At 38.8% G+C, this 144179-nt stretch overlaps 5 protein-coding genes and 1 pseudogene across 9 annotated transcripts in view; 3 read left to right on the plus strand and 3 right to left on the minus strand.

The window, feature by feature from the left end:
- The window catches only part of LOC148848143 (endoglucanase 8-like), a 4283-nt gene extending 2109 nt beyond the window's left edge, over window positions 1-2174 (minus strand). Inside the window, exons 1-2 of the mRNA XM_088950804.1 lie at window positions 663-2174; window positions 76-483 (exon numbers count right to left, since the gene is read on the minus strand). Of these exons, the coding sequence (XP_088806930.1) occupies window positions 76-483; window positions 663-875 (621 nt within the window). The 5' untranslated portion in view covers window positions 876-2174. The remainder of the gene's footprint in view (window positions 1-75; window positions 484-662) is intronic.
- A 19405-nt stretch (window positions 2175-21579) lies between these two features.
- On the minus strand, window positions 21580-28052 carry LOC148848144 (hsp70-Hsp90 organizing protein 3-like). The gene is made up of 7 exons (XM_088950496.1): window positions 26126-28052; window positions 23394-23682; window positions 22796-22881; window positions 22480-22703; window positions 22326-22392; window positions 22184-22243; window positions 21580-22078 (listed from the first exon to the last, which is right to left on the minus strand). The coding sequence occupies exons 1-7, from the start codon at window positions 27023-27025 to the stop codon at window positions 21965-21967; spliced, it is 1740 nt and encodes a 579-aa protein (XP_088806622.1). The 5' UTR covers window positions 27026-28052; the 3' UTR covers window positions 21580-21964.
- Window positions 28053-38548: 10496 nt separating this feature from the next.
- Window positions 38549-117226, plus strand: TTN1 (ARM repeat superfamily protein). Of its 5 annotated transcripts, none has more exons than XM_088952616.1 (17): window positions 38549-38901; window positions 47225-47772; window positions 54041-54143; window positions 63559-63735; window positions 76211-76390; window positions 82741-82857; window positions 83061-83165; window positions 88204-88374; window positions 88474-88689; window positions 93762-93960; window positions 94255-94460; window positions 94559-94783; window positions 94903-95466; window positions 95539-95805; window positions 114119-114220; window positions 115843-116028; window positions 116348-117226. In XM_088952616.1, the coding sequence occupies exons 1-17, from the start codon at window positions 38701-38703 to the stop codon at window positions 116630-116632; spliced, it is 3852 nt and encodes a 1283-aa protein (XP_088808742.1). In that variant the 5' UTR covers window positions 38549-38700; the 3' UTR covers window positions 116633-117226. The 5 variants fall into 5 exon arrangements, with proteins under 5 accessions (XP_088808742.1, XP_088808743.1, XP_088808744.1 ...); XM_088952617.1 differs by having other exon boundaries at window positions 114176-114220; XM_088952618.1 differs by having other exon boundaries at window positions 88474-88554.
- LOC148848146 (putative serine/threonine-protein phosphatase 2A regulatory subunit B'' subunit TON2 pseudogene) lies at window positions 78985-80888 on the minus strand (annotated as a pseudogene).
- Window positions 117227-123747: 6521 nt separating the features above from the next.
- Window positions 123748-125751, plus strand: LOC148848147 (pectinesterase 2-like). Its single transcript, XM_088951117.1, has 2 exons — window positions 123748-124703; window positions 124831-125751. Exons 1-2 carry the CDS (start codon window positions 123809-123811, stop codon window positions 125520-125522), a joined length of 1587 nt encoding a protein of 528 aa, XP_088807243.1. The 5' UTR covers window positions 123748-123808; the 3' UTR covers window positions 125523-125751.
- Window positions 125752-136094: 10343 nt separating this feature from the next.
- On the plus strand, window positions 136095-141728 carry LOC148848148 (pectinesterase 2-like). Its single transcript, XM_088948859.1, has 2 exons — window positions 136095-137036; window positions 140862-141728. Exons 1-2 carry the CDS (start codon window positions 136172-136174, stop codon window positions 141542-141544), a joined length of 1548 nt encoding a protein of 515 aa, XP_088804985.1. The 5' UTR covers window positions 136095-136171; the 3' UTR covers window positions 141545-141728.
- The last annotated feature ends 2451 nt before the right edge of the window (window positions 141729-144179 follow it).

Raw genomic sequence — 144179 nt, forward strand, 5'->3', positions numbered from 1 at the left:
AGATATATATATATTCATCATTAGTTGAAGAAGAAGAAGAAATGAAATGTGATTCAAGTTCCTGAGTAGGTTCACCTCTTTGGCCCTCTGAAGAAGAGTTTTTGAATAGGAAGGATCAGAGGATGCAAAGACCATGGAAGAAGCTGCAAGTGCAGCAGCTGTCTCTGCTGCTACCTCCGAACCAGGGTGGTCTTTAGTAACAAAATAAACAGTTCGAGGTGTTTCCATGTCCTCAGGCCTCTCCCAGCAATCATGGTCCCCGTAAGGGTTCCCCACTTGAGCATAGACCACGTCCGGGGTGCTTGTCGATTTGAGGAAGTAGTCCGTTGCCCAGCGAATTGCCTCTTGAGCATGTTGAAGTTGTGAGCCCATGGATTGACCGAACGCCACCACGCTCCATGCCAACATTGTCGTCGAGAATGCCATGGGGAAATTAAATTTCACGTTGTCCCCAGCATCGTAGTAACCTCCCACCAGGTCCACCTGAAATCATCTTTTGTGATCAGTTGACAAGATCTACAAGCTTCAAATTAAGTTTAAACGCTGCCTCAGAAGACAAATATTAGTCTGTCTCTGTTTCTGTGTCAATAAGTCGATAACACAAACACAGAGTCCCGGAGTCTTCCCTCAATTCAATGATCAAAAGGGAGAAAGAAACTCACTTTCATGTAGTGGCCGTCCTGTAAGGCGGAGTCTTTCCTCCATGTCATCCGCTGTGAAGCCGGTAACTTTCCTGACCTCTGGCCCTCAAAGAACAATATACTCTTGGCCAATGCATCTACATAGCTATGCTGTCCTTTTGAAGCCACCGTCAGTGTCATCTCGTTTGATACAGATAAGAACAGTACAAGGGAGAAGGAAATCAACCAACCCATCTAGCTCGCTCGCTCGCTCTCAATGAAAGGCGAAAGTTCAGGGGTTCTTACTTATAAAGAGAAGAGAACCTTACATGGATATTCTGGTAAAATGGTCTTCTTCAAGACTCCAACTAAATTTAGTTATTGACGTTTAATGAAGCAAGCTAACAGTAACAGAATAATTAGATGTACTTAATTATGACATGGGGTGTGGATGATCATGGACCAGGCCAGGCCAAGCATCCAGGCTTGCCCGTATTAATTAATAAAATTCTAGTTTTTGAAAATTTAAATTTAAATTTAAATTTAAATTAATTTTATTACCAAAATTAAAGAAAATATATAAAAATAATTTTATGTATCAATATATTATTCCATATATATATATATATATATCCATGCCAAATATTTATCTACATATATAGTATACGGTATAATATATAGTACAAGATATATATATATATATATATATATACATAAAAACAATAATATTCAGTGAAATATTATACTATATATATATAAGATATTATAAATTACCAAAAACAAGATAATATATCTTATATATATGTTACAAATAATAGATTTATATTTGGTAAATATAGATACATTCCAAGGTATGAATTTCTCTCTTGCTTCTACGAGTTTCTGTCACGCACATGTGAGGTTTAATTTGTTTCTTTTTCTCGTTTTATCGTTGTTATCTTCCAAATCTGATCGGACTATGCTAGAGAAGATTTTGGTTGTGTATAGTCCAATCTGTTTTGGGAAAGACGCTGTCTTCCCCTGATGTTCATCCACCAATGCTTCTGAACCTGTCCTCCATGGCATGCCTAAGATGATGCAGCATATGGGCACCGCTTTTCTCAGTCCCAGCACTGGTACAGTTAACAATGATGAACGTCCTGGTGATGTTATGGCTGGTAACAGGATATCCAACAACCTTAGGGATGTATCTCTTTTTGGCGATGTTCAGGGTGATTCGTTTCTTAAAGAAGTCGATTGGGGCGGGAGTAGTGGTGTTTCTTGTGCTATTAATGAGGATTTGGTGGTGACGAAGAAGAGTATTTCTGTCCAACGATTCTGTGCCGCCGAAGCAGAGGATGGTGGTTCTTTTTCCGGTATTGTTCTCTCCGGCCCTCCAGTTTCCGGCGACTATGGTTCATCATCTACTTCTGGCGTTAACTCACACCTTGGCTTTGATTCTCACCTGGGCTGGGCGCGACGTGGGCGTTTTGAAGTGGGATTTTGTACTTGACGACGATTTACAGGGTGGTATACGTACGTATACGGTATATCTAATTCCGGGGTTTCTTCAATGGCCGGCAGCATTTGTCTAAATGTTTTTTTTATATCCTACGGTGATGGTGATAAATTTAGGCGAGAAGGTGGGCTGAGTTTTCGGCAATACCTTTGCTGGTTCCGCTGGACGTGGAAGACTTAATTAATAGGGAAATTATCTAAAACCCGCCATCAGTTTTTCCGAATTCTCATAAACCCATCACAACTCTTTTAAGCGTAAAAAATTCACCATGTCAGTGAGATTTTATTTTCTAAAACTCACCATCCGTTACACCGCCGTTAAAGCTGAATGATCCAAATTGTCCACGTCAGCCTAAACGAATATTTTATAACTAAACTGACCCTAAATTGATGATTCAGCCTGTTAAACATTTTTTGACCGAAATGCTCTTATGGCATGGGGGCAGTTTTACAGCCGAAGAAACCCGTGCAGCGTCCAGGGTAAGGCAAGCCGGGACAAGCCTTTATGTGCTTAGAGGCTAGGAGTTGCCCGATGAGATGGCTCCACCAAGGTCAATAGCACTGGATCATGACCTCAAGTCGCATGGCCGGGGCACTCAGCTGGCTCTGTCCGGTCCATGGGAGGCGCCACTTACGTGCTAAAGGGGGACGGCCATAATGTGAGGCGACTGTGCACCGAAGAGGTGAATGGGCATCGATGTGATGGGTCTCCTGTGTGCCGATGATGATGGGCACCCGTGTGCCATGTTGAGAGGACACCGCTTGGGCCGGAACACACCCGTGCGCTAGGGGCAACGAGATAGCTCGCTCAACTTGGGCAATGGGCTACGTAGTGAAGGGTCATGCTTGAGCCAGGCCCGCATGCCAAGCCTCCCTTGAATGTCGATAACGCAGTGCCGGTCCATGCACTGTCCCCATGATGAGCATGTGTTCGCCCATGAGGAACCCTGGTAGCTATGCTAGCCATTAACTAGGGCCGCCCCACAAGGGAAGTTGGTCTAGGAGTGTCAAGGTTAGGCACCCAAGGAGGTCGATCACCCCTCCTCAAAGAGTACGTTAAGCTTTTGGTGGTATGCCTGAAGATAACTTCAATTCTCTCAAAAATCTTAAAGGCGAAAATGATAGTAATGTCCCTTAACGTAAGCCTGCCAAGCGTAGGCAAGGCTAAGCCTGTGTCAGACCGTAACACTTAGGCACACAAAATGGCACAACAAGCCAAGTGAGCGAGAGTGTCGAGACTGGAGAGTGTACTCTAAGCAAGAGAGAGAGAGAGAGAGAGAGAGAAATCAAGTTTGGTTCTCTTTCCTTCCTCCAGGGTGCGATCGCTTTTTCACAACAACTCACTCTTGGACCCAAATTCGTAGCAGCGAAGGCAAGTCCATCTCTGGTTCTTTAAGCAAAGGCCATAACCAGTGGGGGAGACTGGCTTGCTCGACATGCCCGTATTAGAAAGAAGGTTTAAGGGACACCAGAGAGGCCAAGGTTGTATGTCTTTCGCTCCAACAAACATATCTATGTCCAGATGATCGATGACACTAAGATGCACACCCTTGCTTCAGCTTCAACAATGCAGAAACCCATATCTGAAGAATTTGATTATTCTTCTGGACCTACAGTTGAAGTGGCAGAGAGAGTTGGTGAAATCATTGCTAAGAACTGTTTGGAGAAAGGAATCACAAACGTAGCATTTGACCGGGGTGGTTACCCTTTCCATTGGCGTTTTGAAGCCCTTGCTAATGCTGCGAGGGAACATGGTCTTCAATTCTGAAACTTGGTAGTTACTTTTTCTGTTTCTCCAAGCACTGAACATTGTTTTATGTTTTACCCTTTTTTGTTCTTCTTAGTCATGCATGATGGACTAATTAGACGTGAATGAAAATTTTCTTGGTCTTCTTAGTCGATGTGATTGATGAAAGAATTAAATGGGAATGAGATCTATCCTCTCCAGTTAAAAAAAAAAAAAGAGTATCTCACTGCTTTAAGAGACTCTTTTTAAGGTTAGGGTTGGAGGTTCATCACTAGTATAGAATAGGAAACGGACGCAAGGTGTTTTGAAATTTCTGATCCATGTTTATTTAATACTATCCAGACATCTACTTGTATGGTCACTGCTTGTTTAATCCTCTTTTACTTTGACTAAATGTTAAGTGTTCAGAAGATGGTTTCAGCCAATACCATGCGGAAATTTTTTAATCGCATCTAGTTTCCTCATCTCAAGCTTTGCCTTCTAGAGCCTTGTAGTCTTGCTATATTTTCTGCTAAAGTCTCAATTTATATGTTCCTGTCCAAAGGATGATTAATGTTGTTGCTTGACCAATTATTGTCCTTTGTAGTCGATGTAGAAAGTAATCTGGTAAGGATTGTTAAATTAGCACATTTGTTGCACAAGATGGGGATAATTTCAGTGTAAAAGAGAAATAGGTTGTGTACATCAGAAATGTGTTTATATAGGTTGTGTACAAGATGGGGATAATTTGTTGCTCAGGATGGATAAATGAACATACAAAATTGAAATTGCATTCTCAACTCATTGCACCGTGGAGCTTCATAAGAAATATATTTGTGGGGAGACTTGCTCCAATGAACTTCCATATGGTCTCCTTTCTTCCTATATTAATCATTGATAAATGCATAGTCATAGCACTAATGGCTAATGGTTCCACACAAAAGTAGTATTCAATTCTCCAATTCACTGAACTCAAGATAAATTCCTCCTTAAGACCTCAACTTTTAGTTTCTTGATTTATGACTGTTTATGTAACTTACTGCTTTTAAATTTATGTTGGCATTGTTTTCCACAGGGGCAGGGATGCAAATTGGAAGTTTCAGATGTCCATAGATAGTGAAGGGAGAGATCCACTTCCTCTTTTTCCCATGGCTCCATCTGTGCAGGTTCAGAATCCAGTACTCCAGAGTCAAAGTAGTGATCAGCAGACAACAGTGATCAGGGTGGTGCCTCACAATCGTAGATCTGCAACTGAGTCAGCAGCGCGGATTTTCCAGTCCACACAAAAAGAGAGGCAAAAATATGATTCAGTTTGATTCAATATCTGATGGCAATGATCAACATTAATCCCACTACGCTGAAGTCAGTAATCCAACCGTTCTTCTTCTCAGACGATGAGAGAAGTAGCGACCGGTGAGAAGTTTCAAACTGTATTCGGACTGCTCTTCTTCTCAGACGAAGGGAGCAGTCTTGATGAGCATCCGACCGTTCTTCTTATCAGACGAAGGTACGAGAGTTCTTCTCAGAAGTTGCAGACTGTTCTTCTCAGAGACGCATCCTGTTCTTCAATCTCAAACAAAGGGGAGGCAGGGGCCGATGGAGGAAGAAATCAGCAGCTGTTTTGGGTTGAATAATGACGGGGGAGTTGCGGACTGTTCTTCTCAGAGACGCGTCCTGTTCTTCAATCTCAAACAAGGAAGAGTGGCCGAAGGAGGAAGAAAGCAGCGGCTAATGCTTGGGTTTTGGGTTGAATAACGACGGGGTAATTTTGGTATTGCAAAATGGACCGAAAATAATAAAGGGTAAAATGGTAAATTAACAATGTCCGTTAGTGAAGTTACTGTTATCTTATTGAGATGTTGAGTTTTTGACGTTTTGAAAAATTATGGTGGGTTTAAGAGAATTCAGAAAAACTGATGGTGGGTTTGGGACAATTTCCCTAATTAATATTGCATGTCGGGGGATGAGAGTGGATAGGAAAAGTGACTGAAATCCAGTTTAATGAATATAATCCATCCCTACCAAATGAGCAACCCAAAAAGAGCCAACCAAACCCTAACCCCAAGAATTTGGATTTCCTCCTCACATAACAATATTCACATCGATTCTGGATCTCCTGCTCACGAGAACTCTGCCCATATAACATCGCAGCCATACATGGAGAATATTTAATCCTGGTGTATAGTATTATATAGGGAGAGATGTTCCTAATTCACAGAGGTAATGTATTGTGAATAGACGTGAGCAGAATTCTCGTGGGCAGGAGATCCCGCATCGTTCAAACCTCCCAAACACTTAACAGCACATGTGGAAACATCTCCTTACTTAATTGCAAAGTATCATTTATTTGTGAGTGCATATATCAATAAGGTGAATATTTTTATCTGTAAAAAGACTCAAAACTCTTCCCATATCATATCATTTCCGCATCATAGATTTTCCCTTTTTTTAAAACTCATGGGGATGTTTTCATCATCCAAAACTTTTAGAAACCCCTAACCCTACGAGATGGGTTGGTTGAGGGTTAGGTATGGGGGACATGCTAGCCACCGTTGCATAGCCCCATAAAGCAAAAGCCAAATAAACAAATACTAGTGAGTAGGGGTGATCATTTCAGCCCGGCCCATAAATTCTAGGTTTGGGCCTGGGTTTTGTTTTCAGGCCCACAAATTTTAGGGTCGGGCTTGGGCTTAATATTTCAAGCCTGGCCCAGGCCTGGCCCAGCCCGCATATATTTAAACGTACACATTTTGTGTATATATATATATATGTGTTATTTTACATTATATTATATATTTTATCTGTCAATGCATATATCATTTAATATATAGATATGTAATGTTTTATATATGAGTAACATTAGCCCGGAATCAAGCTCGACCTAGCTCGAGCCCGTATAGACCTAGGCTAGGGCTTATGTTTCAGGCCCGAGCCTAAGCTATAACCCTTATCATAAATGCAAAGCCCGGCACATGATCACCATTACTAGTGAGTGGCAATGTGGCACTTTTGAACATGCATGCAAAATGAGAAGAAAAATATATACAGTGTATAGCAAGGCTAATCAAAAATATGGATTATATATTGCATAGAAACATTGGAACATTTAGCATAAATACTATTATATGGGATTTTCGGCTCTCACAATTCTTGTATTTTTCGAAAAGGCCACATTTGTCATTGAACAAATGAAAGGACCAAATTAAATCTCAAACTTCAAAAAAAGTCAATCATAAACAGAGAATGCATGGTGTTAATGACACCGTTTACAATCCGTTAAATAATCAATAAAATAATAGGAAACACTGATATGCCTATGTTGAACTCAAAAAAACTTAAAATTACAAATGAGTTCTACTGAATAAAACAAAAGGCATTTAATGTATAATTAATAAATGTTGAAAATAATATATAAATAGGTCCTAGTTGAAACTTTATCTTGAGAAAAATAATAGGTCTCACACGTATTATTTTTCTGGGAGAGAGAATGTGGGTCCCCAAATGCCAACGGTGGAGACCCCAAATTCTGGTGGGTGGTTATTGCGGAGGAGAGAAGAAGAAGAAGGGGAGAGAGAATGTGTGTGGAGGGGGGGACCCACGTATTATTTTCCTCTTAAAAGAAAAAAAAAAGTGGGACTCACTTTTTAATTTTCTCTTAAAAGAAGAAACTCAAGTGGAACCCACCTATATATTATTTTCAACATTTATTAAATTTTATAATATCATATTTATTTCAACTAGGCCCATAGGAGATGTCATATGCTGAATGGGCATGCCAATTCACCATTTTTTATTATTTTATTCGATCTCAAATAGTATAGGCGACGACGTTACAAACATCAATTGGTTCTGCCTATGGTTTGCCCTTTTTTAAGTCTGAGGTCTAAATTGGCCCTTTCGATTGTACAAGGGCAAAAGTGGCCTTTTCAAAAAGTAAAGGAGTTGTCAAAGCCGAAAATCGCTATTATATGTGAATGTACATTGTATTGCATGTGACAACTTCAAATAACAATAATAATTTTAGTATTATTATCAAAACACATGAAACAAAGTAGATAAATACTCAAAGCATATATGTGTTTAAATTTTATATTCCATTTTCATTTTTCTAAAAATATTTATTGTTTATCACATTTATTTTTGTTTGACATAATATAAATATAATATTAAAGGCTTGTACAAATTTTTTCATAATTTTTTTTTTATTTTTTTATCTATTTGTTGAGTTTTTATTATATAACTATGACATCATGCATTGCTTAGTTTTGGGTGGTTTTAAATATTCTATTACATTTCCCACAATTAATTATAAAAATAGTTCTTGTTTATCACAATTATCTTAATATGATAAATGTATAATATTTGAGATGTGTCAAATTTTTCTATAAATTATTGTATTTCTATGTATTTTTTAATCTTCATTATTTAATTATGACATCATTAGTTGACCCATTTTATCCAAATGGTTGGATTGTTAACCCACAATTTAGATAAAGATCAGCTTTGTTTTTGTTTTAAATATTTATTTCATGTCTATCATTACAAAAAAAAATATTATTATTTATCTCACTTATTTTTTGTTTAATATGATAAATACATAACATTAAAGATATAACCAAGTGTTTTCTAACATTCTATATTTTTAATAAGGAAAAATTTCTTAAACTACCCTTACTATTTAGTTAATTGACTAACTCTACCCTTACTATTAAACTCATGTCTTAGAATATCCCTAAGTTTTCTAACAAATGACTAGCTCTACCCCTACCATTAGCATCCATTAATATTCTGTCAAAATTCGTACACATGTGACACCACGTGACACTTTTTTAAAACCCAATATTACCCTTCATCCCTCTTTTGTAAACCGGATAAGAATCTCCGCCTGTAAGTGGGACTATTACAACCACTATTATAGTCTCCAATTCTTCGCTAGTGTTTTTGTTTTAAATATTTATTTCATGTCTATCATTACAAAAAAATATATTATTATTTATCTCACTTATTTTTTGTTTAATATGATAAATACATAACATTAAAGATATAACCAAGTGTTTTCTAACATTCTATATTTTTAATAAGGAAAAATTTCTTAAACTACCCTTACTATTTAGTTAATTGACTAACTCTACCCTTACTATTAAACTCATGTCTTAGAATATCCCTAAGTTTTCTAACAAATGACTAGCTCTACCCCTACCATTAGCATCCATTAATATTCTGTCAAAATTCGTACACATGTGACACCACGTGACACTTTTTTAAAACCCAATATTACCCTTCATCCCTCTTTTGTAAACCGGATAAGAATCTCCGCCTGTAAGCGGGACTATTACAACCACTATTATAGTCTCCAATTCTTCGCTAGTAAGACTTTGATCCCTCCAGGATCTCTTTACTATTAAAATCTCCCGTCGCCCCAATATTCAGATCAGGCAAGATCAGTGAGAGGTATCAAATTTACTGCTAAAATATCTCAATTGGATTGATGAGAGGTATCAAAACTTAGTGGAACCTGTTGTTGATGTTGCTACTAAGGGTTTGGCGGATCGAGGATAACCTATTGTTGTTGTTGAGGGTTTTGTGGCAGCTACATACCTAGGCAAGGTGGGTCAGAAACAAGAACACTGGCCTTGCCTGGTGCCGATGAATGTGGATAGGAAACTAAGCTCTCTTGAGCTCCACCTGCTTCTACCACTCTCCCGTCAGAGTTTCAGGAAGAAGGGTGGGAAGTTTGGTAGAACACACTTTGGGAGACCGAAAAGCACGTGCCTCAAGACCCTCTAGTAAAGATTGAGTCTTCCCAATGCCCCATGTATTAGAAGACCAATAAGAATTCTCTTTCCGTCATCCTACAAGTTGGGAATTGGGGTCATTGAAACTTGGAGGAAAAGCTCTGAGTCGTGTCTGAAGACTATCTATAAAACATTATTTTCCCCCACTCAGTTTTACTAAATTTCTTATTGGGTTACAGGCAAATTCATTCACAAAATACAATAGACCCTTGGTCGAGAATCTACAACCAGCAAAGTTGAAGAGTCTCCGAAGAAACCTTCTATGAAATAGTAGCATATCAAACCGAAAGAGACAAAAGTAATTTCTAAATAGTCATTGAGCAAAGGAAGGTGTTGATTCAAAAAAGACTCATTGAACAGTCAAAATTTCAAACATTGTGACTGCTAAAAAGATAGTTAACATTTAATGACTGTTAACTTTAAATAATGCATCTTGATCACACATGATCGAATCGTGACAGTTGATGTTTCAACGGTCAGCTTTGCACCAAAAGTTAAAGCTGTTCTTCGCTAGCCATGTGGGTGCAAGCAAAATGCACCTTTAAAGTGCGTGTTGCGCGATAACAAGCCTCCATACTCTCCTCTTTATTTCTGAGTGTAAATAAGATACTATTTAAAAACTCAAAACAAGTCTTGTAATTTTCCAATATTGGACAAATTAAAACTGGTTTTAGTAAGAGAAAAAACTATTTTTCAAGACATGTGTACATGTGTGTTTTTCATGTAATTGATCAATCAAACCCCATTGAATTTAATCTCTAATGAGATTAAAATCCAACACTACATCCTGAGAACAAGAATTCTGGTTGAGTGGTTTAACTCAAAGATGCTAGATTTTAGTTTCACCTCGGTCAGCAAAGGTTGGCCTGGCAAAAGGGTGTCTGCCGGTGAAGGAAAGCTCTCTCACACGAGTCCTAACCCCTAACCCTTCCATCCACGACCAGTCAAACAAATCCATCGGTAGTTGCAATGAGTTGCATGGAAGAAAGTGAACGCATGACACTCGAGAATTAAAAGCCTTGCAAGCCATCTTTTTTGTTTGTTCTTCCCCTCCTTCAATTTCGCTTCTCTTCCCGCCTCTTCTTCTGTCTCTTGCTACCGCTCTCCTCTGTTGCTAAACTCTTGATCCAAATCGCAACAAGACCTGACATCTTTGGCTCTAGAGGAAAAACAGCAGATCTTCTCTCTTAACCGTTCGAGAGTATTGCTGAGAGATAAAATGATGACTTCCTTCTCTCTGACGACTCTCTACCATGCCCTTGCAAACACGGTAGTACTCCTGCTCTCCCCATTCCTTCCCCCATGAATTCTTGATGATCCAATACGGCCTGTAGACAAGCCTGAGAATGGAGAACCCCTTGGCGCCATAACCCACCAGCAAAATGGACTAAATGGTCTGCAACTTGATTCTCATCAAGCAGGAAGACTTGTGATGGCTTCCTTGCTACAGTTTTATTCTCATATGCCCGTTTTGTCTAGGCTTCGGATGGGCAATTGGGAGTAACGTAAGGAGATATAGAAAGAGAGAGATTAGAAAAAGGGGGTTGAGGAAGAAAAGAAATCGGAGGAGTTGCCAATACACAATGTTCCCATCATGAGGTTGGGGACAATAATAGCTGGACCAGAGGAAGGGGAGATTCCAAATTAGGTTAAATGAAGAAGAGACTAAGGGAAAAAGGGCATTTTCATCATTTCTGTTACTATTTAATGGCAATGACAATTGTCAAAAACAGTAAGGTGGTTTAAGACAATAGTTAAACAGTAAGGAGTTTGTCAATTTGTTAAACAGCAGCGGTAGTTTAAGAAACTTGCTCTTTTAATAGTTATTTTTGTTTCTATCTTTTAAAAAAAATTATTGTTTAATAAGGAAACTATGGGTTGATCTTTTTGAACTAAAAAGTTGAACCAGTGACCCACTACCTAAATCGGAAAATGCTTTCATTACTAGGTCGATTTTAAATTTTGTATTTCATTTTCATCAATAATAAAAACCATTCTTATTTATCATGTTTATTTTTGTTCAATATGATGAATGTATAATATGATAGATGTTCTTATATTTTTTATAAAAATATATATATTCTTTTGTAATTTTATATTATATTTTTTAATTTTTATTATTTAATTATGACTTCATAGGTTGATCCATTAGACCCAATTGGTTGAAATACTTACCCACCACCCAAAAAGAACTATTTCATCTCCATGCCAATTTTAAATAAATAGGTTCTAATTAATAGAATTTATTAATAAGAAACAAAAATATTTTAAATATATGATTTAATGAGAGAGAGAGAGAGAGAGAGAGAGAGAGAGAGTGGGGGTTAACACCTAAATATAGGACTTAATGAGAGAGGAATTAAATAAAAGGAAATTAATATATAACTCAAATTACATTTTCTGCCCTCACAATTAAAGTGAAACCCAATTCAAAAGTATGGGTGTTTTAGGCAACATGTCCACAAAACTCATTTTTTTAATATTACCTTAAATATAAGATTTAATGAGAGGGGATGGGATTCAATACCTTAAATATAAGATTTAATGAGAGGGATAAAATGAACTTAAAAGTACTACCAAAAAATTATGCTTTTGCCCTCAAAATAAAGGATCAAAATAAAAAATAGGGGTATATTAGTCAAGAAAAGTCCAAAATCTTGACCACATTAGTAGTGTAGAAAGATAGTTTTCACTGAGTTTTTTTTTTTTTTCTTCTTTTTGGTAATTACAAATCATCACCCTACACTTTGGAGGCAGTGACACTAAGCCTCCCAAACTTTCATTTCTAACAAAGGCCTCCCACCTTGAGCTTTCAGATTATAGCACTTTGCTCTGGCCTCGCTAAGTGATGGTGGAAATAAAATTATGAATCCATCCAAAGTTTTGGATTATTTTATATTTTTATCTTTCTGTACTTCCCCTTTTTCTTTGCTTGTATTTTTCTTGATGTTTGTTGAACTTTCTCAATTATTTGTTCGATTTTATGCTTTTTTGCATTTTGTAGTGTTTCCTGTATTTCTCTATTTTTCGTAGTTTTCACTTTTTTCTTTATTATATTTTCTACAATTTTTTGTTTATTTTATTTTGTTTCACTTTCCTCTTTTTCTTCACTTCCTATTTTAGTCCCCATGTATATTTTATGCAATTTCCTACTTTTTCTTTATTTTATATTTTTGTTGTGTTTTATCAATTTTCTACAAAATGTGTCATTATTGAGATTAGGATTGGCAAGGTTTCGGGTCTGGTTTAGGACAGGGTAGAACCATTCCGAACCAATTGCTAAAACCAGTAGTGCGAGAACTAAACCAAACCCTATCGGTTCCACAAAATCGATGGGTCGGCTGGGTCTGCCCCAATCAAACCTGGTTAAATCAAAAAATCAAAAAAATATATATATTAACACATAACCTTTTTTTTTTACTTGTAGGAAAAAAACATTTTATTCAATCATTCAATGGCATGTATTTTTAGGTGGAAAAAAAACTATTCAACCTGTAAGCAAATAAGAAAACCTGCAATTACTAAAGGAAATCTGATCTGAGGAGTCATCTATTAAAAATCAAATAACTAAGCTAGATAAAAGGAAATGCATTTGCAGTATCTTTACCAAAAGAAAATTGAAATATTACATAACAAATATAACATTTAAAACAACAAAAAATAATCCAAGTGTTATGGAAGATAAAAATGGTTTAGGGACTTAGGGTGGGCATAGGGTGAACCTCACCAAAAAAGAATCATGGATTCCTGGGACAATGGGAGAGAAAGCACTCAGTGTTGTCGTTGCTGCCGAAGACGAACATGAACTCAATAAGTGGAAAAACCCAGTTACATTGTGTCTAATGTCTTCAAGATCAAACGGGTAGGGTTTTGATGTTTCAAGCTTTAGTGTTCAAATGTTTTAGGGGAGATGTGGACACTAATTACTAGTGCTAAGGGTTTGGGTTCAAACTTACACTATTTCAGGTAGTTGAGAGTTTGAGCCTTTGAGGGTTTCTAGCTTCGTCCAAATGAGGGAAGATTGGAGAATATCACACTTCAAGCTTGAAAGTTTACCCCTTGACATTGTTTCATACAAAAGCAATTTTTCTCATCTCCATTGGGTATTCAGCTTCCCCGACCCAATATGATCAGGGCTGGATATTTCCTTGACAGGGATGGGACGGGGATAGGGATTGATAATAATACCCGATTGAGGATGGGGTGTGAATTACCTGCCCCATCCTGACCCCAGACATATATATTAAATATATATTATATATTGAACATATACATATATAATATCATTTATATTATATAAAGTATATTTAAAATATTATTCGTTTTAAGGTTTTCTCTTATTTTAAGTAAATATATTTTCTAAAAATAATTTTAATTTAAAAATTCTAGTGATTCGGGGACCAGAAACTCGCCCCCATTAGGGATCAGGGATGGAAATTTGTTTCAAAGTCAGGATCGGGGACAGGAATCCCTATCATGTTGCCATTCTTAGAAAGTAAAATGATTTCAGGTTTTGAAATCCATCATAAATTTGAACATTACTTAACACTATTATTACATATAAAACTCAAGGATAAAATATGATATATTGCATATATAAGTGGTTCGGGTTTCAGTTGGTTTGAACATCCAAAACCAGTCCCAAACCAATAGTAATCAGGACACGTTTCTTAGACCCAGAGTCAACCGAATAGTTTTACACTTGGAACCAAAACCATTATATTTGGTTCGATTGGTTCAGGTCTATCGTGCAGACCCGATCCATTCACGACCCTAACTGAGATGTTAATTTTTGTTGGACCTGAACATGTGTCACAAGGAGGTGGACAAATGATAGGAAATCCCACCACACATAGACAGCCAAAGTTTTCTTATTTTAACCAAATACATTTTGCATTGGGCAAAACCTATTATGCATTTATATGAAAATGGTTGCAACATAACAAAGCATTGATGAAGCAATATGTCACAATGATAAAGTATTAAAGTCTTTAATGGTAGATACACCTTGTTAAATGTGAAAGTACATCTTTGTGCGCAACATAATAAAAAGTAAATAGACCCCTTGATGTCATTAAAGTGATTGATTCTAATTTTGATTTAATGTGCAACAAATATTTTAATGAGAGGGAATTGAATAAAATGAGAATTAACACCTTAAGTATAGGACTTAATGAGAGAGAATTGAATGAAGTAAAAGTTTCGGTTTCAAATTATATTCTCTTCCCTTACAATTAGAGAGGCCAAATTCAGCAAATGGGGGAATTTTAATTAAGAAAAAGCTCACAAAACTAACTTATTTAATATACCTTATATAAAATTTAACGAAAATGAATAAAAGTTAATACCTTAAATACAAGACTTAATAAGATAAAATACAATGAACTTAGCAGTACCAAGAAAATTATGTTTTTGCCATCACAATGAAGGGACCAAATACACAAATAGGGTATTTTAGTCCAAAATAGTCCAAAATCTTGAATTTATTCCCACTTTTAATACTATCATAGATAGATGGTTTTCACTTAGTTTTTTCTTTTATTTTTTTGGGTTAAATTACAATCACCCTGTTCTTTAGAGGCATTGGCACTTGGTTTCCCAAACTTTTATTTATGACAAAGACCTACCTAAACTTTAGATTCCAGCACTTCACTCCTGCATTGTCAATGAACTTTATGGTAAAGATAAAATAACAAAAATGTCCATCCAAAGTTTTGTGTTTTTTTGACTTTATTGTCTTTCCTCTTTTTCTTTGTTTGCATATTTCTTTTTCGTTATATTTTTTGCTCTTTTTTTTACAATTTTGAGTATTTTATGTATTTTTCTCTTTTTCTTTATAATATTTTATTTAATTTTTAAATATTTTGTTTTATTTTCCTCTTTTTCTTCTTTTTTTATTGTATTTCTTATATTTTATGCAACTTCCTACTTTTTTCTTTATTTTCTTTTTTGTTGTATTGTATTAATTTTCTATAAAATGGTCTCACAAAATGATATAAAAAAGTTAGGGGTTTTAGAAATGTTTAAATATGCACTCGACAATCGTATGAGATTTTTTGTCTGAGTAGCAAATGGAATGATGCTATTTGAAATCTGAAAGTTCAGAACTAGTGTTGCTATCACCAGAGAACAGGGTGAGAGTCTGTAATATACCCTTATTTTTTTGTGATTTAACTTTCACCGAGTATAACGACACCATGTTAGTATGTTAGCATTCATGGGGTGGGATAGGTTCTTTATTCCGTTTTATTAGTTAATCGGGTCAGGTTGGATTTGGGTTTTGACCAAAATCCATACCAAACCTGACCATTGACATCCATAGCCAGGGCGGAGCCAAGTATTTTATCATATTGTAAATAAAATAAAACCTGAAGCAAAATAAATTCCAAATCAAAAGTAAATAATTTGTATAAGTGCAAATGAAATTGCACTGCATGCAAAAGGAGCCCAAGGACCAAAAGCCAAAGGCATGAACACTGATGTTAAGCAATAGGAGATGGAACCGGCTGCCCCCGTAGCACGCCCCAAAGGCGCTCCATTGCACATCCCCTTAGTTCATTGGGAATATCTCCTCATCACATGCACGGGAGATGTTCCCAGTGCACAGAGGGAATGGGCAGTGGGGCACGCTCTGTGGGCAGGCAATCCAATCGCATGCTATAGGCCCAAACACCTAGATATGACTCAATGAGATAACAATATCACACCTTAGGATGATATATAAGCAGAAAGCACCACAAAATGAAAAGGGTTGTGTGGGCCTCCAAACAACATTTGAGTTTGGAGGTTTAAATACTCTCGAGAGGCAAGATGACCTAGATCAGATCATATCATATCATCCAAAGGTAAAGCAAAATTTTTGTTCACATAAAGGATAAAGCAGCTTACAAGTCCTTTCTTCCTCCTTGTGAACAAAAACCTGACTATTCGGTAATGAAGCTAGACACATAAAGGTCCTAGACCCCATTCATCTATACAACAAATGTGCATATACTCTAACCAAGTTCAATGATAGAACCTAGATATCAATGAAGCAACGGGGCCCAGACACTTCAGCTCCAGTCTAGGCCCAAAATCCAATTCTCTCTCTCTCTCTCTCTCTCTCTCTCAAAGTAGCTATAGCTCCCTGTTCTATTCACAAATCTATCATTTGGTATTAGAGCCCTACCTTTGAATGCCTCTCACTAGATCTGTCACCATGGATGAAAGAGTTGATTTTATGGAGGTTGACTTACACAAATTCTCTAGAGCTCTAAAGGACATGAAGGAAATGCTTTTAGCAGTCATCGTTCAACTGGAGAAGACGTCTTCCTCTAGTGATTCTCTTTTTGTGATTTCTTGTCTTAAGATGTAGATCGAGGTCCCTTAGAGGCTAAAGTCCATTATTGAAGATTTTTTTAAGCTGGCTGACTCACTAGATCGAGGCGTTTCTTACCTTTACACCTATAGAGAAGCAAATCAAGCTGCATATTGGCTGGCAAGTCAAGCTCTCTCCCCTTCCCTTTAATCCCTTTTGCCTCGCTTCTGTTCTTTGATTTATTTGTTTGAGTGATTTTGGGGGCCAAGCTACCCCATGTCTTTGTCTAGCTCCTCCTAGCTTTACCAGAAAAAAAGAAACAAGGAGACCGAGCTAGAGAGCTCCAACTATGTTGGTTCAAGGAGAGGTAGCAACATTCCAGTTTGCAATACTCATCTGGACTTTCCAACCTTCACAGGTGAGGATTCAGTCCCTTGGATCTACAGAGCAGAAAAATTCTTTGATTTTCATGAGACTTTGGTTAATCAACATGTTTCAATAGCCTGGGTCCATTTGGATGGAGAGTCAAGTAGATGGTACCAATGGTATCGCAAAACACACCCTCAAACGACCTAGTTAGACTTTACCGAAGCTCAATGAGTAAGATTTGGACCTTCAAGCCAAGAAATTTTTGACTATAAACAGCTGACCTAGGCTAAGATGTGAGCTTGGCACAAAAGAAAACATGGGCCATGGATCCAGCATTAGTTTCAGAAGAGCCGAAAGCCCCTAAGATTGATGAAGCCCAGCTTCAGTCTTTCCTACAAGAATACCAAGATGTTTTCCAAGAGCCTCAAGTCCTACCACCGGCATAGGCCCATAACCATAGAATTCCCATTTGTCCAAGAGCTATACCCACTAATGTCAAGCCATTTTGCTACCCTCCATATCAAAGGGTTAAAATTGAAGGATGGGACTTGGTGCTTTTGCATAGACTGTCGGGCCTTTAACCACATTACAGTTAAATACAGGTTTTCTCTACCATTGATTGATTAATTGTTTGATGTGTTGGGCCAAGCTCTAATCTCTCTAAGTAAGATCTTAAGTCAGGTTATCACCAAATAAGAAGCACCCAGACAATGTTCATAATACGTGTTCAGGGCAGTAGATGGTCACTATGAATTTTTTATCATACCATTTGGCCTCCTAACCAATGCTTTGGACACCTTTCAAAGCCTTATGGACGATGTTTTCAAACCTCTTTTTTGCGCCAACACATAATAGTTTTATTTGACAATATCTCGGTGTATAGTCCAAGTTGGACGCCTATTTAGAACGCCTATGTTGCACCTCAGGCATCCTAAGACATCACCAGTAATTTGCAAAGCTTGCTAATTGTTCTTTTGGTCAGACTAAGATGCAATGCTTGGACCATATTATTTTGGGCGGAAAGGTAGAAACTGACCTAAAGAAAATCGAGTGCATGTTGAACTAGGCTAAGCTCACTTCTTTGAGAGGGCTGAGGGGATATCTAGGTTTAGCTGTTTCTCATCACTAGTTCATCAAAGGTTATCCATATTTGAATCCCTTACTAAGGTGTCATTTGGCAAGTCATTTTTTGAAAGATATTCTAGCAGGCCTGACAGCTAAAAGACGATATGAGCTTTTGCATTAATATCTTAGCAGCTTAAAGACCGTTTGGTTAAGGTGTGTCTTCCTGTGCATCTTTTTGCACAAAAATGATGGGAAAAAAAATCGAAAAACTCCATTTAGAGCTTGTCAAAAATAGCCCAAAATGGGTTTCATGCGCTTTTCGCGGTGGCATCTTTTGGCAGTTAGATCTTTTCTTAACTACATGGAAAAAGACCAAAACGTGGACTACCAGGCTTCTAATTAAACAGCCAATAGCCTACATGGAAAAACACATCAAATAGAGCCTAAATTATAAAAATAAAATTAAAAAAAAAATGAGACTTTTCATTGGACTGAAGAAGTTGAACAAACGTTTAAAATTCTCAATACCATGGCAACTTCTCCGCCCACTCTACTACTACCTGATGTTTCTAAGGAATTTGTTGTTGAAAGTGATGCTTCATGAAGAGGAGAGGGTGCCATGTTGATGCAACAAGGCCAACCAATAGGATATTTCAGCAAATATTCTCTCTCCCCAAACACAATCAAAGTCTACATATGAAAACGAATTAATTGCAGTGACTTTGGCCATCCAAAAATGGAGGCCCTATGCTTTGTGGTAAGAACCCATCATTGCAACATAAAACATCTGATGGGCAATGGGTGCTAAGCCTAGAGCACTAGAAATGTACTACCGAATTATTGGGCTATGATTTGTGGTTGAGTATAAACCAAGTCCTTCTATTGTTGTGGCCAATGCTTTGTCCAAGCCCGAGAGTTGAGCTATATGGGGGTTTCATAGCTACAGTTTTAGGGCCAAATCAAACAAGAAGCCCAATGAGATTCTGAATTGGCCCAGGTTTAAGCCTAATGGGCATAAGATCCCAGTAATGTGCCCAGTTATTCAGTGGTCAAGTATTCTCTATTTTATAAGGGTTAGTTGGTTGTAGCCCGGAATTTTGCCCATCATTAAAACCTTTTGTAGTTGGTTCATGATTCAGCCCTCAGAGGGTATTCAGTCGTACTCGAAACATATTAACAACTGGTGGCACATTTCTTCTATCTGGGGATGAAGAAAATGGTATAGTCTTGTATAGCTTCTTTTGCAACTTTTCAGCAACAAAAATACATCACCCAGTCATCGATTGGGCTACTACAGCCTTTGCCAATTCCAAACCAAATCAGTAGGAAATTGGTTATTTTTATGGTGACAAACCTACCAAGTACACCCATTTTGTTGCATTACCACACCCCTATACTACCAATATTAATAGCAGCAAAGGCATTCATTGATAATGTAGCAAAGTTGCATGGCACCTTGATATAGTCAGAGGCCAAAATCCACTCTTTATGAGTAGATATTGGAAAGCCTATTTCAAGCACCACAAAGTTCTACTAACTGCCATCCTCGTACGAATGGAATGGTTAGACGTAAGTGATGAATCGCTATTTGAGAACTTATCTAAGGTGCTCCATTGGTAAGAATCCAATATAGTGGACATATTAGCTGCCTTGGGCTAAAGCTAAATACTGTTTCAACACCACTTTCCATACTTCTATGGAGATCACTCCCTTCAAGGTTGTTTATGGACAGGATTCTCCTTCGCTCTTGCCCTGTGAGAAGGAGTCCTCTTCTATTATTGTTGAGGTAGACTAACAATTATCATCTTGAGATGAGTTGTTGCAGTCCCTCGAGAAACACCTGCAACAAGCCCAAGAAAGAATGAAGTGAGTTTATGACTAGAAACATCAAAATGTGGAATACAAGCTAGGAGACATTTTCTTAAGCTGCAACTCTACTAGCAATCTTTTTTAGCCCGTTGAGCTTGGTAGAAATTATCACATAGATACTTTGGTCCCTTCAAGATTCTAGAAAGGATTGGCCTAGCTTACAAACTGGATTTATTTGCATTTTCCAAGCTGCACCTAGGCCATGTTTGGGTGTGCTTATATTAAAAATAAGTGCTTAAAAGAAGTATTTATTCAAACAAGCATTTATTTGTATTTGGTACCTAACTTTTTTAAGTGCTTATTTTAAAAAAGGAAGAATGACTGTTCAGCCCATGGTCAAAATTTTTAGGCTCAAAGTATAATTGGGGTAGATGCCAATTCATGGGCATGCATTGATTTATAGGGTGGGGGTTTTTGACATTTTGAATGTTTATAGATCTACTGTGGATTTCAGAAATCTGTATTGGGCTTGTCTGTACCTCTCCATTTAAAAAATAAAGAACTTAGTTCTTATTGGGCATTTAATAATCTTTTTCTCTAATAAGCACTTAAATAAGCATTTGTGGCTATTTTGTCATTCATCTTCTTTCAAATTTTACAAAATCACTTTTACAAAAATACTTTTATGAAAAAAACTTTAATAAAAACATTTTTATGAAAATACTTTTATAAAAGCATTTTTATAAAAATACTTTTTATAAAAATACTTTTTATAAAAGCATTTTTATAAAAATACTTTTTATAAAAATATTTTTATGAAAATACTTCAATAAAAACACTTTTACAAAAATACTTTTATAAAATTCAACTAAGGATAGTTTTATAAGTAATATTTTAAAATTCAACTAAGGATAATTTTGAAAGAAAAAATTGAAGTGTCTATTATATAAATACTTAAAAAATAACTAAAAAATTAGACTTAAAAAGTGAGCCCTTTAACTTATTTTAGGCTTATTTTCCAAACACCAATAAATGCTTAATGATACAATTTCAACCCAAATAAGCATTATTTTTAAACACTCCCAAACATGGCCCTAGTGTTTCATGTGTCTCCCTTGAAGCCATGCATTTCTATTACTATTGTAAGCCCAATAGTTCACTAATGAGGTAGAGCTATAAGCAGAAGCGATTTTCCTAACCTAAATATCAGTGGAGCAACAAGGCCCGGACACTTCAGCTGCAGCCTAGGCCCAAGATCCAACTCGGTGCTGACCCAGAGAGATTCCCTACAAACCATCTCTTAAATATGTATATTCTATGAAGACAAATCAGCATAATTAGTTACCAGCTTGTTAATCTTGATGAAAATGGATGTACAATGCTACAAGTGGCCATTCGAAATTGAAATCAGAGAAATTTTCCTCATATTCTCTCTCTGAGGCGGAGTACCCTCGAAGTAGCTCCAGTTCCCTGTTCTGTTCACAGCTCTATCACTTAACGCTAATAAAAACAGAAGATTCTAGAAAGACCCAGAGACGAAGACTGAAAAAGATAATACAGTATTAAAATGATAAATGTGGGAATGACGATTACCAAACCAAATGATCGACCATGACACAAAGATCCCCCAAAAGCCGAAACTGAATCTCGGCAATTCAAAATTTTCAAATATAAGTTTGACTAAACCGTCCACTCAAATACAAACGGGGAATAATAGGACAATAAAGACGACATTCACTTGATGTTTGCTCATGCTCAGTCACCGTTTCTGTCTTCCCTTTCAACATTATCTAATTTGAACGATCCCTGCGCTAACCAGCTTCTGTATCTTGTGCATCACCTGAGGGTTCTTAAGATGCTCTTGTGCGGCCTTGGGGTTCTCCTGGAAGTCAATCAATACCTGTACACCGACACATAATATCCCATAATAAACCGTATACAACAGAAGAACAGCAGATGACGCATCAAGTTGCCTCAAATCTACAGAAGTTCTGCGTGAAATTACCTGTCTCATTATTGGATCAGATAAGATGTTCTGAATTTCTGGATCCTGCATTGCCTTAGCCTGCACAAAACACAAAAATAAAATGGTCAAAACAATGGCCACAATTGAGGGCCTGGTAAAAACAGGAGATACTTTATCTAACCTGTCTCTCTTTCAATTCATCAGGGCTAATCTCACCACGGTTAGTCTTGTTGATCTGCTCAACACATCTGTCATAGAAATGGAGCAAATATCAATACATGTCAAAATATTAGCACCAGAAAACCTCTTTGACTGATAATGTTCAATGAATGTACCTTCGGACACCATCCATCAATTCTTGGTTGTTAGCATCATGTTTCAGCCCCTCCTGGTAAGTCTCCAAGGCTTTGTCATATTCTTTCATGAAGAATTGGATTGCACCTTTCCTCGTGTACCCTTTTGAGAAGGTTGGATCAAGTTCAATGCATTTCTCTGCATCCTTCAATCCTTCAGGCAAGGCTCCCAACTTGGTATAGCAGGCTGCCCTATTGCTATATACCTGCAAAATGACAAGCAAATCATGTTTCAAACAATTGCTACAGTGATGCCATCCTTTTACAAATGCATGATTATAGAAAAATGTATCATTACCCTTGGGTCTTTAGGATTCCGTTTCAAGGCTTCCGTGTAATGTTTCACAGCCTCAGGATACTTCTGCTGCTTGAAATATTCGTTACCTGTACATTCGGCAGTACAATATAGGATGAGAATGTATGACCACCCACTCCTTAATACGAACTGTTTTAGAAGATAAAATAAAATTCACAAAAATATCCTGGCTAACTCCAATAAATTGAATACATTCATATGCCACTAAGTGCAGAACCATGCCTGTTTCTCCTACCACCCACAAAAATTTTGATGTTAGCTTTGAATAAACTAACCAAAATCTACTCTAATTTTTAATGGGAGGGAATAGAAGTAGTCATTCCTTTGCGTTTTACCTATTTTACCCTCAAAAGTATGGCCCAGATTCATCAACAGTTTCAATAGAACTATCCATGGTTAACTACACATGCATGCATGTGCAAAGTGCAAGCATTCTCTGGATGAAACAACTAAGCAACTTCAAAACACAAATTCCATGCAAATAGTCAGAAACCCGAGAATGTTTGCACAAACGATGACAATTGTCAACACAGTTTCAGTAATATAAGAAGACAAAAAATGCAAAACTCTAAGGATATACCTTTCTCACGTTCCTCATCTGCCAATTTTGGATCAAAATACTCTTGCTGCTCTAGGTCTTTCTTCGCTTTCTCAGCATCATTAAGCCTTTTCAATGTGTCAGGATTGCGATGCTCAGTAAGAGCCTTCTGGAAAGTCTCAATTGCAGGTTCATAGTCCTTTGAACATTTTGCCATTTTCACCAAGGCAGTTCCCTTCCTTGTCAATGCCCTTGCAATCATCTTGAAGTCTGAGCGCAGCTCTCTTCCTCTCTCAACTGCTTTACCACAATCCTTGATACATTCCTCATACTGTGGCACCATATAGATTCAAGTTAGAAAAGTAATAGAGAAAGAAAGCACCAAAATCACTAGAGAAATAAAATCACTATAAGAAAAATCATAAACCATCAGTGGAACATTGCATCCTTATTTCAACAGACAACTCATCACTGAAGCAGTTAGTTTTACAAAGAAAGCTATGGTACTAATAAGGAAGAATAGGCCTTAAGATGTCTTCATGGTACATGCATGCGGGGTGTTCTCAGACTAGTGATTATGGTACATTAACCTAGAAATCACAACATCAACCATGATAATGCGAACCAACTCCTTAACACATTTATCTTTTAAGCAAGAACAGTGAACCACACAATCAACAAATTCACAATCGATCACATAGCCCACAGAGAACTACCACCTGTAAAACAAATTAAACACAAAAAACAGCAATATATGGTAAAAAAAGCACAAAAAATAATACTCTATTCAATCGGTGCAATAAATTTAATGTTACTGGAAAATTTGAAAACAACTTCTTCATGTAAGATTCAATATTAAAGGGCTTGGCTCCTTGTCTCTGTGTTTGTGATTCTTCATCATGTCTGGGTGATTCCATATCTTTTTTTCCTTCGATACATAGGGTGTTTCCATACAACTATAAATGCATGATCTTGTTACCAATCATAGAAAGAAAAAGAGAGTGCAAAAACAGAAAGCATATAGCTAAGTAGGCTAATTTAAGGTCTTGTTGAGTAGAGTTGAAGTGATATAAAACAAAATCATAATATTTAAATAAAAATTAAAGAAACTACAAAACAATAAGTTTTCTCCAGCTAAATAAATCATGGTACCTGAGTACAATATTGAACATCCCAGATAACTTTCAGCAAAAACCATGCCTTCAGTGCACAAGGTTTACAAGATCTTGAAGAACCAGTAACCACCAAAAGAAATATTCTGGTGGCAACCATCTCAACTGAACTAAGCCCTAACGCAAATATTTTGGTCAGCACCATGAATCCTGCCCCATTTTTTGATAGGCCAAGAATCCTACTCCATTACCCTCCAGAAGAAATAAAAAATCATGGAAACAGTTTTCCAGGTAGGAGCTCTTAACAAACCTTTACCTAGCTGAACTATGCCCTATCTCAAATATTTTGGTTAGATCAGAGATGCAATGGCACCATTTCTACCTGCCTTGGTAAATTGGCTCTGATTCAATAAATAAGGACTTTGAAATAGATACTCTAAGAGGGGACAGGTGTTGGAAAAATCTTACTTTCCAAAGGTGGGCTAGTTTAAAACAGCACTTTCCAAATCGAAGATGCAGCAGGTTGTCACATATGACCAACTTCCAAAGAGGAAACCAAACAGACAATTACAGATAGAAGACGTTAAGCTAAGGGCAGGTTTCCGGCTTTCTGCATGTCTTTTCACAAGTTTGTATATTAGTCCCTTTTATGTAACTTTCAAAGCCATTGTCATCTTTTTTTATATATTTTTTTTTATCAGCAACAAGCCATTGCCATCTTTTCCTAAACTCTTATTTTCCTTCTTCCATTTCTCTTTTGCTTACCTCAGCACCCCAAGCAGACACATGAACCGAGAGACATTGGAAGAAATTCTACGAAGTAACCAAGTGACTGCTCCCCCTAGTCTGTCGTCCACCTTCATATGTGACAACATCACGGTATTCTATACCCTTTTTTAGATCCGCACATACTTTGTTACCTCCATACGTTTTCACGCTTTGGCCAGAAAGAGTGGAACAGTGTATCAAAAAAAGACACCAAGCATTTCAACAAAGAGGAAAAAGACACGAAAAAAATGAGGATCATGCCTCACCAAGCTTACAAGCACAATAATAAACGAGTAATTCAAAATGCTGAAGTGGAGTTCTTCAATATGGGGTTGAACAAGGTGGTGGTGGGCATAAAACAAGGGTAAAAAAGAAAATGAAGAAAGTAATCTCCAATTCTCCACTCTCAATATGTCCTTTATCATCAAAGCTTAAATAAATAAACTTCTAGAGAAAAATAGTCTGCAAGTTTTAATGATGTACACAAAGTATCTGTCAAAAACATGATGTCCACAAAGTTTCATTTAAAGGACACCTTTCAAACTTAATGATCACTTATAGTTTCCATTTCTTCGTTCAGAATTTGTTTATCCATACTAAACAGCAATATAACAGTTCCCGTGAGACCAGTTTCTCCTACATAAGATCGGTGAACATGAATGTTTATGTCCTATATTTTCCTTTGACCAGACAATCTATGTTAAGGAAAATAACATAGATGCACTGCAAACAAAATATGCATATAACAATTTTTTTTCTATAAACTATTAGAACGAGTAATTAGTATAGCATAAGTAATGGCAAAAAGAACAAAAATAAGCACCATGAAAGTAGTCCATAGGTATGAAAAAGGAAATCAAGTACACATATATATCGAACAAGAAGAGACCATACCTTTCCCATTTCCAAGTAAACTGCTGCCCTGTTGGTGAGGAAAGAAATATCCTCATCATCCAACTCCATTGCCTTGGTATAATGTTGAATTGCTGTCTCGAAATCCTTTTTCTTGTAGGCTGCATTTCCCGCCTCCTTCTCCTTCTGAGCCTGTGCCTTCCTTTCTTTTGCTCCCTTCTCATCTGTAAGATCCATTGGCTCCGGCTCCGGTTCCGGCTCTGTCTGCTTCACTGGTTCAGGCTCTGGATGTGGGTGCCTCTTGTGCTCTGTCTCCGCTTCGGGGACCTCCATATCCTCCGAAGTAGGAGTCTTCAATTTTACGTTAAGCGCAACCCCCAAAGCTTGCATCATCCTTTGATCCTTCAAATACAAGTTTAGATTGTTAGGGTTTTTCTGCACATCCTGAAGCATCTTCACGAAATCGGGCTGTTGAAGATAGCCCCTCGTCGTGGGATCAGCCGCCAATTTAGCCCACAATTCCGGCCCTCCGAATATGTTTCCGAACGGCGACGACGACGACGATGACGGAGGAGGAGCGCGCGATCGAGAAGCAGCAGACTGAGCATCAGCAAGACCCGATTTCAGAGCTTCGTTGTTGGGGTCAAGCTCGAGACCTTTCTTGTACGCAGCGATGGCATCGTCTAAGTTACCAAGGCCAACGTAGGCTGCGCCCAGACGGCTGTAACCCTTGGACCAGTCGGGCTTAAGCTCGACGGTCTTCTTCGCATCGGCGAGGGCTTCCGAGTAATGGTGGATGGAAGCGTGAGCAGCGGAACGATTGGAGTAGAGGACATGGTTTGTTGGGGCGAGATTGATTGCATCGGAGAAGAATCGAATGGCTTCTTCGAAACGGCCAGCGGAGAAGGCCGCATTTCCTTTCGCTTTAGCTTCCTCGGCCATGCCGAAACCCCAACCTAGCTACGTATAAGAGATGAAGAATGTTACTGGCGCAGAACGGATCGAGACTTCTGTTCTAAGAGATGGATTTTGGTTTGGACCTGTACTGAAGAGCTATTCTGGAGAGTTCTCACTTTTCAAGGCCTACGAAGAGGAGGAAGACGACGATGAGTTGGTATTAAAGGATGCGACGAGAGAGTTCTAGGAGAGAATCAAGTATCTAACGATATTCTGGAAGGTTCCGAACAATGGGTAAGTGCTGAGCCTGAGGTTTAGCGGGTGCACTCGTGATGGAGGGAAATGACACGAGTGAGCAGTGCTGTGATAAAAAAAGGGTGATTGGCTGACACCTCCCTAGAACTTTCTGACTCGGTTGCATCAAACCCCTAATGTAATAATTAATAACCGGTACGAAAATGTCCAAAATATCTATAAAATAATTTTTAATCAAAATATTTATTTTTAAAATTTTTTATATAGAGTAAAGTACAAAAATTTTTATTAAGTTTCTGATAATTATAAAAATCTCTCTTTTAATTTTATTTTAATAAAAACCTCCCCTAAACTTTTGTATAAAATTATAAAACTATCCCTAATTAATCGTTAGGGCATCCTATGTACGGGAAGAATTTAAGAAAAGGGAATGGCATCCTTTTGTTCATGATACACTTCCAAACCCAGAAAGAAGAAAGAAGAAACTGTAATCAATAAGATGGCAATCCAATACTAAACTGATGGAACAATCTTTTGTCTTCAAAAGAGAAATTGTAATCAATAAAACAAAGCTTGAAGTAGATGGCGATCCCCAAAAACAGGAGCAACACCAAGCCAATAAAGATTGGGCCTTTCACATACACAGCCATTGGTTCTTTGTCTACTAGTCCATCTGTTGTCTCTCGTTTGCTCGCTCGCTCGTAAGCTCAGAAAGAATCACATGGGAGTCCACCTTAGGCTTCGCCTAGTCCCAAGTGAAGGGGAAACTACGGATTACGAACTAGTGGTGCAATTAAAGAGACAAAGAGAGAGGAACAGGAGGTTCTATTGAGGAAGTGAATTTGAAAATGGCGTGTAAGCTGTGATGGGTAAGCCCTGAATTGAGAAAGAATTTTGGCGCAGTCGATACTCAATACTATATTTAGAAGAGCACATTTGTTAGTTTGAGAAAGGCGGACAAATAGCAAGGGGCATTTTTTCAATTTATCGTCCAAAATGTAGCGTTAGTCGGACTCTTCCTCTTTGGCTTTCCAAAACCTCCCAACGTAAAGTCTATGAGAATAGAGAACAGATGATATATAGTAGGTGTGGCCCATTTGGGCTCTGGGAATTTTAGATATGCTTTTTATCCTTGTATTGAAATGAAAGAGCTTCAGAGGCGATGACTGCTTCCATTTAATAGAACAAAATTCTACCAGCGGCCGACCGACCGATGGAGGGAGATAAAGAGAGAGGGGAGAGAGAAATAGATGATCGAATAATCACATCTGCCATAACCATAGTCGCAGCGATTCATTGACACGGTCCTGTTTGCTTTATATTGAAACACCTAGCGATCTGTTTTTTCTTAATCATTTGCGTCTGTTTTAAATTTTGGCAATTCTTGGTATTCCGAGCAATGGCGCCGCTGCAAATGTTTAGTGGTGTTAAGTTGTGTCATTTTCTTTTGGTCTGAAAAAAGAATGGTAACCAATTGTGGAAGTGTTGTCGGTCGAATGAGGGCAATTTGTGATTTTAAAAAATTTTAAATGAGGTCGTGCAAGTTAGTTAGGGGTAATTTTATAAGTTTATACGTTTCTGGTCTGGGTCAATGACGGAAGGGGAGTTTTGTTGAGTTTTTTAAAAATTTAGGGGAGGTTTTTATTAAAATGAAACTAAAGGGAAGGCTATTATGATAGTCAGAAAATTCATGGAAAGTTTTGTATTTTACCCTTTTATTTATATCAATCACTATCTCAAGAGTCGAGCCTTTAAATCTCTTTTTTAAAATTGATTTATTTTTTTATTTTGCCCTTTAACATCATTTTTTCTTGATATGTCAATTTTTTTGTCTAACTACCATCTCGTCTGCTCCCATGTGGTCGATGATTCAGAAGCTGAAGTGGAGCTCCCTGGTGGTGAACTACCTTTATGAGCTGCTTGGAGATGAACTACCTTGATGAACTGCTTGGAGGTGAGCTACCTTGATGAACTGCTTGGAGGTGAGCTACCTTGGTGAGCTGCCTGGAGGTGAACTACCTTGATGAGCTGCCTGGAGGTGAGCTACCTTGGTGACGAGCTCCCTAGTGTAGTGCAACCCAACTACTACCAGCAGAAGGTGGTAACGACGAGAACTGAACTGACTACTCCTTGCTAGCGATGAACTGCTCATCTTTGTAAGCAGCGGGAGCTGAGGGACCCATCCCTTTTTGCATCATTTTTTTGCCTCATAGCTTCGCCCCCAGGGGGTGAGGTCTTTATATACTGGAGTCCTCATGGGTTAGGTAGAGCAATTCTTGGATCCCAGCTGTGATAGGACTGGCTTGCGTATTAGGTGGGTGAAATGCCATCAAACAGGGCCAATCCCGTAAAATGCGGGGTACGGTGGTGACCTCCTCGAAGTTGTTAGATCGGCGCCTGTGTTAGGCCGCCAAGTCGTTAGCTCGTGCCAGTGCCAGGTCGCACCAGGGCCAAGCTGCCAGCTCGTGCCAGGATACCAGAAGCGCCTGCACCAGGCTGCCAGCTCGTGCTAGGCCGCGCCTGGTGGGACACCATCAACTTAACAAAGCCAAGTTGTTGTCAAAGTGGTCCCGGGTGTCGCCTAGTTGTTCTGAGGTGCCAGGCTACATGATGGCGAGTTGCCTAGTGGCGAGCTTCCTGTGAAGTGTCGCATGGTGGCGAGCTGCCTATGAGGGTTGCATGGTGGAGAGCTGCCTGTGACAAGCTGCCTGTGGTGAGCTCGAGCTGTCTAGCTGTTAAGGGGCTGCACTTAATTGGCATGAGGTATCAGGAATCACAATGTCATTAGAGAGCCAAATCCACCCTTATCAATTGCCCCCCACTCTCGAGCTAAAAGTAACTCGGTGAATGGAGTAGATTTCTCATTTTGGTTCGTAATTCGACGAGCTCGTAGGCACTGATTCAGTTTTTTAGGCTTTGGGAGCTGCCTGGAAGCGAGTTGCCCGTGAGGCGCCGAGGTTTCTGCCAATTCGATACTTTAGCCCTTAGATTCTGGAGGGACTTGTAATCCACTCTCCTTGACTTTGCCCATGTTGACGAGGCGGCTAGGTCTTGTGCAGTAGCGTTGCCCATGTCGTAGAGGCGATTAGGTCTTTCAGCAGTAGTGGCCCTTAGGCTTTGGGAGGGACTTGTAGTCCGCTCCTGAACTTTTGCCCATGCCGTAGAGGTGACTGGGTCTTCTTGTGGCCCTTAGGCTTTGGGAGGGACCTGTAGTTCGCTCCTGAACTTCGTTGCTCCTTAGAGACCTGCAAGGAACTAAATGTCAGAGGACCCGGGGTGGCTAACCCGGTGAGGTCACTCCGATGGCTAAGTTAGTACTCTCATAGTAGGCTGCAAGCTAGAAATCACAATCTGAGAGGTAGAGCTTGCTTACTTGTTTCTGAGGCTAGTGCCTTTTCAGTTCGTGAGTTCGCGCCTGGGCAAGGCCACTAGGTCGGGGCTCGTGTCAGGTTGCGCCAGGTCAGCGCAGGTCACACCATGCCGCTAGGCCGTGCGCTAGGCCGCCATGCCATCAGGTGGGCGTCTTAGAGCTACTTAGTCTGTTAGCTCCTTGCACAGTCTTTGAGTTCATAAAAAATGGAAACTAGGTTTCTAAAAAGGTGAGGACTTAGCTTTTTGTAAGATAAGAACTTGGCTTTTCATAGCGTGTTCCCACAGACGGCGCCAATTGATGTAACCATTTCCGGTCACGTATCATTTTTTCGTGATGTGTCAAATTTTTTGCTAAGTACCTCGTCATCTTGTATGCTCCCATGTGGTCAGTGACTCAGAGGCTGAAGTGGATCTCCCTGGTGGTGAACTACCTTGATGAGCTGCTTGGAGGTGAGCCACCTTGAAGAGCTGCTTGGAGGTGAGCTACCTTGATGAGCTGCCTGGAGGCGAGCTCCCCAGTGTAGTGCAACCCAACCTCTATCGGCATGAGGTGATCTGGCTACCAGTAATGATGAGAACTGAATTGGCTACTCCCTACTGGCGATGATCTGCTCATCTTTGTAAGCGGTGGGAGCTGAGGGACCCATCCCTTTTTGCATCATTTTTTTGCCTCATACCTTCGCCCCTAGGGGATGAGGTATTTATATATTGGAGTCCTCATGGGTTAGGTGGAGCAGTTCTTGGATCCCAACTGTGATGGGACTAGCTTGCGTGTTAGGTGGGTGAAACGTCATCAAACGGTAAAAATGTCCCTTCTCGTCAAAACCAGGGAGTTGGTGAACTAATATAGTCGTTACAAGTCACAATCCCGTAAAATGCATGGTACGGTGGTGAGCTCCTCGAGGTTGTCAAATCGGCGTCTGTGTTAGGCCACCAGGTTGGTGCCTGGGCCAGGTCATCCACTCGTGCCAGGGCCAGGTTGTGCCGAGGCCAGGCTGCCAGCTCGTGCCAGGGCCAGGCTGCCAACTCGTGCCAGGCCGTGCCTGGTGGGACACCATCAACTTAGCAAAGGCAAGTTGTTGTTAAAGTGGTCCCGAGTGTCGCCTAGTTGTTCTTAGGTTACAAGCTACATGATGGCGAAGTGCCTAGTGGCGAGCTGCCTGTGACGAGATGCCTGTGGCGAGCTCGAGCTTTCTAGCTATCAAGGGGCTGCACTTAATTAGCATGAGGTGCCAGGTGTTACAATGTCATTGGAGGGCTAAATCCGCCCTTATCAGTTGCCCCCCACTCTCAAGCTGAAAGTAACTCGGTGAAGGGAGTAGATTTCTCCTTTGGGCCCATAAATCGACAAGCTCGTAGGCACCGATTCAGTTTTTTAGGCTCTGGGAGCTGCTTGGAAGCAAGCTGCTCGTAAGGCGCCGTGGTTTATGCCAATTCAGTACTTTAGCCCTTAGATTCTGGAGGGACTTGTAGTCCACTCTCCTTGACTTTGCCCATGCCAACGAGGCGGCTGAGTCTTGTGTAGTAGTGTTGCCCATGCCGTAGAGGCGACTGGGAGGGACCCGTAGTCCGCTTTTGAACTTTTGCCCATGCCGTAGAGGCGACTGGGTCTTCTTGTGGCCCTCAGGCTTTGGGAGGGACCCATAGTCCGCTCTTGAATTTCACCCATGTCGAAGCAGCAACTGGGTTTTCTTGTGGCCCTTAGGCTTTAGGAGGGACCCGTAGTCCGCTTCTGAACTTTTGCCCATGCTGTAGAGGCGATTGGGTCTTCTTATTGCTGTTAGGCTTTGGGAGGGACCCGTAGTCTGCTCCTAAACTTCGTTGCTCCTTAGAGACCTACAAGGAACTAAATGTCAGAGGACCCGGGGTGGCTGACCCGATGAGGTCACTTCGATGACTAAGTTAGTACTCTCATAGTAGACTGCGAGCTAGAAATCACAATCTGATAGGTAGAGCTTGCTTACTTGTTTTTGAGGCTGGTGCCTTTTCAGTTCGTGAGTTCACACCTAAGCAAGGCCACCAGGTCGGAGCTCGTGCCAGGTCGGTGCAGGCCGTGCCATGACGCTAGGCCGCCGGGTGGGCGTCTTAGTGCTACTTAGTCTGTTAGCTCCCTGCACAGTCTTTGAGTTCATAAAAAATGGAAACTATAAAGCAAGAGCTTCGGTTTTTAAAAATGTGAGGACTTAGCTTTTTGTAAGATAAGAACTTGGCTTTTCGTAGCGTGTTCCCACAGACGACGCCAATTTATGTAACCGTTTTCGGTCACGTATCATTTTTTCGTGATGTGTCAAATTTTTTGCTAAGTACCTCGACATCTCGTCTGCTCCCATGTGGTCGGTGACTTAGAGGCTGAAGTGGATCTCCCTAGTGGCGAGCTGCCTGGTGGTGAATTACCTTGATGAGTTGCTTGAAGGCGAGCTACCTTGATGAGCTGCTTGGAGGTGAGCTACCTTGATGATCTACTTGGAGGTGAGCTACCTTGATGATCTACTTGGAGGTGAGCTACCTTGGTGAGCTGCCTGGAGGTGAACTACCTTGATGAGCTGCCTGGAGGTGAGCTACCTTGGTGACGAGCTCCCTAGTGTAGTGCAATCCAACTGCTACGGGCAGGAGGTGATTTGGCTACCAGTAACGACGGGAACTGAACTAGCTACTCCCTACTGGCGATGATATGCTCATCTTTGTAAGCGGCGGGAGCTGAGGGACCCATCCCTTTTTGCATCATTTTTTTTTTGCCTCATACCTTCGTCCCTAGGGGGGGTGAGGTCTTTATATACTAGAGTCCTCATGGGTTAGGTGGAGCAATTCTTGGATCCCAGCTATGATGGGACTGGCTTGCGTGTTAGGTGGGTGAAATGCCATCAAACAGTAAAACTGTCCATTCTCATCAGAACCAGGGAGTTGGTGAACTTACAAGTCACAATCCCGTAAAATGCGGGGTACTGTGGTGAGCTCCTCGAGGTTGTCAGATTGGCGCATGTGTCAGGCCGCCAGGTCGGTGCCTGGGCCAGGCCGTCAGCTCGTGCTAGGGACATGTTGCAGTAGGGCCAAGCTGCCAGTTCGTGCCAGGGCCAGGCCGCGCCTGGTGGGATACCATCAACTTAGCAAAGGCAAGTTGTTGTCAATGTGGTCCCGAGTGTCGCCTAGTTATTCTGAGGTGCTATGCTACATGATGGCGAGCTGCCTGTGAAGTGCCGCATGGTGGCGAGCTTCTTGTGGCAAGCTCAAGTTGTCTACCTGTCAAGGGGTTGCACTTAGTTGGCATGGGGTGCCAGGTGTCACAATGTCATTAGAGGGCCAAATCTGCCCTTATCAGTATCCTTTGCTTAAGGTAGAATTGTACTTTTAAACTCTCTTTTCTCTTGTTGTTTATGAAAATTGTATTTTTTTTATGAAGAAATCAGTCACAACACTAATTGTATGGGTATTTTGGACATTTTTTGTACCTTTTGTTAGAGGATTCTCTTAAGAGAAGGAATCTATTTGCAACCAAGTCATAAAGTTCAAGGGAGGTAATTGCAATTACCAAACTCGATGAGGGGTTTCAGCAACAATTAAAAACTTCAGGGGAAGTTTCAGAAACTTACCCTAAAAATGATTTATTACTTGCATATACCTTGTATATTTAGGAAGCTTATCAAATGTACCATAAACTTTTAAAACCTACTTATGCATACCATTTTTCTGGGGGGGTATTCATTATGCATACCTTGTTAACCTTTAAAAGATTAAGTCTTACATATAAGTTCTAAAAGACAAAATGTCTTTAAATGTTCATTAAATTTTCAAAAATTAATCAAAATTGTTATCCTTTAAAAGATTAGGTCTTAGGCATACCTTGTTAACCTTTAAAAGATTACTCTTCATTTGCCTTTTGTTAGAGGGTTCTCCTAGAAGAAGGGGTCTAGTTGCAACTGAGTCAGAAAGTCCAAGGGAGGTGATTACAATTACCAAACTTTATGAGAAGTTTCAGCAACAATTAAAAACTTTAGAGGAGGTTTTAGAAACTTACCCTAAAAAATGATTGATTATTTGCATATACCCTCTTTATTTAGGAAACTTATCAAATGTACCCCAAACTTGTAAAACCTACTTACGCATACCTTTTTCTTTGGATATTCCTTATGCATATCTTGTTAACCTTTAAAAGATTAAGTCTTACATATAAGTTCTAAAAGACAAAATGTCTTTAAATGTTCATTAAATTTTCAAAAATTAATCAAAATTGTTATCCTTTAAAAGATTAGGTCTTAGGCATACCTTGTTATCCTTTAAAAGATTACTCTTCATTTGCCTTTTGTTAGAGGGTTCTCCTAGAAGAAGGGGTCTAGTTGCAACTGAGTCAGAAAGTCCAAGGGAGGTGATTACAATTACCAAACTTTATGAGAAGTTTCAGCAACAATTAAAAACTTTAGAGGAGGTTTCAGAAACTTACCCTAAAAAATGATTGATTATTTGCATATACCCTCTTTATTTAGGAAACTTATCAAATGTACCCCAAACTTGTAAAACCTACTTACGCATACCTTTTTCTTTGGATATTCCTTATGCATATCTTGTTAACCTTTAAAATATTAAGTCTTACATATAAGTTCTAAAAGACAAAAATGTCTTTAAATGTTCATTAAATTTTCAAAAATTAATCAAAATTGTTATACTTCAAGGGATTTCTTTGTAATAGAAACACAACATCGTAGTTTGAAGATGACAAGCAATAGAAGGGTGCATTTGGGATTTTGAAACAAAATAATAGGGATGTGAAACCACTGTTTTCATAACCAGACCGGACCGGACGGTTAAACCGGGAACCGGTCACTTCCATTTTCCTTCAAAACTGTTTTTTTTTTCCAAAACTGTTGATTTTGGTCAGTAAATCGCTGAACCGGCTGGTTAATTGTATAAACGGTTTTGACCATTTTCCAAATTTTTTATTTTTTTATTTTTTTTGTTAGAATGAGCCAACCATTTGGGCCAAACAGTCAGACCGTTCAAATCGATAACCGGACCCCTGACCGGTTCGATCACCGATTCATTTTTAAAAACCATGTGTGAAACAATTATAAATGTTTCCTTAACAGATGGCATATTTGTCTAATGTGAAACCAATTAGTTTTGGCATTTTGGGTGGTCGGATCATGACTCGCATCGACAATTCTGGTCATAGCAGAATTTTTCCTAAAACCCATTGCTCTGTCAAATCTCTGGGACTTTGCTTGGGCCCAATAGCGATCACTGTTCGTCCACGTTCTCACCCTTATTGTCTTGGCTTCTCTGTTCCTGATATTTTAAGCTTGCCAGTAATTGTTTGAAGTGTCCTTTGTTTTTCCTCTTATTAACCAGATTCCAACCATTATTTTCCTTTGGGTCATCTTTGTTTTCTTAACGTGTCGTAAGGTGCTACTCGTAGATTCTATCCCTCACTCTTCATTTATGCCTTCTGGATTATGTGGCGGAACGATTTGGGTTTCTCTTTATGTGTATTGGCGGAGGAAGGGCTGAGGTTGAGGGTTTGAAGGGATGCCTTATATCAGTATATGTTTTTTCAATAAAGGCGTAATCATTTCCAACGAAACTTAGTCTATTTCCTACTTACTTATTTGGACATAAGTTCTTAGTGTATTTGAATTTGTCATTTTGATAGAACTTATTAATATTATTGCAAAAAGACCTAAAACTAAAATACAAATTTAAAATCGACTCAAAAAGATGGAATTGGTTTTCTACTTGGTGGCAACTAGCAAGTCAATAATTCAACATTTGAGTTAAAATATATAAACTTTGATGTCATAGTTAAATAATAATAAAAATTAAAAGAGATAAATCACACAAAAATAATAAAAATACTTTTTTTTTGGTAGAAAACATTTAAACACATCTCTAATATCATATATACTTCATATTAAATAAAAATAAGTTTGACAAATAAGAATAATTTTTTATAAACATATAAATATAAAAATTGTAGAAAAAATTGAAAATACATTATTTACTATTATCATCATCATGCAAAATTTGTCACGTGCAAAGCACATACATAATTATTAGTATACTTAAAGTTTTATATGGTATTTATTGTAAAATTGGTTTGGATTTTGTGTTTTATTATATTCACAAATTCAAATTCCAAAGAGGTTATCTTTAATTAATTTTTGGTCGTGATAATTATTATTAAATAATTAAAATTATTTTTTAATTTTACTTAAATTTTTATTTATAATTCATTATATCGGTAATTTGACCATTTTGAGTTGATTAATAAGAAAAAAAAGTTAACTTGATCATTTTAAATTTAATTTAATAATGTTATGAATATAAACAAACCAATTTGGATCTATCTACATCCCATTCGATTCAATCTGATGTTATATATAAACAAATCTTAACCCATTATTGCTCCTCCCAAAAGGCCTACCTTATTAATTGAGGCTCTGTTTGGTGCGTCTTTTCATGCAAGTTGTCGACTTTTTAAAAGCTCAACTGTCTGCTTTTTCATCTTTTCCCATTTGATTGGGAAAAGATTTGGCCATTGAAAGACAACCTCAAAAAGATGCGAAAAAACCCGTTTCTGGCTATTTATAAGAAGCTCCAAAATGGAGCATTTAATTTTTTACCGCCTCATCTTCATGCGAAAATATGCATCAAAAAATTGAATTGACCAAAAAAAACTGACTTAAATTGAACCGAAAATTCGGTTAACCAAATTTAGTGTTTTTAAAAAGCTGAAGGTACCGGTTCGATTTCAGTTAATCAATATAGAAAACCAATGGTTAACTGAACAAACTGGTATACATATATTTCTATATATTATATCTTTTATGTATAATAAATTAATAAATATGCATTATATATACAAATATATACATGTTTATAATATATGATATATTATTTGTTATTTAAAATATAATATTATATATATTTCTAATTTTTATTATATTTAAATATATATATTTTTATAATATATATTGTTAAAATTAAAAATTTAAAAAACCAATGAACCAAACCGACATGCTTCAATAGTATGCCAATACCTTTATACATAAATTTACATCATACAAAAACTTGCCAAATGGCACCTAATGCAAATATGTGGCTCACACAGGGTGGTTATTGATGCATAGGGCTGTTCATAAGAAGACCCAACCCGACCAAATCGACCCAACTCGAGTTGGTTGGGTTTTCTTCAGCACCGGGCGGTTTCGAGTTATAAAAAACCATAAACTGATGATTCGGTTCAGTTTTCAGTTTTCATTTGTGAAAACCGAAACCGACTCGAACCGATGTAGTAGTTAGTAGTTACAACCTACTTAGTTCCCACTTAACTAAGTTGTCTCTATCATAATTACAACCTACTTAACTAAGTTGCCTCTCAAAGTTTGCTCCCTCCACAACTGGATCCATGGATGGGTCACAAAACATTAAGAAAATGTTGATTTCCTTTGGGAATGTAGAGCCAGAAATGAACACTTGAACAACAAATAAGTCACCACTAAGTAGAGCCGAAACCGACTCAAATCGATTCAAACCAATCGGGTCAGTTTTGCTTAACACAGGATTGGTTTCGATTTCAATTTCAGATAACCCGACCAGGTCGGGTCGATTGGAAAAACATTAATAAACCGACCCAACCCGATCCATAAACAGCCCTATTGATGCAAAAGGGCGAATTCACATTTGCACCCTACAAACGCCCCACAAACACCCCACAACACTTTCCAACCGTGCATTGGGATCATCTCCCAATCACAAATGCAGGAGATGTTCCCAATGTACGCTGCGATATGCTGTACGGCGTTTGTGGGGCGCAGATGTAAACTCTCGCAAAGGAGAAGTGATTAGTGAATGTACGATGAGATTAAAATCCTGAATTGGGTAAATGGATTTTGGACCAAAATCCGAAAATCCGAATTATTTACTGTGACTGACAAAGTGACGACTCCCTTCCTTCCCAAGTCCAAACGGTGTCACACCCTGAAATAAGAAGGGTTGTCTCCAAATTGCGGCATCTCGGAAACCAAAACCAACCAAACAGCCGAGGCGGGAAACAAGAAAGACAGTCGTCGAAGAAAATTATATCTAAGTCTAACGGCTCTCTAATGGCGGCCAAAGAAGAAATCCAAACAAGAGACGATCCGGTTGCAGCAACAGCTGAAGAAGACGATGAGCACGATTCCAAGGAGAGAGTTCTCCAGAGGTACTTTCTCCAAGAGTGGAAGCTACTCAAGTCTCTCCTAGACGACATCGTCGCCAATGGCCGTGTCTCCGATCCCTCTGCTGTAAACAACATCCGCACCATCGTAATCCTCTGGTCACTTTCTTCATTTTTCATGTTGTTTCGTTCCCCTTTAGTATGTCATTTGATATTACAATCCACAGTTATTTTATCTGAGATGGCGAAGTTAGAATTACAGTCCTATTACGTGATTTTGCATTTTTTTGGGCTTTGCTGACTAGAATCTACGGTGGATTAAGACAATATGATCGCCTTATCTGGAAAAAGCTTGGTTGTTCGTGATCCAGTATAGCGGAATGGTTTTGTTCTCTAATGTTTAATGCAGCGCGTCTACAAGTTCTGCACTTTAGTAGTACAGAGCGAAAGAAAGTTTGGGCAGCTATAAGATGCTTTGGAGACGATGCATATCCTAGTGTGTCAGTCTTCCCGGCCTTCTGGGCATTTATTTTGGAAAAATAGGTGCACCTTTAGGATTGGAAAAATGGTTGCTAGTGCAAACTCATGAAAGCTGTGGTTAAATAGATGAATAGTTGAGATGGAATAACTCGTCCATCATTCCTATAACCATCTTGAGTTTTTTTTTTCCTCTCTCTCCCTTCTGTTGGATGACTCACTTGTGGGAAATTGTATTCTTTACTTTAGTGGTAACTTCATGTTACTTGGGTTATGAAAAGGGAGCCATTTTGGAACATTAAATATCATCTTGCCTATCAAAAAGAAGAGTCACCTCACTGATCGTAGGAGGTTTGAATTACTTCAATCCTTTCATTTTTTTTTTTTGTTCATAGTTTCTGACATTGGGAGAAGGGCAGCCTTCTTGCTGGAAATCAGATGGGAGGTGATTAAGTGGGTGGTTAGCACTCCATCTATGGGTTTTCACTGTGGTCAAGAGTAGGGCTATCAATGGTACGTGATTATCTGAGCCTGAGTTTGAATATGATCTGATTAAGCCAGATTTGGATTTCAAAAAAGCAGGTCTATTTATAATTGGATTGGACATGCATACACATACACCTCAATCCAATTAAGACCCAAGTATGGTAATATTAGTGTGTATGTGCATATTTTTATATAACACATATTTCATTAATCATGCTGGTTCAAACATCATATGTTCATTAGAGGCTCATAAGTTCAAGTTTCATGAAAATTATTTTTAATTCACTTTATTAACAATATACAATGTTCAAGTCATTTTTAGTTCATTTTATTAATAGAATATAGTACTTTGGTTTTTTTAATTAATTTTATTAAAGATACAAAATGTTTGAATCCTATCTGAGTTCAATCAAAATCTGATGGGCAGAATTTGATTCAATTCATAATAATAGGGTTGGATTCAAATCTAGGTAGATCTGATCCAAATCTGTTATGCATGAACGTAATGAGTTATGCCAAACTATGGTGTTTATTATGGCTGTTAAGGGGATGTGCTGGATTCTAGTTTTACATATTGGTCTGCTTGGTAAGATGAATTACATTCTATGTTGTGGTGGGTACATGGACATAGATGATGCATCTGAAGTGCCCAGTTAGGTTTTGTCTTTTGGGTCTTATAGTGGATCCTGATTTCTCTTAACGATCTTGAAGCTGATTTGAGGAAATCAATGTATTATTTTATTCATAGCACATCAGCAAGTAGAAAAGTTGAGGCGAGCAACTGTTCTGTGTGGTTACTACACTTTTTCTATATCTGTGATTGATGTTTGCAATAAATCACTTAATCTTGAAGGATAGGCATATTGACGACATTGATTCAGATGTTAGGTGAACCATTGGTTTATTCTATTACCTTATTTATTTATTATGTCAACGATTAGAAGGTAGACTGATGTAGGACTTGGGGGGGGGTTCTAAAACTCTCAGGTTTGGTGGTGGGCTCTAGGGTGAAAGAGCAAATTTTGGTGATTAACAATGGGGAATATAGATGGAGAAGTAAGTAGTGAAGAACGAGTGGGAGATTAGAAAGAAAGAGAAGAACTCTTACTGTTAGAGTAGACAACAAAGAAATAGGTTACTTGGAACTTGGAAGAAAAGAATAACTGAGAGTGAGCCCAAAAAAAAGAAAGAAAAATACCAGGATATAACCATAATTCACTAAACTAAACTAAACTTTTATTTTATTTTATTTTCTTATCAGCAAGAGAATTATGAATTATATTGAAATATGTATCTGGTTATTACAATGAAATTATATCCACCCATAAGGACCCAATCCAGCCCCAACAAAGTTACAATATTACAATAGTGCCCCAAACAACTGTTGCCTACATACCCCTTGTTTTGCTAAAGTATTGTATCGGCCATCCCGTTTGCTGTCCTTCTAACCCAATTGAAAGTTATGTTCAGCTCTCGTGTGTTACTCTCTATTTTCTTAAACTTATGCCTATAGATCCATGGCTTAAGCTTCTTACTCTTGGCCCAAGAAATGACCAACTTTGAGTCTCCATCTATTTCCAAGTTCTGAAAATTTGATTCCTTAGCAATTCTTAATCCTTGTAAAGTTGTAATAGTGCCATCAGTTCAACCTTTAGTGAATCTCCAAACCCCAAAGGTCCTGAAACCATATCCAACACATTTCCTGTACAATTTCTAAATACTCCTTCAACACCTGCTATTCCTTTGCTCCCCATGGAGCTCCAATCAAAATTTAATTTTATTAGCTGCTTGGGGGTAACTATTCCATAAACACCTTTTCCTTTTCTTTAGAAGAAGATGCCACTTTAGTCCATGCCCTTAAGATATCATTCACTGAAAATTCTTTGAATAGATCAAATGTCTTTATCCAATGTGCAGCTTTGATTTTTATAGCTCCAACCATTTCCTCTTTTGATCTACTTTTCATTGATTGTCGTCTCATTCCTTTCCTCCCAAACAATCCACAGTACTGCAGCACAGATTTCTTTCTAGATAATTCTTCCTCTGTTTCTTGGTTGCCTTAGGAAACTTGGGCTGAAAAGGCTCTCTACATCCTGTGGAGAAGTTCACTTGCAGCCAAAAAGAGAACAGTAGAGGTCCCAAACACAAAGCACAAAAGGGCAAGAAAGCAGTAAAAGAGACAAGGATTCACCACTTGCAAGGCAAAGGAAGCACACGTGGGGCAATAGACATTTGTTTGACCTTTTTTTTTGGATCATATCACTAGTGTTTACCTTTCCAAGAAAGACTTCCCAGCACATGTGATAAATAAAATATACTTTTATTCATCAGATCAAATATTCTAATTCAAGTACAATGCTTCTATTTGTAGACTCATCAAGGGCTTGAATCTTTCTTTACAGATTCCAAATCAATTAGAAAACTGACTGAAAACAACTTCAATTTCTTTAGAACTAAGACAAACTCCTAGTATGGACACTGAAATAGGAGTGTAACTCCCAAAACAACTTCAATAACACTTGGAAAGGGTGGAGAGGATACTAGATGGTTGGAAAGCAAAATATTTATCTTTGGGAGGTAGGATAACTTTGATCAAGAGTGTACTATCAAGCTTACCAACCTACTACTTATCCTTACTAAGGATTCCATCTCAAGTGGCTGAAAGAATTGACAGAGGGATTTTTTATGGGAAGGGGTGTGCAGGGAAGGTGGGGTGCAGAAGTTTCACTTGGTAAATTTGGGGGAGAGTTTGTAAACCAAAGGAAAAGGGTGGGCTGGGATTCAGGAGAGTGAAGGACTTCAATAAGGCTTTGGTAGGGAAGTGGCTATGGAGATTTGGCTTAGGGAAAGAGGAAAACTCTTTCTGGAGAAGAGTGGTGGTGGGTAAGTATGGGATGGTGAGATTTGGATGGGAACCCAAGAAGGTGAGATCTTCATATGTGATGAGTGTGTGGAAGGGAATCATGAAATTTAATCAGGAGTTCAGATGCTTAACTAGTTTTTCAGTTGGAGATGGTGCAAGAATCAGGTTCTGGGAAGATGATTGTTGTCTGAGGCTAAAGTTTCTATAAAGGAATGCTATGAGAAGAGGGGGGGGGGGATCAGCTGATCTGGTGTCCAAAGTTTAGAAGGCCTTTGTTAGACAGAGAAGTGGAGGAATGCATACACCTGTTGGAGAAATTAGAGGAAATGAAGGTTTCATCTCAGACAAGGGATGAACTTTGGTGGAAAGAGTGCTCAAATGGGAAGTTCTCTGTTAAGTTGTGTTACATGGATATCATTAGGGACGATTTAGATCCAATTCAGATAGATGGCATTTGGGGAAATCCAATCCCTCCAAGTGTTGAAGCATTTGTATGGATCGTGGCAATGGACAGTATTTTGACAGTGGATCATCTGTTGTACATCTTTTTATCTCATGCAAGGTTGCTGGGTTTTTGTGGAAGATTTTCACTTCTTTATTTGGATTTCCAAACTTTCAGCCAGAATCTGCTGCAGTCCAGGCACAAGGATATCAGAGAACCAAATTCAGTAGTCAAGAAATCAAGTTGGCAGTCCAAAAAAAAGGGTAAGTTTTAAGACTGTCGAGTCTAAAATCTTTCAAATATGAATATGAAGTATGTTTTTTTTTTTGTGATCAGTAAATATGTATTTGATTAAAATTCAGATTGTAAGCAGTTTATGCAACTTGATGATGGGACTGATGATCCCCTTTCATCACTCTATTCACCCCTCATCACAGTGTAGCCCAAAATAATTGCTGTCTCAATGCCCCTTGTTTTGCTAATCCGTCAACTAGCCCATTTGCACTTCTTTTGACCCATTTAAATTCCGCCTCAACCTCCTTAGAATCTTCTCCACTTCCCTAATCACATGTTTAAACGTCCATGGGGTGTGGCTGCTATTTGTTGCTCATGTTGAGTCCCCTTCCACTTCAACATGTCTGCATCCTAGTTGTTTGGCTAGCTTTAACCCTTGTAGTAATGCCGATAGTTCAGCCTTCAGTGAGTTTCCATTACCGATCGGTCCTGAGAACATACCCAATATCCTCCTGTCAGAGTTTCTTAATACTCCTATTCTTGAGATGCCTGGATTTTCATATGAGCATCCATCAAAATTCAGCTTTACTTTATTGCCTTTAGGTGGTTTCCACTCCATCCTTACCTTATCTCTTGCTCTCGAAGATTGTGCTACTTTGGACCATGTTCTTAGAATATCTGCGATTGAAAAGACTTGAAAGTAGTCCAAGGGTTTTACCCAATGGGCTACTTTCACCTTAATACTATCAATCACTTCTTCTATTGTTCTACTTTTTTTCCAAGAAAACAGTTGTTCCTCTCTTCCCATGTTACCCAGCAAATTTCTGCCTTTGTTGCTTTCCACATTAGCATCCCTCTTTTCTTTCTCTATCTCAAGAAATCATGGTTGAAGAGTCCTGCCACATCTTGAGGGGGAACCCGCTTGCAGCCAAAGAGAGTACAAAAGAATTCCCAAATTCGATGCACAAAAGAACATGATATCATTAAATGAGGAAGAGTCTCACCACTTTCTTTACATAGTGAACACACACGAGGAGAAAGGCAAATATATGGCCTTCTTTTCTGCAGCATATCACAAGTGTTTACCTTACCAAGGAATACTTCCAAGTAGAAAGCTTGGATCTTCGGGGGAATAGGTTTGCACCAAATTTTTTTTCACAGGGAAAATCCCACCTAGAGGGTTAGGGGAAGCAAGTATTTTGAAGAAAGAGGAGCAAGAAAAGAGGCTGTCTGGAGAGCCTACCTAGATTCTAGAGTCTTCCAATGAAGGGTCCAAGTGGATCTGCCCTAAGGGGTCCAGCAAATGGGTTAATGATTCACACTCATTCTCCCTTAGCCCCCTTCTAAAGCCCAAATTCTAGTTCACACCAGTTGGACACAGGTGATCCCAACATGGATATAGCTTCTCCCTTATGGTTAGATAGCGCAAAGAGATGAGGGAATTGGTCTTTTAGTGGGGTTTCCCCTACCCATAGATCTTCCCAAAACAGAATTCTATTACCTTGTCCCACATCAAACCGGATGGAATTGAGGAAAGTAGGGTAGATTTCATGAATTGCTTTCCAAGGAGATGTTGAAGACTTGTGAGGGGAAACTTTTGCATCCCAGCCATTTCTAGTCACCCCATGAATGCTCTCAATCTCTTTGTGCCACAATCTGTTGCCCTCAAAGGGAAACCTCCAAAGCCACTTACCTAGTAGAGCTGTGTTCCTTAAAAGGATGTTCCCAATTCCCAAACCCCCTTGTTCCTTGGGTTTACTAACCTGCTCCCACTTGATCAAGTGATCCTTCCCTTCCTCTCCTGGGTTCCATAGGAAATCTCTCATATACTTCTCTAAGCACCTTTTTTTTTTTTTTGATCAATAACACTTTCATTAATTCATCAATAGAAGATTTACAAAAGGAAGACAAACACGCTTATCTTCCAAGAGCAACAAAGAACCTCAAGAAAAGGAAAAAAAGAAAAAGAAAAGAAAGAAAGAAAGAAAACACACTACAGTTACAGCTTGGCCCAAAAAAGTGAGTCCCTTTCTGCCCCTTGTTTAGCTAAACCGTCAGCTAGGGAATTAGCCGATCTTTTAACCCAACGTATCTACCTTAGAAGGGCTTCTAAAAGTTGAAAGGAAATAGGTGGGGAGGTTTGCCAGAGTGGCTCTAATCAAAGTTATTCTTCCACTCAAAGAAATGTAATTCCTCTTCCAAAGGGCTAACTTCCTATCAAACCTTTCTTACGCTGGTTTCCAGAAACCAGCTGACTTGGGATTTCCTCCTAAGGGTAAGCCTTGGTAACTAATAGTTCTCCTTCCTCCAAATTGATTCCTACAATTTTACTTTTGGTCCAATTTATCCTCAGCCCTGTTACTCCCACAAAATTTTTCAGCAGCACCCTCAAATTTCCCACCAATTCCTCATTGTTTCCTTCACAAAAAAATATGGTGTCATATGCAAAATGGAGATGGGTAACAATCACTCGGTTTCTACCTACCCTCCACCCTCTGATGAGGCCTTGAGCATAAGCGTTTGCCACCATTCTACTTAACACTTTTGCCACTAGGAGGGTAAACAAGAATGGGGATAGGGGGTCACCTTGCCTAATTCCTTTCCTGGCCGGGGAAGAAATCCTTTGCTGTACCATTGATTAGGATTGAGTAGTGAGTGAACTTAAACATCCTTTGATCCAAGCCCTCCATCTATCTTCGAATCCGAGTCTTTCCATAACTTTTAGAAGGACTTCCCAATTAACCAAGTCATAGGCCTTTTCTAGATCTGCCTTACAAACCAGCCCCTTTTCTCTACCCTTTCTTCTTTCCCCTACGCATTCATTAGCCACCTAGATTTGATCCACAATCTGTCTTCCATCTACAAAAGCTCCTTGAAAAGGAGAGATGATTGAGGGTAATACCTTTTTTAGTCTTTCTGCTAAAACCTTTGACAGAATTTTGTAAACACTCCCAATGAGACTTATTGGTCTAAAGTCTTTAGGAGTTTTGGCTTCCGTCTTCTTTGGAATCAAAGTGATAAATGTGGCATTTGCTCCTGGTGATACCTCCCCTTTGGAGAAAAATTCATTAAAGACTTCCAGGATGTCTGATTTCACCATATCCCAACACTCTTGATAGAAGGCCACAGAGAAGCCATCCGGCCTAGGGGCTTTAGAACTGTCCATTGAAAAAAGAGCTTCCTTGATTTCTTGTAGAGAAAATCTCCTTTCTAGGGCATGAGATTGTTCTTCTGACAGAACATCCCCTTTCATCTTTGGCAATTCTGGCAACACTCCATGTGGGCTTGAGAAAATTTCTTTAAAATAATTTACAAAAATCCTTGTAATCCCCTGACTTTCTCTTACCACTTGTCCCTCTTCCTCCACACTCAGGATTAAGTTCTTTCTCCTCCCATTTGCAAGAGAGTGAAAAAACTTAGTGTTTTTTGCTTTTGATTCCATCTTTCCCCTCTTTCTTCTTCTGAAATGACTTTGAGAGCCTCTTTCCTATCTTAGCTCCTCAATCCTTTTTACTAAGTTATCTTTTATTTCCTCTACCCTTCCGAAATGGGCTTTATTCCATTCTTTTATTTATTTATTTTTCTTTTAGCCTCTTCAGTTTTCTGGAGAAACCTACCATTTTCAACCTCCCCAAAGGTCTGAGTGCCTCCCACCACTCCTTTAGCTTTGTGCTTTCTGCTTGTTCTTATCTTTGTGCGTTTTTCATTTTGAATTTAAAAATGGAAAACATTCCTTGGTGGTTCAATGCTTGAGATCACTAAATGCGAATATGCAATAATAATGTACCCTTGTTCAAAAGTGAAGTATTAGTTTTTGTTCCAAACCTTGATTTCTAGATTATTCATGTTTTCTTTGGTTCATTTTTTTTCTTCATGCCAGATCTGCTAACTCTGCATAGATCTGTTTTTACCACATAGTGGATATTTGATAAAAATTGTTAAATTGTTTTCTTTTCCTTTGTTTTGCAGCTAGATAAGTACCAAGAACAGGGTCAACTGCTAGAGCCTTACTTAGAGACCATTATTTCTCCACTGATGTTTATAGTCCGCTCAAAAACTGTTGCATTGGGGGTTGTCACAGATGAAATTCTTGAGATAATCAAGCCTTTGTGCATTATTATTTATTCCCTTGTTACTGTATGTGGATACAAGTCTGTCATCAAGTTTTTCCCACATCAGGTCTCTGATTTAGAACTTGCTGTCTCTCTTTTGGAGAAGTGCCATCATGCAACTGTAGTGACATCATTGCGGCAAGAAAGTACTGGGGAAATGGAGACAAAATGTGTCATACTTCTATGGCTCTCAATACTTGTTTTGGTTCCTTTTGATATCTCTTCAGTGGATACTAGTATTGCAAGCAGTGGCCTTGTGGGTGGACTTGAACCCTCTCCTTTGGTGCTGGAAATACTAGGGTTCTCTAAAGATTACCTTTCAAGTGCTGGCCCAATGCGTGCCATAGCTGGGTTACTGCTCTCGAGGCTTCTAACGCGACCAGACATGCCTAAAGCCTTTTCAAGGTATATCTTATCAAGCATGGATGCATTTACATCAACCATTCTCTCTCAATCTCTCTTACACATGTATAGGTATTTTCACTAATACTAGATGGGTCATTTAGAAAAGAGATATAGATAGTGGAAATTGTACAAGTTTGGCCATTAATCCCCTGCTATTTGGCTTAACAGAAATCTGTTGTTAAAATAGTTGAAATCATAAAAGTTGGCATGACTTTGAAAAAGCTGCAATGCTGCTTGGGGTATTAACTGAAATGGACTGAAGAAGTGAACGCATGGTCATTACATAATGCCCCTTCTCTGATGGATGAAAATTGATTACATTATCCCTCTACAGGCTTCACAACATGCCCTTATTATTTGAAAAGGACTTTGATAAATAGAGTGGTTGGTTATAAACCACACATTCTCACGCTAACCCACAATCAAAGCAATTGGCCACGTGGTTTTATTGCTTTGGTATTTAGATATCTATATTTATGTATTACATTTATATGTATGTTTGATTAGCTTCTTTGTTCTTTGTATGTCTTCATAATTAATGAGGCTGCAATTCTACATTTATCTATACTTGAGTAATTCCACTCATGTGCACCTTTTCTTGAAGCAATATAAGAAATCAGTGAGTTGATCTTTGGTCTTCACATACTGTAAACCAACTTATTTGCAAACTACTTTCTCTTTGATGAAATGCCTGGCTGCCTCAATATGTTTAGTGTTGTCGTGTTGTCTGGAATTATGAGCAATGTTGATTGCCACTTTTTTTGTAATAACACAACTTCATAGGACCATTAACCTTAACATCTAATTTAGTCAACAAAAGTTTTAAGCACAGTAGTTTTGAACCCTATGAGCCATAGCCCTAGATTCAGCTTCTGATCTCAATTTTTAGACAACTGTTTGTTTTTCACTTCCCCATGTCACAAGGTTCCTGCCAACCCAACTAAGGTGCAATAGCCCAAAGTTGAGTGTCTATTAGCTAGCTAGATCTCCCATCAAATTAGTATTTCTGAGTGCTTCCACCTAAAAGTGGCTATGATGGCAAATATTCTTCTTACTGAAGGTTTTTGAGCAAAAGAAGAAGAAGAAGAAGAGAAGACAAGAAAAAAAGACGAGAGAATGTGGCGGCAGCTTAGCTTCATCCAGCCTTAGATGGTATTTAAGAGAATGTTCAAAAACATGAAAAAGTACAATATTGCCTCTCATTAGGTGGGCTGAGCATAAAATGTTTAAAGGACAATATAACCCAGGTCCCACTAAGCCCAATAAGAAACAAATAGAAAACAGCCCATCCATTACAAGATTAAGACTTACAACACTAACCTTCCTCTATTTTTACACACTTTATTCCAAATCATAAGATGATATTTTTTCCCATTGCCACAACCCCACAAATAATCCCTGATAATCTTCTCTAATCTCCTTCACTACCTACAAGGGGGCTTTAAACAACAAGAGGAAATACATGAGGAGATTAGACAGTGCGGATTTAATAAGAGTTAACTTGCCACCTTTTGATACATAATTCTTTTCCATGCAGCAAGTTTTTTTCTTTTTGAGAATCTCTCCGCAATGACATCCCAAAAGGTTCCCTCCCTAGGATTGCCCTCCAAAGGCAGATCTATATACTTAATAGGCCAAGTCTTAATTTCACGCCCCAACAAAGCTGCACACTCTTCTTATCATCATTCTCTATATGAATCCACACAAACCACATATGGCAAGGTTGACCTTCAGCCCCATAACTCTCTCCACAATTCCCAAAATCTTCCTATGACTTCTACGTTCTAACATCTTGAAGAGTGAAGACCTCTATATTCCCCCAATACCACTGTATCATCTGCAAATTGCAAATGGGAAACGACTTGATCCTATCCCTTCCATCCACTCTCCTAAGCAAAGGAATACTGTTATTTGTTAAGTGGTTTCAAGTGTGTTGGTAAAACCCCGCAAGAAAAACTTCCACCCTAAGCTCACTTGATAGACCACCTAACCGTCCAACTTCAACCTTAGCATCCCCCAAAAGAATGACTTACAAGTCACAACAAATGAACTCTTGACTTCATCTTAACACCATTTGACACTTAATTACTCGACTTAATCCTCTCCAATTCCAAAATCACACTCTCTATCGACATCCTCAATGCCTCTGACTGGTCTTAGTCTGTCTAGGGCCATCTCTTCTAAATTAAAACCATCCTCTTTATGAACCTGATTATCTTTTTCCTAACCTTTGTTCTCCAACTCATTAAACACCTCCAAAAAACAGTCCCAGCGTTTTGCTTACCTCCACATATTCACATCTTTCTCAATATCAATCGATTTTTTTTATAATTGTCAATTGTATATTTTCATCAATAACCACCTTGTCCGGTAAATCATCACCCTCATGATTTTCCTCAATTTTACTTTCAACGACTAAAGGTTTAGTTCTGTAATTTCTCATCCTCTTGTAAACGTTAACCTCCTCAGCATCTCTTTTGCCAACTCTTTGACCCCATTGATTACCTCTTCCCCCTTATTTTTTTTTTTTGATCAATAACAGTAAAACTTTATTAATGATGTGAAAATTTGTGAAGATTTAGATACAACAGGGGAGGTAAAAAGACTTAACTCCCCCACAACAGAATACAAAGACAGAAGTTCAAAAATTAGCCCAGAATATAGCCTCCCTATTCACCCCCTGCTTGGCCAGCCCATCTGCAAGTGAGTTGGCAGACCTCTTCACCCAGCTATAGTGTATCTCAATGTCTTTGCCGAACCAACAAAATTTTTTCTTTTCATTGTTATATCTCCACAAGCCACTGCCCTCTTCCTTTAGCCAGCTAATCACCACCTTCGAGTCACCTTCCAAGACCAAGCGTCTGATATTTAGTTCCCTTGCTCTTTGAATTCCTTCCAGAGCTGCAAGGATCTCAGCTCTGAGAGAGTCTCCTTCCCCAATGGGGCCGGAAAACAAAGCAATAATAACCCCCTCCTTATTCTTAAACACTCCCCCAATCCCAGAAGGTCCTGGATTCCCCAAACTACTGCCATCTAAATTCAGTTTTATACACCTAGAGGGAGGAGGGGACCAAAAGTGACTAGGAGACCTCTTACACATAACAGAAGTAGCTATCTCTTTCCAGTTTCTTAATAAGTTAGCCACAGGAAAGTCTGAAAACTGCTCCATAGATTTTAGCCAATGGACAACCCTTAAGAGAAATAGATCTAATAGGTTTGCCGGGGATCTATCCATGTCTGAGAAGATTCGGAGATTTCTTTCTTCCCAAAGGGACCAACATACGGCTGCCCTAATGCTCCTCCACATAATCTTCCCTCTCTTCTTAGGCCAGCTGAAAAACGTAGGAGAGAACAGCCTCTGGACACTCTCGGGAGGATTCCAAGAACACCTAAAGAGGGAAAGAGCCCAGTCCCAAACAGTGTTAGCAATCTTACAAGAAACCATAAGGTGGTAACTAGTTTCCCCATCAGCTTTACAAAGAGTACACCAATTAGGAAGTAAGCAAGAGTTAGGTCTCTTTTTTTTGAAGTAAATCAAATGTGTTAAATCTTTCCATGAAAATTTCCCAACAAAAACTACCAACCTGATGAGGAGCTTGCTCCAAATCTCTTTAACCGGAAAGGACACCCCTAAAGTGATAGGAGGCTAAGTTAGAGTTTTAAAAAACAAAGCATAAGAGAAAGTACCTGAGGTGGAAGGAGTCCAGATTCTAGTATCCTCCTTATTAGGATCCAGAAAGACATTCTCAAGGATGGATAACAAAGATAAGGTGCTGTCCACGTCTGTATCCCTAATTGCCCTTCTCAGGCCTAGGTTCCAACCAAAATCAGAGGTGGAATCTGAAGGACCTATGAAAGAAGAAATAGGCTCATTTTTCAAGTCAGACAAAGCATACAAGGAGGGGAACTGGTCCTTCAGAGGTGAATCCCCTACCCAGTATATTCCCAAAATTTTATTCGATTACCAGAGTTAAGACCATACCCGACCCAAGGGGCGAAAGCAGGAAGTAAAGCATGAAAGGATTTCCAAGATGAAGCAATTGTAGCCCTTGTAGCGATTCCAGGATCCTAGCCATTGTCTTCCATCCCATGTATGTTAGCCACAATCTTAGCCCACAACTTATCTTTTTCCATTGTAAATCTCCACAACCATTTCCCCAACAAAGCCATATTCCTTTTCTTAATGTTACCAATCCCAAGGCCTCCTAGCTTTTTACCTCTAGATACCACCTCCCAACTCACCCTATGGTCTTTCTTTTCATCTCTTGGCTCCCAGAGAAAGTTCCTCATTAATTTTTCCAAAAGGTTGGAAACCTTAGTGGAGAAGTACTTGGGCCTCCCCTTAGGAGATAATCCTAAGAATGAAAGCTTCTAGAACCCGGTAGTGGAGAGATTTGAGAAGAGGATTGCATTCTGGAGGAAAAATTATCTCTCCTTGGGGGGGAGGGGGAGAATCACCTTGATTAGATCTACCCTAGCTAACCTTCCAGTCTACTTTCTGCCGGTGTTTAAAATCTCCCTTCTTCAATTCGTCCACCCTCAGAATTTCCTCATTACTATTTTCTCAAATTCATCTACCGATACAACCTAGGCCACCCCATACTCAGCCAACCCCCATGCCTCACCTTCTTAACCCCTTCTCTCCCCAAAAGTTCTTGAAACCCATCATCACATCCCTCTCAAATCTCAAACAAAATAGACTCCACCCCCTTGAACAACCTTTCGTCATGCCACCTACTTCAAATCCCTCCACCAAACAACCCTGAAACCAATCATCTAAACCCTCATCTCTACCAAAACTATCTGAGAATCTTACCTTTGATGAAATGTTGTTGACTCTATGGCCGGCATTGATCTCACTATTCTCAAATAACACCATAAAAACCTGTAACAACTTTATTTACCTCTGCAAGCTCCTCAACCTGATCATCAGTAGAATTAGAGCAGGATGAGCAAAATGGAGGGTGCATTCGGAGTTTTATGTGATATTCAAATACCACTTTGGCTGAAAGGAAAGTACTATATAACAGGGCAAGGCCAACTATGTTATATGGAGCAGAGTGTTGGGCAGTTAAGAAACATGTCCAAAAAATGATGAATGTGGTACAAATGCAAATGCTTAGATGGGTGAGTGGTAAACCGGGGACTACAAGAACTTGTTAGAAAAAGTTGATTGAGGTGGTTAGGACCATCTACAGCACTTGTTAGAAAAAGTGATCTCTTACAAATTGAAGGGACTACAAGAACTGGGGGCAGACCGAAAAGGACTTGGAAGGAGGTAATAAGGTGTTTTATAAACACCCATGATTTACTGATTGTTGAGGTTTTAGACAAATTGTGTAATCTATAGTGGTAGTTTTTGATTATTTATTGTTTAGATAGGAAGTGGGGACGATGATAAAAAAAAAAAGATAGGAAGTGGGGACGATGATAAAAAAAAAGATAGGAAGTGGGGACCACATCACTCTTGTTGGGTCCTTTTTGAGCAGTTATATTACTTGTTTTATGTGTTAGCCACCCTATAAGGGCATATTTGTCTTTGTACTCTTTTTTATTTTCAGACTACAAATAGTAGTGAAGAGGGCGGCCAGCACTATCGCTCTCTTTTCTCCCTCATCTCTTCTCTTCCTTTTCTTCTTCTTCTTCTTCTTCTTCTTCCTTCTTCAAGAAATATTATTTTCTTTTACAGATTTTTTATTTCTGCACCTTTCTACTCTGATGGATATGACACTTAATAGAATGGAATGGCGAAACAGGATTCATGTAACCTACCCCATATAGTTGGGACAAAGCTTAGATGATGAGCTTATCTTGTAACCATTTAAAGATGAAGAACAGTATTCTCGATATATTTATGAGTTATGAGATTTATATGAGTTTCGTCTATCTTAACTTTTACAATGTTTCCTGAAGCATATTGTGCATCTCTTGTAATTTCCATTGCTATAATCCATTTGCTGTTACCTTGTTGATGTTTTGAACCTTTTGTTTGTTTGTATCTATTTGCATAACATCATGCATACCCAATGTTGGTCCTAGCTATCTGAGGTCTTAGGAGGGTAGACTGGAGATCAAACCTTTGGCATTTATTTTGCACAAGGTGGCTTCTTTGGCCACATACACTGTACTTGGTCTTGTTTATCTTTTTTCCCCACAGAAATTGTCTATGGCAACACAACCTTTCTTTCATTTATCTGCTCTGAGAACTGTTGGTGAATCAAATTTGATGCTGAAGGTGACATGTTTATGGTTTTCTTTCTTCTTCCAGTTTCATTGAATGGACACATGAAATTTTATCTTCTGCAACAAACGATGTCATGGATCACTTTCGGTTACTTGGTGTTGTGGAAGCACTAGCAGCCATTTTCAAGGTGTGATTATCATTCATCATGCTATTCTGATCATGTCATTATGGATGACATTTGTTATCCAAAAAGATGGGTGACATTGATTTAAAAGTCAATATGCATAACAGGTCATGGATCTTCAGGCATAAGCTTAGAACTCTGGCATCAAGAATCTAGACATTGTTCAGATGGATATGGGGATTGGAAAACTATCTTTGCAGAAAGTTTAGATATAGGAAGGGTGGGACGGGAGGTATTTGATGGGATGTTACTATACCAAAAGTTGCTTTAGGGTTGCTGCTGTTGCTTTAATACATTTTCTCTTTTGTTAGTTTGCATTTCATAATTGTTGAAAGGTTTAGGTCATATTCTCCTTATCCTTTTGATAATAAATAAAAGTAAAATTTAGTAAATAAAAACATATTATAAAGTAAGAGTTTGATATAACATCCTTACAAAAGCCACCCAAACGTACAAATACAACGGCATGACCGGTGTTTTAAAAACTGACCTAGAAATGGAATTGCTCCCATTTGGGTGGTCAGCAGTTCAACCGTTCAGGTCAAATGAGTTGGCCTGTGAGGTCATAAATAAAATAAAAATAGATAAAAGTGCAATAAAATATAGAATATCAGAGAATATGTAGATAAAAATTATGCATGTCTAGTGTTATGTATTCATCACATTAAACAAAAATTAACTATTGGCTAAAAATACAAAAAATTATGCTGGTCTTTTGCTGGCTCGTTTTTTTTCGCTGGATATGGGCAGCGGTGACGGCCAGGGAGGTGGTTTAGTTAATTAAGAACTGTGAGAAGCTTGCTTTAGAATCTCGAAGTAGAAGCTGTATTAGATCTTTTCTTTGCAAAAATGAAGTTTATGAAACTTGGATCAAATCCAAATTCATTTCGAACTGAAGGGAGCAGTGTTAGTGACGATCAGTGGTGGTGACGAGGAATACTGACGAGCGACAAGAAGAAGAGGAACAAAAGGGAGTTGAGGAGGATGCGAAAGTGTTGAGGAGGATGAAAAGGGGTGAAGGAAAACGTTGGGAGGAAAAATGTGGTATAGTCAAGGCCATCCAAAGGCTGGCTTAAGAAGGAATTTCTCGTTTAAGAAAGCAATAATGGTGGGTGCCTAGCCAAACTTTGGGAGGACAAAACCAACAAAACTGGGGGAATGTTAGTGTTAGTAACTTCAGAAGAGGGTGTTCGTGCGAGATCCTACCTACAAAGATGTCTGGTTGGATGCTTCGAGAGAAAGATTTCTATTGAGGAGGCGGAAGCTGGGGCAACAAGGTGTTGGAGAGAAGTGGGTGGGGTGAGGATAAAAAAATTGATAGAAAAGTTGTACCTTTTCATCTTCCCGTCTAGGGGGGAAGCGTACTAGGTTCTAGCAAATGGGCCATGACAGTTTAATCAAAGTAGGTTGAATCTAGAATGGTGGGAAAAGACGGTGATGAATCCCTCATCGGAGAGGGCAGAAGTAGCTAAAGAACCTAAGGAGATATGGACAAAAGTTTTTGGATTGCCTCTGCCATTTTGGTGCCCGAGTGTGATGGAGGGAATAAGAAGTCTCTGTGGAGGATATATCCGTATGATGACTCTAAGGAAGAACTAAAAGTCTGTGAATGGGTAAGAATAAGGGTGAAGGCCAGGGGGTGATTCCTGAAAAAGTGGAGCGAAGGTCGGGGGACCTCTCAGTGTGGGTGTGGATCTGGAAAGAAGAAAGGCCACGGGTTAGCTGGAAGGGGGTAGGAGAGGTGGGATTAGGGGACAGGGCCTGTGCGAAAGAGGGAGAGAAAGAGGAGTCACTGGCGAGCAAGACGGTGGTGCTGGTTGATGGATAAGAAGAAAGCAACATTGAGAAAAGGTCGCCGGAATCGGAGAAGACGTCGGGGGAGGCAGAAGGGCAGTATCAGGCCATGTGGAATACGGTTGTCTGGGATTCTGTTTCATCCCTGGGGAGAAGTGTGATTCCTGACTCCTTTACGGAGGCCTGTCAGTTGAAGCTTGGAAGCTCAGGCGGGTGTGGCTGAACCTGGTTTGTCCGAAAGAAGTGAACTTGGTCCAACCGATTGGGGGCAGACCAGGTCAGGCCAACAAAATCTATTCCCAGACCAAACCCATAGAAATAGGAAGGATAACAGGCCAGGAGCTGGGCAAATTTCTGGGTGTCTCCATTGCTGGTTCGGAGAAAGAAATGATCCTCTACCTAGAGAAGATCGAGAAAAGAAGTCGGAAAGGAAAAGGAAAACAGAATGCTAAAAAAGGGGGAAACGAGATGAAGAAGAGTAGGGAGATAATGATGTTGGAGTGGGGTTTAAATGAGAAGGGGGGCAAAGGAGTGGGCTCCTCATGGGGGGTGGGGGAAAGAAGGTAGGGTGGGGAGAGTCATCTGTTTAATGGAATTAAAAATTATGTCATGGAATGTGAGGGGGTTGGGTTCTGGGAGGAGGAGGATGGTGGTTTGTGATTTGTTGAAGAGGTGGGAGTCAGAGGTGGTGTTTTTCCAAGAAACTAAATTGGAAACAGTTGATCCTGGAGTGGTGAGGAGCATTTGGGGTCCAGGGCAGGTATGGTGGGTGTGTAAACCAGCTAGAGTTAGTGCGGGGGGTTTGTTAATCATGTGGGATAGGCTGAAGTGTAAGTTGATATCGTCGCATGTGGGAGAGTTCTCAATTTCAGTTGTTCTAGAATTTGAAGGCGGATTTCAAGGTCAATTCACAAATGTATCTGATGGAGTATTTTGAGAGAGAGAGGTTATGGGGGGACCTTACAGAATCAAGAGGGAATTGTTCTATTCCGTGGGTGCTTGGGTGGGACTTTAATGTAGTGAGATTTAGGGAGGGGCCAGGAGAACCAGAGAGATGAGAAGATTTGGTGAATTTGTCAACCAGTTTGAATTGATTGACTTGCCTCTGATTGGATCCCAATTCACCTGGACAAACAACCAGGATTCTCCGGCTTTGGTGAAGCTGGACAGGTTCCTAATTTCATCTGGATGGAAGATAATTTCTAGGGTTTGAAACAGTTGGATCTCCCACGGCCAATATCTGATAATACCCCCGTGCAGTTAGTGTGTGGTAATCTGAAGACCAGAAAATGCCCTTTTAAGATGGAAAATACGTGGTTTGAAGAAGAAGGATTGGCCCAGCTGCTGTCAATGAAATGGTCAGACCTGAATTTTGAAGGCACCAACTCGTTTATTTTGGCAAGAAAACTCAGTCAAACTAAGGATTTTTTGAAAGAATGGAGGAAAGAGTTTAAAGGAAATTCAAACCTAGAGAAATAGAAATGCCTAGAGAAGAGGAGGGAAATAAAAGACTTGCTGCTAAGCTATCCCTGGATAAGTTAGCTCATAGAGATGAAGTAAAATGGAGGCAAAGAGCCAAAGTCAAGTGGCTGAAAGCGGGAGACAAAAATTCAGTTTCTTCCACAAGATGGTGAATGCTAGAAGAAGATTTAATCAGTTGGAGAGGCTGGAATCTGAGGACTAGATTGGTGAAAATTGGGAGGGAATGACAAGAATTGCCACTTCCTACTTTTCAAAGCTCTTTAAGGAACCCTGGAAGAATAGGCCTTTCTTGGTTGAGCTTAACTTTAGAAGGCTCTTGGAAGATCAGCAAAGCAGTTTGGAAGCCCCATTTACAGAGGAGGAGATATGGCATGTGATAAAAAATCTGGAAGTGGGTAAATCACTAGGGCCAGATGGTCTAACAAATTTGTTTTATAAACAATGCTGGGAGGTGATAAAAGTAGACATTTTGAAGGTGTTTCAGGATTTCCACTAAAATGCAGCATTGGAAAGAAGCGTGAATGCCACATTTCTATCATTAATCCCAAAAGTGGAAGGAGCAACAAACATTAAGGACTTCAGGCTGATCAGTTTACTGAGCAGTTTTTATAAAATTTTGGCTAAGGTTTTAGCAGAAAGGTTGAAGAAGGTGCTGAACACAGTAATAGCAAATAATCAGTTTGCATTTGTGCCAGGCAGACAAATGTTGGATAGTGTGCTTGTGGCAAATGAATTGATTGACTCTAGGAAAAGGGAGGGGAAGCCAGGTCTTCTTTGTAAGCTAGATTTGGAGAAGGCTTACGATCATGTAAATTGGAATTGTCTGGATCTGGTGCTGGAAAAAATGAATTTTGGATGGAAATGGAGGAGTTGGATAAAGGTATGTTCTCTTCTCCAAAATTTTCAGTATTGGTGAATGGTCAATCGGCTGGTTTCTTCAAGAGTTCCAGAGGTCTAAGGCAAGGGGACCCTTTATCTCCCCTCCTTTTTATATGTGTGATGGGAATTCTTACTCTGTTTACTTGCCGAGTAGGGGAGGAAGGATTATGGAATGGTTTCGGATGGCCCTTGGGAGAGAGTTCAGCTTCTCCAATTTGCAGATGATTTGTATGCTCTGTTTTATTGATGCTGAGGTGGATCAGTTGGAAATCCTAGTAGGGGTCCTGAACTGGTTTGAAGTGGTGTTGGGTTTGAAAGTAAATTGGACAAAGAGCAGACTCATCCCAGTTGGAAAGGTAGAGAACATAGACTCCCTTGCTGAGGTGTTGACATGTCAAGTAGGCTATCTTCCTGCAAAGTACCTATCATTAGTAGGCAGAATTACTCTCCTAAAGAGCTCCTTGTCCAATCTGCCCTCCTATTTTCTGTCTCTGTTTCCAATCCCAAGGAAGGTGGCACAAAAATTAGAAAAACTCAGGAGGGATTTCTTATGGAGAGGTTGGGAGGAGGAAAAGAAAATCCATTTAATTAATTGGGATCAAGTGTGCTCCCCTAAGGAAAAAGGAGGTCTGGGAAGCAGAAGTCTAAAGCTGAAGTTCTGGAAAGATAACTGGTGTGGGAACAGGCCCTTAACAGTGCTCTTTCCTCAGTTGTTTCAGCTAGCAGAGAATCATGAGGTGTTGCTGGTGGAATGTTATGAGTTGAGAAACAGTTTGATTTCCTGGAATCCAATTCCCCCCACCAAGGTGAATGCACTGTTGTGGGCTGTTGTGTTGGACAAAAGTCTCTCCAAGAAGAACCTGGCAAGGAGAGGTGTCCAGGTTCCTAACCTGCTATGTGTGATGTGTGGGAGGGAGGAGGAGGACAACAATCATTTATTCCTCCACTGTCTAGTTATTGCAGATTTGTGGAGTCATTATCTCTCTTCGGTGGGTTTGAGCTGGACCATGCCATCATCAGTAAAGGACTTACTATGGTGCTATGAGATTCAAGGCTTGTCAAGATTGGCTAAAGAGGTTTGGAAGACAGTCCCAACTGCTATTATTAATACCATTTGGGAGGAAAGGAATAAGAGACTTTTTCAAAGCTGTTCCATGGAAGTCAACAGTTTAATCTCCACATCCTATGGGAGGCTAGTTTCTTGGACAGCTGCTGTAAAAGGTCTCCAAAGCAGGGTGCTTGGTCTGCATCTGGGTTCTTGTAGTTTCGTTGAGTTGTAATACTGTGCTTAGTTCCTGATTTAGGATCTGTTGATCCTGGTTAGGGCAATATGTAATCTTTGTCTCCTATTAATAAAATTACATTACCTTTTTCAAAAAAACAAATAGTGAATAAATGCATGACCCATGACCCACACTGACTTGGTCAAACTGTTCAGCACTCATTGGTTCAACCAGCCAGTTCACAAGGCCATTGTCCAAGTCAACAGCTTTTTTTTTTTTTGCAACTGAACAGTAGGGTGAAATGGACCTGGAAATCTAGCCAGGTGGCAGGTCAGTAGTCCAACTGTACAGTTTGATCACAAGTTAAAATCATTGGGTAATTTCAATTTATAGTCATGTCAACACATTATTAGTCCAACTAAATAAGAAAAAAGAACTCACCTCTCATTTTTATCAACTTCTCACCCAATCCCTGTCTTTTGGGGCAGCTAGGAGTTTGCTTTATTGAATATACGATTATTTATCAAATGAAAAAAATATTGGCTTAAGAGGTTAAATGAACCACAAACAGAAAACAAAAAACAACTTCAAATACCTACACTCCTCAAACCAAAGATGACTGTAAATCATCTTTCCCCTTAGTAATTTCTTTTTAAACCAATCGTTCCACCAAGTCACCAACCCTCCTCTTGAAATTACTTCTCCTCTTTTCAATCATTGGAGAAGAACAAATCACCCTGAAATGTCCCCTAGCATTTCTTTGAGAAATTCCTAGTTCTCTTATCACATGTAACAAGTATATCAGAAAATTGAAATGGTTTTATGCTAGGAAGATCAACCATGGAAGCAGTGTTTTAAAAGAACAAGGTGCAAAAAAAGCACAAAGGCCATTTTTGCACCCAAGGTACAAAGTGAGGCAGGCACCTTTTTGAAGCAAGGCGTGAAATAAAAAAAAGTGCAAAAAACTATAAAATTCAAAATAAATTATGAAAATATTAAAAATACTGTTAATTAAAAAAAGTTCAAACTTTAATTTTAAACTAAATGTTTTAAAAGCATATTAGCTCAAAATTAAATACATAAACATAACATGTAAAACATATTCAAAGTGAAAAATGCAAAAATAAAATAAAAAGTAGCATGCAAAACATATCCAAGTGTGTCAAACTTTTAATTTCTTTATTTATTTCTCAATCGCATTATTTCAAATGGTTATTGTGATGTAACTTCTTTCATTCCTAATTCTATACGTCGCCTTTGTACCAAGCCCCTTGAGGCAAGCCCAAACAAGTCCATGTTAGGGCCTTAAAATTCTTAATCCCTAAAAAATGATTTTATAATTCTAATTATCTTTTAAAAATATCTTTAATTAGGATGAATGAATGAACTACATTAGCAAATAGGGGATTCTTGGAGCCCTTGACCAGACACCATGCTTAAAAAACACCAAAAAGCCCAAAAAGAGTGCACGCCTGGGCTGAGGTGTAAGACTCACCAGGCATGCAACTTTTGAAAGTGGTGCACCCGAGACCTAGGTGAGGTGCATGCCTTAAAATGTGCCTAGGCACACCTTTCAAATCACTGCATGGAAGCAATCTTTTTATTGATAGAAAAGCTTTCATAATAGAACAAAGATCTTCATATGGTATTGATTGATCTAAAGAAAGCATACAATAGAGTATCTAGAGAGACAATATGGTGGGTTTTTGAAAAGGAGCTCTAAATAGGCACGTGGGCTTAATTAAGGACATGTACATGAGAACACAGGTTGGAGTTTGAGAGTGGCTACTTTTGTGAAAAAATGCCAAAGGTTAGGATTATACCCAGTCTACCCTTCCAAGGCCCTAGAGGGTTGACCAATATTGAGTGGTAGCCTTTGATGGGAAGATTTAAGTGGCTAACCTCCAATTTAACAGTTAGAGTTCAATGGGAGAGGAGATCAGCTAATGAGATGGCAGACCTTTTAGCTAAGCAAGGGGTGCATAGGGATCAATTTTTTTTTTGCGCTTAGTTGTAATTTTGCTTTGTCTTGAGGCAGCATCTCACGCCTCTTTGTGGAAACTCCATTCTGTACCTTATGTTGGCTCATTTTAATTAATCCTAATAAATTACTTATTACTTATCAAAAAGCAACCAACATTCGAACACTTGTGGTAGAGACATCGGAATTTTTGGTTAAAATGTGACTTGGCAAAGATTCAAGACTTGGTCCTTATTTATTTGCACTGGTCATGGATGATAAGTAAAAGTTCTTTAGTATTTCATTAAATCAGTAAAGATAAGCAACTATTACAAGCTTCCTTGATGGAGGCACGAGATGCAGCCTCATAAAGAAAAAAACAGCACAAGAATTACAATTGATCCCTAGTTACCCCTTGCTTAGCTAATGAATCGGCCATAGCATTAGCCTCCCTCCCCACCCATTGTATAGTCAAGCTCATCTGCTGTGTTAACCATTTGAATTTCTTCATTTCGTCTTGATAGCACCGCATCATTGAATCCGGGCATTTTGGCCAGCCCACCACCACCTTGGAGTCCCCTTCAACCACCAGGTTTTCCAAATTCATCTCTTTTGCAATCTGAACACCTTGTAGGACTGAAAAGTGCAAACACTTTAGTCAATTAGAGTCTCCATTCTCCATTGGTCATGGATGAATTGACTAAACATGTTTAGGGGGAGGTCCCATGGTGCATGTGGTTTGCTGATGACATAGTATTAATTAATAGCGCTAAATAATGTTTAAATGCAAAATTAGATTCATTGACAAATACCTTGGTGACGATTGATTTAAAATAAGGGCTAAAACAGAATATATGCAATGCAAACTTAATTATAATAGGACTATAGAAGTGGAAATTAGGGTACGCCTGGGATTGGAGACCAAGTGGCAACACAGACCTCTTCCGCTACCTTGGTTTGATAATCGCTAACAAGGGAAACATTGAGGAGGATGCCACTTATTTTGTATGTATTTGCACTGTACATATTTTTGTTTGTACCTTTTCCAAACTGAGCCTTAAGATGGCAAATGATCTTGTAGGGGAAATCATTTCTCCACATCTCCAGATTCCTCTTACATGCTAATCTGGGATGACGAGGTCCCCTCCAAGATAGCTTTTCATACTTGGATTGCAGTCCTTGGAAAATCCCTTACAAAGGAAAATCTCATCAAAAGAGGCATACCTGTGCCTTCACACCAACCTGTGTGTAAACCAACAGGGATAGGATGGACTTAGAGTCTTGGAATCAAGGAAGGGTGATGCTAGGCTTTGGTGTCAAGATGGATTGGACTTTGGTTCCTGATATAGAGACTAGTCTCACTATTTATAGACATGGAAGGGAACTAGATTGCATGCATGAGACTAGAATTCCAAAATATTCTTTATTTAGCATAGCGTCAGGAGGTAGATTCCATTTATTTCTCTCTTTGGGACACATGTCCCTTGGGACCACAAAGTGGTTAGAGCGCATTGCTGCATTCTTCGGTCTTCTTATGGAATTTATAAGGTAGGCATAGTTCTATGAGGCAGGCAATCTTACTTAGGTGAGGTGGCTTTCGTGGGGTGGTTCCTCACAAGGTGCAATTTCATTATTTAGCAAGGCAACTATTGTGAGGCAGATGATTGTAATCCAGTGAGGCGACTCGTGAATCTGGCCCAATGTTGCTTTGCAAGGCGGTTTGTGAGTACCTTATTGTATTGCCTCATGAGGCAATTCTTGGGTCTCGTTTAATGTCGTTTTGCGATGTGGCTTGTGATGTTAGGGTATTTCATTTTTGTAGGATTAAATCGGCCTCGCTCTGTTTACGATGTTATAAAATATTCTTTTTGTCATTCTCGTCGTCTATGTTGATGAGGATTTACTTCTTTTCTTAAAACACATGTTTACTATCTTACACTGTTATTTGCACATTCTTGTATCTTTCCATTCACTTGCTTACCAAATAGCTGGTTGGTTTATTCTTTTTTTTAGATATGTATCATTTTTATTTAAGTGTACTTACACTTCCACTTATATATGTAATTTCTTGGAAATGCAGGTTGGTAGTCGTAAAGTTTTGCTTGATCTAGTTCCTGTTGTTTGGAATGACACCTCAATCTTGGTTAAGTCCAATACTGCAGTTCGGAGTCCTCTTTTACGCAAGTTTTTGGTGAAGTTAACTCAGCGAACTGGGCTTGTTTGCCTTCCTCCTCGATCCCCATCATGGCAATATGTGGTCAGCATATTCTTCATACTTGGCTGCTCTTGGCATATTATTATCTTCTGACATTTCCTGTTCTAACCTTTTGAGATCCTTAAATATGGTATCTTGTTTATCTGCATACATATTTCTCTTTATTCTTTTGCTTCTGCTGTTTCTTTTGATTTGAACTTCAGAGTTTTGTCTTATTTTGTTTTAGATGTTAACTATTATTTTTTACCTAAAAAAAAAAGAATTAAAACTATTCTTTCGTGTTTGGATATGAGATTGGTATAGGAAGCAACAGATTAATATGGATTGAGATAGCAGTTGTGACCTCTCCATCTAGGTCATCCTAATCACTTTCAAATTTCAACCAATGTTTTAAAACGTGGATGTGTGTTGTGGGGCGTTCCACTACCTGGAGGTGAGGCGTAGTTTAGAACAGAACAGATGTAAGCCTCCTGGGGGTGGGGGGGGGGAGAGGAAGGAGGAGGAAAAAGAAGACAGAGTTCTTGCTTCTTTTTGATGAAATATTTCTTGTACTAAAAAAATGATGATGTATAACTCTAGCTGAAGGTGGGGGGGTCCTGGCACAAAAAACCAAATTGGGCTGTATGTGAAAGGTGTTGGGACCTAGATGTACATTCACATTTTAAAGCAATGTTTGCATTAGAATCTTCACTATGGTAGTTAGGACTGTCTGTATAATGGTTATCTAGAAAGTGGAATCCCCCAATTTAGCTAAAGCTTTTAGCTCCCCTGGATTACAGGCTTTCTTATTAATCTCTTGTCCCTTAATCTGTTGTTTAAAGAAGCTTTTTTTTTTTTCATTGTTTATCATGAGGAGACCACTGATTGATATTAACAGCCTCTTTGAGTGTTCTCTGTTTTTCTGCTGTTCTATAAAAGTGAAGATGTGTATCAATATCACAGAGTATCAGAATGTGAAGAATGTGAAGCTACTGGTGCAACAAAGATGGCATAATGTAATAATTTGAGGAGATTGCCTAATTGTTATTTCTTTGCTAAATTCTGAAGAAGAATCTCCATGGAGCCATAGAGCATTGGTAAGGGAAGCCAAATACTTGGGGAGTAGTATAAACTGTTCATTCAGTTGTAATGGTTATAAGTGATAGCTTGGTAAGATCTGGTCACATGAAGCTCTCTGGCATGGAAGTGTTCGCAAAGCTAGACTGGTGTAATCTTGATCAAGTTAGGCAGTTAGAGGCCTGCTTAGTAGGTCATTTTGCTAATGCTGAGCTAGAAGAGGAGGAACTTTTGAATTGGGTTGCTGTGGATTGGCATCCGAGAAAGTATTAAGTAAGAAAATTAAGCACACGACTTTTTCTCTTTGTCCTGAGTAGAAAGGAAGAAGCAGAGGAAGTTTTGGTTTGTGAAACCGTTAAGGTTAGATATCTGGAGTTAGAGGATCATGTTTCAGGGGAAGTTGTCGAGGAAGGATCATGTGAAGAGTCAAGTGAGGTTGTTCAATAGGTTGCAAGTGATACAGATTCAACTGTTGATCGATTTATAAATGATCTTGTGGGTTGCTCTCGGGCAACCCATATTTCCCTCTTCTACGCAGCTCAGAGTCCTCTTCTCGGGCAACCCACTTATATAGGTAATTTTTTGGTGAAGTCCAATACTGCAGCTCGGAGTCCTTTTCTATGCAAGCTATATCTCCCTCTTTCTATTAACATATAAATAATTTTTTAATTTTTCTGGTATTTTAGAAAATTTATAGCGGAGTCGGATTTGAATCCAAATCTTTAAATCTGATCGGATTCAGATGTATCATGTATGTATCAGTAATTGGATCGGATGTGGATTTTTCTGCATCTAATCCGAGTTTGATCCGATTACAGCCCTAATCATGCTCAACTTGTTACACAATTCATTATGCTGTAAGTAGTGAAGACCTTCTGTAAGAACGTCTACTAGTTGTTCCTTGGAACTGATGTAAGAAGTACGCTCTTCTCCCTTCTTAAGTTTTTCTCTTATGAAGTGCTTGTCAACTTCAATATGCTTGGTCCTGTCATGAAGAAATGGGTTGATTGCAATATTAATGGCTGCCTTGTTTGCACAGTAAAGGGACATTGGACTATCAACAGAGAAGCCCAATTCACCAATCAAAATTTTGACCCAAAGCACTTCTACAACCCCATGAGCCATATTTCTATAGCCTTAACACCGGATCTAGCCACTACCAAGTTTCCACCAACAAAGGTGCAATATCCACTAGTAGACTTCCTATCATCAATTGCACCAACCCAATCTGCATTTGTGTGGACTTCCACTTTCATTTGACCATGCTTCTTGAACAAAATGCCACTCCCTAGAATCTTCTTTAGATATCTTAGGACTCTCTCTGTTGCCTCCAATTGGGAAGTCTTTGGAGAATGCATAAATTTATTGAGGACACCAAGAACATATGCTATATTCGGTTGTGTCATCGATAAATAGAGGAGTCTTCCTACTAAACCTTTGAAATTTCTTGACATTTGTCACAAGTTCTCTAGTACAATCACCAAGTTTATGATTTTCATCAATGGGGGAATCTATAGGCTTTGCTCCCAACTTTCTTGTATAAGAGATCTAGGACATATTTCCTTTGATAAATGAAGATGCCCTTTTGAGAATGGGCAACCTTACTTCTAAGGAAATAACGTAACTGCCCTAGGTCCTTAACTTCAATTTTCACAAGGGATTGTTCTACTTTCTGTATTTCAGAGTCCCAATTTCCTATAATTACTATGTCGTCTACATACAAGATTAGAATCACAACCTTTTCTTGGTTTCTTGTTATAAATGGAGTATGATCAAACTGACACTACTTGAACTCGATTTGTTGAGGAACCAATTGAACTCTGCTAAACCAGGCCCTAGGAGATTGCTTTAGCCCATATATTGATTTTTCAGTTTGTAGACTTTTCCTTCACATCCTTGTGCTATAAACTCGGGTGGCTGAATCTTATACACTTCTTCTAGATCAAGTTCCTAGTCAAAGTTAACAACCAAGGATAATATGATCCGAATAATGTTCATTTTAGAAACTGGGGTAAAGGGTTCTGGAATCCCATATACCTGTGTGTACTCTTTTGCAACCAACCTAGCCTTATACCTCTGAACAGTCCCATTGGCCTTGTGTTTAGTTGTAAGGCCTTGTTCGTTTGCATCTTTGTAACTTACTTACCCAAGTAAATGTTTCTTGGGTAACATTTACCTGGGTAAGTATACTTACCCATGTTCTTTTGATTTCCAGGATTCCCATGTAAGTAATAGAATGGATTTTTTACTCATAAAAAAACTAATATAAAAGGGGTAAAGTTGTCCCATTATGCTTTATAAAGTTTCCCCCAGGTGGGAAACGGGTAAGTTTTACTCGAGGAAGTGGAGCTTATTTTACCGTGGAGCCCATTTGTAAATGCAAAAAGAACATTGTAAAGTTGGTCAATGGGAAAAAGATACCCATTGACCAACTTTCCCAAGCTTATTTACCAATGAACGAACGGGGCCCAAGAGTGTGGGAGGAAGAGGATAAAATGAGAGGAAGAAGAAAAGGAATAGAAGAAGAAAGGTTACGGGAGAAGAGGGTGTTTCACTGTTACACCCAAAACATTGCTTTTTATATTGAAGATAGTAATTACATCTATGTCCCCATATGGACGCCCAAGCTAAAAATAAAGAGAAATGAGAACAATACCTATAAGGCATAGTAACCTTAGCACTATACTCAACCATAGTAATTATGATACACCATGGGCCATAGCTCTATACTCGGCTTTAGCACTAGATTGGGCAACAAAAGATTGTTTTTTGCTTCTCCAAGACACAACATTACCTACCAAGGTGCAACAACCGGAGGTGGATCTTCTATCATCCATAGAACCTGCCCAATTAGCAACAATATAGGCCTCGATCTTGAGATGACCTTGGTTGGAGTACAACATTCCTTTTCTTGGACACCCCTTTAGGTAGGCAAGAATCTTGTTGACAACCTGCATACTTGAAGTTCTGGGACTGTGCATATACTGACTCACCATGCTTACAGCATAGGATATATCAGGTTGAGTCAGGCACAGGTAAAAAAGCCATCCAACAAGTCTCTAGTAGACACCCTTATCTAGAAGATTATCTCCACCATCAACACTTTGCGAAATGAATATCCCTTCCCTTGACCTTGCCACTTTGATTCTAAAAAAGTGTTTGAGATTCCCAAGATCTTTGATTTCAAATTCAGAAGCAAGAAATGACTTTAGTTGGTTTATCCCAGAGTGATCATCTCCAGTGACAACAATATCATCAACACACACTATTAACTAGGTTACTTGGCCACTAGCCCTTCTTATGAAAACAATATGTTCTGCCTATGATCGTGTGAACCCAATTTTGAGAACAACTTTCCCGAATCCATAAAACCAAGTTCTAGGGGACTGCTTAAGTCCATAAAGAGACTTTTTTAGATGGCAAACCTTCCCCTCACTAATAGGGAAGCTTACCCCCGATGGTAGATCCATACATACCTCCTCTTGAAGATCTCCATCTAGGAAGGCATTCTTCATATCCATCTGGTATAGAGGCCATAAATAATGAACAACAAGCGACATAATGACTCAGATAGAGTTCATTTTGGCTACAGGAGCAAAGGTATCTTGATAATCAATCCTATATGTTTGGGTGTATCCTTTTGCCACCAACTTAGCTTTATATCTTTTAATTGATCCATCAGCCCAATGTTTAATATTATACACCCACTTGTAGCCCATTGGGACTTTGCCTTCAGGAAGAGGAACAAGCTCCCAGGTGTGGTTTGGTTTTTTAAGAGGGCCTTTATCTCTTGGTCCATAACATCCTTCCACTGAGGTGACTGCACTGCATTTGAAACATTACAAGGAACAAAAACAGAGGAGATAACAGAAATATAGGCATAATATGAAGGTGAAAGAGTATCATAAGAAAGATAGTTGGTGATGGGGTAGGCAGTGCATTTTCTTTTTCCTTTTCTAACTGCAATGGGAAGGTTGAGGTCATATTGTGAGATATCAGGCTCAATAACAACAGGAATAGGATGTTCAGGGTTGCTTTCAGAATTACCTAGAGGCGGGTGATTAGATTGTTGTGGACATTCAGCCTCAGGAGTATCCTTCCTTCAACCACTTGCTAAAACCGTTGTAGAGGAAAGGGAGGAGGAGGAAGAGGAGCAGTAACACTGTTACTACAAGAGGAAGATGGATAAGGATTGTCCATAGATGTAAGAATAGGAAAACAAGAAGGAGTTTGATCTTCACTAACACTCCCCCTTGAAGAGAAGGATGAGTGGACTGGAAATATGGGGTAGACTCAAGGAATGTAACATCGTTAGATACATACTGTTGGCCAGAGTAGGGATCAAATCACTTGTATCCCTTTTGGACTGAAGAGTATCCCAAAAATATGCATTTGATATATTTAGGGTCAAATTTAAGACAAGGAGGACTCGTGTCATGAATAAAGTAGCTATAACCAAAGACTCTGAGAGGTAGAAAGAAAATTGAATTTTCAAGGGAACAAAAGTTGATGAGGGGATTGAAGAGAAAGGGTTCGTGAAGGAAGTTTGTTAATGAGATGCACTGCTGTTTCAACAGCATCTCCTTAGAAGCAGATTGGCACATGCATCCGGAAGAGGCCTCTAGCAACTTCAACAACATGTCTGTTTTTTCTCTCTGCTACACCATTTTGTTGCAGAGTATGAGAACATGAGCTTTGATGAATTGCTCCCATTTCTTCAAGGAATAGTCTTAGATGCTCTTTGGCATTATTAGACCTTATTATCTTAATGTGCTTTTCAAATTGTGTTTCCACCACCTTGAAGAAGTTTTGAACAACGACAGAACTTCATCTCTACTCTTCATTAGGTATAACCACGTATATCTAGAGTAATCATCAAGGTATGGGCCCCAAACACCAGTGTGTATCAAGTTGAAAGCAACACCACTCCTTTTATTACTTGCAGGAGATGATAGGCTTCACTTTACATATCCAAACCAGACACAGACTAACACAAGTTTGGAAACAAAAACTTAATGGACTTAAAAGACACATGACTATGGTGATAATGCCACAACTTCAAAAGATTCAAATTTTCATCTTGACAAGACTAAGTTTGGCATAGTAATCCTTCTTAAGAGGCTTGATAAAAAAGGTAAACTTCATCAACTTTATGCCCAGTTCCATTCATCCTCCTCGTTTTCAGGTCCTGGAAGACACAATGAGAAGGGTAAAAGGTCACTGAACAATTATGGGATTTGGTAAGAGATAACAGATAAAAGGTTTTTGTACAACTAAGGAACATGAAGAACAAAGCTTAGGGAAAGATCATGTGTAGGCTTAACTTCCCCTAGACCAGATATTGGGGTTTGAGATCCATCAACTATAGTGATTTTTGCCTTCCCTTGGCCAATTTATAAGAGGTGAAGTGGGAAGGCACACCAGTCATATGTGCACTAGCTCCAGAGTCCATAATCTAGGAGCTAGTAGAAGAAGATTAACAAGTGAATGCAGTACTTGCAGTACCTCTTTTCGCAAAAGCTCTGGAAGGATTACTGAACTAGTAGAGGTAGAAGACCCTAATTTCTTAAGTTAAGTTAGTAGGATCCTGAGCTTCTCCATCACATTAGAGGGATCATGTGTAGGGGCTTGTACATTAGAAGGATAATAAACTCCAATAGTATCAAGATGAACATTACCCTTCTTTGTTTTAAAATTTTCAAGCTTTAAATGTGGATTCAGTTTCCAACAAATGTCCTTCCTATGTCTTGACTTCTTGTAGTAATCACATACCACCTGATCATGCTTTTCATTAATACATATTTGTTTGTACTCGGCTTGGATTTTGAAGAGATGTAGATGGAATGATCCATCACTGAGGTTTGCATCATGGTAGCCCTTCTACTCTCCTCTCCATGTACTAAGGAGTATGTAGTAGCAAGAGAAACAGTATCTGCACTCAAAATATGCTGTTGAGTAAAATCATACTCACCATTCAACCCTGCTAAGAAGTCAAACACTCGGTTCTTCACAACATACTTTTGGTATTGCTCACCATCCTCAGGGTTTTTCCATTCTAAGGCCTCCAAATGGTCAATTTCCCCTTGATGCATATTACAAGTTTCTCTTTGGAGTTTGTAGACTTGGGCTGTTTTTTTTTGCCTGGGAGTATGTGGCTGAACACGGCCCAAGTATCCTTGGCAGTGGAGAGGAACATGTAGTTACAGGCTATATGTGGTTGCATCGAACACACCATCCATGATATAACCAAGGAGTTATCCTATTCCCATTTAGCAAGTTTGGGGTCATTAGATTTCGGCTTCCTCTCTTTACCAGTGATAAATCCTAGCTTACCCCTACCTTCAATAGTAATCTCGGCTGACTGAGACCACTCTAGGAAATTGGTTCTATCAAGTTTCATAATGGTTATCATACCACTAGAGACATCGACATTGCCTGGGAGCATTCCATAAACAATCTGTAACTCCTTGGGCACGTCCATTTGAGTTGGATAGGCTTCTTAACAGCTCTACAACACTCCAAAAACCAACCAGCACACACAAGACCCATAAAAAATGGGAAACACTTCGTTGGAGTCCAATAGGAGGACCAAAACTGAACTGGTGGCAATATATGACTAGAAAAAAGCCTCTTGAAGAAATATTAGGGATTATAAAATTGTGAAACCACTTCCCATACCTCCAGAAGTGTCAAACAAACTAAACACCACAAGTTTTTCAAGCAAGCATCGAACTCAAACAAAGAGGAAAAAAATCCAAACATTGAACCAGTAATTTTCTGTACTTTCAGATTGTAAAGTTCAGGAACAATCGTAGGAACATCAGATGAAGATAAGAATCATAACAAAAAATCCCTAAAATTAGGGCACACCAAATTAGACCTTTTTCAAGGGTTGCCACCGGTACCTATATGGATTGTTGACGTCATCCGACGATGGTTTGATGTTAGTAGGTCTTCTTGAGTTCGGGAGTTGGCAAAAAAAAAAAAACTAATCCAAGGTTCCTTCCTGCTTTGATACCAAGTTGTAAGAGTGGTTGGTGTCATTGTTCATACCCAAAACATTGCTTTTTATATTAAAGATGGTAATTACATCTATTTCCCTATATGAGCGCCCAAATTACAAATAAAGAGAAATACCAAGTTGTAAGAGTGGGTGTGTCATTGTTCATCCACTTACACTCCATTGGTTCTTTGCCTTAAGGAAGATCCACCAACTCCCAAGTGTTATTTTTGTGTAGAGCACAAATTTCCTCCTTCATTGCATATGTATGTTTAGGGATAGACAAGGCTTCTACAACACTTTTGGAAATGGAGACACAATCAATGGCAACCAGAAAAAGCATGAAATGAGGGTAAGATGTTTTCATAAGACAAGAAATGGGCAATAGGGTGTTTAGTAATAATTGATCTAACACCCTTTTTGTGAGCGATTGGGACATCAAGATCATTAGTAGAATCATCAATAACAATTGGTTTAGTAACATCAAGGGGAACAAGGATACTTGGATTCGTCTCCAAGGAGTTAGATGATGTCGGATGCATAGTTTATGGATGTACTACACCCTTTGAACTCAGCTGTCCCTTGAAACGTCCCAGAAAAACACAAAATGTGGTGGAGTCAGGAATGAATGGGAGTGACACTTGGGGAACTTGCCTCTCCTCTGGCACTCTATTCTCCCCCTGAGGAAAGGTCTAGAAGAAAGGATTAGACTCAAAAAAGGAGCCATACATTGATACAAAGGACTTGCAAGAGACATGATTAAAGTATTTGTAGTTTTTTTGGGAGGATGGGTAACCCAAAAAAATACATGGAACAAATCATGAACAAAACATTTACAACTAGTCACACCGCACAGGAATAGAAAGCAAAGGGGATTGAGGAAACAAGAGTTGATGTGGGGCCTTGTACTGTAAGAGACAAGACAGCATGTGATTAATAACATACGCCGTAGTCATCACAACGTCAATCTAGAACCGCTTGGGAGCATTCATATGTAGCATCATACTACGCGCAACTTCAAGAAGATGTTGGTTCTTCTTTTTTGCAACACCATTCTATTGTGGTGTTTTGGCACAAGAGCTTTGATGAAGAGATCCATGAGCTGCAAAGAAATCAGCTAGATCATGATGAAAATATTCGTTCGCATTATCTGACTGGAAAGTTTGTATTTCAACATGAAACTGAGTAAAAACCATGCGATGAAATTCCTTCACAAATCTGGGTACCTCTTCTCAGGAATGCATAGGATATATCCAAGTATATCTGGATTCTGGAATAACCATCAGCGAAGTTGATAAAATACTTGTATTTTCCCTCAATTGGTATGTTCATAGGGCCCCAAACATTATAATTTAGAGTGCACAACATGGAAAGGCAAGATAGATCTCTTATTACTTGAAGGAAAATTTGTTAAACAATGTTTGCTTAATTGACAAGTTTGACATTGCAATCCAGAGGTAGACACAGACTTAAAAAGATCAAGAAACATAACCACACTTGACTCTTTGTAGACTGACTTACAGACTAACTCAAAAGACTTATAGGAGCTGATGTCGAAGGACCAGCTTTATTCTCCAAAAGTAGAGGTCATCAACCATATATCCTTTACCAACTGTCCTCCTCGAGGCCAAATCCTAAAAAACACAGGAGCGAGGAAAAAATGTTACACAACAATTCAGGGATTGAGTCATATTACTAATGGATAGCAAGTTAATAGGAAGTTGGGAACATAGAGTATGGGGTAAGAGGTAAGGCCATCGGGAAAAGATATCGATCCTTGACCAGTTATGGTGGAGAAGGATCCATATGCTAATCTAACTTTATCTCTACCAGAGAGGAGAGTATAGTTCTGAAATAAATTTGATTTACCAGTCATGTGATTAGATGCCCCTGAGTTAATGATCCAAGGGGAATTTGAAATAGAGGTAGACACATGAAATGTAGAAGCACTTTTACTTGATGTAGATGCAAAGGAGGTAGGGAGTAGGATCCGACCTATCCATTTATCCTAGGGTCCTATCATATAGTTCCAAGTGATCTTTGAAGGAGTTAATGATGTCTTCCTTAAGGTTTGAGCCAACAGAACACTCTTGATAAGTAATGATAGTCGAGTTACTTGACTGAGAATCTTGAGTGGCTAGATTTGTAGAGGTAAATTTCTTCTGAATGGGCTTTTTTGAAGTATCCTGATTCTTGGTTGCTCACTTGGGTTTCCCAACTAACTCCCAACAAGTCTCTTGGGTGTGTCTGGGCTTTTGGCAGTGAGTACACCACAATTTATCCTTATCATCATTTTTTCTTGAGTCACTTTTTTTTTTTTCATTTCAGTGTTGCCCTACCTTGCGGCTAGGGCAACTGACTGCTCCTCTTTAGAAGCATTCATCAGAAGCATAGACCTCTTGTACAGAGGGAAGTTCACTACTTCCCAAAATCTGCAGCTGAAATGGTTCATAAACTGGGTTCAGCCCAAACAAGAAAGCAAACACATGTTCTTGAGAGACAAGTTTCTTATAATCTTTAGCAACCTCATCATTTTTCCATTCAATGGTCTGATAATGGTCCAGCTCCTTCCACACAGAGGTAAGGGCTGAATAGTGGGCATATAGGCTACGGTTTCCCTGCTTACAAGTAAATGATTCTGCTTGAAGTTGGTATATCTTAGCATAATGTCTCTGTTCTAAATAGGTTGCCTTGGCCTGTTCCCAAATCTCACAAGCTGTATCAGCCCATATGAAGTTCTTCTTTACATGTGGCAGCATAGAACCATGACATAACCATATTGTTCTCTTGATCCCATGTATCATGTTTCGCTATACCAGATTTTGGTTCTTTAACTTTCCCATTTATATAACCAGCCTTTCTCCTAGCCGTCACATACTGTTTGATGCCTTTGGACCATTCCAAGTAATTGAGACCACCAAAGGGTGTGATAGACAGAGAGAAATTTATGTTGTCCATCCCTCCATTCAGATTTCCTTGGGGAGAGGTAATACCAGAAGATGCTGAATCTTCAATGGACATTGGGCTCACTATATTATTGATGAATCTTCAACATCCTGTTGCTAGTAGTCGATTACTAGCAGTCTCCTGTCTGTAGTACTCGACTACTACACGAAGAGATTTCTTAGTTGTTGACTACTACCTCAACAACACTGAGAAAAACTAAGGTTATGTACCTCAACAGCATTGTTATTGGATTGAGGTCGGGAAACCCTAGCCAAATAGCTATCAGCTTATAGCTACAAAGAGATCCAATCTCTACAACTCCAAACTATAACACCCACAGTTATACCACACTAAAAAACTGAATATAATAGTACATACCTGGAGTACATAAATAAACTCCTGGCCCTACAGTCCATGCAAAAGAGGACAAACCCCAAGAATGCTATTCACTGCATTCGGCTGCCACCAAAAAACACCATAGAGCCTCCTCTTGGTACAACGACCAAGAGAGAGAAAAGGAAAAAACTCAGAGGCACAAGCCTAGTTCAGCCTGATGAGTTTTTGGTTCTTCTAGTCAAAAGGAGTTTTCAAATAAAAACTCAATTTGAGAAGCCTGAGCCCGGATCAGTGCTCTGATTCCATTAGTCCAGCAAGAAGAAATAAGAAAAGAAGAAAAGGAGAAGAAAAGAATAAGAGGAAGGAGAAAAGAGATGGAACAGTTCTATTCAAAAAGTTTTTAGGCTGGCGGCACCTAAGTTAGTATTTGTACTTAGGGCGACAACATACAATAAAAGTATAAGAAAAAAGACAAAAATACCCATACAGCAATGCATAACATATTTCAACAGTCCCTTGTCAAGGCAATAGACTTGATGGTTGTATGGAGCCTTGGAATTTTCAGTACTACAATAGATCAAAGTTTTTGTCTGGGATCACTTTGTTCCAGTGGATCCAAAGACCTGACAACAAGTTAGCTGATTTCTTGTAGTCAAGGAAGGACGAGTGCATTGGGGTTGGCTATTACAGACTAGATTGGTGTACATGAGGTGCTGTTGTGGTCAGCCTGGTGTGTTTTCTATTTTTTCCATGTTCTTTGTTTCTGTAGTCCTTATTTTGTCAAATATAAAAAAATTCTTGGGCTTGTTACTGATAAAATCTTATTATCTAAAATTTAAGATTATCTCTATCTTTTCTTTTCCTTTTCCTTTTTATTTTATTGCTGGTTAAGAAAAGCACAAAACATATATTTCTCATGTCTTTGTGCGTTTTCCTGGATCATATATATGGTATACCTAAATTGATATATGCTGCCAAAGATTAGTTTATGTATTTTGTACAGTCTTTGCATGAGTAAGCTTATTTTTTGCTTTTCATTGAATGCCTTCTAGAGATTGAAGATCTCATGCAAGTTTTGTGCAAAAGAATGTGTTGGTGTAGCATGGAAAATTGCATGTACTAATTAGAGTGCTCTTCCAATAGCATTCTCTCTGCTGATATTATTTACTCTGCATGCAGGGGAAAAGCAGTTCATTAGGGGAGAATGTAACTGACAAACATGATATATGCAATAATGAACGGAATGCAGATTCCTTTTATTCAAAAGAAAGTGCATGTTCTGTGCAAGAAGGTGATATGGATGTTCCAGAAATCATAGAGGAGATTATTGAGTTGCTATTGTCAGGATTGAGAGATACGGTATGCATGAATGCTGATGTTCTGTTTCCTAGATTCCTCATGTAAAACTAAGTAGGTCCATGGTTGACACTTGGCTTTCATTAGAAGATCTCTATAATGCTAGATACTTGCTCAGCTCATAATGTAGTAGAAGGTGACTCTTCTAGTGAAACCTACTAATCTTGCAAGATGGTATGGTTTAAAGCATTCCTGCTTAGTGCAAATTTAGGACACTGTATGCACCAGAAATGTTGATCTCTGGTTACGAACTGTTATGTTTGCCAATACATCCTCCTCTACCAATATGACATGTTACGTGATTAAATTTTTTCTACAAAATGTCACTCACTGATATACCACTTTTCTAGGAAGCTTATAGCCTGGAAGAATAATTACATCTCACTTGGAAATGGAATCACTACAATCAGACTCAGTTTTACCACTTTTCTAGTTTACTTTCTTTCTCTCAGGGGCTTCTATGAAGGTGGTGAAAAGAAAAAGATAGTTGTCAGACTCTCTATTGGAATCTGGAGTGTTCCAAAAAGGAGTAAAAGACCACCTTGTCAATTGGGAAATCACTTGTAGACAAAGGAAGTGGATTGTCTGGGCATTGAGAAGGGTTAACGATATAAATGAGATTCTTCTTCGAAAATGGCTCCTGTTCTCAAAGAAAACTAAAGGTCTGCTGTAATGAATTATTAGGAGCAGTTATGGATTCATCAAATGGTTTTTTTTTTTTTTTTTTGATGTACAAAGATAATTTATAAAATCAGAAAAAAGGCAATACAGGAAACCCAGGAAGAGGCACGAGCTGTTACCTCTTCAAAAACTATTACATCAAATTAAAACAAAAATAGCCAGAAGTAAAATTACTGAGCAGCCCAAAATAAATTGGGAGAATGGCCAATCAGCCCAGATCAGAATTTTATAGCCTCAAAGTACAGAGGAAATGCATCCTGACCGTGAATTGATGCCAAATTCATGGGCAGGATGTGGCTTATAGGGGGGGGGGGCTGGAATTCAGAAATCTGCATCGGGTGTATCCGTACTTGTCCGAAATAAATTTTCCCTTGTGGCCCCCTGCTTAGCTAATCCATCCGCTAAGGTATTTTCTGATCTTCCCACCCAAAGAAAGGTAACAGTCAGACTCTAGAATTTGGACCCCCACCCCTACTGGTTCATTCTCTTGTGCCTCCTTTAAAGCGTTAAGCCAGTCCACCAATCCTATAACCCCTTCCTTCCCTGTTACTGAGGTATGGTGCAGACCAATTCCTCTTAGGGTTGGTAGTTTTTGTTGGGAAGCATTTCTGGAAAGAATCAATACCGGTGATCTGCTCTAAAAGAAGAGACCCAATTCTTGTTTGTCCCTTCATTGGTGTGTTCTTTGTAAGGCTGATGGGGAGACTGGTTTTCACCTATTTGTGTCCTGCCAATTTGCAAAAGCTATTTGGGAGTGGGCTTTATCTCTGTTTGGGTGTACTTGGAATCCTCCATCAATTCTGCAAAATCTGTTTGCTCCTTTTTTCAGGTGGAGTGTGAAAAGGGGAAGGACCATGTGGAGAGGACTGAGGGCAGCAGTTTGCTGGTCTTTATGGGAAGAGAGAAATTCCAGAATCTTCTCTGAAGAAGAAAGAAGTGCTGAAGATCTGAAGGCCCTGATCCACATAAGGGCTGTACAGTGGTTGAAATCCTTAGAGTTATTTACAAACTACACAGTGGATGACATGCTGCGGAAGTGGGGTGAGATTGCTAGCTGTACCCAGATTAAAGCAGTTATAAGTGTGTCTTGGACTCCCCCACCTGTGGGGTTCATAAAGGTAAACTTTGATGGAAGTAGCAAAGGGAATCCTGGATGATAAGACCCGCTGCTGTTCTGTCACTGGTGAGCTGGTTCGAGGGAGCTCGCCCTCCCGAAATGGACGAGAGGTAGAAGTCTTGAGAAGAGAAAGAGAAAGAGAGGGAGCTCGCCCTCTTGCTGTTCATTAACACCCGTCAAGCATTCGTTCATTGGCCTATATAATAAATGGCCAGCTACAACTGTAACCGCTTCTGAGCATTTTCATAGACTCACAGTTTATGATTACTTTTCAAATACGTGGGTGTTGGTTATATACGAATGTATTGGGTGGTGCCACCCGTGTGATTCGTGTGGTGTTCTGGACTGACGTGTGGGCTTTCTGGGCCTGACTTGCTGTGTGTCTTTGGCCTAGGTTTCCTGTTGTGGGCTCGAGTGGGTAGTTGAGGGCCTATCAGTCCCACCTTGTTCAAGAAACACCTTGTCGTCAAGGTTGATGTGGGGATACTGATCTTGTAGTATGTCATAATCCTCCAGAGTGGCATTTTTCGGTGGCAAGTTTTTCCAGATGACTAACACCTGCTTGTGTAACTTCTTGCCTATCTCAACCCCTCTTACATTTCTGATTTGTCATGGTTTAATCAGTATACCCCTGTCTTCTGTGAATTGCGGAAGGGTCGGGCTGACCTTAGTTGTAGGGCTTAGGCAAGGCTTCAACATACTAACATGGAAAATCGGGTGTAATTTCGAGCAAGTAGGATGCCCCAATTTGTGAGCCACTTGTCCCACTCGTCCAATCACCATGCATGGGCCAAAATACTTATCTCGATATCTCATCTCTTACGTCCTCAATGCACAGCTCGTAGTTCCCTCCCTTGATCCATTTTTGACGTACATCTCTGAAAAGTGTGTGGATATCTGCTGTTGTAAGGTACCCTCTTCCATGGAGATCAAGACACCGAGATAAATATGTCAATCCTCCCGGTGTATCTTTGTTTTCTAGGACCAAAACAAAGTCAAGGAAACTTTCAAAATCCATCTCCTGTGCATTATCACCACCACCACCAATTTTGCCACACCGAACATGTTTATCAAATGCCCACTCCATGAATATTTCTGTCAATGTACCATCTACATATTCTCGAAGCTCCTACTTGCTCAATGTCCCATTCAAAACTTTGTCTAGAGAAAGAAACATATCACATATCCGTTGTGTGGATGAGAACCGGTTTTCAGCTTGTTCAGTATCAGTGACTTCTTCCTCACTTTCTTGATGCAGTTCCATGAGTTCCTGGAGGCAGTTACTAAGTAGTGCCTTCTTTATGCATGCTTTACCTCGCCTGTGAGGATCACAGAAGAAGAAAAATTTGCATGCAGCAATGCGGTAGTTCATTTGAAGAAAAGCTGCAGGCCTACCTCGTAGTTGTGCCAGATTAGGGATAAAACCTCTAATGTAGGCCTCCATTTCATGAGAGTGAAGGAAACCATCAGAATCCTCATCAAGCTCGCTCATATCAATTCTCGCCTTAGTGAGGGAAACAGTGCGCATCACATAAAGGTAAAATGGCAGGATGGAAATTCTTCCAGACTCATCTTTCTCAAGCTTCATAAAATTTGAAGAGCTGAAAAATCGTCGACACCTTGGGCCTATTTTCTCCGTACATACAGAAGCACTACGACAGAAATCTTCATATTTCATCTTCTTCGGTGAGAGTGTAGCTGAGGCTGGGACACTCATGACAATGATAAATCTCTTCTTTGTAGCAACAGGACGAGCACTAATTAATCCAACTCCAAATTGCCTGAACATACTCACAACAACAACATCCACCTAGATATAGGATATGGCACCACTGGAGATGCTAGAATGGACAAGGTGAACAATGACTACGTTAAAGATGCTTGCATTCTCACCATCACCTATTTTGGAACCAAAACCCAAATCATTGAGTCTGCCTTAGCTATTTTGGCATCACTGTCAATGACCGAAAGAATTTGCCAACATCGTAACTTGGTGGAAACAAGCACACGTCCAATGCGATCTTCGTGGTCGAAGGTTCTGTGACCACCGGGCCTAACTCCAACAATGAACCAGAACTCATGGTTGTCACTAGGGAGCCATGGAAGAAGAGAAAGAATAGGGATCTATAAAACTGGAGGGTGGACAGAGACGGATTTCAGGTGGCATGGTGAGATGGGTCGGGTTATGGTTGCCGCCAACGAAAATGATGACCAGAGGTTGAACAATTGAGACGGACCTGGGCTGGGTATGGACAGGCTCGATTTAAGTGAGAGAGTGAGAGGGAAGAGAACAGGGACCAGGGGTCGAGCTACATGGATAATGAAGGATGGGGTTATAGTCTTCACACTGCCCTTTCGTACCTCCCCTATTTTGTCACCTAACATCACTGAGCTCATTGCTAGGGTTGAAGTCTCAACTTCTGATGATGATCTCGTTGTCGTTATTGGCTTTCCAATGCTCTCTATCAGCTACGATCCTCCATTTTCTCTGAAATGAGTGTTGACGGAAGGAGCTCGGCGACTATGCTCTTCTAGAGAACCAACCATCTTGCCAAGCCTGTCTAAAACCATCTTCAGCTCGGCCGGAATTCCTTTCTGATTCCTCTGACTTCCCTCAAGACGACTGAGACTGTCTTCAAGCCTTGTCATCTGCGCATCCATGGATCTTGTACCAATTGATAAGACTCGCTGCTGTTTTGTCATCGGTGAGCTGGTTCGACGAGCTTGCCCTCCTGAAATGGACGAGAGGTAGAGGACGAGAGAGAGAGAGAGAGAGAGAGAGAGAGATCTCAATGATTCATTAACACCCCTCAAGCATTCATTCATTGGCCTATATAATAAATGGCTATCTACAACTGTAACCGCTTCTGAGCCTTTTCAGTCTATGATTACTTTTCAAATACGTGGGTTTGCCTTGAGGGGTGTGGCACAAAGGTGGCTTGTAGAATTAGGAATGTAATATGTTTTACATCACATTAGCTACTTGAAGTAATATAATTTAGGAAAAAAAGAGATTGTGGGTTTTACATGCTTGAAAATGTTTTATATGTTTGATTTTTTTTAAATTCTCATTTGAATATGCTTTACATGTTATGTTTATGTATTTTAATTTTATATAATAGGTTTTTTAAAACATTTATTTTAAAATTTAAGTTTATATTTTTTATTAATATTATGTTTATATTTTTGACTTTTTTTTTGATTTTTTGTATTTTTGCACTTGCTTCAAAAAGGTGCATGCCGCATGCCTCGCCTTGCACCTTGCGCCTTAGTTGCAAATTGGCCCCTGTGCAGTCTGAGTTGACAAACCTAAGGCCCTATTTGTTTACCGGTAAATAAGAGGGGGAAAGTTGGTCAATGGGATCTCTTTCCCATTGACTAACTTTACAATTTTCTTTTTGCATTAAGTATTGGGCCCCACAGTAAAGAGAGCTTCATTTACCTGGGTAAAACTTACCCATCTCTCAGGTGGGTAAGTAATTTTCCCACATGGGGGAAAAGCTTATCAAACATAATGGGACAAGTTTGCCCTTTTTGACATTAGCTTTTTATGGGTAAAAAGGTCATTATATTACTTACTTGGGAATCAAAAGAACATTGGTAAGTGAACTTACCCGGGTAAGTGTTACCTAGGAAATATTTACTTGGGTAAGTGCACTTACTCGGGTAAGTGAGAACTTTGTAAATGAACATGGCCTAAGTGTTTCATGTATTGTGTTTCTTGAGCTGAATTAAGCTATGCTTTAAAGAGATGAAGTAGCATAAGTTGGAGAAAATATATGCATATTTTCCTATTGTCCTAGTCGGATGTGTATGTGAAATCTTAATTTTATAAAAGTTGTTTCATATTCACCAGAACCTTTATTTTTTTCTATAAAAGTTTATATTCCAGGTGAGCTTTGCTCTCTGTGTCCTCGACTTTGTCTGTCTTGTTGCAAATGAGTAGAAATATTTCTGAATTCTTCTTTGTCCAAGGCATCTCAGTGGTGTTCAATCCTATGTCCTGTAAAACAAGGAAACCGTAAAATGTCATCTACTTTTTCAGAAGCTTGAAGAAGCTCTCGTCTTTCCAGACAATAGATATGGAAATTTTTGGAAATAGGATTCAAAGGGAAGGTTGCCTCTGTTTCTCCCTTCAAGAGGGGAAACTTTTAGTTTCTGTTGCTTGTGCTTATGATTGATCACCCAAACAATGGGGGAAAGCATATCCGTAACTGTTGTGCAATGTGCAAAGCACCAAAACAACCAATGAAACAATGTTCTCTTCATTTCTTTTCCATGGGAATTCTTTGATTCTTTATTTAAGGTTTCATAAGCCTGTTCCTTCTTGATGGGGGATGTGATTCAATCATGATATTTGGTGGAAGTTGGTAGTAGGGTGGCTTTGAATTTGTCCATGGTGTGCCATGCAGTTTGTTAAACTATTTGCGAGAAGTATAGGCAATTTGGATGTGTTTTTAAATTCTATCGCTCTTATATAATCTTATACTTCACTAAAATGCTTTCATAATTTGTTAGAAAAAATTGACAGATGCCATGTTTGTTGGTGGTGCAGGATACTGTTGTCCGCTGGTCTGCAGCAAAAGGTATTGGACGCATAACTGCACGTTTAACATCTACCCTTTCAGATGAAGTGCTGTCATCTGTATTGGAACTTTTCTCACCTGGCGAGGTTTGTTGCCTTACAATTTTCTTTTGTTTACTTCCCATGATGTCTTGCATTGAATTTGAGGATGTAATGTGCTAAAGATACAACAGTTATGGACTACAGGAACTAATACAACTGAAAATGTTTATGGGCTTTGTATTTCTTCTTTTATTCAATTTGGCAATTTTGCATTGCTAACTTTATGATTATCAATTCATGGTTAATAGGGAGATGGTTCATGGCATGGAGGTTGCTTAGCCCTCGCTGAGCTGGCTCGCAGAGGATTACTCTTACCTCTTAGTCTTCCTAAAGTTGTTCCTGTTATCATCAAGGTAGGATGTGTTGTCTCCTAAATTTTAGTTGTCACAAAATTCAAGAATATGTGGCAAATGTTGTTGATGTATTAGTTAATTTGGAATATCTGCCCAATTCTTTTGTTTCCAAGAGAAGTATCTCTTTCCAATATCTTTAAGTTACTCTATCATGATGTTTGCTTTCTTCTCTACCTTATTGATGTTGAGTTGGTTGGCCTAAAGCAATGTTATTTATACTTGGTGAAAAAAGAGTAAAATACAATAATACCCCTCTATTATCTGAATATTAGTACACTGCACTGATCTCTATCATTGTCAACTTGGTCAAAATATTGTTCAATTTTGAGTGAACTATTCTGATTTTCAAAAAATTTAAAAGTTGACTGTAGTCTTTATATAACAAGACTGCATCTTTATAGGCTGTTTTTTCTCTGATAAAGTGCCTATCAACTTCAATATGTTTTACCAACCGAGGGGTGTCTCATTGGTATGCTAGCTGGTTCTTTCCAGCATTGACGCAGAATCGATTCTTGCAATCACTGATTTGGGGAAAGGGGGGTTATTAGTGGTGCATGGAACCAAATACCAAAAAAGGAAAAACTTAGATGCACCATGAGTTATTGCCTTATATTCGGCTTTAACACTTGATTGATCTACAATCAACTGGTTTTTGTTCCTCCATGTTACCACCAATACAATGCTTTTCTATAATGTAAGCCACCTGCCCAATCAAATTAAAATGTGTATATGCTTCCACACAAGGTTCAAAAAATCGATATGACTTACTACCTTCCTTCTCAGTTGATATAATTGGAGTAAGTGTTCCCCTTCCCACCAACTTGGCATTGGACCTTTTTTCTTTTGAAAATGGTAGGGTAATTTTATTAAATTAGGAATAATAGTACAAGAGGATCCCCTCAAAAACAACTCTTGAGGAAGCTGGAAGATTGGACAGAGAGCTTTTTAATAGAGTAATTCTTTCCCCCAAGGACAAATATTTAGCCTTCCATGATGCCAATTTCTTTTCTATCGTTCCAGAACTGGTTCCCATATCAGAGCCGAAGTGCATTTAGCTCCTAATGGTAGCCTCAAATACTTGGTTGGCAAGAAACTCACTTGACAAGATAACCTTTCTGCCAAGTCCTCAATGTTTTCCACATTACCAACAGGGATCAAACTACTTTTATTCTAATTTACTTTCAGGCTCGGCACTAGTCCAAACCAACTGAGCACCCCTACCAACAAATCAAGTTGATCCTCCTTAGCTTCCCACAAAGCACAAGGTATCATCCGCAAATTGCAATAGCTGGACACTCTCCCCTCCTAGAATCACCTCAAAGCCTTTCCGTAAACCCTTCTCCCCCACTTGGCTACTAAAATTAGTGAGAACTTCCATTACATAGATAAGCAAAAGAAGGGAGAAGGGGTCACCCTGTCTGAGTCCCTTAGAACTAGGCATTGGACCATTTGTATCCTAGTAGTTCCTTTCCTTTAGGAATCTTAACTAGTTCCTAAGTATTTTTTTAATGTAAAGCATCATCTCCATAGTTATTGTTTCCTTTCACTCAGGTTTAATAAAGTGAGAGCCTCAACAACATCATGAGAAATAAGCACAGGAGAAATACAAGTGAGTAAAGCAAAATATGAAGGAGACAAGGAGGAATAAGAAAAAAATGTAATTGGATACATAGTATAGGTTGCACACAATATCTAGTGCATTTAGTTGGCATTGGATGTTCTACCATGTCCATGATTTCCTTTCCCTTCTTACAATGTTGTGTATAGGCATGCAATTTGTTAGGCATAGGAGACTGAGTAACACTAAGTTCCGACTTTGGAGGAGGCAAAAGGTGGCAATGGATAGGAAGAAGAACGGGCCTCCCTTTTATGCTACTATTCTCCTAAAGAAACAGGGAAAACATATAGTAGACTCAAATAATGTATTATCCATAATGATAAAGGGCAAAAGGAGGCATTGGATAGGAAGAAGAACGGGCCTCCCTTTTATGCTACTATTCCCCTAAAGAAACAGGGAAAACATTTAGTAGACTCAAATAAAGGATTACCCATAATGGTAAACCGTTTTCCAAAAAAAAAAAAACATAATCCAGATGCTTAACGTTAGGATCCAACTTCATATGATATAGACCAAAGATGTGCATTAGATACACACGTCTCAAGTGAAAGACATGAAATGATATTTGGTTTATGAGAAAGGTAACTATAAGAACACCTTCAGCCCAGATTTTATATGGATAATTCATTGTCAACAAAAGACTTCTTGAAACCTCCAAAAGCGACTATTTTTCCTCTTAGATACCCCATTTTGTTGATGAGTGTAAACATAAGAACTCTGATTAAAGATACTAGATTCTTCCAAGAAGGAATTAAGGGAGTTTTCAAAATGTTTTCCCCATTTTGCTCTCAAATTAGGTCAAATCATATAATATAATTTTTTTTTACAATCACTTTTGTATATTTTAGCATGTAGGAATCCTAAGTATGTGATAATTTGGATTTGGATTCTATCTGAATGATCAAACAGGATTTCAAGTGTGCTTGCTTATCTGAACTTTCTTCCACACTTTGCATGGTGGAGAAATAAGATGGTATTTGTCAAGGCGATTCCTAGGTGACAATGGCACTCATGGAGAGTTGTGTCACTTAACTGCCAAGCTAATTTGTACATGGTGCAATGAAATACTTTTGTATTCTATTTTTTTTAAATATAATAATAAAATAGACATTATTAAAATAAAATATTCTTTTTGTAGATTTATATATTAGTTTCTTATTTATTAGGGTTCAATCAACACTCATGTTGGTGTATGTTGTCTTGAACCCTCAAGGACTTAAAAACCTGAACCAATAAGCTAACAAGAACTTAATGTTGTTGTTGTTGTTCTTCTTCTTCTTCTTCTTCTACCTTTTCTTTTCTTGTTTTCCTAGGACAAAAACAGGGGCTCAACTCAACCCCTATATTTTCTGAATTTTCTTTTCTTTGTTCTTTGTCTTATCATAAATATGCTGATTTTCTATATTTGAATATATTTATACTTTTTATGAAAATTATAGATACTTATTAATGAATGATGGTTACTAGTTTCTATGGAACCTAGGGAACTACCCCAGGGTTCATGTTTTTTTAAGATAATCCATCGCCTAGGTGACTAGGTGACAAGGTGCCCTCCTGTGAATAAGACGATAAACTATGAATAAGATGCTAAACTCTTCTCCCCCTGATGAAAAGCTATCAATTTCCTGATGAAACTGAGCTTGGGATGTCTTATTGGCTCTTCCACAAACTTTGGCTGTAGTTTCAGGAAACAAAAAACCATGACATATGAGGCTGTATTGGATTTCAGTAGCTAGGACATAATAGTGTAATTCTCCTACTTGTTCACAGATTGTGGCCGCTTAACAGTAGTAACTATAGATCTGGGTTGTCTTCCTAGGTACTCATGGTAGACCCTATCCAATGTCCATCAACCTGTAGCTCCGCCTGAAACTTCAAGATCCTTTAAGTTGTGCATGGTAGACATTTCCAGCAACTGACAATACACCTATTGGATTGAATCAACACACACCACAGGTCAATCCAATAAGCACAACAGAAATCGTTGCAATCAGCTCGTATATAGGTTTCAGAAACATCTGAGGACCTTGATACAGGTATAAAAAGACTTCCAAGTGTCAGGCTTTAACGAATCTGAACCTTGTTGTCCACATAATTAGACATAGCATCCAATGTGTTCATACATTGGAAAACATAGAATTCAAGGTTTCCAGATGTTAGAATACATAGCTCAAGAATACAAAGTCTGAAGCGGCGAATATAGAATGAAGAAATGATCACTGCAGTTAGTTCTTCACCAAATCACACAAGGCAAAACTTGCTGAATTCACAAACTTGGTACAGATGGCCCATATGATTGCAGCATTCAGAAAGATGCAAGCTGATATTTTTGACTTTTCCTATGGTTTTGTCTTAGTTTTAAAGCAATTAGAAATTGTTTTTGGTCAGTTTAGTAGTCCAACTAGAGTCTATGAAGGGAAATCTGAGTTCTTATGGTAAGCCTATAGATAGATTTCATTGTAATTGAAAAAAAGGGTTGATTTGATGAAATAAAAATTGGCTCGGTGAATTCTGGTTGTTGCCAGGTATTTTTTCTCTTCCCCCCCTCTCTCACTTATTACTCTGACAGAAAGAGTTATTCTTTTCTTGCTTCTCCATCCCTATTCTTCATTTTCTTTGAAGATAAATAGAGGAAGGAATTTTATTAATTCTGCAAAACATTACAATAACATCTGGTGACAAGGCGTCACTAATCCAGTACCAAAAATAAGAAGCATAAAAAACCATACAACTCTTTTTAAGTACATTACATTCACTGAAATTCATAGTGCTCCAAAAATTAGAACCAAAATCTTGTCTTTTGAGGCCTTCAAATTCTGGAAGTATAAACATCCAATCCATAAGCTTTGCTCCAATAACTGCACTTAGTCCTTCCTTGCTCTTCATCTTCCCTTCTAAATTTCTTCTATTTCTTTCTTTCCAAATTTCCCAACAAACAGCCAAAAGGAATAAAGCTCCATAATATATTTTCTTTGATGTCAATATTGAACCTTGGCCAAAGCTCAAAAATCTCCTTTGGCTCACATGGTGACCAACCTTCGAATCTGAATAGTTGGAAGAAATATCCCCAAATTCCTCTTGAGAAAGCTGCACCTCACCAGCAAATGAATAATGTTTTCTTCCTCTGAAAGGCACAGCGTACATCTATTTGCCAATTGCAAAATGCAAATCTCTCTTCTACAACTTATCTTGAGTGAGAATGCTGTCCATTGGCCCTACAAAGATCACCACCAGATCTGCAATCTATACACCAGTTTGATATCTCAATTTGTTTGATACATTAATGCTATAATTTCTCTTATAAAAATGATTGCTTATTTTTGCATGAATGGATTAATGTTAAAACTATTCACAAAATACATTAGATACACCATAAATGTTTCTTACAGCATCATTACTTAGAAGAGATCTTCTTAACAGGCACTACATTATGATATTCGAAGGGGTCCACATAGTGTTGGATCCCATGTGCGTGATGCTGCTGCCTATGTTTGTTGGGCATTTGGTCGTTCATACTTCCACTCAGATATGAAAAACATTTTGGAACAACTTGCTCCGCACCTATTAACAGTAGCCTGTTATGACCGTGAGGTGGATAACTTCTTTCTATCCAACCCTTTATTTTCACATAGCAATTTTATTTAATGTAAGGATTGGGTTTGTAACTGAGTATCTATTTGTGATGCTTAGGTTAATTGCAGGAGAGCTGCTGCAGCCGCTTTTCAGGAGAATGTTGGAAGACAGGGGAGTTTTCCACATGGCATTGAAATAGTTAATACAGCAGATTATTTCTCACTCTCCTCACGAGTAAACTCATACCTTAATGTTGCTGTAAACATTGTGCAGTATAAGGAGTATCTTCATCCTTTTGTTGAAGAGCTTCTATGTAGTAAGATTTGTCACTGGGTATGCTTCTAATTTGTCACCTAGTAATCTCTCTCTCTCTCTCTCTCCCACACACACACACATGCAAACACCAGGCACAAGATTCGTCTTTTTGAAATTAGATATATAGGACTTTGGAATATCTTTTGAGTGATCTCCTTTCGTATTTTTTATTTTTAATAAATGATATAGTATATCATCAGTAAAAGGGGGGAATCCTAAAATCATTACATAACCTTTACATGGTTAATGATAAAAAATCATTTAAAGCCATAAGTTTGGCTATTCATCAACGAAAGTATAGAAAAAACATATCCTGTTGTTGCCTAAAATGGTTATGTTTTATCCCTTAAAAATCCTTCAAGATCATAGACCAGTAAACCGACATTTTTCCTCACAATAAACATGTTTTTGGAAAAACTCATGCCTTCAAAATATGGTTGTTCTTTCATTCCAAATGCACCAAAAAATGACAAAAGGAAGGAGATTCCAAAGAATGGTGCCAGTTGCCAGGTCCAGAAACCTCTTGCTAGTCAAGAGGATGTTACTATGTTTGCATGGGAAGGTCCTTGGGAGTTAAAATTCTTTTGAAGAGTAATAAAATTGGGACCGGATATTATGGGTATTTGCACTTCAGCAGCATATGTGGCTCTTAAAGGCTGCATCAATTATCAATATCTCTAACTATTGCTCTACTATTATAAACTAATCATTATCCTAACTATACGGGTTAAGCTACAATAGTCCTGTTTCACAATTTCACTCTATTAATGCTCATTTTCATTGTTAAACTGTGATCCTTCAAATTATTCCTGACTACCCCATCACGTGTCCTTTTTAGCCTGCCCTTTGCTCTTTTAGACTCTTGGACATGCATCGGATCATTTAGTTACTAGTGCAGTAGATGCTGTTCTTCCCTGAATTATCTTAGTAAGTGTTTGGTATCAATGCTGTTTATTCAAGGCGTTTCTGCCTGGTCAGTGCCATATTTGCCTCTTGTTTTCTCCCTAACTTTTTTTTTTTGTTTGGTTGAACATTTTCTACCCTTTTCAAGTAACACTGTGTGCCTCGGGTTCTACGAGAGCTACTCTTGAAGAAAACATCATTCTGATGTTTCTTGCAATAACGTTTTCTCCTTTTTCCCTATGTGGTGCCTATCTGGCTCTAAATATCAATTTAAAATTTGCATAGAACCCGGAATAACTTTACCAAATTCCAAGGCGTGGCTGTTGCCTGAGAAAATGGCATTGATACCAAACATAGTGTTAATGGAATTATTCACCAGTAGGGCCAAACAGATAGTTTTAAAAGATTTCACAAAGAAAACACCATTGCCATCTGCCTTCTGGAATACTTTTCACTGTTATGGATACTAAAGCAGTTCAGATGGTCAAGCAGGGAGACCAGCATGATCTCTTGTTGATTGGTATAATTGATACAGATATGAAAACAAGGAAGGAATCCATAGATAATTAAATTAACTTTCCAGTTCCTACAACAACATTTTTTTTGGTGATAGGATATTGATATTGTTGGATTTTTTTTTCTAAATTTATTATCTAGTCATAGGTGTCCTAAGAATGGGGTTTTAAGTTTCCCAAAAATTTATTGGTATATTGAAATTACTATTTATGGTAACTTTCAGACTTATTATGTATATACTAAAATCGAAATTTACTATTTCTAGTAATTCTAGTGTCTTTACATTAAGTAAGTTTTAGTGGGATTGGGAAAATTTTAGATTTGTTTAGGAGTTTTGATCCTTATTTAAATGTCCCAATGGATTATCTATGGGTCTTTCAAGCAAGGAGACCAGCATGGGATGGATTATTTTTTGTTTTCTGTTTATGGGCCTTCCATTATGGGCTAGGCCTAATTTCATTTTTGTTTTATTATGTCCATAATTGCCACATCCTTGCTTATGAAGGGCAGGTATGAAACATTGCCCTCTTCTTGTTCTTGTTCTCTCTCTCTCTCTCTCTCTCACACACACACACACACACACACACCCACTTCTGAACCATCTTTTCCTGGACAAGCTACACAAAATTCTTTAACCAGAATTGTTTCTTGGACACACGAATCAAATAGAAGTTGATTTGGGTCAGTTTACTAGTCTAAATTGGAGTACTGGAGTCTGTGAAGGGGCTTCTAAGTTCATAAGTTGAGTCCATAAGTAGTCTTCTTAATTGTAATTGAAAATAGTTGATTTGAAAAAGAAAATAAAGTTATGTTTAGTGAGTTCTGGTTGTTAGGAGGATTTTTTCTCCCTCTTATTACTTCTTCTAAGTGATCTATTTCTTTGCTATTTAGCATTAAATAAAGAGTTCTTTCTCTTTCTAATTTCTTTCTCATTCCTTGGTGGACAACAAGCTTTCTTCTTTCTTTTCCATCCATATTCTTCACCTTTAATCACCTAAAGTTCCTCTGCCTCACAAAGCCCACTACCAGATTTGAAATTTGTAGGACCCCTATCCCCTCCTACAGCAATGACACTTTCTTTGTTGTCTCATCAATACCATTTATGCATTAGAGTATCCTTGTTCAACGTTATCCATAATAAGAGAGACTAGATTTTGTAAGGCTCATAGGATTAGTTTTCTGTAGAGAAAGTGGAGGAGAGTAGCATAACCAATGCATGTTAATCAAATTGACAAAAAATACTTTATGAGCTATATTAATTGTTAGAAAGTGTATGCCCTTAGCTCCAATCAGATTGATGTAACTGAATTTTATGTATTAGTAAAATCAGTTCATTATTGTTTTTATTCCTTGATTGGTATGTTTTTGTGAATTACCCCTTAAGGTGGACACCAATGAGACTTGTGTTAGTTTTGAAAGTTCTTAGCCATTGGAGTTTATCCTAACAAGGTTGATGTGGGTGTACTATCGAAATGGTGGAACAACTGATCTTAGCTGTTGGGGTTAAGACCCTAAGTACATTCTGTGGGTGTTTGGAAGAAACATTGAACATGGATCAATTCTACTTATGCCCTAGATTTTGGAGATAGATGGGCAAAATCGAAAAATTGCACTTGACCCCAGACTTGATAATGATACTACGGTCTTGGACTTAGTTGCTTTTGATATGCCAACCGGTGAGATCCTTTAGGGTCAAATACTTGCGCATGTTGGAGCAATTTAGGGTATTACCTGAGTGTGTGATGATTGTGATAGGATTAGCCCCTTTGTCAGACAAGTGAATATCAGGGTTTACACTCTCTGATGGAAAACAAATTCAGACTACAAATGAACTCAATACAATTGTTCCCTACTTTCCCCTTGCTTTGTTAGACAGTTAGCCATATCATTTCCTGATCTCCCCACCCATTTAATATTAACAACTAGGCTCTTTATCATCCACTTAAATTTTTTAATTTCATTCTTAAAGCTCCACACGATAGACTCAGGGTTCTATAGCCAGCCCACTACCACCTTGTAATCCCCTTCTATTAGTAATTGTTGCACACCTAACTGAACTGCAAGCTGTACACCCTGGATGGCAGCTAGCATTTCTGTTCTAATAGAGTTTCCAATCTCTTTACAAAATGTATTTATATTTGTATTATATTATTTTATGAAAAAGGTTTGCAAAATGTTTTAATCCTGGGATCCACCTATGCAGAGGGTGTGATACTGCGTTTTGTAGTCAGGGAAGGGGTCATTGTGAGCAGTGATCATTTGGTTGCCACTCGGTTGGGTAAGGGATGAGAAAAGGGAACTACAATTGAAGGTACTAGAGGGTGTTAGGGCCCAAAATCTTTTATCCCTTTTACCAGCTACTAGACAAATCCTTTCCAAGGACTGTAGTAGGATTGTGACATTATTCAACTCATGATCATGAAGCCCTCTTCTAAAGCCTAAATCCCAATTACACCCAGCAATTGCATCAGATAGGTCTAAAAAAACAAGATATGGTTCCTCCCTATGGTTGGAAAGAGCATAGAGACTGGGGAATTGTGTCTTTAGTGGAAGGTTGTCCACTCAAATATGATCCCAAAACTTAACAAGATTCCCAGAACCCGGGCATGACATAGGTGTGTTAAGAGGGCTTACTTGGTAGACCAGTAAGGATATATTAGAAATGAGTTGATTCAGATAGTTTAGGTGTATGATTGAAGACCAATTCTACACCATTGACCAGGGTTGCCACTTGAGAGGGAAGGGTCTGGTTTAGGAGCAATCCAACACCTAGCCCAACTCTGAGTTTGTAATGGCTAATCCAAGCCCCATTCTTTAAGGTTAAGGATCCACATTTGCATTAGGTTCAACTAATGGTTTTTATGCTGGCTTGTAGCCTGACATAGTCCTTTATCTAGGCTTGTGACTGGCAGTGTAAGACAAGCCAACGCTGATTGAGTTAAAAGCCTCAAGAAACTAACCTCCCTAGGTGCACAGGTGAGGTTTACATTTTTAAAATCACTGCCAGTTGCAAGCCTTAAAAAGGGTATGCACCTAACCTTGTATACACAGCTTTAAATGCCAATGGTAAGGTCTGTATCCAGTCCACTCCTCCAAGATCCAAGATAGCTAGGACCAACTTCAGGTAATGGTCTTTTACTGTTGGGCTTGGGTTGCATCAGATTTGGTTAAGGCTCAACCTGAGCACAACATTGGCTTAAGCTGAGTTAGGGTTTGTAGGCCCCAAGTGTAAAAAAGGTTCTAAGAAGAGAGATTTGATGCAAATTGGAAACTCAAATAGAGCAAAGAGGGATGAAAAGGTCATAATTGAAGTTGTAGAAGAAGACTTGAGCATTAACAGTGTTGCTCCCTGGCTTGGTCATCGTATCTGCTCTACAATATCTATTGCTATGTTTGTATCATGGGTTATAGGATTGAAGGTTTTACACTTTGTTATCTTGTACAGCTCCTAAATAAAGTTCTAGCAGTGCTTCCACAGTGACTTGTTAAATCATGCATATTCTTTTGGGTATTAAAAAATCTGTATTGGCATCTCATATTACTATCCTCTTGCAATTCTTTCCAATGTCAAAAAACTTCATTGAAAGAATCAGTAATTGCCTTTGTACCTTTTTTCATCTGTTACGTGTATTTGCTGACTGTAACATCTTACACTGCATAAACCTGCTTAGGATAAAGGCTTGAGAGAACTTGCTGCAGAGGCGCTTTCTGCTCTTGTGAAGTATGATACTGGGTATTTTGCATCGTTTGTTCTGGAACGTTTGATTCCCTGTACTCTCTCAACTGATTTGTGCATGCGTCATGGTGCAACCTTAGCTGTTGGGGAACTTGTTTTGGCTCTACATCAATGTGATCATTTGCTTTCCACTGGTCAGTATTTTCCACATGTTTTAGCAAAATTAGCAAAATACCCCCTATGGTTCCCGATTTTTGCTTGCCAAAATGTCCATCACTATTGAAACTACAAACCATGGTCAGAGCAAAATGAGCCAAATCCCTCTTACCATAAAAGCATTATGATCTCTCACAATAAAAATAAGGACAGAGAGGCAGTGTCGTAAAGAAGTTTCTATATTGTAGAGGTTTTATAACAAGTGAGCTTTTGATCTTTGGTTTCCTTAGACAAGTTATGGTTAAGCCTATCTGAATTCTTTCTTACACCAGATAAGCAGAAATCTGTTGCTGGTATTGTTCCTGCAATTGAGAAAGCGCGTCTTTATCGTGGAAAGGGTGGAGAAATAATGCGCTCTGCTGTTTCTCGTTTCATTGAGTGTATATCTCTCAGTCATATATCCTTACCACAAAGAATCAAACAAAGTTTGCTTGGTACCCTTAACGAGAATCTGAGACATCCGAATGATCAGATCCAGGTATGTCTTATATAGATTAGGAACTTCTTATCTTGTTTTCTGATCTTTTGCTTCTTCCCAGTTTCACATTGTAATGAATTTAATTATATTACTTGCAGAATGCTGCTGTTGAAGCCCTAAAACACTTTGTCCCAGCATACCTTGTCATGGTAGATGATGGGAATGCTGATAGTATAACATCCAAGTATCTGGATCTCTTGTCAGATCCTAATGTTGCAGCAAGGCGTGGATCAGCATTGGCATTAGGTATCCTGCCTTTCAAGTTTCTGGCTGCAAAGTGGACGGTTGTGATATCGAATCTTTGTAGGTCTTGTGCAATTGAGGTAAATATTGTGGTATTCATTTCAATGGGGTTATTTTGCTGGGGGCTATTGTTAAGCTTTTCTGCCTCAAAGCCAACTTTGTCATTTGCTGGCATGGTAAAGAGTCCTCCTATGTGCAGGATAATCCTGATGATAGAGATGCTGAAGCCCGTGTAAATGCAGTTCGAGGGCTTGTATCGGTTTGTGAAACATTAAGTTCTACCAGGAAACATTCTCAATTCCTTTCTGTTGATGATGACATGTCTCTTTGTCTTATGATAAAAAGGGAAGTTATGCAGACATTATTTAAAGCACTTGATGACTACTCTGTAGATAACAGAGGTGATGTGGGTTCTTGGGTCCGAGAAGCTGCCATGGATGGCCTTGAAAGATGTACATATATCCTTTGTGAAAGAGAACCTGAGGGCTTCCTGAGGAAGACAACAGGGATCGAATATAAAGAACATCCAGATAATGACATTGCTGAAAGGGATCAGGGACACACACTTTTTGATGCAAGTCTTGCAACCAGCTTAGTTGGAGGGTTTGTAAAGCAAGCTGTCGAGAAGATTGATAAAATAAGAGACATTGCAGCAACTATTCTTGGGAGGATTTTGCACAACGAAAGAATTTTTGTTCCGTGCATACCTTTTCGGGAAAAGCTGGAAGAATTTGTTCCCAATCATCCAGACTTAAAGTGGGGAGTAAGTAGAGATGGATCATTCTATCAATTTACCTGAGTTTTTCAACTGATGTCATTCATAAATTTCTTGCAGGTACCAACTTTCTCTTACCCACGCTTAGTTCAGTTGCTTCAATTTAGTTGTTACAGCAGATTTCTGATTTCTGGGTTAGTTATCTCTATTGGGGGATTGCAAGATTCCCTGCGGAAGGCATCGACCACAGCTTTATTAATGTATCTTCAAGATACTCTAGCTGACAAACATGAAGGGTGCTCGAGAGAGCATATGTTAGGTGATGATCTCCTTTGGGTCCTCCAACAGTATAGAAGATGTGACAGGGTCATTATACCCACACTGAAGGTAAAAGCATTTTGTATCCTCATGGATGTTGAAAGATGTGACCGGGTCGTAAAAATGTTTACTTTCATTACTATGGAATCCTAGCAATCTTGAAAATTTAGTTAAAGTATGAGTTCATTCATGGCCTTCCCTGGACAAAGGAGGGTTATGTCAGGTTGGCAGCTGACACAAAACTCTTACAAACTATTCTTTTGGTCAGTGATCTTGAAAGCTCATTGATTATGAACAAATAATATTTACAACTGCCAAGTAGCCCAGGAGGTGCCACTGTTATCAGTCCCTCTTGCTATTAATTCTGTGAAGTTTGACCATGAACGCTTTCCCTCTGTACATCATCAGGTACCTCCCCCAAAAATTGATCCTTATTGCCTTCCTCAGCCAATGAGTCAACAACACCATTTTCAGACCTGTGAATGCATGAATGTCATGTTAAAGTCTCTTATCATTTCTTTGACCTTTCTCATGGTACTTTGATAGTGCCAAGTTCCCATCCTGTTATTTTCCATCCATCCTATTACTACTTTTGAGTCCCCTTCTATGATCAGTGTTGTGATATTTATGATGTGCTCAATCTCAACCTATGGAAGAGTGGCATTAGTTCTGCTCTTATATAGAATTTTCATAGCATATTGGCCCCAAGTAGATGTTTTTAATTCAAACATTATAGTCTCTAATGACTCCCCTAATGGCCTTAGATTGCTCATGCTCTACACCATTCAAAGTTTAGGTTGTAGGCATCATAGTGAGGTAGGTATCATTGTAATATCCTCTTACACTTTGATGTAGTAGAGTTAGCCACCCAATGCCGAACTTGGATATGCTCCCCACACCTACCCACACAACAGCCATGCATTGGTAACACCTTCCCATGAATGAAAACAAGAGATGTTCCCAATGCATGGCGGTAGTGTTGTGCGTGTAGGTCTGGGTAGCAGATCCGAATTCCCCAATGCCACCTCTTTGAGATGTCCTCCATGGAGAAGGATTCAAAAGTTATAAGGTCTAAGCCCAATGACATCTTCACCAAGATATTCTTTAGAATCTCCTCTTTTTGCCTTGATTGAAGAAGATCCTATCATTCCTCTCCTAAATGGACCAAAGAATAGTCACCCTAGTTCACCTCCATTTTATTCTCCCTCTCTTGAATGAGAGAGAAAAAAGTGGGCTTAAAAAGAGTTTCCGAGTCAAGGGGAGAGGAGTCCATAAAAGGAAAAGTCAAGGGGTGAGGACCACTTACAACTAAACAAGGAAGTGAACCTTTCCCAAATCCAAGTAGAAAAAGGATAGGAGATTGGTAGGTGATATGAAGATTCACCACTTGACCAAACAAAGAGCACATACAAGGGGAAACCAGCACAATAAACTCCTTTTTCTAAGAAAGATCAGAAGTGTTGTTTTTTTTTTTTTTGGTGGAACACCTGTCAACAAAAAGCCCTAATTTTTTTTATGGCACAGGTTGGTACTGAATTTCCTACATTGGAAAAGACAATGAGACCAAAGACTGAGGCTGAAAGGAGATAGCCTTGAAGAAGGTGGCACAAGAAAATAAATTGGAGCAAGGGAACCAAATTCTAGAATCAGAAGAAGAGGAATCCAAGTGAATAGCATCAAGAGATAGGAAGTCCAAGATAGGGATGCTTCACCATATTTATTTAAAGAAGAGGAATAATTATGTGTTGTGCTGTGTGTGCAAGAGCAGCACTGATTTGGACAGTGTGGGAAGAAGGGGATGGCAGAATTTTCCAAGAGGCGAGTGTAGAGAACACTGATGTGGGCCCCACTGCAGTGGTCCCCACTGTGTTCGTAGGACAGCATGTGTAGTTATTTGTTTCAGTTATAGTAGTGTCAGTTTGAGTCAGTTTGTTAATTCAGTTGTTATTTATTTCAGCTTTTATTTACTTTATTTATTATGTAAGTACTAAGGGCAGATGTGTCCTTTCCATTATGTACTAAACATAACCTATAAATAATAAGAAAGTGGTGGCGGCAGATCTGTTAGAATCTGTCCCTCCTTTCAACCACTTGTGTTCTCCTGTTTCTCTTCTATTCTCTCTTTTTTCTCTCTCTTTTCTTTCACTTTTCTTCTGTTTTGTAAACCTAAAACCTATTAGGATTCAAGACTGATTACAGTCTTGATCTTCTACTTGGTATCAGAGCCTATCTAGGGCTTCTCATGTGTGTCTAGTCCAGTCGACCTAGGGCTGGAAGCTTTGAAGAAGTATTCGGTGACTGAATCTTGGAGATTACCAGGAGAGGTTCGCGGCAGTTGAAGACTTGCCGCGGCTTGCATAGAGTTGGTAATCAGGAAGAAGCAGTGAAGGTTAGGGTTTAGGTAACCCTAGAAGACAGTAAACCGAAGTACATAAGTAAGTTTTTTTTATTGAGTTTCAGAGACTGCAATCAGTCGAGATAGGTTGGACCTATTTAGAAGGAGGGGCCGAACTGTGTTCAAGTTTGTTTCTAGGGTTTGACTTGCCGAACTGTGTTTAAGTTTGTTTCTAGGGTTTGACTGTTGGGCCGAACCCCCCTCCCCCCTCCCCCCTCTCAGAGGTGATTAGTTTTAGGGTTTCATATTGCCCTACGACAAGTCCCACTTGTGCGGACTGCTTGGAGAGTGCAACTGAGCACTTATTTCAGACCTACAGTTGAAACCCTAATTTTGCTCTCGCAGCAGTGGGCCCCACAGTAGTGATTTCAGAAAATAGCATCTCAAATTGACAGGCTGCTTGGTACTGTGCATGCCGATTGATTTCAGATCAGATTTGAGTTGATTCCTTGTATATACTGTGATAGGCGGCTGGTTTTAGATCAGATTTCGGATCAGATTTCAGACCTGCTTGTTTGACTCTGTTTTCTGGTATAGTGGCTCTAACAGTTTGTAGCCACTGAATCTTAATCAAAGATGGAGTTTAAGGGTCAGGGAGAAAGTAGTTTTGGAAACCACAGTTATGGTAGTGTATCTGAAACCGGGTTTCAAATTACAACTATGAGACTTGATGGGTCAAATTATTTGGAGTGGGCTCAATCATCCATGATGGTTATTGGAGGAAGGGGAAAACTGGGTTACCTCTTGGGAGATGTGAAAGAACCTTCCAAGGAGGACCCAACATACACCAAATGGGTTCAAGAGAACTATTTGGTTATGGCATGGCTGTGTAATTCTATGCAGCCACATATCAGCCAAAATTACTTGTGGGCAAAGATAGCCAAAGAGATATGGGATGTTGTGAAAGAAACCTATTCCCAACCCCTTAATGTTGCTAGAGCCTATGAACTGAAGTGTGAGGTGAACAGCCTTAAACAAGGAGAGAAGCCAATTTTTGCCTACTTCTCTACCTTGAAATCCTTGTGGCATGGGATTGACCATCTAGAGACCCTTGAGTGGGAGAGTCTCAAAGATGCATAGACCCACAGAAAGCAAGTCGAGACGAATAGGGTATTTGAGTTTCTGGCTGGTTTGAATTCAGATTATGACATTGTGCGACAACAGATATTGACAAGAGATAGTGTGACCCTTTCTCAAATATTCTCACTGGTGCATAGTGAAGAGAACAGGAGGAAAGTCATGATGCAGCCTCAACCCTCTTTCCCAGCCTTGACAGCTATTAAACCTAAGCCAAGGGGTGACTCAGAAAGGGACTGGAAGAAGGAAGATAAACGGGATCTGGTATGTGAACATTGCAAGAAACCCAAGCACACAAAAGATACTTGTTGGAAGCTACATCCTCACTTAGTCCCAGCAAAACTAAGAAATAAGAAGGGTAATGCTCATGTGGCCGTGAACACTGATTCAACATCCTCATCAGGCACATCCCTAGAGACTTTAGCTACTGTTCGGGCTGCCCTCATACAGTTGGAAAAGGAAGTTGGGAGTTCAGCTCAGCCATCTCAGTCACCATCAGCTCCTGCCACATCTGCATTTGCACATTCAGGTACTCGAGCCTCAGCTTACCATGCTTCAGCTCCAGGTAATGCTGACCACTGCTGGGTAATTGATTCAGGTGCATCTGACCATATGACTAGCTTGCCATCTTTGTTCACTTCTTATCACTTGTCCTTTGGCCGAGATAGAGTATCCATTGCTGATGGCTCTCTTGTTCCCATTTCGGGCAAGGGGGACATCAAGCTATCGGATACTATCTCTTTGACTTCTGTCTTGCATGTTCCTAAGTTTGATACTAACCTGCTTTCAGTTAGTAGTATTACCAAACACATGAACTGTTCAGTAACCTTTTTCCCTGACCGATGTGTTTTTCAGGATTTGGAGACGAGGGAGGTGATTGGGACTGGCCGTGAGACGAACGGGATCTATCTGCTTGGAGAGAGTTCTCGTCGGGAGGAGTCAGTGGATAAGAAGTCTTTTGTTTCCCAGTCTGTGAGTTCGGTTATGTCAAAGCATAACCGATTAGGTCATTTGTCTTTTAAGTCTTTGAAGAGTCTGTTTCCTGCCTTATTTGAGTCTGTTGAGTTATCAAAGTTGAGGTGTGAGAGTTGTGAGTTTGCCAAACATTGTAGAACCTCTTATTCTTTAAGTAATAAAAGGAGTAATTCCTCTTTTGATATTGTGCATACTGATGTTTGGGGGCCATATCATCTCTCTTCTATGGGTGGGTACAGATATTTTCCACTGTTTGTTGATGACCATACTCGTTTTTCTTGGGTCTATCTTATGCGTTCTCGGGATGAGGTTCCTGCTCTGACCCAAAACTTCCATCAGATGGTTCTCACTCAGTTTGGGACCAAAATCAAAGTCCTTAGATCTGATAATGCAAAGGAATACTTTGCTCAGCCATTGACCTCCTACCTTCTTAGCCATGGAGTTATTCACCAGAGCACTTGCCCTTATACACCACAGCAGAACGGCGTTGCCGAAAGGAAGAATAGGCATATCTTGGAGGTGGCTAGAAGCATTATGTTTACTTCCAATGTACCTATTCGCTTCTGGGGTGATGCTATCCTCACGGCAGTTTATCTCATTAATCGAGTTCCTTCCCAGGTTCTTGATATGAGAACCCTCTTTTCCCTTCTATACCCAGACGAGGAGTTGTTCATTGTTCCCCTTAAAACCTTTGGTTGTACCTGTTTCGTTCAGCTTCTCGGGCCTCATCATTCCAAGTTTGAACCTAAGGCCTCTAAATGCATTTTCCTTGGTTATGCACAAACTCAAAAGGGTTATTGCTGCTATGATCCGGTTTCATGGAAACGGTTTGTCTCCATGGATGTCACCTTCTTTGAGGAGACACCCTATTATCCTAGGGTTTCTCCTCAGGGGGTGAGCAGTGAGAGTGGGGCTGTTTTGAGTTTCTTTCCTTAAGGGGAGAGCAGTGAGAGTGGAAGTGGGGCTGTTTTGAGTGGGGCTGTTCCTTTACCTATTCCACTGGATAATGAAGGCTGTAGTGGTGAGGATGGTCAGAGGGAGCCGGAGTTGAGAGTCTATCACAGGCGATGCAGGCAGGTTGATCCTAGTCATCGACAGTCCCAGCCAGCTCCAGTTCCTTCTGCGGCTCCAGATCTAGAGCCTACTAAGATACCTCTCACTGTTGCCACTTCCCCTCTTGTGGATGACCTTGATATCCCTATTGCCATTCGCAAAGGGAAACGACATTGCACCACTTCTACAACTCATAGCATCTCATAGTTCTTATCCTATGATCGTCTATCTCCATCTTACCGGTCCTATCTCACTTCCATTGCCGATGTCCCTATTCCAAGAACAGTGCAAGAAGCCTTATCAGTTCTAGAATGGAAAGATGCAATGCAAGTCGAAATGGATGCCTTGTTGAAGAATAATACTTGGGCACTGGTTGACCTACCAAAAGGAAAGAAACCAGTGGGATGCAGATGGGTGTTCACTGTGAAGCATAATGCTGATGGCTCTATTGAAAGGTACAAAGCCCGGCTGGTTGCAAAGGGGTTCACTCAGACTTATGGTATAGACTACTTGGAGACCTTTGCCCCAGTAGCCAAGATGACCACCATCCGAGTTCTGTTATCCTATGCAGTAAATCATTCTTGGCCCCTGTTTCAGATGGATGTTAAAAATGCCTTTCTGAATGGAGACTTACAGGAAGAGGTTTACATGTAGTTGCCTCCTGGATTCTATGATATAGAGACAGGTAAGAAGGTTTGCCGACTGAACAAGGCATTGTATGGTTTGAAGCAGTCACCTAGAGCTTGGTTTGATAGGTTCAGATTATCCCTTGGAAAGTTTGGTTATGTACAGGCCCAATCAGATAATACACTATTCATGAAGAGGGTGGAGTCCTCTCTGACACTACTTGCAGTATATGTTGATGATATTGTGGTGACAGGAAATGACAGTCATGAGATTGAGTCCCTCAAACAACTCCATCAAGAGTTTGAGGTGAAAGATCTTGGTGCACTGCGGTACTTTTTGGGTATTGAGGTTGCTAGATCCAAGCAAGGGATTTTTTTCTCTCAGAGAAAATATGTTCTAGATCTGTTGGCGGAAACTGGAAAGTTGGGTGTTAAGCCGGCTGATACACCCATCGAACAAAATCACAAGATTAGTGCAGAGGGCGGGGAGCCTCTTGAAGACAAAGTTATGTTCCAACGGTTGGTTGGAAAGCTCCTATATCTCTGCCTCACTCAGCCGGATATCAGCTATGCAGTTAGTGTTGTTAGCCAGTACATGCACTCCCCTAGAACTTCTCATCTTCTTGCGGCAGAGAAAATATTAGCATATTTGAAGAGATGCCCGGGTAGAGGTATACTGCTCAAGAACAATAATCACATGAGGGTGGAAGTCTATACAGATGCCGATTGGGCTGGGAGTATTGATGACAGAAGGTCTACCTCTGGATATTGTGCCCTTGTGGGAGGTAACCTTGTCTCTTGTAGGAGTAAGAAGCAGGGTGTTGTTTCCCACTCCAGTGCTGAAGCGGAATACAGGTCAATGGCTAATGGAGTGGCTGAAATCTTATGGCTGAGGTCACTACTTGAAGAGATGGGTATTGACAATGAAAAGCCCTTAATGCTGTATTGTGATAATCAGGCATATTTTAATATAGCCCACAACCTAGTGCAGCATGACAGAACTAAACATATCGAAGTTGATCGACATTTTGTGCGAGAAAGGGTCACATCACAAGAAGTGTGTCTTCCGTACATCACATCTAATATGCAGCTCGCGGATATCCTCACCATGGCTGTACCAAGGAGAAGTTAGAGACAGACCTATCCAAGTTGGGAATGATAGATATCTACTCCTAACTTGAGGGGGAGTGTAGAGAACACTGATGTGGGCCCCACTACAGTGGTCCCCACTGTGTTCGTAGGACAACATGTGTAGTTATTTGTTTCAGTTATAGTAGTTTTAGTTTGAGTCAATTTGTTAATTCAGTTGTTATTTATTTCAGCTTTTATTTACTTTATTTATTATGTAAGTACTAAGGGCAGATGTGTTCTTTCCATTATGTACTAAACAACCTATAAATAATAAGAAAGTGGCGGCATCAGATCTATTAGAATCTGTCCCTCCTTTCAACCACTTGTGTTCTCCCGTTTCTCTTCTATTCTCTCTCCTTTCTCTCACTTTTCTTCTGTTTTGTAAACCTAAAACCTATTAGGATTCAAGACTGATTACAGTCTTGATCTTCTACTGCGAGAAGTCTACAAGAATTGAAGGAGTGCATTCTAAATAGGGTGTTTTTGTGGCTAAAATCCCTGGATTGATTCCACCAATTCTCTTTCAATCTGGAGGAATTGGTCAGCAGTAGCAAGCTGCTCCTCTTTAGAGAGGAGTTTGAGTTGGGAATCCCCTCCTGAAGGTTTCTTGAAACTGAATTTTGATGGCAGCAGTCAAGGTAATCCAGGCCCCTTTGGAATGGCGAATGGGAGGGGTGCTGAGGAATGAAATATGGTTCTAGTAGGAATCTGCTGAATTAAAAAAATATGAAGAAAGTAGTTTCTTGAAGAGAGAAGGAAGAGAGAAGGAGAAGAAGAGAAGAAGAGTAGTTGAAAAGAAAAGAGAGCAAGAATCTGGCCGCCCCCTTCACTTATTATTTATACTAAAATAATAGAACAGTACAAAGACAACTATGCCCTTATAGGGCAGAAAAACATAAAACAACATATATAACACTTAAAAAACATAATAAAATTTGGACTCACATAACTATTGTGGTCCCCACCTCCTATCTAACCACTAACATAAAACATCTACTCAGAAAAACATCATAAAACTAATTAATCTTCAACACCCCCTCAAGGTGGGAGTAAATGTCACACATTCCCAACTTGTGTAGATCATGTTCAAGCTTGTTCCTTGCCACCCCTTTAGTGAGAACATTAGCTAGGAAATAAGGCAGACAAACGTCTCCGGTTGTTACCCTTTCTCTTATAAAGTGTTATTAACTTCATTGTGTTTTGTCCTATCATGCTGAATTGGATTGTGGGCAATATTGATTGCAGCCTGATTGTCACAGTATAACATCATAGTTTCCTCTACTTTCACCCCAATCTCACTCAAAAGAGATCTAACCCAAAGAAGTTCTGAGACACCATGAGTTGTGGATCTATACTCAGCCTCTGCACTTGACCTTGCCATAACCGCTTGCTTCTTACTCTTCCAGGAGATCAAGTTTCCACCTACAAAGGTACACACTTCTGATGTAGACCTCTTGTCATCTAAGCATCCTGCCCAGTCTGTATCTGTATAGGATTCTAGCTTAAGATTCTCATGATTTGAGAAAAGAATGCCTCTGGCAGGGTGCTTTTTCAGATATGCAAGTTTTCTCTCAATAGCTTCCCAGTGCTGAACCCGAGGTGCATGCATGTACTGGCTCACAACACTGACAGCATAAGAAATATCTGGTAGTGTCATACACAAATACAACAATCAACCCATCATTCTTTGATATCTCCCCATATCCTTTACCAATTCACCATCCACACCATTAATTCTGTGATTTGGATCAATAGGAGTGTCTGCTAGTTTGGTCCCCAGCTTCCCAGTCTCTCGCAGTAGGTCAAGTACATAGTTTCTTTGTGAAATGAAGATCCCATGCTTGGATCTTGCAACTTCAATCCCTAAGAAGTATTTGAGCTCACCAAGATCTTTGATCTCAAGTTCTTGTTGCAATGATTTTTTGGGATCATCAGTCTCCTCCAGATCATTTCTTGTCACCACTATATCATCCACATACACAATCAGAATTGACACCAAAGCATCTCTCCTCTTCACAAAGTGGGTGTGATCAGACTGTGTCTATGTGTATCCAAAATGGATGAGTGCCCTTCTGAACCTGTCAAACCAAGCCCTAAGTGACTGTTTCCGTCCATACAGAGATTTTCTGAGTTTGCACACCTTTCCTTTACCAACATTTTTCATAAAAGCCTACTGGAATGTCCATATATACCTCGTCCTGTAAGTCACCTTTGAGGAAAGCATTTTTGACATCAAGCTGGAACAAGGGCCATGAATAGGTGGCTGCTAGAGATAAAAGGATACGAACTGAACTCATCTTAGCTACTAGTGCAAAGGTTTCCAGATAATCGACACCATAGGTCTGAGTATACCCTTTTGCTACCAACCTTGCCTTGTACTTCTCTATCTTGCCATCGACCTTATACTTCACTATGAATACCCATCGACATCCAACTGTCTCCTTGTCGGGGGGGGAGATCAACTATTTCCCAAGTTTGGTTTTTGACCAAAGCATCCATCTCATCTTGCATGGTTGTTTTCCTCTCAGGTTTGGAGAGAGCCTCAATAACATTCATGGGTATAGACACAGAATCACGGGAAGAAAGAAAAGCATGGTAGGAGGGTGATAAGGCACTGTAGGAAAGATGGTGTGAAATGCAGTGGGCTGTACATTTTCTCTTCCTCTTACGAAGTGCAATGGGAAGATCAAGGTTAGTGGGATCAGCTGCAACAATGGTGTTAGGGACAGAAACATTATCATCAGAAAACATAACAGGCTCAGGCTCAAGAGGAATACCTGAACTGTATCTACCGAATCTGAAGTTTCAGGACTAATAGAGAGTGGTGTGGGTCGAGGATGTGTGGAATCAACCATCATCTTCTGGCGTTGATATTGCTATGTGGCTGTCCTAGTGGCTCAGGTAATGAAACTGGAGGTGCAGGTGCTGGCTGAACTGATGTAGATGCTGGCTGAACTGATGGAGGAACCACAAAAACAGGAAGATGAGCAAATTGTGAGTTCTCCTCCCCAAAACTCTCCCCCTGAGGAGAACCACTCGAGAAGAAGAATGTGGATTCAAGAAAGGTAACACCCATAGTGACAAATCTGCTCTTCGACACTAGGTCATAACAGCAATACCCCTTTTGGTTCTGAGCATACCCAAGAAAAACACATTTCTTGGCCATAGGATCCAATTTCTTGCGATGAAGGCCAAGAATGTGAACAAAAGAAACACAACCAAAAACTCTCAGAGGTATATGCAATATCTCTCCATCTGGAAAAAGAATGCTAAATGACACCTTAAACCCCAAAGTTCGTGAAGGAACACAGTTAATCACATGTACGGCCGTAAGAACTGCATCTCCCCAGAACTGCACAGGAAGTGAAGCACACACCATAAGACTCCTTGCCACTCCCACAATGTGTCTGCTTTTCCTCTTAGCAACTCCATTCTATTGCGGTGTATATGCACAATTGCTCTGATGAACTACACCATGTTCTAAGAGATACGTGGTTAGGTCCTTCTCAAAGTACTCTCTGGCATTATCTGATCTAAAAGCCTTAGTTCTCACTTGAAATTGTGTGAGAACCATCTGGTGGAATTGTCATACTAAGTTAGGAACCTCATCACGTGATCTCATCAAATATATTCAAGAATGTCATGTATAGTCATCCACAAACAAGAGAAAGTAACAGAATCCTCCCATGGAAGGGATTTGATATGGCCCCCATATATCAGTGTGAACAATATTAAAAGCAGAAGTGCTTCTTTTATTACTTGGTTTAAAAGACTGTCTACAATGCTTTCCTAACTGACAACTCTCACACTCTAAAGTAGATAATTGAATAGACTTAAACAACTTTGGGAAAAGACATTTCAAAGAACTAAAAGAAAGATATCCCAAGCGATTGTGCCAAAGCATAATCTGGTTCACTGACTCTGACCCACCACTATTGCTGCTGCTAACATGATGGTCCTGATGTCTTGGAATCTCATCCAAAAGGTAGACTCCATTCACCTCACGACCACTCTCAATCATCTTCTTTGACTTCAGATCCTGCAAAACACAATTACCAAGAAGAAAGGTCACAGAACAATTCAAAATTTTTGTCAAAGAACTAATAGACAGTAGGTTGGTATGAAGTCTAGGGACATGTAAAACAGAAGACTGAGTTATATCATTGGTCACTCTAATTGTCCCCTTCCCAGCAATGGGCATATGTGAACCATCTGCTGTAGAGACTCTGTTTCTACCAGAGTACAACTGATAGGAACTGAAAATGGTGGGGGCATTAGTCATATGCTCAGATGCTCCTGAGTCTATAATCCATAGAGGTCCCTCCTTACCTGAAGTGGATGCAAGATTTGTAGTTGCATATGAACTACCTGTATGTGCAAAGGAAGTGGTGTAGTTGGCTCCTGCATTCTGCTGTCCATCTGGAAGGCTAGAGCTGGGTGAATCTTTCTTACTCATAAGCTGTCCAAACCTCTCTAATTCCGTTCTCACTACTTCTACTGCAATGGATTCCCAATCAGTTTGGGAGAGAGGGGCTGAAGAGTTTCTTGTAGTGGCTACATTTGCATTTCCCTTCTTGTTACTTATCCGAGCAGGCATAAGATTTGGATGAAGCTTCCAACAAGTGTCCCTGGTATGCTTAGGTTTCTTGCAATAATCACACACCAAGTCCTCCTTATCTTCCCTTCTAGTCTCACTACTCCCCCTGTCTCTATTCGGCTTAGGTTTTGTTGTACCAACCATATCCGACTGGTCAATCCCAGGCTGTCTCAGCATAACATTTCTCCTACTCTCCTCTCCAGAGACAAAAGCATAGGCTTGAGAGAGTGTCACACCCTTCCTAGAAAGAATATGCTGCCTAGCAATGTCAAATTCATGGTTCAGCCCTGCCAAGAACTCAAAAACCCTATTCCTCTCTACCAGTTTGTGATAAGTTGCTACATCATTTACATTTTCCCATACCACAGTTTCTAAGTGATCTATTTCCTGCCATAGGGTTTTTAGCATGGAGAAATACCCAGCAAGAGGTTTTTCTCCTTGTTTCATACTTATCACCTGATTTCTTAACTGATAGGCTCTGGTTTCATTTTGCTTCTGAGAGTAGGTTTCAGTCACTCCATCTGAAATCTCCTTAGTAGTATTAGCCCATAGGAAATTTTGTGCAATATGAGGTAACATAGAATTACGCAGCCAGGATATTAGCATGTAATTCTCTTGCACCCATCGGGAAGAGTCTGTATCAGGTTTCTTCTCCTCCCCAGTGAGATACCCTAATTTTCCACGGCCACCAATAGCCATCTTAGCTGATTGTGCCCACTCCAAATAATTTGTACCATCAAGTTTTACTGTAGTAATGATCCTAGACCAAAAAATATCACTACTACCTCCAATACCCAGTCCCACAGTACCGGTAGATTTCATCTCGGTATTCCAACTCTCCATTTTACTTCAAATAGTTCAACAGTAAGAAAAAATAGATTGGAGACCTTCAAAAAATAATTTAATACCACACACACAGAAACCAACCCTTCCGAAAGAAGAAAACCCTATCTGAAGGGAAATCTCTCTCCTCCCCATGCCTTCCAATAGAGAGAAAAGTGAATCGATCACTTCGGGAGGCCTAGAAAATTTTAGAAACCAAACCACCCTCTTCAGAAAATCAAAAGAAAACTAACAATACCTAGGCGCCCAAGATCAGATAAAAAACATAGAGTCCAACTTTTCTGGGACTCTTCCCCGTACTCTAGTTCTTCTTGATTTTGATGCCAAACAGTAGATCACCTTCCTGATGTCTAGATCCCACCAAACAGTCCAAGAACTGGGCAATCTATAGCAGATCGATCAGCCCTTTACTACTTCATGCAGTTGGTTGATCTAGGGTTGCATGAGAATGCTTCAAGAAACCCTAGCCGATGCTCTGATACCAAGTAGGAATCTGCTGAATTAAAAAAATATGAAAGAAAGTAGTTTCTTGAAGAGAGAAGGAGACGAAGAGAAGAAGAGAAGTTGAAAAGAAAAGAGAGCAATAATCTGGCTGCCCCCTTCACTTATTATTTATACTAAAATAATAGAACAATACAAAGACAACTATGCCCTTATAGGGCGGCAAAACATAAAACAGCATATATAACACTCAAAAAACATAATAAATTTGGACTCACATAACTACTGTGGTCCCCACCTCCTATCTAACAACTAACATAAAACATCTACTCAGAAAAAATCATAAAACTAATTAATCTTCAACAGTTCTCCTTTACTCGGGTCCTCTAAGAGTTGGGAACTCTACTAGGGCAGAATTGCTAGCTGCCACCAAGGGTGTACAACTTGCAGTTCAGCTAGGTGTGGAACACTGCTAATTGAAGGGGATTCCGAGGTGGTAGTGGGTTGGCTACAGAATCCAGAGTCTATGGTGTGGTGCTTTACGAATGAAATTGAAAAATTCAAGTGGCTGACAAGGAACTTGGCTGTAAGAATACAATGGTTGGGGGGATCAGCAAATGCTTTGACTGATTGCCTAGCAAAGTAAGGGACAAACAAGGAATAATTGTATGGGCTCAATTGTAGTTTGAATTTGGTTTCTGTTTTCTGTTTCTTCTTGTTGTTAGGAGAGGATACAGCTCGCTCCTCTTCATGGGAAGCTTATCTCAAGTTCTCTTTCTCTTAATGGAATCTTAATTTATTTATAAAAAAAGACCCCTTTGAAAGCCTAAGACCCAAAAAATGAGGGTAAAAGTCTTTAAAAGACACAGGATAAGGTCAATTTAACTTGGTTGTTGGATAAAGGAAAACAAATGAGGGTAAATGTCTTTAAAAGGAGTGTTTCTCCTGCATAGATCCTTCGAAAATTTGGTTTTGGTTCTGGAGCAAGCATTTTTCCAAACCCACGCCCCTTGATCCTTCTGGCTAAACTAATATCCTAAAATGGAGTAGTATCTTCCTACCACTTTCACTTTTAAAATTTTTATCATTTGAAAGCAATCAATCAATAACTGCATATTCCTCACCCTTGTTCCTCCATTGTCCTCACCAAAAAGTATTATGTCTATGGACTGTAGATCTGTGATTCTTGTCTCATTCCTTCCCACTTTCCACTCCTAAATTAGCTATGTCTTTTAGTAGAGGGTAATAGTGGATCTCTTTGTCTTAAACCTATTTTTATAGGAAAAAAAAATCTTTTACACCCTGTTAACTAGAATTTTTGTAGGAACTTTCACCTTACAATCAACCTCCTCCAATGATCATACAACCACATTTTCCTAAGATTTCTCCCATAAAGGACCAATCCACCATATCATATGCCTTCTCTAAGTCCAATTTGCAGACCTCTTGTTTTTTTCCTGACCTTTTCATTTCTTTGAGGCATTCATTGGAAATCAAACATTGGGCATTGGTCTATTATTTGTCTTCCTTGAACAAAGGCCCCTTGTAAAATTAGACACCTACCTATCAAACTAATAGGCCTGAAATCATTAGGGTGCTTAGCCTCAGATTGTTTGGGGATTAAGGCAATGAGGGTGGCTTTTTCCCTTGGGTTTATTACTCTTTTTGAATTCTTCAAATACATCCAGTAGATCCTGCTTCAGGATATTCCAACATTTTTGGAAAAAATCCATAGAGAAACCATTTGGTCTCAAGGCTTTAGATTGCCCTGTTAAGAACTCTGCTGATCCTCCTCAATCAGTCTCTCCAACTCTATAGCTATGTCCCTATCCAAGGTTGGCCAGTCAAACCTCTTGACAAGCAATTTCTTTGGTTGAGAGCAACAAAGACTGCTTTAAATGGTTCACAAAAGGTTGTGGGTATTACTTCAGGCTGAGTGCGTTCCCATCAATTTCTACTTTTGAGACAAAATTCTTCTTATCTTACCGTTTGATAGAGAATGAAGGCACTTAGTGTTCTTGTCACCCTCCTTGATCCACCTACTTTGCGATTTTTTTTTTCTCTAAAAGATAGAGGCTCCTCGGTATTAGATGCAAACCGTTCTTCAGTTTCCACTCTTACTCTTATCAGAAGATAGAGGCTCCTGAGTCTCCTTGAAATCAAGGGTTTCTAACCGATTCAGGATTTGTTGCTTATATGTTTTGACCCTCCCAAATTCTTCCTTGTTCCATGTTTTAATCTTTCTTTCAACCTTTGAAGTCTTCTGTAAAAGCGATGACCTTTCCATCCAGCCCCACCTGCATCCTGCTCCCACCAAGACTTTACCATCAATTTGGCTAAGAAAAGGTGCTACTAATTAACCCATTTGGGTCAATTGCACAAGAGATGCAATGGGATTAGTATACCTAGTTTGAATGTATGCATTTTATGTGCTTGACTCACCAAGCTCACTTTTTGTGATCTTTATGCAACTTAATTACGGCTGGATAAAGGAGGGTTGCATCAGGTTGGAGGCTGGTACTAAAACTTTAGCCAAACTCTCATGATCATGGATCCTGATTTGTCATTTTATACATATGCTAGGGCATGGATAGGCAGTAAACAGAACAGAATGGTGAAGTAGGATTAATGTAGCCAACCCAATATAGTTGGGATAAGGTTTGGATTATGATGAATTGAAAAGAGATCTCATAGAATTGGCAGTCATATGCAGTAAGCCACTGCAAAGCTAATATCAGCATAGACATAGACTTCTATTTTTCCATCGATGTACATGAGCCAAGTCTGCCCATCACTTTCTTTAACAACTCTTGAGATCTTTTATTCTCAAAAATCTTTTTGTTTCTTTTTGTCCAAATAGTTCACTTTACTGCACATGATGGTATGGTTGACCAAACAAATTTTCCTTTGCTGCTAAACCCTTTCACTGACCAAGCCTCAAAAAATTCTTTCACTGATCTAGGTTAGATCCAGTAAAGGTCCAGAAGTTTATGAAAATGAGACCAAATTTTGTGTGAGCTGGCAGTGCATGAACAGATGATCCTCTGTCCATTTTTTCCTGATTTTACAGAACACATGGCATGTCCTGAATATTCTTCCCTTCTTAATCAATCTATCCTTAGGCAGGCAATTTACCTGAGACTCCTAACCATGTCAGACAAGAGACTTTTGAAGGGACATCCAAACTCCACACAACTTTGTATGTGAAACTTGAATTTTTGGTCTCTCTGAGGTGCTTGGCAACTGATTTGACAGAGAAGCAGGACTCAGCAGTCCACTTCTATAGCCTACAATCTTCACTCTTCATGTTTGGTGACTTTGGTCCATTACCTAGAAGCAAGAGCAATAGATTGGCTGTACTCCCTATTTCTCAGTTAGGGTTGTCAGTGGGTGGAGTTAAGTTGTAAACCCGCACTGATCCAACCATAGTTTTCAAGGCACCTAGCAATCCTCTTTATTAAGAACATTAAATTTCCTCTAAAAATGTGGCAAACCATCACATTATATTAATGTTTAATTATTTTAAAAAATAATACTGCTATAATAAGGATTTAATAGAGAATTCCATATCAATTAGTAGCTAAGAAGGTCAACTTTATATGATAAATATTCAAGATGGAAAGTAAAATAGAAAAAATAAGGATGGAGTTTATGTTTTATTTAATTAGAGAGAGAGAATAGAAAAAAAACACAACCTCTTTATAATTCTATTCTTTCTTTCGTCTTTCTTTCTTTCTTTCTCTCTATCTTTCTTTTTCTCTCCTCAAAACCCTTTGATCTTTTAAATTTCAAAGGTAAAGCATTAAAACAAAGTGTATATATATATATATATATATATAGCATACAATAAAGTGTATTTACACATACATTAATAAGATACAACAATATAAATTATATTATAAAAGGCACCCGCCTTATCATTTATGTTGCCTAGGCGGGCGTCTAGTTGCTAAAAGTCTAAGGCGTTTGAGCAAGGCGCCCAGCCAAGGGTGCCTAGTCGCCTAGGCGGTGCCTTGACAACTATGGATCCAACCCTATTGGGTTAGGGTCAGGTCAACCTTGATCTGGTTTCAGGTTGAGGTAAACCTGTGCTGAACCTGACCCATTGACATTGCTGCAGTGAAATATTTGTAAATATAAGCTTAGTTGAGTACATGCATACTATACATGGGATGGGACGGGTTGGGTTTGGTGTCCTCTACTTAGTTGGGTCAGGTAAGGTTGATGCTGCTTTGGGTTGGTTTGGTTGAAGCAAACCAACTCGAACCTGAGCTGCTGAGTACTCTTAGTTCTGAAAATTACTGCAAAATCTTGGCATCCAAGTAATATCACTGTCTTGATATTCAAAGGATGTGCCACGCTGCCACTTTGCATCTTTATGGTCTGCAATCAAGTGTGGGTCTGTAAAAACCTCAGAAGAGGTTTTTTTTCTGCACCACTTATCCTGCTGGAAACGTAACCTTTCCCTATTTCCCACCTTATAGGATACTCCTTTGATGAAAGATTTGTAAGCATTCCAAACAGAATAGCTGAAGAATATTGGCCTTGGTCTGACCCACCTGACCTGTATCCATAATTCTCTGCAATCAAACTTGTCGACTGCCCCTTTCTTCTTAAACTTCCAAAACCACTTTGTTAACAAAGCTGTGTTCATTAGTGTTTTAATTTTTTGTTGTCCCAGACCTTCCACTTCCTTGAGATTGTAAGTCTGATTACAATTTACAAAAAGCATTTTCCTCTCTTCCCTCCACTCCACAAAAATTCCCTTTAAATCCTTTTAGTCTTTTTGCCAACTTTGCTGGAATCAGAAAAAGTGACAAATATTATGCTGGCAAGTTGGATGGGGTACTTTGGTAAATAAACCAAAGTAGAAATGCTTTTCTGTGGCTTCATAGGGTTCACCTGTGAGGAGAAAAAAGAACAAAACTTCACACCCAGCCATATCCCCCTCCTAATTAACTATTAACCCCAAGACTCCAACAACCAAGCCTACTGAACCAATGACACCACAGAAACCTCCCACTGAGCCCAACTCAGCAACTTACAATCAAATAAATTCAAAAATAGAAAAAAATCCGACTTCTTTCCACACCCTTACAATAAATCACAAACTTTAATCTAACTTTTATTGCAAGGTCTCATATCGCATACTTTAAGTGATTTTGTCTTATATATTTCCATGACCTCTATTTTCCACATTTGCATTAATATTGTTCTTCTGTTTCATGCCATTATCTTTTCTAGAATTCCAGTATGGATTTGAAGCTTCGGAGATCTGATGGATTCTTTTTTCATTTTCAGACCATTGAGATTCTTTTCAGCAAAAAGATCCTCCTGAACATGGAGGTTAGTCAACTGTTTCCTTTTGTCTTCTGCTGTTAATGTTTCATTGTATTATATTTATAGGAGCTGTTTGATGACAGCTTAAGTGACTGAATTGAATGTCTTATTGCTTTGTATTTTCATGTAAATAATAAATACTTGAGGATATAGTAATCAGCCCAATAAAGGAGCTCACAACCCCAGAAACTTATTTGCTAAAAGGCCAAGCTATAAGTCATTTCAGTGGAGCTATTTCAGCTGTAATGTGATGGCCCCTTATGGCACTGAACAGAATGGAATGGCAAAACAGGATTCATGTAGCCGATCTCATGTAGTTGGGACAAGGCTTAGATGATGAAAATGACGAGGGAGTGAGCACACACAGAATTGAAGAGTTTTTCTTTTCATTTTTTTAATGTTATCAAGAAAATTATTTTGGCAAAACTCCTGAGGCTGTTATGTGGGTTTCATCCGTACTATTAGTAATGAATCTTGTGGACGGTTTGCATCTTAAAAAGTAACATTCATCACATTACTTGTTGGTGAATTCTCAATAATAATCAATAAAAAGTAGATAACTAATGGAAGAAGGTAAGATGGCAAGAGAAGAGAGGAACAGAAGAAAGGATAATGGCTGTAATAATGGGAGTACAAAGAGTAGGTGATATGAATATCAACAAGAACTAGATGCATGGAAGTAAAAGTTCAATGGGTTCAAAGGGAAACCAACGGCATGGCTGATTATTCTCCTTGGGATTTCTTTATGCATGTACGTCTTGTTTTTATTTTAATAAAATCACAAAGTTGTTAATAAAAAAGAGAAGAAAGGAGAGACGAGAAAAGCAAACCAGTAGTGGGAGCCAATGTGAACCTCAAACATTTATATTAGCTGCTAGAACTGATAAGGAAAATTACAATAGTGCCCCTAGTTAGGCGGTAGCAGTAACAACTATATGTAACTGCTAAAAAAGGCCCATGGCCCAATAAGAAATTATAATAAAAAATGTCCAACAATAGGGAAAGAAGGACAGCAGTAACCAAGTAAAAAATAAACACCCTAGTGGAACATTCAAGGAGCATCCAATAAATGGAGCAATAGGCATCTTGATGCTGTCTTATGGCCTAAATAATTACACAATGGAAGGAATTATGCGTTTGATGTTGGTAAGAACTTTCTGACAATGTGTCTAGTTCCAAGCAAGGGAACCTGTCATTTCCACTTGAAACAACTCTAGTTATGCTGCCGGTTCAGCAGGACACGAAGCAAAAATTGAGAGCAAGTGTGAAAGCCATGTGATAGCATCCGAGCAGTAGAGCTGCTTGATGAAGTGCACTAGGATTGCAATTCATTTTTCACGATGTTGTAGCACACCCTTTTTCTTGTGTGGTGCCTGTGCACTCTTTAAGTTTTGAAGTTGGATGCAATGTCTTAACTCATGCTTAATATTTGAATTAGATATTTTTCATACTAAAATACCACTCTATTCTTAAGATAGAAATGGTTGCTTGCATTTGTTCATTTCTATCTTCTTTTTCCTGTTTCATATTTTTTTTCGAAAGGGTTGCCTTACACACTGGAAAGCAGGATTATTAATTAAATCCTTAGGGTTAGCTTGTACTGACATGGCAGTATCATGACATAACAGGCTAAGACTCTGGATTTTTGTGTTGGTGTTTTGGACTCCTTGGCTATTGAATTGAAGGGATCAAGGGACTTCTCCAAGTTATATGCAGGCATTTCTATTCTTGGTTATGTTGCTTCTGTTTCAGATCCCATCAATATTCAGGCTTTTTCTCAGCTTCTTACTTTTCTTGGTCATCGATACCCAAAGGTTTGTACCCACAGAATGAAACACTGATTATAAACCTCAAATTCCAGCATTGAGTGATTTGCATCATTATGGCTTCTCTCCTGGAATGAATCTCCTTTTTTTTCTTTAATTATTTTATTTTCCACTTGTCTATAAAGGCATCTATCTATTGGATAATGATACGTAAGGACTGCAGTAAATACTAAAATAACATCCAGAAGGGAATCAACAATATAGGCATTTAACAGTGCCCTGACCAAATGCTTGATAGTGCCCTTTATTTGTTCTTTAAACCTTCTCCCCTGCTATTAAAATTACTTTGTTACATTTTATTTCTCAGATACGGAAAGCATCCGCTGATCAGGTCTATCTTGCCTTGTTGCAAAACGAGAATCTCGTGGCAGCAAGGGACAAAAGGGAGAAGGCACTTGAGATCATTTCTGAAACTTGTTGGGAAGGTGACATAGAGGAAGCAAAACACAAAAGGTTACTACTGTATGAGATGGCTGGTATGGAAGCCAGTAAACTTTTGAAGACCAACAGAGAAGCAAACAAGGATAATAAGAAATCCGTAGCTGATGAGAATGCATCATATTCGTCACTAGTTGGTTCATCTGGGTTCTGACTATAGAGATTAGCTGCTTCGCCATATTTGTTCCATAAATTTGAATGGTAAATGGAGCTCTCTCTGTAGCTTTGTGCTTGTATGGGTGTGGCAACAAAAGATGTGTGATTCTTGAATGTGTCAGTAGTGTACAATCAGATGGATCTGCAGGGTCTTATCTGCGTTTTCAGTTGTAGAAATTGCTTGTAAATTAATTAAGAAGGTAAAAATATAGGCAGGGTAAAAGTAGGTCATATACCCACTTCCAGGAAGAATCAACATGCCATTCGACGTAATAGAATTCCTTCAGCTGAGTCATGGCGTGCAGTCATTTTTTCTATTTAGCTGCTCACCACCCTGCAATACTCGAGGAGGGATCCAGCACAATTGGAAGAATAGTGCACATTGCATTTGCATGGCGTCTTTGCCTCCGTTGCTGTCCTTGAATACATGGAATGTTATCAATGGCAAGCCGCGGGGTTGCAATATCATGCATCCCCCGGTAGGTGCATGATATCTAAGAGAAATTCTTGAGGATCTTTTTATTACATTTGTATGGTATTTGTTGTAAAAATCTAATCAAGGGAATGGAACTTATCGTTTTCTCTTTCCGAACCAGAGTGCAACTGTGTTCGTAGAAGTGGTGCTGAGAAACTGAGAAATGCTGTCAGAAGGTTGAGTTTGTGCCATTGGTCATTCTCCTCAAAACCATATTTGTCCCCATGGTGCATATGGTGCAGTGAGTGAATGCAAATCGGTTTTCAAGATGAAACAGTCTATATGTTTGTTTATCTGAATGGACACAGTTGTGTCCTAAAATTTAATTTAAATTTAAATAGTCAAAAAAAGCATACGTGCACCTGTGCCCACGCCCTGGTTCGGCGTGGCACGTGCATTTGTGAAAAGCACCCCCAACCAAGGTTCAGAGTATCAATACTTGCCGATACTGGCATATCAGCCTATATCGGTACTCTTCTTTTCTGTTTGTTTATTTTTTTTTTGAATTTAGTTTAGAGGGGTTGGATTATGCCTGGTTTACCCCCTTAACCATTTGTCAGCCCAAAACACCCCCTGTAGGGGCGTATTTAAAAGGCTCCGATACGATACGGGCTGATACGTATCGATGCTTTGAACCTTGTCACCAACCCCCCTCACATGTATGTGAACATTGGTTAAGGGAAGTCAAATTCATAGAGAGAACAAGTCTAGTAATATACTCAAATTCATCTCTTTTCCAAACAATGTTGGACAAGAGAGTTTTCACATGTTTATGAGAAACAAAAGCAAAACTAACAAAGACAACCAAAAAACAGAGGGAGGGAAGTCAATTTTTTTGTAATTTGAATCTTCCCTCCAACAGTATCTAAAGGGATATTGTGGTGTTATGGAAGGCTCAGTTTGGAAAGAGTACAATTACAAATATGTAGAGTGGGAATGAGATTCCAATTCTGTCTGACCCAAGAGTTGGAATGGAAATAGTCCGTTATGATTCTCATCCCAAAACCCTATTCCTATAAGTCAAACAAGCTCTTATTTATTTCTAGCTTGGCTACCTTCGATGGTTGAGCGGTAAAATTAGAAGTCAGAACAACAAAAGGGAACTTGCAGAGTTGCAGTCTTGCACAAGAAGTCAATTGTCAAGGGAAGAGCAAGAGCTTCTTTGTGATATTCAGACCTACCTTGTAATTTATGTAAATTATATTTTTATCAACCTGTTTGGGCAGAATTCTCCAAGTCACACCCTTGGTGATTGCCCCGCCTCGCCATGGTGCAACCAGCAATTGTTTCTGAAGCAATGTGATAAAGCTTTTTGCATCAATGCGGCTACCTCTTATGTACATGTGATGGTAGGAATAATCGCTTCTCCCTAGTCCGAAACTCCGAATTCTCCTAGCTTTAAATTTCACATAATATGATATGACGCACTTTGATTCCTATTCCTGCCGTCTAAACTGGGTCTAAATTTTGATATCAGGCAGCTAGTGATCAGACTTGTCCAATCAAATTGCATCATTATCTATTTAAAGGATAAGTGAATTGCAATTCACCTCAGAAATTTGAAATTGCACCCCTCTCTAGTGTACTAGTAGCCCCTCTATAAACCGCATCCTGCCCGTGAATTTGGTATCAATCCACGGGTAGGATTCAGCCCACTAAATCTTAGTTCCACCTTATGAGTGGACTGAAATATAAAAACCCCTTTATTTGAAATCAGTGTGAAGAGCGCTATGTGAGGAGCAGATCCAAACTCTGGGAACACACCTTTTGATGTTAGTGCCTGTGGTGGGATGCATTTAACCTTATCAATACCAAAGAAAAATTTGTTGTTGCGAGTTGCGACATGGGCTGGAAGTGCTCTTCTTTAGTATATGTTTGGCATCAATGCTGCAGATACATTACCTTTTTCTCAAAAAACTGTACTGCTGATGTGTGGGTTAGAAGAATCGTTTTCTGAGAAAACGGTCTTTTTTTTTCTTTTTTTTTTTTGTTTGGAATCGTTGCTGTTAAGTAGGACAATTCCTGGAGAAACAACAACATTTTCTGTTTGGTACCAATGCTCCAGGAAAAGTTTTCAACACTGGTAGCTATTATCCAGTGCCATGTCATGTCCTTGTCACTGCCACCTCATGTCCCTTTTGGCAGCAATGAGCTGCAGCTTCAAGAAATGACAAATTCGATGTCGCTTCAAGCCACGTCATCCCGATTTCTAAGGCGTGGCTTGGAGCACCGTTTTTTATGGAAAAACGGTTCCAAACAAATAGGCGTTTCCTGAAGCACCATTTTTTCTGATGTGGTGTTGATGTGTTGCTGTTTTCTGGAGCAACAACATCGATGCCAAATAGACGCTTAATTAACACACATAGTCCTTAATTTTAATGAATATATTTATTTAAGTAAACTATTGTTTGTTAATTTATTTATTTCTAAAGCAAATTAAAATACTTCCAGTTTTTCCAGTTTTTCATAAAAAAAAAGCAAATTTAAATAGTTTTCGTTGATTTATTGTGTAAATTTGGATTGAAGGGGGAGAACGGAACTTATCATTTTGATGGTTTGAATCTTTCCTCCAAATTCAACAAATACAACACAACTAAAACTAAGAATCGTTTAGCTACAAAAATGATCTGTTAAGAAGGAATCTTTGCTGAAAAAATATATGAATATAAAATAGAAGGTATTTCTTCTGCTTCAAACTAATGATATGCTATTAGTATTTAATTTTAAACTTCAGGAGGGAAGGAATCCAATCCCGCGGTTTGTCATCCTCTTGAAATCAGTTTCCTTAAAGGAAAAAAAACCACTAAATATTGTTAAATTTCATGCAAATCTAACACCATGCGGTGGCAACTACCGCTTTGTCTTTCCATTGAATTAAAAACGACCATACAAAAATATTGTTAGATCTAATCCCATGGTTTGTCCTTTTATTTTTTGTGGCAGAGCACAGCTATATGACAGTAGTATAGCTGTCTCTGCATTGTTGACTACGAAATCTTTACAATGTCATCACCATGAATTAATAGTCTTTCATGAAAGAGTAGAGCTCACTCAACTACACCCCGCAGCTCTGTAAAGTGTAAGCTAGCTAACAGCATATATAAACGCAGAATTGCTTGGAACATTAGGAAAGGTTTGAATAGTTTGCCAGTTGGCATTATACATTTTGATTCTCTTCCTTTTGATCCCCAACGAGGGGAGTGCTTGTAGTAGCTCCTATGATTTCAAGGGTAAAATTTGTATCGTCTACCTTGACTCTTTGATCATAAAGAAAACGGAGGACAATTAATTAACAAATATCAGCTTTAATCTATGTAGCATGCATACAACCAAAAGAATTGAACTAGTATCAAGACGGCCAATGTCAACTTTATTGTTTGCATCATGTAATGTAAGTGCTTGGCTAAGCATGTGCATTAACTACTATGATGCCAAGAAATGTTGACTCCATAGAATGTTGAATGGATTTGTTATGAGCAGCTGGATGGAGTAGTTGATTTTGGGCTGAGAATGTGGATGTCAAATGCCATGTTATTCACGAAATTGAAAGTTTCACGCCTTCCTTTTAGTGGTAAATTAATAGAAAAATTAAAGATAAAATTCTCAAACCATACCTGTTGATCTATTCATCCATTGACTTCATATTAATTAGTTATTAAGATGTCGGTGATAATAAAGCAATCCCAGCTTCAAGCAGATTTGACAAATCCCTGGTGAAGAAAAAAACAAAACAAGGTAGATAACTTCACAACACAATCCCCGTTTGGTGTGTTTGTCCTTCTTATCATTCCATATCGCGTTTATAAGGGTGGTTGATTAGATCATTAAAAGCTTGTTCGCAACTGACCTTGGTCCATTTGGTTTACAGGAATAGGGGTTTGGAAATGGTGCATTCCGATTCCAATTGTCTGGTTGGGTGGAATCAGAATCTCATTCCCATTCCTGTTGAAATGACATTCCCCATTTGAGAAATGAGAATGGCCATTCTCTCCTCCTCTCCTAGGAATGAAAATCCATTTCATCCAATTCTGATTCCAATTTCAATTCCAGGCTGAACCAAACAGGTGAAGAGAATAATTCATTCTGATTCCAACCATAAACTAAACGGACCCTTGTTTGAGTTGCGAGGTTTACATATATTACGGTTTTGTAATAGTACATGGATGAATAATGAGTCTCAAGCATTGTCTAGAAAAACTGGATCAGACCAACTGATTAGAGGGTTTCACCTGATTGGGTCTTAACTTGGATAGAAACTTCAAAATGTTGATAATAAAACTTGAATTAAGAGACTTCAACCCTGGTCATTTATTTTACAAACTTAAAAATAAGCCATTTATCTATCAAATGCAAATATATGATTTTTAAGACTTATAAAATATATGTATATATGCCATGTCATCATGATTCAACCTCTGGTTTGGTCGTGGTTGAACTTCGAACCCGTGAGTCTCTCATTTTTCTGATTTTATGTCCAATCCGGTTCTTTAAACATTGGTGTCAAATGATCATAAGGCTGTTTTTCATTTGATAGAATATAAATAGAGAAACATAAAGTTGTGAGGTGATGAAGGTTTTTTGTCAAATCAAAACACATGAATGTTTAAAGCGAGATTCATGCATGTTATAGATGACATTTTTATGTTGTTAAAGTATTTAATGTGATGGATAAATATATCTTGTAAAACACAAACTAATAAAAGAAAAATTTCACTGAAACCTACCCCACAAATTTTTATTTCACCATATACATTTACAGCAATTTAGAACTTTCAACACCCCCACCCATCACACCATACCCCTTTGTATTATTATCAATTTCTTCCCATATTCCTATTCCCAACTGTTGGATGAAATAGAAATTTGTGAGGTAAGGATAAACGAAGATTCCATAATCTAACACTTAAAATAAAATAATTTATTTGAATTCTCAAAACATACGCATGAATAAAATGTTATCATTTAAATACCTATTAATTCCGTAAAAAATTTGACAGCTCGAGATGAAGGCAATCGACATATATTCCAACATGCACATGATACAGGATTGACCTAGTTTATCATTATACATTGCAACTACAACTCTACATGATTCAAACTGGGAGGACTACTTTATAAGATAGCTGTCTCCTTTTTGCAGTTAGGGACACGGTCGGCGTACTATGGGAGGACTACTTTATAGAATGATAAATCAGCATTCTCTCTCTAGATCTCTCTCTTGGCGCACATGGATTCAGCTTGAACCATATATTCTTTGTTCAATGGTTTGGTGGACATGGGACTTCAGATTACATTTGGAATTTTGGATGGAACCTTACCCAATGTGATATTAGAAATTTTACAAAGTCATATCTCATTAATATTTATATATCTTGTTTACTGTGAAGAAAATTATGCCATTTGATTAAGAAATAGTTTTTTCTTCTTTTTCTTTTCAGAATTTGATTTCGACACCTTCTGTTCTTAAGAAACAAGTTCATGCATTTAAAAGAAGAAAAAAAACAGACTTTATGTGCCCAAATTGCTTCCCTATTTTTATTGACAAGCCAAATTTGTAACTGCTGTTTCTAATTTGATGCCCAAATTAAATACCGCATATTAATTTATTTGGATAAACTAGCTAGTTGATCATGGTTTTCAAAACCGTACCGGATGGTCGGACTGGAAAAATCGGGAATTGGTCATTTGACATGTTCTGTTTTTCTCCTAAAACCGTTGATTTTGATCAACAAACCACTGAACCGTCCGATTAACTGTTTGAATGGTTTTAACCGTTTTTCAAATTTTTTAATTTTTTAATTTTTTAATTTTTTTATCAGAACAGATCGAACAACCGGCTCATTCAAACCGGTAACCGGACCCCTGACCGGCTAGATTTAAAAACCATGTAGTTGATTTCAATAGTTTAGAAACATCTGTTATATGATTCATTGGTTATATGAATGAACACTAATAGAACCACAGAATAGAAGTTTAGCTGAAAAACAGAATAGCATGTAATATTATTTTAATTTACTAAAAAATTTAAATCAATCAAATACAACTCAACACGCAATACCACTCGACAGAAGTTTTGCCAATTCAAGCAATCAAAAATTAACACAACTCAACAAATAAATTTATGGAAAAGCATGGACAGATCCAATGCAAATTTCTGAATTCTATTGTAGTTCTATAAACATTTAAAATGTCAAATATTCCTATTTTATGCATCAATACCAACCCGTATGACTCTACCCAACTATACTTTGAGCCTAAAAATCATGACACTGCGCTGAACCGTCATTCTCCCGCAAATTTATGGGATGAAAACTTAGTAGCGCCCACTCTCGTCCCGCGTTAAGACTTTTTCCGTTATGCAATAGCGATGGCGGCCCGCAAAGATGACTCTGAAAAAAATCAAGTCGAAAAGTCTAAAGTCAAACATCATTACATTAAGCAATATAATCAACCATCCGTATTTTATTTCTATCATTGTCCGTAGCATTCAATCAAATAAAAATGAATTCAAACTAGAAAATAATTATTTGTTGTTTTCCTCTATTCTTCCTTACCTATTATATTATTCAACGCTCAAAGTTATAGGCCATCCTATATAAATGAATCCTTCCCTCTGAAACCAAGACATAGCTTACTTATCCATCAATACTTGCATAAACCACAGTACTGGTTCTTCTCTTCAAGGCAGCTTGATTAATTATGGCCACTATGATGGTTATACCGCTTATAATTAATGTATTTCTGATATTTGTAGTGCAGTTCTCTTTTCTTCTGTCTCCTGCTGCATCTTTTGATGTTCCCGGCGGTGTAAACTGGTGGTGCAGCAAGACCCCATATCCCGATGCTTGCAAGTCTTTCATCAACCATGATCCTCACACTTATGTTACCAGAACAAAGTCAGAGTTTCGAAAGATGGCGCTGCAGGTTGCCATGGACCGAGCTCTTCGCGCGGAGAGTCACACCAAGTGGCTCGAGCCCAAATGTCGTAACGAGCGAGAGAAAGCTGCATGGGCCGACTGTTTGAAGCTTTACCAGGATACCGTTCTCCAACTCAATCGCACTCTCGACCCCTCCATCAAGTGCACCAATTTTGATGCACAGACATGGCTTAGCACAGCCCTTACCAACCTTCACACCTGCAGAGCCGGCTTCATTGAGCTTGGGGTCTCGGACTTCATGCTGCCTCTCATGTCGAACAATGTCTCCAAGCTAATCAGCAACACATTGGCAATTAACAAGGCTATATCCCAGAATCAAAATTATACAGACGGCGGGTTCCCAAGTTGGGTGTCACCCGGTGACCGGAAGCTCCTGCAATCATCATCTCCGGCTTCACGGGCAAACATGGTGGTCGTACAAGATGGGTCAGGAAACTTTCGCACCATTAAAGCTGCTCTCGATGCGGTGTCGAAGCAAAGGAAAGGAAGCGGTAGGTTTATCATTCATGTGAAGGCAGGTGTTTACAGGGAGAATCTTGAGATTGGAAATGGCATGAAGAATATCATGCTCGTAGGCGATGGCATGCGAAGCACGATTATCACTGGTAGTAGGAGCGTGGGAGGAGGTTTCACCACCTTCAACTCTGCAACTGTTGGTAAGAGGGTTTAAATTAATTTATCTGTCTAGACCTTTGATTAATTACTTGGTTTCTTTCTCTATGACCTGACTTCATGATCGAACATGCCTTTAATTAATTAATTTTACCTATGACTATATATCAGCTGTCACTGGTGAAGGATTCATCGCAACGGGGATCACATTCCGCAACACGGCTGGCCCACAAAACCACCAAGCAGTGGCACTCCGATCAGGCTCTGATCTCTCTGTCTTCTACCGCTGTGGCTTTGAAGGATATCAGGATACCCTATATGTCCACTCTCAACGACAGTTCTACAGAGAATGCTATATCTATGGAACAGTGGACTTCATCTTTGGAAATGCAGCTGCTGTTCTCCAAAACTGCATGATCCTCCCAAGGAGACCCATGGACGGGCAATCGAATGTGGTAACGGCACAAGGCCGGACCGACCCCAACCAGAACACTGGAATCTCAATCCATAATTGTAGAGTCATGGCTTCCTCAGACCTGAAGCCAGTGCAGAGCTCATTCAAGACATTCCTTGGACGACCATGGAAGGAGTACTCTCGAACCGTCTATCTCCAAACTTACCTTGACACGTTGGTGGATCCCGCCGGATGGATGGAATGGAGTGGTAACTTTGCTCTAAATACGTTGTATTACGGAGAGTATAGGAACTTCGGACCAGCTTCATCCACTGCAAGGAGAGTAAAGTGGCGCGGCTATCGTGTCATAACCAATCCATCCGAAGCTTCACGCTTCACAGTAGGCAACTTTATATCCGGCGGTTCCTGGTTGCCGGCAACAGGAGTGCCATTCAACTCCGGCCTCTGATCTTCTTCAATTCTACACGTATGTAACAAGCCCACTAATCAATCTTCTATATCCCACTTATTTTTTATTTTTATTTTTGGTGTTCAATTGCAATGTTCTTCTTTAATTTGCTTCCTTTCAGTATTTGTAAGAGGCCAATAAGACAGTGAAACTGTCATGTTAAGGGATATTTCATATTTGATTTGTTCTTAACAAACATTAATAAATTCTTGAAAATCATTTCATTACACTGAATTTCTTGTCAATAATTAATCAAGACCTCCATCTAATTAAGTAACCATGATCACTATCTTCACTCTGGAAAAAGAATAATGCATAAATTATGAGGTCACTTTCTCTGGCTAGGTTGAAAATTAATTTTGATGAAACCATCCAGCCAATGTGGAATTCTAGAATCTATTGAACTTTGGACATTTTTGACTTTTAAGAGCCCAGACTTTGCCAATTGCCATACCCATCATGTCATGTGGCCCAAGATAAAAGATGATGTATGGCTTTCTGGAATTTGGATCATGGATGGGAGGGGTCTATATTTGAATTCCACGCATCCTTCATCTTTTGGAATCCAAGTGAGCATTTAGTATGGTGGTGTTATGTGTCTCTTTGTGATTCTGTTTCAATGATAGTGTCACACAGGTGATTATATCTACGTCTTGTTTGGTAGGCTCATAAAATTCAAAATTTGTATATTATTTTATATTTTTTCTTGTGTGAAACTCATTTTTAGAGGAAACACCAAAATGATGTTTTCATTTGTGTGTTTTGGTTTAGTCTAGTGGTGCCTAATGACACCTAATTATATACTTCGTGCCTGCAACGTTTTTTTTCCCGATTTTTAAAGCAAAAACGCAAAAAACACAAACACATCCATACCAAACACCCACCAAATGACTACCCTACATTGTCATTTTCTGTTCTTCTAAGACGTGTAGAATTTGAGAAGTAAAAAGAGTTCATGTTTTAACGTTTTTTCAGGTTAGGCAGGCCTACATCCAAATCAAACTATCAAAGTGTAATGAACTCTTACACTACAATATATGTGCATGGCTATAGCTTAATAAAAAAAAAAAAAAAGATCCTGTGCGTTCAATTTGTGGGGCAAGTTCAAAGTTTTTCTACACCGTCAGTTCAATTGGGTAATTACTTGTATTTCACGCCCTGCGCTTTGATCCAAAACGAGAGGGAATTTTAGTGACAGAATAAAATAGACAAAATTAAGACAGAAACAGTTATTTGCCGAAGTTTCTTTTAATTTATTCTTCAACAAGAAAATATTAGTTTTACCTTTGAAAATATGTAATTTGAAATTAATATTAAGATTCTCTTTTATAAATTAACACTAAATTAAAATAGCATATTGAATTTCTATATTATTTATGATATCTATTTTATTTTTTTAATCCGTTCTAAGTTCTCTGTTCCAACTTTCCACTTTAAAAGTTAGGGTTCGACTATGATGAGGAAAGACATGATACCACAACAAATTTACCCAATCAACTGGGGTTATATAAGTGGTGACGAATCTGGTGGATTTTAATCAAAATTCATGGAAGGTTTTGATTGATCAAATCCCTTTCGGCAAGGTTTTAAAAATTGAATCAGAAATAAAACGGCTTTGACTATTAGTTTCTGGGTCAGTGGTTCAACCATCTAGGTTGAACTATTCAGGTGATTTTATCTATTTGACCTATTAGGGTGAAAAGGATGATCTCTCTCTCTCAAAGGAAGAGAGGTAGTTCACCAGTGATGATGATGGTGGCAGTGACATACAGCAGCGATGACTGTAGATTTGATCTCAAATCTCACTAATCTCTTAGTTTCTCTCCAATCTCTCTCTCTCTCTCACACACACACACGGACATGCACACATCTCAGTGATCTCAAATCTGAGATCCCATTTCAATCCCTGCCCCATCTCTCCATCTCCTCTCTAATACTCTCTTAAAAATAAAATAACATTTTATTAAACCAGGTCAAATGGTTTAGTGATTTGACTGTCTGGTTCAACGGTTTTTTGATTACTTCATTTTCAAAAGAGCAATCCACTCGAAAATCAGACCCAAAAATATTACTGTTTCTTGGGTCAAACGGTTGAACCGTCCGATTTAATCCAAATTTCAAAAACAATACCTTTCAGTATCATGTCTTTCTGGCATTATAGATTTGTCTTGAGAGTTATAATAGTAAAATTTTCTCGCTTTAACAAGTATGAGGGTATTTGTATCATATAGTACATAAGAAGGTTCATAAGGGTACATGTACTATGTCATATGAAGATTTTTTTATTCTTTGAAATCCAAAACTTGGCTCATTTAATTTAGAGTAAATTATAAAGACTTCATACTTTGGGAGGATCAGCGCAAGATTTTCTTTGCGCGAAAAAAAAAAAGAAGGAAAAGCAGTGATGCTCAATGATACTTGGCTGATGTGGCAATGGATTTTCTCTTCGAGAAAAAAAAAAGGAAAAATTCAGGATACGGGTCTGGATAAAAACCTGATAGGCCTCTCTCTCCTAACTTAACGCCAATTCTGGCATTTCTAGAAAGTTTTAGGTCCGGTCAATTTGGAGATTTTGAACAGTAACAACAAGAATACAGAGGTGGATTTTGAACCGATTGAAGAGGATATGAGCAATGATTCACAGATGCAAGGAGTGCAGTTTGAAGGAACAATGACCAACTTCCAACTCCAACAAATTTCTGAACACTCATCCAGTGCAATCCAGGAGGACGAAGCATGTTTTATAAATCAGGATTTTAATTCACGATGTTCAATTCCAACTTGCACTACCCATCATAGTCTTAGTTTTTTGTGCAATTTCACAGCTATTAGCTACGGAAAGTTCAAATCTGTTAGTTGGAAAAAACAAAGAAAAAAAAAGGAAAAGCTTTGTATTTGAAACTCCGGAAAAGGACTCTATACTGAGGAAAAAACTAAGGAAACTAAAATAAAAAGTTTTTGTTGGTCTTAGTGGTTTTTAAGAACTCACAACAGATCACCTACAAGAGTTGAAGATTAAGAAAATTTTGAATAATTTTAAGAAGTTTTCTCTAGTCAAGTTTATTGATAAAAAAAAGAAGAAGAATGGGATTGAGAATAGGAATGAAAGTATTCTTTTTGTAATGAATGTTTCATTGGTTAAACTAAAACAAAAGAAATATTCCGAAAGATTAATTGATTGCGGAGTAGAAGAGTGTCAAGCTAACTTGTTGAAAGAACTCACAAGTGATTCCATGCTCTAGTCCCTTATAGAGTCAATAAATAAGTGGGTTAGTGGTTCTGTCCCGCATTAGGCCCCGGGGTCAAAATGAAAATTTTAAGTTGGAATTTCCAAGGAATTGGATATACCTTGACAATTCAAGCTCTTAAAGAGATCCAAAAAAACACAAATCTAGATAGCATTTTTCTTATGGAAACTAAGCATTCTTTGCTAGGTTGTAAAAAAAAAATAACTTTTCTCAAAAAGTTGGAATTGTTGGGGCTATGATGCAGAGGATCTTTAAGGGTGGTTTAGCTCTTTTCTGGAAAGATGATATTAATAAGCAAGATCTTGGTCTATTGACCAAAATTTTATCCATTCAAATTTAAAAGAGGCCGGGGGACAAGTCCGGTGTATTGTTTCTTCATTTATGGAGAACCCAAAAGGCAACAGAGAAAAGCTTTTGTTCAAAACTGGAGGGAGTTGGTAGAGTTTGATAAGGGTCTCTGGATGTGCTGCAGAGATCTAAATTTAGTCTTTGATCCTCAAAAAAAAGTAGGGGGAAGGCCTTGTAGTTTAGCTTATGTAAAGGCAAATAAAAATCTGCTAAATGATTGTGGTTTGATGGAGATTCATATCCATGACTACAATTACACTTGGTCAAATAAAAAGGAAGATAGTATAAACATAAGAGCAAACTAGACAGAGCTTTGTGTAATCAACGGTGGAAAGATTTCTCTGTAGAAGCTATAGTTAAGGTTTTGATATCCCTTGGGTCAGATCATTTACCGATTTTGGTCAGTAATGAAAGAATTGGTAAGTGGAGGAGGAGACCATGAGGAGACCATATCAATGCTACCGATTTTGGTCAGTAATGTGGTTGGATCATGAGGATTTTCAAGAGACAATGGAGAGGAATTGGTTTAAACCTCAATCAGGACCAATTCAAGATCAATTTTAGAAAAAAATTGTCAATCTTAAGAAAAACTTAAAAGTTTGGAATAAAGAAATCTTTGGAAATGTGAGAAGAAACATTGGTAGGCTCAAGTTGGGAATAAAGACAGAACTAAACAAGAAAGACCTTAAGGACAATGAAAATCTGAATAGACTTGAGGCAAATCTAGGAGTTTGGTTAAAAAGAGATGAGCATATGTGGGCCAAAAAATCAAGGATAAATTGGCTCCAATGTGGGGATAAAAACACAAAACTTTTTTTTTTATGCCTTAAGATAAGAAGAAGTAGAAACATAATTCTTTAATTGGAAAAGGAACCTAGAATCTAGGTAGATACTGAGGAGCAAATAGACTATTTATTAGCATTTTGGAGAAATTTTTAAATCTTCCAACCCCCAAGGAAGTGAAGAAATTCTTAGTAATCTGAAGGAAAACATTTCAAAGGAAGACAGGAATTGGTTAGAGAGAGACATAGAAGATGAAGAAATCAAAACAACCCTATTTCAAATGGCTCCTTTAAAAGCTCCTGGTCTTGATGGCTTTCAAAACTTGTTTTTTCAAAAATTTTGGAATGTGGTGGACAAAGACCATATCAATGCTACCAAGGATTTCTTCAATGGAAATAGATTTCTAAGTGACTTTAATCAGACTTACATTGCCCTAATTCTGAAAACCAATAACCCAACCAATGCCAGTCATTTCAGGCCCATCAGTCTTTGTAATACAATATATAAAATTATAGCAAAAGTCCTGCTTAACAGAGTCAAACATTTGCTCAACAAAATCATAAGTGAAAATCAAAGTGCTTTCAGTACAGAAAGACTAAACTAAAATAACATTTTAGTGGCTCAAGAAGTAATTGACTTTACGAAAAATCTCAAAGGAAAAAAAAAAGCTTGGATGGCTCTAAAATTGGACATAAGCAAGGCTTATGATAGAGTGGAATGGGCTTTTTTTTTGGAAAAAGTAATAGGAAAACTAGGTTTTGGAAGCAAATGGATAAAATGGGTTACGGATTGTGTCACTACAGTGTCATATCAAATCCTAATCAATGGAACCTCGGGGAAAAAAATATGGCTAGAAAGTGGCCTTAGACAAAGATATCCTTTATCTCCCTACTTGTTCCTTTTCTACTTTGAAGTTTTATATGCTCACATAAACAATCTTGGTTTGTAGAATTTTTTTTCTAGAATCAAGCTAAACAGATTTTGCCCTGTAATTTCTCACCATTTCTTTTCATATGATAATTTTTTCTTCACTAGGGTTACTCCCCAAGAAGGTCAGATTCTTTTGGAGGCCATCAAGCTTTATGAAAGATCTGTTGAAAGGGTTAGGATCCATCATATTGATGTCCGAACCATGCTAGATGGCTAGGCAAAATTTCAAAAATTTCCTAATCTTTTTGGCAATCGAATTCCCTATATTTTGAAAAACTATATTTTTTAGGATCGGTCTTGCACTAAATCGGACTAGATTTGAAACCAATCAAAGAGAAAGACTTATACCTGATACGGATACCACAAATGCAAACCCCAAGGTGGAAGTTCACACCCAAATCAATCCTAAAACCAGCCTCCATGGAATATGGTGCAATGTGTATGTGAAGTTGATTAAACAACACAATTTTCAGCAAAACTATAACCCAACTACTTGGATTGAATCGGGGAAGGTGAGCCTGAAGTTCCTTTGAATTTTTTTACAAAACAAAACTGATCTCTATCAGTCATTGAAAGCCTAGCTAGGTCGTGATAGGATTTTTTGGAAGACAAAAGAGAAGAAGAGAGAACAAAAAAGAGTGGGTTAGTCTAGTTCATCATCTTTTTCTTTTATCTCCTTATGGAGCACTCTCCCAATCAAATTAGGAGATTATCCAAATCTAATTTGGATCCAGACTCTATCAAGAGATAAGCCTTATCCTCTTAGGATGGGTGCTCCATACCCAAACCCAGATTTGACCCGTCATGTGACAACTTAAGTTATCATGTAACAACATACTTAATCTTATTAATTATGGGCCTTAGGCCCATTTCCTTCAAAGACTCACGATTCAAGATGTTGCATGGCTAACTTAGGCTTGATTTGTATGGTGTGGGACCCCATAATGACCTCATTTAAGTCCATATGGGTTCGGCCCAGCCTCTGTGGAAAGGCTTGGTTGAATTCACTGCTAAATGCAGTAAGCCCCTGAGCACATCACTATGGGCTCAATATGGGCCCAACATTTGCACTTAAATGATCATTGAATTCAACCATCCTATGAAGACCCAAGGATAATGGACTTAAGTAAGATAAAGCCCATCAGGTATCAACCCCGTAATAGTCTCTTATACTTAATCTCTCGGCTCATAATGATCACAACACTACCCGATAGGGAAGGATTTCTCCCCCAACTACAATGTACAGTGTCACACTCACTACTCGGATGGATCTCAGGAGTTAAAATCTTTTGTAAACATTTTTCATAAAAAATCACACACACACACAAAACCAAATATCAAGTACAATTGAAATCCACTACTAGTAGTTTAGGTTTCCATCAGAGAGAGTGTAAGCCTTATCATTCACTTTGTCCGACAAAGGGGCCGATCCTATTACTTTGATCACCCCTCAGATGAATTCTCAGATTGCCCCAACATACATTGGATTTGACCATCAATGGATCTCACTGATTGGCATATTAAAGACAACACAATCCAACACCTAGTGCAGTATCATAATCAAGTCTAGGGGTTATGTATAACTTTACAATTTTGCCTATCAATCTCTAAGGTCTTGGACATAACTAGAAAATGGTTCAGGTTCAGTGTTTCATTCAAATACACACTACATGTGCTTTGGGTCTAATCATATTTAAAATACCAAAATAACTAAATAACAAAATTTTAAATAGTTAAAATAATGAAATTATGTAATAAACTTAAAAATTTTAATAAAAGTAGAAAATCATTATAATAGATTTATAATATTTGTATTAATAATAATTTTATAGCTTACAAAATTAATAACAAAATTATGTAATAATAGTATAACTTATAATTTTATGGATTATGAAATTCAATAAATAAGTAATATTGAAATAACTAAATAGTGATATTATTTAAATAGATGAATAATATTGTAAATAACTAATTTTAAATATTTTAGATATTAAAAAAAATCATAACTAAATCATATTTTAAATATTATTTAAAATAGAAACGTGCCACATCATGGCCTAAGCTCTCTCCCTTACCCCAAACGAGAACTTTCAGACACTCTTCATTTTAGCCTTTCTTGCTCCCTCATGAAGGCACCTCATCACTCCTTTCCCCTTCTCTCATACTGAAATATTTAAGTTATTTAATTAACTAACATTATTTTACGATATTTCCTTAATTATTTAATTAATTAATAGTATTAGCAATACATTATTTAACAATATTTATTAATAAATTATGATATTTATTTAATTAAATGCCATAATTAATAAAAATATTGTTAATTAATGAATTACTAATTAATTATCTCAAAATACCATTAATTAATTAATAGTATTTTCATAAATACTGTTTATTAATTAAATAAATATTGTTATTAATAACAAAAAATATCATTAAAAAAATACTGTAATTAATTATGGTATTGATTTATTTTAGGTATTTGGGTAATTTTGTTAAGCTTAGGGGGTATTTTAGTCAATTCTGGTCTAAGGAGGCCAAAACAAAATTCTAATATAATGATGGGTATTTTGGGTTAAAAAAATGAAGGGTGAAAACAGATTTGAGTATATATAGTGGTTTTGCATGTACGGACCAATGTGATTGGCCAAAATAGAATCTTTTATATGGAGGGCAAAAATTTTACAGGTGGGGTTTTTAGGCATCTTGAATCGATTGGTGGAATTAGATTGGCCTAAATTGGCTCGAATTAGGCAGATCTAGAGGGGTAGTGATTTAGCTAATTTATTAACTTTGAAATAGAATCTTTGTTTGATGGAGGGAAAAATGAGGGAATTTTTTGTTGAAATTTAGTAGGGTGGTGTTTTTGAGAATTATGGGTTGATTGGTAGGGTCATATTGGCCCAATTATGCCGGGATCGGGCAAATTTGGAAAGGACTTCATCTAGTCAATGCGAAGCTTTGAAATTGAATCTTGGTGTAATGGAAGAGCAAACAAAGGTATTTTGGGCTGAATTTTTGTGGGTAGAGTTTTTAGGGTGTCTAGGATCTTATGGAAACATCTGATTGATTTTGGAGGGCCAAAATCACAGAAATTTAGGTCAACGGGAGCATTCAAAATGGAATATTTAGTTGATGATGGGGTAAATGGGGGAATTTTAGGTTGAAAATTTATGGGTAGATAATTTTGGTGTGTCTAGGGTTCAATTGTATGGTCTAATTGATTCAGAGGGATTAGGATCAAGGAGATTTGGGTTATGGGTGCTTTAGGCTAACGAGAGGGTTCGAAAGGGAATTTTGGTTTGATAAAAGAATAAACAGAGGGGAATCTTGGGTTAAAATTTCAGGGCTAGATATTTTAGAAGGTCCTAGGTCTGATGATGATGTTCAGGGAAATTTGGGTACTTCGAAAGGATCAGAATGATGTGATTGGGTGTTCATGGTAAATTGGGGTTTCGACAACTAATTGAGCCAAAATTAGGTGTTGAGAAAGTGACAATAGAGTTTCTAGAGGTATTGGTCACTTGGATCATTTGGTGGGGTTTGATTGGTCCATAATAGTATAATCAAGGGCATTTAAGAAATGAATATCTTAGCCAATGAAATAGCCCAAATTTAAATCTTAGTGTGATGAAAAGTCAAATGGGAGATATCTGTGATGAAATTTTGTGGTAAGGTTTTTATAAGTATCTTGGGCTCTTTAAAAGCCCATTAACTCTTATTTGCATTTTGGTTAAAAAGTCCTGTGCATCGCATGCAAGGGTTCCAACTAATTATGATTATGCTTTAAAATTTTCACATGCAATGCACGTGTTGCATTTACTATAAACATTAAAGTTTATTTTTAATTATATTATTATTTTTATTAATTTTTAATTTCTTTCTTAAATATGATATATCTAAAATTTAAATAATTAATATGAAAAAAATTCTCACGTATAAACACGTGCTTAATTGCTAATTTATTAAAAAATTATATTTTCCATAATCCCTACAATTCTTTGCAATGATTTGATTTGATAAAATAAAAAGATTGACGCTTACGTGGCGATGCTATACCAAACACCCTTAAGGTTCTGCAACCTACAATTGACGAGTTGGGCTATCTTGCATTGGAGTTAAAAACCAAGTTCCTAAATGTTAAGAATTTAACACACACGCAAATTATTCTTGCAGAAATCAATCATTGATTATCACATATATAGTTTGATCAGCAACCAGAACTGTGGGATGTCAAGTCAAATCTTGTAGCCAGTGCCAGCCGCATGGACCACCACCAAAGTCATCACCCTTTCGAATCCAACAAATGCCTCTCTGGCAAATCCTAGCCCTCTACACGTTGGAGCACAAGAAGGTATCAGACAAGTGTTCGACTCAATTGCACAAAAAGCTGAAGACAGTGAATATGCATGACACACAGATCAGACGGTCCATTTAAGTGAATTTACCTAAATCAGTACACGTGGCAAATTATTTTGTTTTCATTTTATGTGAACGAAAACGGTGGCTTTAACTTTAACTCCACGAGTCGATCGGTTCACCCGGCATACGTTACCTTTAAAACTGAGCTACTGAGCTCCACATGATGTATTAGAAAGTAGAAATACAGCTTCTAAATTTCAAAGAACACCGTTTTGTATATACGACGGTTTGACCAACCGTGTGACTAGCGTTTCTCACTTATCTATCTACTAGGGTAGGAATAAGGCTGTCCATGGGTCGGGTAGACCCGATAGAACCAAACAGAACCAATGCATCACTGCTGCTTACCTCAATTATAACTGTTTCGGTTCTGGGTTTTGACTTCCGAACCGATTATTATAATATCATGCATATCAGCATATTACATAGTTTAATGCTGCTTTTCTCATAATACAATGTCCAAATATATCAACTTAACAAATTAATTTGCATGTTTATTGTCAAATTAGAGCTGTAAATTGTAACAGAAAACTGATCGGGTCAAACCCGATCCTGATTAATAATTGGGTCAAATCTAAATTCTGATTCTGTTAGGTTTGGAACTGGTTCTGCACATTTATTTATCACCAGGTTCATGATTCATCCCATTGATAGCACTAGATTGGAAGTCCACTACCCTACGGTTACATTAAATATTTATATGCATCTCTCGTTCTCACATTCAATGAAAATAAGGTGGTGTCAGCTTCTTCATGACTACTACTGTAACTTATTATTATTATCCTCCATACCTCCTTTATATAAAGAGCAGCTCAGTTGGAGCATGGATATCAAACGAACCCAAGAACAAAACATAGCCTGTTTAGAGTTTAGACACCCAAAGAAAGGGAGAAGAACCCAAACAATCGTTATCCGGCAATGGCGATCCGAAATCATCTCCTGATAATATTAGTTCATCTGTTTCTGTCACCAGTAGTATTCTCCAGTTACATTCCTCCCAACATAAAATTATGGTGCAGGCAGACACCGTACCCGCAACATTGCGAATACTTCATGAATCACAAAAATCACTCTTCTGGTGTCAAGTCTAGGTCCGATTTCAAAAAGTTGGCTGTGCGTATCGCTCTGGAGCAAGCTCTCATGGCCACAAGCAACGCCATGTTGCTTGGACCAAAGTGCCGGAATGAGCGGGAGAAGATGGCGTGGGCTGACTGCCTTGAGCTCTACGACAACACCATAATTCGACTCAATGATACCATCAACTCCAACTACGGTGATTACATGACATGGCTTAGCACGGCTCTCACAAACCTTGAGACATGCCGCACTGGATTCGTTGAACTCGGTATTACAGACTACATTTTGCCTCTTATGTCCAACAACGTCTCTGAGTTAATTAGCAATACTCTCGCAGTTAGTAAGCTTCCAACTGGTGAACCAACAACATACGAAGATGGATCATGGCAGCCTAGCTGGGTGAAAGCCGACGATCAGAAGCTCTTGCATGCAGCTTCTCGGCCGACTTCAGAGGCAGATGTTGTGGTTGCACAAGATGGGACGGGGGACTTCGAGACAGTTAACGAGGCAATGAATGCAGCAGCAAAGCAAAAGAGGAGAGGCAGGTTGTTGATTTATGTGAAGGCAGGGACTTACAGAGAGAATGTGCAGATAGGAAAGAAACTGAAAAATATCATGCTTATTGGTGATGGCATGGGAAGGACTATAATCACCGGAAGCAAGAGCGTCAAGGGAGGCTCTACTACCTTTAGCTCTGCTACCGTTGGTAAGTTCAGACATGCTGCCTTATTATATTTGACTTTGACAAATTTCCTAACTTTATTCAGAGTCAATGCTTAAGAAAATGTTGGTAGTTAGTATTACTATTAAATGTAGTTGTTACAGTTTCTTCCACCAACTAGAGAAAGAGAGAGAGAGGAGAGAGATGACATTTGCGCCTCACAGAAGACGCTCCACATGTACATCTCAGCATGCATTGGGAATATCTCCCGATACACGGTTGGGATATGCAGTGAGGCGCACATGTGAATTCGAGAGAGAGAGGCTTCATCTTTGACTTAACTAGAACATGCCTTTTTCCATGCCGATTCAAGTTTCAGCCTGATTAAATTCATGTTGAGTTTGGTTTGAAAATTGGAACCCAAGTTCCACATGACCATCCTTTTATAAAATGAGGTTTGATGATATTTTCCATGCTTTTGGATAATTGGATCTAATTGTAGAGCTGTCAATGGATGGGTTCTGGTTTTGGACAGTGGCCAGTCCCGGAAGACACATCCAAAACCAAACCGATAATCGGGTCTGCCTGACATTTATAATTACCTATGGTTATAACTATGGTTCTGGCTCAAAGTATTGATACATCTAATGCGCCGGTAGAGATGTGTCTGAGTGTATCGGTGGCTTATTTTTAGTTTTTTTTTTTTTTTTTTAATTTGGTTTAGAGGGGTTGGTTTAAAGTTTGTTCATCCTCTTAGCCGGTTTAGACCCTGAAACATCCCAGGTGTATTGGGAAGTCCCTGATACAATATAGTCCGATACATATCAGTACTTTTTGATAATATAGCATTAATAAATATGACAATTAAATAGTAAACTGATTATATGTGGATGAAACATATATTTTTAACTAACATTATCTTATATACTGTAAATTTAAACTTACAAAATATAACAAAAATTACAAAAAAAATGAGAACTCTATATGTTATTATATAATGGGTTTGGGTCTTAATCGATTTGGACAAAATATAACATAACCAGAACCGACCTAATCGGTTCAGTCAGTTTGGTTCTATGGTGGACAACTTCACCATATGGTTGAGTTGATTTTAATTCTGGATCCACTTGGAGGTTGTAAAGGTGGCCAAAGTCTATTCCTCTTCATTAACCAATATATATATAACTACTCTACCTGGCTTAGGCTCTTGAACTAATTCATGAGTTCAGGCTCTCCTCTTAAGTTCATTTAGCCAAGCTTAGGATTGGTTCTTATTCTATATGATACTTTTATATATAAAGGACTTCTCTAAACCCCTAATTTACAATTATAGCCATGCTTATTTGGGTAGAACCAACTAAAAGAAAAAGATTAAAACGGGTTGGATATAAAGTGGATGATCAACACTCTGACTTGGAACCATGTCATTGAGATACATATTTAGTTCCATCATCCTCAATTATTATTAGGGCAAATTTCTTAAACTACTCTTATGATTTAATTAATTAATTAAATATATCCTTATTGTTTGATTATTTTCTAATGCTATCCCTATTGTTTTTGGCAATTGACTAGTTCTACCTTTATATTAGCATCGTTAATATTTCCTCACATGAGACATAATTTTTTTAAAATCCAATTTTACCCTTAATCCCTCTCCCTCTCTTCACCATCTTCTTCAAGAGAGCCACCAACACCTCTTGCCAATCTACCAATGAAAACCTAGAAGTTCCACTCTGGTGAAGAGAAAATCTGTCTGACAAAATGAGTTAACCCTCTTTTCATTGGTTCTCTCCGAGCCTCAATCTCACTAGAGACGACTCCCTATAGAGACAAATCCACTCTATAGGGTTCAAGATGGATGTGGAGGGGTCGGCGGTGATGAAACATGGGCGAGAGGGAGAAGATGGTGATGAAACAGTTTCCTGCTTTCGTATCTTGTAAATAAAGAAGACAAGTGCAACCAAATAGATTTATCAAGTAAAAATAAACAAAAATACCCATCAATAACTGGAGCCCTAAGACGATTGTAACTAGGTGGAGTTTTGTCACCAAACAAAGAAGAATGGAGGTGTATAATTTATACAGATGGAAGCTTTAGCGGTGAGAGATCTGAGCATCTCTCTCAGATCTAAGATGGAATTTATACAGGAGAGGTGGAGAAGGAGAATGAAGAGGGAAGGGGGTGGAGGAAGAAGATCATCGCCACTATTGGAAGTTGCAGCAAAGGCGGTGATTTTGATTGATAAGAGGGAGAGAGAGAGAGAGAAAGAGAAGGAGACATCAACAATCTTTCGAAGATCAATGCCAACTACACTGCCTGAACCCCACTCTAGTTTTTGGAGAAAGCATCTCTAGTCCATCCACAGAGGAAATTGACCATTCATGGACGGGTGCAGTATATGTGGCTTCGGACTTATCAGCATTGTAGACGTTGGCTTCAACATTTTCTAAGCATTCGATCGGCCTTGGAAAGACGATGAGCTCCCTATAGAGACAACTCCACTCTATAGGGTTCAAGCATGGATGCGGAGGGGTCGGCGGTGATGAAACAATGGTAAGAGGGAGAGAGAACAAAGGGGACGGAGAGAACAAAGCAGATGGAGAGAGAGGGGTAAGATGTGGAGGGATCTGCTGCTACTACGACAGTGGTGATGAAAAACAAGGGCGAGAGGGAAAGAGAACGAAGGGGATAGAGCGATGGAGAGAGAGAACGAAGGGGACGGAGAGAGAGAGAGAGAGAGAGAGAGAGAGAGAGAGAGAGAGAGAGAGAGAGAGAGAGAGAGAGGGGATGTGGAAGGATCTGCCGTTGCTGTGACAGTGGTGATGAAATAGGGGCGAGAGGGAGAGAGAATGAAGGGGGAGGAGAGATGGAGAGAGAGAACAAAGGGGACTGAGAGAGAGGGGTCGGATGTGGAGGGATTTGCCGTTGTTGCGGCAACGGTGATGAAATGGGGGCAAGAGGGAGCAAGAACGAAGGGGACGAAGAGAGAGAGGTCGGATGGATGTGGAGGGGTCTGCTGCTTTGCAATAGCGGCGGTGATGAAACATAGGCGAGAGAGAGAGAGAGAGAGAGGCCAGATGTGGAGTGGTCTGCCACTGCAACTTGCAGCAGCGACAGTGATGAAATAGGGGTGAGAGGAAGAGAACGATGGGGACGGGGAGAGAGAGAGAGAGAGGGGGGTTAGTGTTGTTCTCCATCTGTTCAAAGCTCCTCCATACGTACCCACTTCATCTCAAATGAAAGAACCTAGATCTAGACGAAAACAAATCGAGGAAGATGAAGAAGAAGCAGAGGAGCTTTCAGTTTGACCTAAGGGTTAAACGGGCATTTCAGCATTTCTATTAATATTTTATCAGTAATGATAATTTTCCGAAACAGTAGAAGTAGCATTAGACAATCAACAGTCAAACAATAGGGTATACTGAATCAATTAAATAAACCATAAGATAGTTTAAGAAATTTGTCATTATTTGTTATATGGATGTATAGTAAGGATTTCATACATATAATCGGTTTTTATTCAGATCCTACGATGGAGAGCTAATGAATGAGTTTAGTCAAAGAAAAGAATGTATCACGGCACAGCGGCACAGACAGTCCTCATTGCGGCATTGCCTGTCAATATGGTTTTGAAAACCGGATCAAACCGTATGGTTGGATAGTTTGACCTGGGAGCCGGTCATGGCTTCAAGTATGGTTTTAGATAAAAACCATTTGACCAAAGTTTAGATCGAACGGTCAGACCATATGACCCTAGAAACAGTTGTCAAAGTGGTTATGTTTCCGGTTCGGTTTTTAAAGCCACGCACGTACAGCATAAACTGTTATGGTAGAAGTATAATCCACCTCTGCCTATGGAAATGCAGCGGTTTCAGGGGATGGATTTATTGCTCGTGACATTACATTCCAAAACACTGCTGGGCCGGAGAATAGGCAGGCAGTGGCTCTACGCTCCGGGTCGGATCTCTCGGTGTTTTACCGATGTGGCTTTGAAGGATATCAAGACACTCTTTATGTCCATTCTGAAAGGCAATTTTATAGGGAATGTGATATATATGGCACGGTTGATTTTATATTCGGTAACGCAGCCGTTGTCTTCCAGAAGTGCAACATCTATGCTAGGAGGCACAGCATAATCACGGTAACGGCACAGGGTCGGAATGACCCGAACCAGAACAGTGGTATTGTGATACACAATTCTAGAATAATGGCAGCTTCAGACCTAAAACCAGTACAGAGCTCGGTCAAGGCATACCTTGGGAGGCCGTGGAGGCAATATTCTCGAATTGTCTACCTCAAGACATTTCTGGATAGCTTGATCCATCCAGCCGGTTGGTTGGAATGGAATGAAAATTCTGCTCTTAATAAATTGTACTATGGAGAGTACCAGAACACCGGCCCTGGTTCATCGACGGCAAACCGAGTTAAGTGGGGTGGTTATCACATCATAACCACTTTATCCGAAGCATCTACCTTCACCGTGGAGAATTTCCTAGCAGGTGATTCATGGTTACCGGTGACCGGTGTGCCTTTCACTTCCGGCCTATGAATCGGCCGCTTTACAAACCAATATATATATACAAATTACTACCTGTGTGTCTTTAATTTAATGATGTTGTTAGATAAGTAAAACTAATGCCTTCGGAAGGAAAATCATAGTAGGATTCGTAATAAAATGTGACAAGTACAATCTTTATGTTTGTTTCAATGTATTCTTTTTTTCATCTCCCAAACGGCAACAGTGCCAAACACCGCTGCAAATTACAGAAACCAATCATTGATGATCACATATATACGCTGATCAACAAGCAGAACTAATGTCAGTAGTGTGGGATGTCAAGTCAAATCTTGTAGTAAGTGCATGGCCGGCCACATGAACCACCACCAAAGTCATCATCCTTTCCAATGCAACGATGCCTCTCTGCCAAATCCTAGCGCTCTACACGTTGGAGCACAAGAAGATATCAGACAAGTAGATCAGACGGTTCATTTAAGTGAAATAATCGAGATCAGTACACGTGGCAAATTATTTTGTTTTCATTCACTATAGAAAAAACGTTCTAAGGTGACGGTCATCAGTCCACCCCTAAGCCGCTGTCGACTTAGAATCTAGTCCACTGACTTAAACAGAAAAGATCGCCGCCCAGGACCGATCTGAAGCGGTTCAATCATCCCCAAAACGGCAGTATATCAGAACCGTCGGTTTAGTGTGAATAAAGGTGGCGGTTTTGCGTTTTTAGGCGGCGGTCTGAACTACTGATTCGCCTTAGGTAAGCAAAAACGTTAACTCTGTTTTTAGGTGGTGGTCTGAACTACCAGTTTATATCTTATTTGACCACCGCCTTAGGTATTGTTTATGGCTAAATTGGCATTTGCATGACCGCCCGTTTTGATATTTCATTTTTTTATTTTTATACCAAATTAATTTGTACCTACACTTTAGTTCCAACATTCATCAATTTAACATCTGTTTAACACAAATCTCATGGCAATTGATATATAAAAATAATTTATATAAAAATGCAATTTAAAATAAAATCTATTAATTGAATTATTAATTATTATAATATCCTAAACAATTTGTTCAAAAATAATTAAATGAAATTAAAATAAATGTATTTATGTTGTAGACCGCCCTCTTAAATTATTATTGACAAAATAAGGGGTTTTGGATAATTACCCTACTTTTATCATATATCCACATGATAGTTTTTTAATATTAAAAAGAAAAATGAAATATAAAAAGAAGACGAGCAATCCGGCCAAACTCCATACGGAATGCTAATACTGCACAAACAGGGCATAACCCACACCACCTCCCACCCACGCAAAGAAAGAACCTGCACTAACACAGCATTCGGTCACAAAACAAAACTTACCTACACACTCCAAGAAAAGTGGGCCCCATGTTAAATTTTATCATTAACTATTTTAGGGTGTGCAGGATACCATTTACAAATTCTTTGGCAATTAATTAACCAAGTTTTGAACAAGTTAGGGATGGAGAAATTAAGCACCTAGCTTCTTCCTCTTGTTGCAGCACTTGAGTAAGCCAATGTCGTGGAAATCGTTGATTTCTTTAATTGCTTGATGTAGATCTATTTCAATGGAGGCCTTGCTTAGCAGCCTCTTTTCAATAAATCCACAATTAAATGTTGGGATGGGATATATTCAAAGTTTGTTGCAATGGTCCAGGTTTAGAACAAGAAATTGTTATGGCGCTTAATTAGGTTTTGGCTATGGGCTTTAGCCACTTTTGACCGAACCTTTTCAATCCGATTGATTTTTCAGTAATTCAGGTTTGGATTTTTCTATTTGATGTGGGTTTGGTCAAGGTGTTGCTTAAATAGGAAAAGGACAAGTACAATTCAAATTATCCTTTATCTAATCCTACTTACTTTTTCAAGCTATATATTGCAAGGTTTTAAAAACCGGATTGGATATGGAACCGTTTTGGCTACTGTTCCTGGGACAAATGGTCCAACCGTCTGATTTGAATGAATAGTCTGTTATGATTTAAAAAAAAATTAAAATAAAAAATGGCTAAAAATTATCGTTTGAGTCGATGAGTCGATAATTCAATTGCCCGGATTAATGGATTACTGACCAAATCAACAGTTGTTGGCTCAGGAACAGTTTTAGGATGAAATGGAATTAGTTGCCTGACCGATTCCCGGGTCAATTAGTAACCATCCGGTTCAGTCCAATTTTCGAAACCATGCTATATTGACATATTCTGCAGATGAATAATGAAATTAAACTTCATTGTTTATACGAGTTTGTGCCCTCTTCAGTTTTGCAACTTTAGTTATTTAGGTCACAATTCAGATAAGTTTCAGGATTTATGCTTTAGACTGCATTTAGTAACGATGGAAATAAGAGTGAATGCAAATATGTAGAGTGTAAAAGGGTTCATATAAATTGCAAAGTTGGGTTTATTTTACGCTGACAAATTTACCTTCTTACCAAACAGACTTTTACGGTTTTACCTGTAATGGATGCAAACAAGAATTCTAATAAAACATATGCATTTTTTTTTATCAAAAACCCACTTAAATGAAAGTTTACTTCTTTTTTGTTGATGCACTTTTACATCTTATTATCTGTCATTTATCAATGCATAAATGTAATGTTGTCAAACAAAAGTGAACCAGAGTGCAAATTTACCCTGAACCGGGATTTGT

The sequence above is a fragment of the Nelumbo lutea genome, chromosome 6 (genome assembly GCF_056320005.1).
Source record: "Nelumbo lutea isolate HS-2025 chromosome 6, American lotus-T2T, whole genome shotgun sequence".
In the NCBI taxonomy this organism is placed as follows: Eukaryota; Viridiplantae; Streptophyta; class Magnoliopsida; order Proteales; family Nelumbonaceae; genus Nelumbo; species Nelumbo lutea.

Coding starts and splice junctions, on each gene's coding strand:
- LOC148848147 (XM_088951117.1), top strand. CDS start 123,809: ATGGCCACTATGATGGTTATACCGCTTATAATTAATGTATTTCTGATA. Junction 124,704..124,830: donor CTTCAACTCTGCAACTGTTG/GTAAGAGGGTTT, acceptor ACTATATATCAG/CTGTCACTGGTGAAGGATTC.
- TTN1 (XM_088952616.1), top strand. CDS start 38,701: ATGGCGGCCAAAGAAGAAATCCAAACAAGAGACGATCCGGTTGCAGCA. Junction 83,166..88,203: donor TTGTTCCTGTTATCATCAAG/GTAGGATGTGTT, acceptor TCTTCTTAACAG/GCACTACATTATGATATTCG. Junction 94,784..94,902: donor GTAGGTCTTGTGCAATTGAG/GTAAATATTGTG, acceptor TCCTATGTGCAG/GATAATCCTGATGATAGAGA.
- LOC148848148 (XM_088948859.1), top strand. CDS start 136,172: ATGGCGATCCGAAATCATCTCCTGATAATATTAGTTCATCTGTTTCTG. Junction 137,037..140,861: donor CTTTAGCTCTGCTACCGTTG/GTAAGTTCAGAC, acceptor ATGGAAATGCAG/CGGTTTCAGGGGATGGATTT.
- LOC148848144 (XM_088950496.1), bottom strand. CDS start 27,025: ATGGCCGAGGAAGCTAAAGCGAAAGGAAATGCGGCCTTCTCCGCTGGC. Junction 22,393..22,479: donor TTGATGGATGGTGTCCGAAG/GTACATTCATTG, acceptor TTTCTATGACAG/ATGTGTTGAGCAGATCAACA. Junction 22,079..22,183: donor CTGATCCAATAATGAGACAG/GTAATTTCACGC, acceptor GTCGGTGTACAG/GTATTGATTGACTTCCAGGA.